Consider the following 121,896-nt stretch of genomic DNA (forward strand, 5'->3'; position numbering starts at 1 on the left):
AAAAAGATTTACTGAATAAGATAACGATATTTTATGAAATCACAACGAAATTTCAGTTAAAATTATGATTTAATTAGCACGCATTGATAAAAATTAAATCACTGATGAGTAGTATTGTCACGTCAAAGTTCCCGGCTTTATACTCACTCGCTTGCCAAAACAAATTATTCGAAGTCACTTCTAGACGTTCTAGAAAGATACGGTTTTGAATTCGACGCAGAATTGCTTAAATCTACGGGAATAATTGGAAAACTACAACTTTTTCATTGTAACCCCTCCGGAAAATCGAAAAAACATCTCCAAAAATTACGTTTATCTGTTGTATACATGCTAGACAGATGGAATTTTCATCAATCAACCCCGGAATAAAGTCAAATTAACAGAATACTTCGAAAAAATTTCATTCTTTACATCACTATCGTCCGAAAATGGCAAAAAACACCTAAAACTACCCTAAAATTATACCTGACAGCTCCGCCACCATAAAAAATTACATCCGGTAAGCAAATACTATCATTTTGTTTAACATTATATTGATAATACCAAGCGAATACACGATTTAATGGAATATCTTGAGTGTCAATTGTACGTGTTCGAATTTCTACAATTGCCATACCATGACGTCGAAATGTATGATTGAATGATACCCACATTTCTTGTACTATAAAATTATTGTAACCACGGTTGATAAAAAACTCTAGATTATTTAAAAAGCATTAGAATAAATACCAATTAACTCTTTTCCCGTAAATGTTGGAATATTTTTGAACAAAATATTTTTTGGTGATTCATGCATAAAATCTAGTGGTTGAAAATTATACGAAACTCCTTCCACAAATACTTCGATTTCATTCACACCATTCCAGTTTATCATCGTACAAAGGTATAAGGTTTCTTGTTGTAATTTTTTCGGTTCCAAATTTAAATAAACTGCCGGATGATGCATAGGAGATAATGTACCTTTTAAGGCGAAAAAAAACAATGAAAATTTAGTAAATATTTATCTGTGTCTGAGTGTAATTTTAGAAATGAGACTTAAACGATGTTTTTATAAAAAAATTCGTAAATTACAGTAGAATCTCGATAAGTTAAAGTCCAAGGGAAACACAAAATATTTTAAGTTATAGAGGTTTTAAGTTATCAAGTGTCTATGTTAGGTAAAGGTTAATATAGAGGTATGTACATGTTTCTATGTACCCTAGTTAATATAGAGGTATGTACATGTTTCTATGTAGTTACTGAGGGCCTATACAGAGATTATTTATTTAAGTTATAGAGGTTGCGTCTTTTAAGTTATAGAGGTTTTGGGCTCTGATGGGAAGGGAACATAGTATTTTTTGAAGTAACAGAGGTTTTTATGTTACCGAGGTTTAAGTTATCGAGATTCTACTGTATATTATAATTAAACTAGTAAGCCCGTGCAAAATTCCGCAGTGTGGTACCTGGGGCTAAAATCAGGCTTGAAAAATAATATATAAGTGATACAAAAATAATTACAGTAACTTGTACTTCCTTTTCATTGTGTATAGGCAATTTTATTACGGATATGATATACAAATCACGTACTGAACAAAATTATACCTTTTAAATGAATAGTAAATCATGAAATTTGTTAAAGAAATAAGAAATGAACTAATTAGGTGATTTGATGAACACCTATATACCAAAATTTTGTTCCTAGAATCAATATTTCTAAGCGTTACATACATGGGACTAAACTTAGTATACCTTGACATATATTACACATATATACAGGGTATAACAATGCCTATGAGAAAATAATTGTTATCGGAAAGAATTCACGTATCTTAAGTTTTATATTGGGTGTGTAATCTTTTTTTAAATCATCCAGTCAAAATTGTCATGGCCACTGACCATAACCGGAAGAATGCTTCATATCACTCCATTTCTTACGAACCATAAATAATTAAGAATATATATATATAAATTATTATTTTAATTTGTCCATGCTAAGATTTTTTTATAATTTAAAATTATTCAAATATATATATACCCCCCCCCCCCCAATCTTTAATAATTTTGTTAAATGTCTGATGAACAATATTCTCGTCTATTCCAAAAGCTATTACTCGACTACATAACCTTTTGTAGGTGATTCAGGAGTATATTGTATAAATATTTCACTTACGTAATCCTCTGCCCAATTGACACATTTCACCCAAATTATCTTCATATGGTAAACATTCACACCAAACACCACCGAAATGAGGATGGCATTCTTTGGTACCCGGATAAAAACATGGATTACGTGTTTCACATATATCAACTGGCTTCTCACACGTAGTACCTAAAAGCAAGCAGTATTAAACTTTTAGAAGGGTAATCAAATTTGATGAAATTTCAATTGATTTGCTGAAGTTTTGGGTGTAGCAATGTCACCTATGCAAAAAAAAACCGGTGATTTCGGAAAAATCAACGATTTTCCACGTTTATTTCAGAATGTTATAAAAACATGTTAACAGCTAGAAGTTTTGATCAAAAAAGTAAAAAAAAAATCTGGTTAATTTAAAGATTGACTAGTTTTGGAAATATCATCGAAAAATTCTGTACAAAAAACTTTTATTTTCGATCGATTTTAGAAATATTCCGAAAAATACTTAACTAATAGTTGATTAAATATCATTTTTATGTTTCTTGGATTCTGATAAAACATAAATAATCCAAGATATGAAAATTTTGTGATTTTGCAATCAACTGAAGAAATTATTGCGGCAACGAATTTAATCGTTATCCCAAAAACAAATCCTCAAAAGAATTGCTTCGATTTCTGTAATTTTGTTTAAAATTACTGTAGCAAAATGATTTTGATCCAACTTGACGATAATTTTCCAGGAGAAAGTTGGTAAACTTAATTAAAACCACAAAAGAAATTCTCCACAAGAGTTATTTACCAATGAATGGATAAGAAAATCGGTGAAAAATCAGTCTCACCTTCATAATACTGTTTATAACATTCACAATATACATGAAAATCATCTTCATCAATTTTACAAATACCACGTCCACCGCAAGTATCATCTGAACATTTTGTTACATTTAATAATGGATTGTTTATGATCTCTGTAATTAATAGATCATCATTTGGATCAGTTATTTGATTCTTTGGATCTATAATTGATGTAGCATTTGATGGATCTGTAATTGATGTACTATTATTTAATGTATGAACACCATTATTTATTAAAAAATAATTATATAATAATAATATTATTAATAATATTAGATTATTTTTAAAAAGATAAAACATTTTCTTTTATTGTTTAAAATAACACAGACTGATAAAAAATAAGTGTGTCAAATATTTTAATAATATTGAAAATGGAACCATGGAGATGTAGTAAAAAGTTTTTGTAGTTTTTTTTTTATGGCTTCAAAAATACGCTTTAAAAATGGAATATCCGAAAAAACCTTGCACAAAACTATGGTAAAACAAACAGTTCATGTGAATGCAACCCTTAAGCTAAAAAGTTAAATATGCGCTACCTATTCATAAAATCTTGGAAATAAAACAAATTTGATCCACTTTCCGGTTTCCGGTTAAGCTAAAATTTTGCATGCACATTTCGTTTGGATAATAATGCATGGTAAGATTGTGGCGTCCTGATTTTCCCATCGCTTCCAACATATTTGATATATATATACATTTTTTTTTGTCTTGAATTAAATATTTTAATAAAAAATACTTTTTAAGGGAAAAGCTTTTATTGTACTAAAAAGTAGAACATAATTTTATCTATGAGTCACACATATCCGACTATTTGTAAAAGCTTGAGGCGCTTAATATCAAGAATTAATCGAAAAATAATTAGGCATGTGGAGTAGATGAAGCGTTCCATTTCATTTTTGATATTTTAAATTGAGTACCTCAAGCTTTTACAAATAGTCGGATACAGATTTTCTATCAAAAACTTTCTTGTTTCTTAATATTTCAAGAAAAATTTCAAGATTATAATATTTCTAAATTATATTTTTAAGAATTCTTTTCCAGTATTCGTCGTGAGCAAAGAGCATTATTGTGCATTGGCGCATACTTAAGGCAGGAAAGGAGAGACGCGCGTTTATTTTTTATTTAGCTTATAATTTTCTAATATTTATTTTTATGTATGAGAGAAAAATGCCTGTTGAAAATTAACATTTACCTTTTAACCATATAAACCAAATACATAGATACTTTGTATGGCACGCCATTTTACTATTTAATGTCCGAAAAAAAATGATCGTAATAATAATACATTATTATTATGTTATCATCATAATAATAATCATTTTCATTATGTACATAATTTTAATTCAATCATTTTTATTATGTACATAATTTTAATTCAATCATTTTTATTATGTACATAATTTTAATTCAATCATTTTTATTATGTACATAATTTTAATTCAATCATTTTTTTTTAATCTAATTCAAATAAAATTAACTGATTTATTATTATGTATCATCATAATAATAATACATTATTATTATGATGATACATAATAATAATACATTTTTATTATGTTATCATCATATTTTTAATTCTCATCTCTCTTTTCTCATCTCATCTTATATCAATCTCTCTTTTACTAAGATTTATTTTACAAAATATAAAATATAAAATTTCTGATTGAAAAAAAATAATTAATTAATTTTTTTCTCGATAAAAATTAGCCTATTAAATAGTAAAATGGCGTGCCATATACTTTGTAGTGAAGTAATGAGTTATTTTTGGCTTTACAATACCACGCAACTACAAAAATATATAATATATTGTGTGCAAGCGATGCTTATAAATTTGATAATATAGATATTGCTGTTCAATCATCAATACTCTAACTATAGTCGTCTCTGTTCATCAAATGATGGATCTTCGATGAACTCATAATTAAATTAAAATCTTGTTTTTTATATCATCAACAATCTTATATTTTTATGGTATTATTTTAAACTACAAGATTGTCTAAATATTTTAGGTAGTTTTTTTTATCACATTCTCTAGATTTTTTGATATAGAAATATCCAATTGAAAAGCATAACCTATATGATTCATCATTTTTTTCAGCCAACTTTGAACGAGAAAATAATAATAAAGAAACCGATGTACTAGGAATTTTTTGTGATTTTTGGGAACTTTGTTAATCAACAAATGTATTTATAAAGTTTTATTGAAATCCCTAGTATTATTCAATCCTTACATATCTCCTTAAGACAACATCCTTAATATAAGACATTGAAGCACGATCATAGAATATTTCAGACAATTATTTATACTTATATGATTTAACACCGGACACACGAATACAAAATAATTGTGTAAAAACGCATTCATATTTCATATAGATACTAACAGAACTCTAAAATATCATTGTTTATTTTTCTAAAACTATTTACATACTTATTTGCATACTAATAATACTAAGTATGAATATTAATTTCATATCCATCTATGTAATATGATTTATGATTAAAACTAATATTTATGAATATTAAATATTATTCAATTACAATCTATAGATAGATATGTTATATGTATGAATTTGGAATTCTTAGTATGTATTACAGCAGCGAATTATTAACTATCTAATTATTTGTAAGAATTTTTTATTTAACGAGATATGCAAGGATTGGATAATACTAGGGATTTCAATAAAACTTTATAAATACATTTTTTGATTAACAAAGTTTCCAAAAATCACAAAAAATTCCTAGTTCATCGGGCTTTTTATTATTATTTTATCGTTCAAAGTTGGCTGAAAAAATGATGAATCATAAAGGTTATCCTTTTAATTCGATATTTCTATATCAGAAAATCTAGAGAGTGTGATAAAAAACTATCTAAAATATTCAGAAGGGTACTAATAAGAATGTATAAACACGATTTAAAAATGATCCTAAGAAAACGTGATTTTTCCATTCATAATTTTCAAAAAAAAAAAAACATCAGTTTTTTTACATAAAAATTTTCCTTAATATCATAGAAATACTCTTTTTAAATATTATGAAGAAATTTGATGTGGAAAAAAAGTTATAGCCATTTATATGAACGAGTTTCTATACGTAAAAAAATTAAGTACGTTCGTATTATTATTATTATTAATTAATCCCAAAAAATGTTTATCTTGATCTAGTTTTGAGTATAACGAATCGAATTGAGTTTAAAATTTCCTCGAATTGAGTTTAAAAAGTTTAAAGAAATTTCTGTTCAAATTTTTACAATTATTTTTAATGGAAATTTCTTACATCTAATTAAAACAACTATTATTTTTGTAAATTTTAATTAAAATCGTTAATAATTACAAAGATTTAACTTAAAAATTACGAAAATCGAATGCTTACCCTTTTTCAAGATAAGAAATAATTAATCATTATTTTATAATAGGCAACTTGTGTAACATCAATGTCATAGCCATTGCCAACCTATAAGTCAAAGTTCACAACTAGTAAATCAAGAAAATTTAATTATTCATAAAAATCTTTGAATGAATATTGTAAAAAGTGATATTTACTTAACGATGGCTAATAAAAAAAAACAGCTAAAGAAATGAATGAAACAAAAGGTATATATCGTAAATGATATGATGCATTGTTCCGGTTTTGTGTTAGAATCAGTCAGCATGACGGATGTACGGCGGCTCTGCATGACCGAGAAAATATTAGGAACCCTCTTTTAAAATATCGTGTGATATTTAATCATTGTTTTGTTGTAGTTAGTTATATAGAAGACGCTACTGCACCCACCTGTTTTAATTGTATATTAATCCGATAAACGTCATAAAAGTTACTGATTGGGAATAATGTCAGGTGGAGGAAATTAATGTACAACGGATTTAGGTTGGGTTATCAATTACATAATATGGTAACGTCTTTAGTTGAGTCCAATATATAAAATACGTTAGTCGGATAAAGGAATACATAAAATAGCCATTCTTAGGGAGTCTTCAATAAAAGCTCCGATTTTGATGATTTTTATTTCAAAATGATTATTTTCGTATATTATTTGAAATTAGAAACATTTCAGATGGAGGAAATAATCAGGAAAGGGAAAAACAATTTCGCAACTGATATATCGACGCCCAGCCGAAATCGCTAATGATAGAAGTTTGAAATTTCGAGAAAATATTGATTTTATATAGTAAGTGTCACATAAGAAAGAATTTTTCGAAATTCATCTCCTAAGAGGGTGAAATAGGGGATGAAAGTTTGTATGAAAATATATACTTAACCGATTTCAAAAACTCTTTCACCAATAGAATGCTACATTATCAGCAAATAAAATGGCCTATTATCTTCGACTTTCCAGAGCTTTGAGGTAGAAACTCTGTCGAAAAGATTATTACTCCACAACATTACCATTGAAATAATTTTTCTGAAAATAGAGAATAGTTCTTTTCCTGTCGAATAAAATACATCGTTAATTTTTTTTTTTTTTTTTGTAAACGATGGGAATTTTCTCATACATATAAGTTTTAACGAACATATAGAAACACTATATCGATTTCTATAGAATGCGGTTCGATTGCACACGTGTCATTTTTAATGAACATCCATTTGGTAAATATAATATGATTGAAACACCCTCTAAAGTCTATATCAATACGTAGTTTACCCTTTTTCCTACACAGCTGTGTGGATTATGTTAAAACAATCAATATGTAAACCTAATAAATACAAAAAAAATAACTACTTAAAGCTTAAAATATATTATTTTTGAAAATCTCATAATTATAGCCCTTTTATTTACAAAAGCCATCAAATTTTTAATTGTTGCTACAATTTCGAGAGTTGGTTTCAAAACGGCTGACTTTTTTATACTTCTTTCCTTATGCAACTTAAGGACGTTCGCCTCAAAAAATCACGTGTTCTTAGGATCACCTTTAAATCTTATTATGCAGGTAAATTTTAAATACCGCTTACGATGTTAAATTTATAGTTTTGAGCCGTTAAAGTTTGCTTTTTTAACACGTAAGTTCTATATTGAAGTGTTTATAAAGGTATGTTTTATTATGTACGTTGAGCTGTTAAAAGGATAATTTTCTTAAGATTAATTTGGAAAACTAATACTCATTAGTTAAAGGTATCACAAATATTTTAATATAAAGAAAATTGTAACAATTTCGGCACTCATTTTTCTATAAAGTACATTTAAGGTGATGAAATCAGACAGTATTGTAAAAAAGTTCTGGTTTATTGCACGGTACTTACATTTAAACCAAATACATGCTTTGTAGTCAAATAATGTGTTCTTTTTGACTTTACAATACCACGCAACTACAAAAATATATAATATATTGTGTGCAAGTGATATTTATAAATTTGATAATATAGATATCTCTGTTCAATCATCAATACTCTAACTATAGTTGTCTCTGTTCATCAAATGATGGATCTTCAATGAACTCATAATTAAATTAAAATTTTGTTGGTATATCATCGACAACCTTATATTTTTATGGTATTATTATAAACTACAAGATTGTTTTAATATTTTAGATAGTTTTTTATCACACTCTCTAGATTTTTTGATATAGAAATATCCAATTGAAAAGGATAACTTATATGATTCATCATTTTTTCAGTCAACTTTGAACGATTAAATAATAATAAAAAGCCCGATGACCTAGGAATTATTTGTGATTTTTGGAAACTTTGTTAATCAGAAAATGTATTTAGAAAGTATTATTCAATCCTTGTATATATATCTCCTTAACCAATCGAATGGGTATCAAAAGAAAGATAATTTAATTACGAAAATAATGTTATAGGTTTGCCTTAAAAAAAGCATTTCATTGAAAAAATTGTTTAAAATTAATTTAATCAAAATTAATAGCCTTGAACACTTTTCGATATAAAAACTATGATAGGAGTGTTTAAAAATCAATAAAACTTCATCTGGTTAATCAGATGAAAGAAAATCGATCTTATATCGTCTCTTAGACCATGAATTTTTCTCAATGAGTCAGTTATTTGTATGACTCCCATAAAAGTCATATCTACCACTGACAGCTTTTTTATAAAGTTAATTTTAGTGTCCTTATATTAACTATTTAACTGCATTAGTTGCAATAACCGTTATTATATCAAACAACAACAAATATATAGGGCAAATGATTTGACACCTGGATCAAAAAATTATTTTTGAAAAAACCAACCCTTATAAAAATGAGATTCTCATCTGTGTAGTTAAAGTAGTATGAAATGAAAATACAGATGTGTTTTGAATATATAGGTACAGATGTGTTTCCCTCGCAATTATTTATTAGTGACCTATTATATATTGTGACATAGCAGATGGAATTAAACAAATTTTTCATATGAGAACTGATTTCGAATGTCGATAAAAAGTATGTATATACTTGTATGTATGTATTTAATAAAATGATCCCGTATAATTTATCGTGTGTGGGGTTTTTTGCACGCACTCGTCATCTTAATCTCATGTATTTCACAGCAGCATCCTGGTTTGATTTTTTTTCTCATGTGAAGTAATTAAACTAGCCACACTAGGGTTTTACGGATGTAATATTCAATCAGTCATGAGAATATGTTACTGTAAATGACGTTAATTATTTAAGTGTCTTGTATTCGTTGTGTGCGTAGTCATGATAGGGACAATAAAATCGATGCCAGCGCTTCCAGTGAAAATTTTGGCGTTAAAGGGGGCTGTTATGACTAATTTGCAATTCTTTACATGTTAATGTTATAGAAATGTCAAATTAAAATTATTGTAAAACACTAATTAATTAAACTTAATGCATTAAAAATTGTGAAAATAAGAAATCAAATTGCACAAATATTATTTTTCAAATGTAAATTATCATAATTATTTATTTAAATTTGTGAGACAATAATATTAAATTTTCAATGTTAGTCTTAAATGCAATCCATACAATTATATATGCATCCACACAATTCTATAATTAAAGTAGTGTATCGTTACCATGGAAACGAAACTAACGCACGGAGCGAATATCTTGAAACCTTTGAAAATTCACTATAAAATATATGATCTAAGCTTGAAACGCTTTGCAATATTGGCAAAGAGCAATGGAGAGAAGCATGATGGGAATAAGTAAAGCGGAGCATTTGTGGAATGAGCAAATTAAATCAATAACTAAAGTCACAGATATCTTCACCAGAATCGACTAACAAAAGTGGAGATGGACCGGCTATATGTTGAGGTCTAATGTAGAAAAATAGAGCAAAAATGGCAGACTGGAACCCAAAAAATAGTAAAAGGAGCCGGGGGAAACAAGCAAGTAGATGGTAGGACGTGCTAAAGATTACAGCTGGCCCTCACTGGAGAAGAGTGGCTCGTGACAGAGCCCGATGGAAAATGCTAGAGGTTGTAAATTCAAAAAATGGAAATGCAATTTAATTGTAAATTCAATGTCAAAACAAAATTCCCCGATTTTTTAAAATTTTCTTTAAGGTTACCTTTTTGAAATTAAAGGATTTGCTAAACCACAATAATGCTTTCGTTTCGAAAAACGACACTTGATTCATAGGGTAATTTTGAACTAAGAGTTCAAAAATCGATTTCATTTAACGCTTAGGTGAGTATTTTTCGACATATTGACTTAGATCCGATTCAAAAAACCTTTTATTTAGAAGCGAATCAAAAATACTCATCTAATCAAAAAAATTATTGGATTTTTATGTATTTAAGGTCTTAATTAGCCTAAGAACCGTAGACAAGTTTCTAAGGTGTCAGTAGAAGAAATTGCTCCGACATATCACTCCTCCCATTTAGAACGTTTTACTTTTTTCGATAATATCTCAAAAATTTGTTTACTTAAAATAGTTTTTTCCTGAACTTCCTTAAAGTTGTTTGTATCAATTATGTATGAAAAGACTAGGATTTCGTGGGATTAATGATTAAAAGTAATACTTGCATGAGTGTGACAAAATCTTTATTTTATGGAAAAAAGATACTTGGATCACTATGATTCTACCAACTTGATTCTTGAGAAAACAAATTGATTCATTTATTTTGCTTTTATTATTTTACATTTTTTTAACAAAATAAAGGTTTTGAAACACCTTTTTAAAAATTAGTCAACCTCTCGCCCCCTCTTAACTACGAAAAAATGCAAAAAAAAGAGAGAAATAATACGACACTGGCTTGATTAAACTGACACTATACAAAACAAATCAGTGCAGGTTGTTGTATATTATTATTATTTTAAATGTATGTATGTGTGTGTATATGTTTTAATATGAGAATTAATAATAACCATGGGAAAAACACATCGAACGTTATAGGATCAAATTGACCTTTTAAAAGAAATAATTTTGAATGAAAGTGTATAACATTTATTATATTTTATACCTTTTGTAATACCTATCATATAGAATAGGTTAAAATGGCATGGTCAGCTGGAAAATAAACAACCATCGTCTCAACAACCCCCGACCCTTGAAGTGGTAACTTCTTCATGAATAATATGTTTCTCTCATTTAATTGATAACATTTTTTTTGGATAAAATGCAATTAACCATTTACGTAGATAACATCTTACTGAACAACCCTGTATTTAACTTCAATCTTCCTTTTCACCTCTTCTGATTTAAGCTGATAAAAGCCCTATCGAATACCATCATCTGGTGCATAAAAAAGTGCCATCCATAGGTATGAAATTGAATCAAATTAGAGGATTCTACTTTTTAGACTCTTGTCGGAGAATATCATAAAGTTTAATAATTTTTTTTTTTTTTTTTTTGCTATAAAAAGTTTTTTTTGAAGGGGACAATATTGTAACAAGTCTGGTATCATGGACGGCTGTGAAAAGGTTCTTACTAGAAAGCAATGAAATTAAGTCAAAAATTTAAGATAAATGTTCAAATAGCAAAAATAGAACATCATTTTCACGGAAACGACATATTCGTTCTGTGCGTAGTCATGGTAGGGACAATAAAATCGATGCCAGCACTTCCAGTGAAAATTTTGTCGTTAAAGGAGTCTGTTATGACTAATTTGCAATTTTTTACATGTAAATGTTATAGTGAATGTCAAATTAAAATTATTGAAAAACACTAATTAAACTTAATGCATACAAAATTGTGAAAATAAGAAATCAAATTGCATAAATATTATTCTTTAAATGTAAATTATCATAATTATTTATTTAAATTTGTGAGACAATAATATTAAATTTTCAATGTAAGTCATAAATGCAATCCATACAATTATATATGCATCCATAAAATTCTATAATTAAAGTAGTGTATCGTTACCATGGAAATGCTTCCAATAAAACTCACGCACGGTGTGATTGTCAGTTGATATGGAGAAATCATTATAAACAGTTCAACTCGAAAAGTTTTTGAATTATTATAGTACAAGATCTGATACCGATTTGTGGTAAAAATGAATCTTTCTTTGCAATAATCAGTAAAATATATCAAAGTTTTCGCATAATTCCCCCAGTAGTTGTATTGTATAAAATCTATAAACCAGAACGAGAAAATATAATATTTTTTACGATAGAAATCATTGATATTCATGCTAAAGTATATTTTACATTAATTTTCTAAAACTTTTCATATTTCTAAAAACAAATTCAAAATTAATTATGTCTCATCCCAATCGTCACCTAAGACAGATAATATTGTCCTAGCTGGCAATGTTTCACATTTATTCTCAGAATTAAAAAGATTTGAAGAAAAATGTTTTCTTTGAATAATTTTACAAACACCTCTACCATTTTGCCTCATTCTAAATCCAACATAATAGTTTATAACATAAACACATACAACGGCGCCACGCAATCAATATTATCCCCTCCATGATTGGCATGTATATTACAAAGTTAAAACTCCACCTAAAAATCCAACACCACAGTACACAAGAGAAGGGATGTTTTAAGTGCAACATTATTCTATTCTACCAGCAAGAGCAACCAAAAGCAACATCATCATCATCACTAATAATCTGTAACTTGTGTTGAGTGAACACAGTGGAAGAAAGAGCTAACGCAGCGCCATAACATTTATCAGTGACACAAGTGTGAATCTAGTTTAATAGTTCTCCATTTTTTATTTTGTGATATTCAATTGTTTTAAAATTTATTAAAACATTTTTTTGTGTGGGAAATTTAAAAAATGAAGGCAATTACAGCTGTATGTCCGACAACTGATGCAACAACAGTTGCAAATAATCGTCGTATAAATCGTCGACGACGCAATAATAATGTACATAATGATGAAATACAAATGTATATAAGTAAATTAAAGGATTTAGTACCATTTATGCCAAAAAATCGTAAATTAAGTAAATTAGAAGTGATACAGAATGTGATTGATTATATATGTGATTTACAAACAGCATTAGAATCACATCCGTTAGTTAATGGTTTCTCATCAACAAAATCACAATCACCTGCCACATTATTAAATACTACGTCACCAACCACACAACATCGTAAAGTTTTATCACAAAATTGTCAAAATCAACAACAGATACAACAAAATCAAGATAATAATACAACGTCATCAACAACAAATTTGACATTTCCAACATCACCGTGTGACGTCACATCAACGTTACTTAGAAATAAAATTACTACATTAATACCGGTGAGTTTTTCTTTATAATTTATAATTTATTTTCGAAATTATCTTTATTTTCTATTTAATTTCAAATAAGACTATTAGAATGTTAAAATTTCCTGATTAAGTTAATAAATATTAACGAAACGTCGTAAAATTTAATTAACATTTGCTAACTTAATTTGGTTCGAGTTTCCAATACTTTTACTTGCACCAACTACCTTAAGAAATTAAAATAAAAAAGAAATGGCAAAACAAGACGACATTGGGATTTTGAAGAGATGAAGACCTTTGATATGTTTATTAAATTAATAATGTATCCCCCTTTTTTTTTTGTTAAATGACCTTATAATGGCCATTGTTTAAATATTTAACTTTTTAACAAATAATAAACAGAAAAGATTTTTTTTATTGACGTCATCCGATTGTAAACAAATTAATCTGTCTACAGATCAAGGTACAGTTGTCTTCATAAATCATAAATCTTACCTTTTAAAGGCATCCTTTATAGAGCGTTATCCGTAAGAATACGGCTTTTGGAATATTTGCCTTTTAATGTAAGAACATATATTCTAAAAAGATTCTGTAAGAAGAGAGTAACGCTATCAATTTTCAAGCAGCAATCTTCGCCATGCTGAAAGGTGCTCAGATCTGTATCACGAAAGGTTACAGTGGAGCACATAGGAGCATCTTCTCAGATAGTGATGCCCCTCGTCGAGCCTCTGCAGTGTCAAGATTTCAATCGAGGATTGTCTGAATGCTTCGAGAAACTGAATCGCCTGGTATTGAATAACAAAGTCAGGCTGGTCTGGGTACCGGGACACTGGTGTTCAGCGGGCTCGTTGGCACGAGAGGGGTCGTCTCAAACGCCCCTTTTACCTGAGCTTGTCTTTCCCATAACAAGATGCTCCGTAATTTACCGAATCAAGGAATAAGTACTACAGGTTCTTCTTGATTACTGGTACTTTGCGCAGGGCATGCGACAGACGACAAACCACAGCTAGGACTTTTGACTGCGCTCGACTGAAACCCGCTAGAGCACAGTTGAAAACGGTCGTGGGACTCTTGACAGGACACTGTTGATTGAACTACCACTTTCATAACATGGGGATCTCTGATGATCTCCTGAACTTGTAGGGCCTGTATAGAATGAAAGACGATCAAACATACATATTATTTGCACCTTCAGAAGTCTGCAGACCGACAAGTTTAGAATGTTTGGGTCCGAAACCTGGGATTTACCAATCCCGCGAGAAATCCAGTCGAAAAGGGCTTTCAGCATAGCGTCTGAACTCAGCAGATAGCTTCATTTGCTTAAAATAGCATCTCTTACACGGAGATGCCCTGCCTTCGGGTGAAAAGTTGTTCTCAAGGAGAGTACTGGGCGCTCCTTGGTCTAGGAGCTAGGGAGACATTTACGGTACCCCTCTCATGTTTCATTATTATTTTTTTAATGCTTCCAATTCTTTATTTCTAAATTTAATCATTAATTCAATTAGACGTAAACAAAGGCTTCTTCTGTCCTGGAGCCCCAAAGACAAGCCGCCAACACTAGTTCACCCATCTTCATTTAGTTCACCCGATTACCTTAATTATTATGTGTTACCCCAGAATACATTCAGAAATTTGCACTTCTTGGAATCAAGCCATCTTAACTTTCACTTCTCATAAGTATCATGTATTGGTTGTCATATTAAAAATAAAATTCGTTTTGTACTATTTAATTCATATTGTTTTTGGAGAATGTATGTTTTAACTAACATTCCAACCTTGGTATACGGAATCCTTAATAGTATACAAATGAAAAATTATTTAAACAAATTATTGTTTATCAAAAAAAAAATTTACTAAAAAAAAAACAGGTGTCTTAAAGAACATTATAGTATTCGTTGTGTGCGTAGTCATGGTAGGGATAATAAAATCGATGCCAGCGCTTTAAGTGAAAAATTTTGGAGATAAAGTGGGCTGTTATGACTAATTTGCAATTCTTTACATGTTAATGATATAGAAACTGTCAAATTAAAATGATTGAAAAACACTAATTAATTAAACTTAATGCATTAAAAATTGTGAAAATAAGAAATCAAATTGTACAAATATTATTTTTCAAATGTTAATTATCGTAATTATTTATTTAAATTTGTGAAACAAGAATATTAAATTTTAAATGTAAGTTTTCAATGCAATCCACACAATTATATATGCATCCATTAATTCTATAATTAAAGTAGTGTATCGTTGTCATGGAAACGAAATTCACGCTCGGAGCGAATACTTATTATTACATTATTTCTCGAAGAAGGCCACCATTTTTTTTTTCTCAACCACATAACCTTGATTGTGTTTTGTTTTTTTCATGTATAAAACGTCAAACGGGAAGTTTGTTCCAGTTGAAAAAAAAAATGTATACTTTTATTTTATATATTCACATATAAGTACAAAAATAATAAAATATATTATTCCGGGTGTTTATCGTGAGATAATAATTATAAATATAGAGAAAATAAAAAAGCAGGGAATTATGAATGAATATAAGTATATCGTGTATGACGAATAAATTGTACACGTGGCTGTTTTAGTTCGATAATAATGCTTGCTGTTTGAGTAGAGCAGAGAGGGTGAGATACGATTTCTTTCCTTTTGTATAAATCATGAGAAAATTAATATAATGTATTTTATGTATATGTACAATGACGTTTGATCGTGTGTGCAAGCACCCTGACGGGTTTCTCTTTTTATATATATATGGGCTTTATTTATCATTAGAGATATTAAAAAATTCCCAACATTCTTTACTTAGATTAGTTTTAATCAAGTTTATCATTTAGTTCTTTTTGTATGTAAGGGTATTGATTTTCTTCGCTTGTTTTTGTTATTTGCCCCGTGAATAATTGTTGGGAGGCAATCGTTTGGAAAGATAATTATTACCAAAGCGAGGGATAAGTAGATATAAAAGAAAGAACATGATTCGGTTTGCAAAAATTATTCGATGGTTTCCGAACGTATAATTTTCCGTAAAAAACTCACCGCTTAGATTCAAAAAGAAATTAACCAAGTCAACAACGGAATTCTAGAAATCATGGCTGAATTGTCTAAGGTTTCGGAGTACCTCAATCCTGCTCCCGTAAGAGTCGTGAGGGCTTTGTTTGAAAGTTATTTAAATGCTATTCGAATTTATTTCTTGTTGCAACTGTGCTAGAGTATAGAAGAAATTGATAATGGCTTTCAGATCTTAACTTGAAACTGTAACCTGTTTATAGTTTCTGTTGGAAGCATTTTTACGATAAGAATTTCTCTGCTATTTACTTTTGAGATATAATTACAAAAAGTTAGTTTGTCTTTAATAAAGCTGTAGCAAACATTGCATATATCAAAAAGAGTGCCAACTCAATCATGCAGTCGCCAAATTGCATCACTTTAACTCTCAAAAACTGCTGGAAGAAATAGACACTTCTAATAAGAGATGACCATTCTTCATGCCTGGACATTTTTTTAAAGTGAGACAATCGGAGAAGCTGTTCTTACACAGGGGTTTTTAGAAATCAGGTTCAATTACTTCAAAGAAGCTTTCATTGCTTTATTATTTATAGCAAGACTATAAGATATGTCTCTTAGACTAGGTTATATTAGGTTAGAGCCGCTGTCCTGGGATGGGAATCATTTAGAGTATAGAGTCTGTTTTGATATTTGCCCATCATCGGCCACTACATCATGAATTCTTTGGAGCTGTTTAAGAGCAGTAGGATGGCTTTGACGTCAATGGACTTCAAATCGGAGAGGTCTTCAGAGAAAAGCTGACTCGAATGAGTCTATCTCAGAAGAGTTGAATCCGTTCCTTCCTCAAAATCTTAAGATATATCTCTTAGACACAATACGGTAGTTGCCTGATATCAATTTCAATGTATCTTTCGTAAAAAATTGAAAATTTGCGAGAATAGATGACAAGATCAAGTTATGACGTCACCACGAAGTCTTAAGTCGAAGTCGCCATTGTTATAACTTTATTGTGTATTATAAACTTTATTGTATGTCTCTTTATCCAAGTACATTGCTCATAGAGGAGGAAGCGAGGCGAGTATACGACTCTCCTACCTATCTCAGTTTCTCTAATAGTAATGAGATAAGAAGAAAAAAAATACCGTCTATCTGTCTTACTCATATTTGAGTCCGAATCGTCTCGTTTGAGGCAATAAATAAATCTCAGACTTGAAAGGATCATGATGTTTTTCTCAATTTCATTGTTTATCACGACATCTAATTTTTAATAAAAAATTTATTTGACCTGAGAAGAAATTAAACCCACGATTTATTACTCCTACATCATATCATTGGCTAATAACTCTTACCTTATAAGAATAATCCCAAGTTATTGAACTTAGAACAAACAAAAAATAAATTTTGTTTAGTACTATTTATTTTTCAGAATGTAGTGATTTAGTTACAGTTGGTATGCCGTATGTTCGAAAGAGCAGACTTTTAATAATAATTCACCCAACAACATTCTGTTCTTTTTAATTTAATTATATGACTTCATTTTACTACTTTGAGTACTCTCTCTGTCAAATCAACCCTCATGAATCTATAAAATGTGTGTATGTAATAAGACAAGCCTTAAAATGTCTAGAGAATTGATTAAACTACAAAATATATTAAATTGGAAAGTGTAAGTACTATGATGTATATATACTGGTTGTGTATTAGATATAGGGGTACAATCATTTTAACATCTCTATATATTATAAATGCGAAGGTAAGCATGTTAGTTTGTTAGCTTTCATGCTAAAACTAGCGAATGGTTTTTAATGAAACTGTACAGCAATATAGCTAATATATCAGAATAACACATGAGATATAATTTATAAAGATATATTAAAAAAAAAAAAATAAATAAAAATTAATTTAATTTGACATTACCATAAAATACAGATTTCTGTAAAAGTAGTCATTTGACATTACCATAAATTACAGATTTCTGTAAAAAAAGTCAATATCAAATATTTCACGGCCATCTTTTCTGGTATACTCATTGAATAATCACGACTACTATACATTTAAAAAAATAGAAAACCATACATATATTTTACCTGTGTAAAACAATTTTGACCATTATTTCGAGTGTTATAGCAAAGGGGATAAGCGAGAGTAATCTTTATCAATCTTTTAAACCGAAGCCGGTGGGTATCACTCTAGTGTTTAATAAAATATTCATTTGGGAAAAAGTATGTCTAATTCTGTAATCACACACGGTATTGCTGATTGGGTTTTATGTGATTAATCATTGAGAAATTAAGTCGATACGTTTTAACTTTTAGTTTTTACATATTAACTATACAATTAAAATCAAATTTACTGAATTTATATCTTGTAAATTATGGTAAAATTTATTTTCTATTACTTTGCTTTTGGTTAATATTTCCAATAATACAAATTTTAAGGACGTTGCTCGGAAAAGACAAAAAAATCGCCTTTTCTTAACAAAATCTTTAAATATTTTTTGGAAGGATTCTAACTATTTCAGAGTCCCCACTCTTTTTCGGACTAGGTACTATTCTATCACAGAAAGCAAGATATTTTAGTTAAATTTATTTTCTACAACTTTGTATATTTAATTCCTTGCACATTTTTTCCCATTCCACAAAAATTTAATTTTTAAAACCGTTAGATATACAGGTGCATAATATCTCTTTTGTAGCCCCCAAATTGAGGGCTCTAACTTTTTAATGACTTTGGCTTCATCTTAAATAAAAAGCTTAGCTAGTAAGTTAAAGGGTTCGCAAAAAAACATGTTTATTGTTCGAAACAATAACAAAATTCTCTGAAAATAAAAAAAAGTAGGATAAAGGACGTGGGAAAATGATTCCTTCTTCTGAATGAAACGCGCTCTAAACAATTTACTACTATTGCTCTAAAAATCACGCAGCTGCGTTCAATATCACACACAGCTGCATTTACAAATAAACACATCCCGTAAAATAATGTCTTTTGTTTAGTATTTTTATATTATGTTATATATACTCTCATCAATGTGTTGTAGTAAATAGCAAGCAAAAGGTGATACGGTCAAACCGTCACGATGTCATCTGGTGGTTTTTATAATATGTTGGTAACTCTATAATACGGTATGTATTTTTTAACACTGGGTATGCTATCTAGCCCGCGGGATAACATTCTTTTTGTTAAATAATCAATAAATACTTGAAACTTCGTGAGTGACTTCCTTTTGGCGAGCTTACCAAACTTTCTTTATATTTCTTGCAGATATCGAAAAATTTAATGAAAGTTGAAAATAAGGTACAAATAATTTAAATCCTAAATCTAAAATTGCGTCGGTGCTCGTTCCACCTTAAATGGAAAAGCAAATAAAGAAAAATTGAAATTAAATTTTTTTTTTTCATTGAAATTAATCATTCTAATCTTAGAAAAATTCTATGATGTTTCTCATATTCTTCAATTCCGTGTCTGGGGTTTATCAAGTTATATATTTTGTCTGAAGTTCGATTGTTTTTTTACGCTGTTCATTTCTTTATCTCATAACTTGGTCTAATACCCAACGGAAATCCATGAGATTAAACAACCTCTCTTCTTTTGAACCAAATTTGGTAAACAAAGTAGGCTTTGAAAGCTAAAGATGAGTACAAATAAGCAACTCAAATGACTTTTTACAAACTTATTGAATTTTAAAACAATTGATAAAACGGTTTCTTCAGTCGTTGGGGGCCCAGTTGGTTGTGTTTCTTGTCAATCAATTTACGGTATGTTCAATAATTAACGATAAACTCTTAATAACGAAGACAGTACAAGTATACATTTCAGATATGACTCAATAGTAAGAGAAATCCCCTATTTTTCTATATACAGTTCAAAAAAATACCATCTGTATACTATTTTATTGATTTCTATTTAAAATTTGTATTCCCAATTATTATTTTCTGGATCAATGTAGTGTATATACGGACAGTTGTTTGTGTTTTTTTTTTGTGTGTTTGTCTAAATCTTGCACCTGGAATTATTGTATAATATGACTTTCTTCCCCTGATCTTCAATGGGTATAATAGGGACTCTTTTTTTAGATTTTTGTTTTTATATAAAAGATACATCTGCATTTTGAAAAAATGGGAAATTTTCCTTTATACCTTTTTTTACAGCTGAGAAGAAATATTTTGAAATAATCATTTGATATAAACTTTATTTTTGAGGCAACGATACCTTTCAAAGTTAATTATTACGAACAGGCCCGAAAATTGCCCAAGTTAATATTTTTTTTGCTTAAACTTTTACTCTCCTGATCCCAAAGTTTTAAGGAAAGATGATTCCAAGAAATTGAGGAAAGTATGTGTCGAATTTCAAAACAATCGTGACTATTTTGAGACAGTTCGAAGTTTAAACAGCTGGCTTTGTACGTTTTATTTCACCATGTTTATGAAAATGCATGATAAACTCCAGCATACGTTAAGGTTTTCTCAAAAACGCCATTGGGGATAAATTCTCATAAAAATTCATCTGATTTCTGAGGATTCATTTTACTAATACATATTTTTAATTTCGTGAAATTCTTGACAATCTAATAATAGTTTGGAAATACCTTAAAAATTAACATTTGATTATGATCGGTTTGATAACAAATTGATATTGTAAAATTTCTTTATATAAACAGCTGAAATTTATGTTTTATATTTTTATAGACTTAAACCTGTTGAAAAATTAGCGATACTTTTATTTTATTAAGGTAGTACGAACATCAAGACAATTTTAGATTTAGGGTTTAAATTATATGTACCTTATTTTCAATTTTGATGGTGAATTTTGCTTATAACTTCATGAAACTAGACGAAAAATAAGAATACAATTTTTCGATATCTGCCTTGGTTTTCGAACTATCGAAAGGTAAATAAAAAAATTACTCCAGTAATAATTGTTCATTCAAATATTCTTCTGAATTTTACAAAAGAGATAACACAACAGAACGGAATTCTGGATAATTTTTCAGAAATACAATATTTCTCAACCTCTCACAGGTACTAAGTTCAGACTTTCATATTAAAAACAAACAATGAATAATTTTTTTGTATGGCCATTCGGGGTGTGCTGTTTTGATTCTAGTAACGTTTTCTAGACCATATAATATGGCACATGAAACATTCAATTAAATTAAACAAAAATGAATGATTATACATATGTGCAATGAATGTTGAATAATAATAAAATCGTATACATGTACACATATGTAATATTCAACAACCAGTAAATAGATTTTTACAACTATTGACTATTCATCTTTTATTTACCCTTACAGCTGTGCCAGAATAGAAAAACTTTTCATTTATTATTATGTATTATCAAATGTTTAGTGTGGTATTTTGTGTTTACCATATTGTACTATATTATGGAGTCATATAATATGTTCTTTTTTACATCGGTGTAGTTACACTAAATAGAAAAGGATCGTTACCATTAAAGTATAATAAGACTATCTCATTTTATTTTTACACTAGGGTGTAAAAATTAACATACCTTCTTACTCATTTATTCACACAGATGGTTTAATTGCTGAAATGTATGTACGTACTCGTCACATATTTTTGTTTAAATAAATAATCCACTTTGGTTCTAAAACATTTTAGGAGAGATAACAATAATAAAATGTTTAAAAAAAAAAAATTAGTCATATGTGCAATATGAACATCTGATACAAATATTGGACTGTTTTAATAATAGAGATATTTTATTCTCTATGAGTCTTTTTTAATTATGATAATTATCTATGGTATTAAATTTTATTAGGAAAAGATTTTATTTCAATAATATTCTGTTATGAATTAATTTACTCTTTAGTCCGCAGGACAGCACCTTTTTTGTTAAATACTTAAACTTTCCGAGTGGCTTCGTTTTGGTGAGTCTACCAAACTTTTTCTCTACGACTTTTTTCTCGAAAGCGCTGCCAGCTGTTACGCTGTCTTTGCTTTTTAATTGTCATCACTTTACCAAGCAAATGGGCAAACATTATCTTACATCAATTTTGGGACACCCGTTACATCTGATATAAATATGGTGCAATATTTATTGACATGTTGGGTCAATATGGTATCTTCTTTATATGGATCTTTAATTTTATTTGTATTCATGATTTTATAGATCTTTTATATTTCTTTGATCCATATGTTTTTTTTTCAACAATAACAGAAAAATAACCGTTGTTATCGGTCGTCGCAGATGATATTTTTGTCAAAATAAAATACAATTTGGGAGTTACCAAAATTAAAAATTTTTTATATAAATCCATATGTTTATACTAATAGTCCATATGTTAATTTTTTATTCTGTTTTTAACAATTCCATTTATGGTTCCAACAAAATTATTGCAGAGAACAGTTGTTTTCATTCAAGAACAGTTGTTAACATTGGAACTTCTTTTTTGGTACTTTTCATGAGGTTAAGTAAATTAAAATTGACTTTAAAAAAAAAAAAAAACCAAACGAAAACAAACCATTGACGAAGTTAATTATTGAAATACCCTGTTAAGAAAGTTTTGAATTTCAGTGCTTGCATTATATATTTTAATAAATTAAAAGTTACAAGACCACTAGTTAAAGCTACCTGCAAATTTTCAACTTCCTCTCTTTTATAGTTTTGGAGAAAATGAACACAAAACTTCACGGAAAAAATTTTCAAACAAAAGTTGTTAATTTTTTTATATTTAAAGGAATATTTTTTATATTTAAACTTTTCTTCTGTCTCTAACGGGTTACAAGTCACAATTGACCTATGTTGTTCATTTACATTATCTCTCAGCTTGCTATCTCTTGACGTTTTTGAGTCATTGTGATCACGGGCGTGGAGACAGACGGAAGGAAAAACGTAAATGAGATAATTAGGTGATTTTATAAACACCTATACCCAAATTTTTTTACACTATTAATATTTCTAAGCGTTACAAACTTGGGGAGAATAACACACACAAATTGTGCTATTGGCCGTTGGATTGCGATCCAATATTTGTTTGAATTGAACTTTTAATGAGATGCAAGCAAACTCTAAATGGCCGAATTAAGTTAAAGAACAGTTCTTCAGAACTTAGTGTTATAGAAATATTTTTGTAACCGTTTTTAATAAAATTCGACAGTCTAAGAATTCATATCTTTTATTGAAGTAACAAAAATTCCATTAAGATTAAATTCAACGGAAAGTCTTTTTAAAAAAATATATATATTCCTAGAATCCGAATGAATAGCTTAATTCTTCGATTTACTTATATATATGAATCACTACAATATCCTTTCAGAAGCAAATCTTATCCACCTGACACTTTTAGGGTGGTCATTAATGTTTTAAAAACTTGACAGGAAATGAAGATAAACAGAGAATTTTATTTTTTTGAATGTGTGGACAATATACAAGAAATATTTCAACATGTTAAAACATGATTCAAGGTTTCTTGTTTTTTTTCTCAAAAAAAAATATTTTGACTGTCTTTTCTCATATATAATAAAGTGAACTTAACCATATGCACGTTTTTACGTAAAAATTCTCGTTATAGTCGAGCCGGCACACATGAAAGGATTTCTTTAAAAAAAAAAAATTAAATAAATAATCTAAAAATGGTACAATTACTTGTGTAGGTTATAACACAAAAATAAAAAAACACCTGCATTTAAACATTTTATCAGTCCTTTATGTCAAATATTACAACACCTAAAAACCAATCACTACACATATCATATTTATTGTCTGAACTGAAAACTTACTGACTAATAGTTCACCTGCATTATTATGTGAATTCATCTATATGTAATTATATTAAATGTCCTCTGAATTGATGTTTCATGTCCTGTCTTGCATCTCAAAAATTATAAATAAAACCCGTAAAAAGATGGCAAGACAAGATCCCTGATTTTTCCGAGGTTTCGAACGTGCCGACACATTTTTTTTCCCCGGTGAACTGAAGCACAAGCACATCAGTGTCCCTTTATTAATAAATTAGACAAGTTCAAAAAAATCAACTCATTTATGCCAAAATTTGTTTTCGTTTATCGAAAATCATTTTCGAGACTCGCTAGTTAAAGCTATCTACAAATTATCAACTGTCAATCTTTTACAGCTTTGGAGAAAATTGACACCAAAGTTTTGCACCAATTTGAGCCAACATGGAAAAACAATGACATTTATAAAAAACAAAAGTTGTTTATTTTTTAATAATTAACAACTTTTATATTTAAACTATTGATCTATCTCTTACGATTTACAAGATGGATCATACGATTCTAAGATCCCGTTGAACTATGCTCATTTACGAACTCAAATTCACTTTTTACGTCCTGTGCACGCTATAAAAATTTCAGCTCGACATCTCTTTTCCTTTTTGAGTTATCGTATTCACGGACGGGCAGACGGGCAAACTAAAATTAACCAATTAGGTGATTTAATGAACATCTATATCAAAATTTTGTTCGTATTAACAATATTTCTAAGCGATACAAACTTGGGACTAAAATTAGTATACCTTGATATATATTTCATACACTTGAACAGTATTCTTATAAATTACTATGGTTTCTTCATATCCATCTATTTATTTAACTCAAATCTGTTATGATAGTTCTTTGTTAAACCATTAGTTATCACATGGTAAAGTAAATTTCATCCCAATATAATAAGTTTTTTTTTTGCAGTCAAGTTGAAATTATCGTTGATTTTTCAACAAGTTTCATTTTTAATATGAAAAGATAACAAAAAATGCGTTTTTTTTTTTGTAAGCACAGGTATAGAATTTTTATTTACTCAAAAAAATAAAGAATTTCAAAATAAAAACTTTATATAAATAGGTACAATTATTTTGGTTGGGTAATGTTGGCAAAATATATTTATATTAAGTGAGGTTAAGTAATAATGGTTTAGATTTAGGTAAGGTTATGTGGCTTTTATTAGAAGGAGGTACACAAAAATGTGCTTATAAATAAAGAACACTTTTGTGTTGAATTGAAAGAGATTATAATAATTACTCACCAAAAAAAAAAAAGATTTTTAATTCTTGCATTAAACAAATTCTTTACTACCTGAGAAATAATAAAATTACGAGGGAAATAATAAAATATATATGTTTTGACATTTATTGCTATATTCATGTTATGAATTATTTAACAGTCAATTAATTAATTAATAAAATTATCAAGATACTTGGAAAAAATATATATTATATGTGTCTGTGATAATATAATTTATTAATGAATTATTTTAAAATCTTTCATTTTAATCTCTGGGTATTTATTTTTGGGCTTGTTTTATATAGATAAGAGAGTTATTATTGATAAATTGATTATCTTTTATTTGTATTTATAATTTATTTTTGATACTAAATAAAAACCATGTGAGAAAGTTGATAATGATTTTCACACATATGGTTTTGTATATTTGTTGTTTTGTTGTTGGGCTTATCGAACATTTAAAAATAAATATTTAGTGGAATTTTAGATAAGAGTTAGGGTACGGTTGTTGTTGTCAATGCGTCAAGTATTTTAGAAAATAAATGTTTATCATAAAGTTAAACGGGAAGGATTTGAAAGTCGATGAAACATTTAAAAAAAATATCTGCAATTCTTTGATAGAAAAAGACATTTAAAATGTCAAACATATCTAGAAAATGGTAGATATATTATTTTTTTTTATGTTCTCTATGGTGCTAAATAATAATAAAAGAATAACAACTACTTTACGGAATTACATCTATTGTTAGGACTTCAGGAATTACAACTACGTAATTATACAAATAAGGAATTAGTTTAATTGAAGTGAAGTTAACAGCGTAACAGAACTGAAATGTTAGGATTAGGCTCAACATGTTGAATAATTAGTAAAGGCTTTTAGATTTACAATTGAGATTTCTTCTAAAGTAAAAAAATCCCCATTAAATCTCTAAGGAATCCCATAAAAGGTAACTAACTACTACATAAACAGAAATAATACACCTTTGTATAATTATTTGCAACGTATTCTTTAACAGAATATTAAAAAAAAAAATCTTAAATAAATAAAAATGGTTATGGTTTGTCTTCTGTTATTCACAGTAAAATACAGAATGAACAAATAACAAAATTCCACAACAATTTTTTTTCCTTTTTCTTATAAACTTTCTGTAAAAATTCTCACATCTTACACAAATATTTTTGCATATAAATAAATGAAAAAGAATGATGATTTATTTTTTGTGTATGTATGAATAAAAAAGGTTTTTTTTTTATTCACTTTATTATTATTATTATATTTTTTGGTATTATTATTACACTGTTTGGACATCTGTACAACGCGTAATATACGTGCATACATATATCGTGAATATTGTATGTATGGATTTATACATTTCGCAGCTGTTTTTCAAACTTATGTGTACACACATGTGTACACATAGAGTTCTTTTCTTACATAATTAAAACAACTTTATTATTAGGTAGACATAAAGTTTGTTTCTTTTCATCTTGGTGTAGTTCATTGAGTGTAAAGTAAAGTGTAGTATCTTGCAAAAATAACGAGTATTTTTTACACTGTTGTATACCCAGTGTAAAAAATTGTTCACCGAGGTACAAAAAGAACATATCTTGTTTTAATAATAATTCACAAATGTATGTGTACACAGATTTTTTTTTTAATGACAACAACTTCTTGTATCTGTTTCAAGAATAGAGACGACAGAATGGGTATGGCAATCTGTGCGTCTATAAACCTAACCAAACTATGTCTAGAAGTTTTAAATGATTTCGAGGAAATAACTATGAGACAAATTTAGAATGATATATGATTGCGGACTAATATATACCCCATTTGAATAACTTAACAACTCTTGATCTTACCGCAGGCTTCCACCAAGTTCTCAAAGATATCCGAGTAATGGTTGTAAAATTTTCTGAAAGTTACCGTTTCTACACGTTAGTGAAGTCTAATTCGTAGACTGTATATATCAAGTGTATTCGTTTTAAGAAGCTTTACGGTCAACGCCACTTCTGGCTGGTTGCAACTTGTCTATAAAAAAACTTAATTGATAAACTTAAAACTATTGAATATGTGGTTTTCTAGAGAAATTTTCTAAATCTCAATTTCTTTTTGTTACAGATTCCAGAAAAATTATCACCATCAGATGGGCGACCACTTAGTATTTAAATCCACAAAAAGTAAATTTTAAAAGAAAAACAAACAAATTGTATAATTAACAAAAAAAAATTCATTTTTTCTAAATTATAAAATTCACAAGTCATTTATTTAAAAAGAAATAAATAAATAAATATTTTATTAATCACCGACGTTACGCGATTTTTATTAAGAAAAATATTAATATTATTTGTAAAGTGAGATTGATACATATTTAGTATATATATTGTGTATTCAAACTAGAAAAAGAGGATATTAAAGAAAACTGTAAAGAATTTTTTTTTCATAAATAATTTCACAAAAAAATATTTTATTCTTAACTTTTTTTTTGAATATTTATTCTCTATAAGTTTAATAACAAACATTCCTTCTCTTTTTATAAAAAAAAAAAAAAGAGACCTAATAGATAGAGATCAGAAAACGGCTTTTGAATTTTTGTTTAATATTGTATTAAGCGTTTTCTTGAATACCTCGCAAATTAAAAACACCTTTGAATTTAATTCAACCGTTTTAAACATATTTACGATAACAGTAAACAGTTTTTTTTAAAAACAATACCTTGATTACAATTAAATAAAAATTATACTATGTAAAAAAAAAAATAATATATCCTGGTTCCCATAAAAAATTATCTTGTAACTGTTCTTTTAAAAAAATAATAATAATATTAACCTCACTTTTTCAATATTAGATGGTATTTCGCGACTACAAATAACTATAGGTGACATTGTAATGGCGGTTCAAGAGTGTATAAACATCTATCTCTATGGTATGAACAAACAAAAAACCATAGAACATATAATCAGTTGAAATTCCCCTTTTATTCTTTAATTGTATGTTCTAAGATAATGTTTACACCCTCTTCTGCATTTCATATTTAAATCGGTAGAGGTCAGCTCAGTATTTTGGAGTCGTGATTAGAAAAAGGCCGCTTTCCTATTAACAGTTAAATTGTGCAAGTATAATGTTTTTTTATTTTACATAGTAGAATTTTTATGATGAAATAAATTTGTTAAATATCGTAATATTGCAAAATTTGAAAAACTGCTGGAGATCTCATTTAAAAAAATATTTTTTTAAATATATTATATTGCACACAGTTTTTGTTTCAAGAATTTCATTTCCATGTGTTCAATTTTAAAAATATTAGATGTATAAAAATAGTTCAATGTATTCTCTGTAGATTACCAAATTAAAAAATAAATTATAAATTTTTTTCAGCTGTTTTTCTCTTGTTTGAATGTCAATGATGACGGTTTACTAGTTATGTTTTAATGTACCTGTGTATTTTTTTTTCTTTTTTAAGTCTGCAATTCAACTTATTTAGGATTTAGATGCGATTTCAAAACCTACAAATGAAAAAAAACTTTTTCATTAATAAAATTCACGGGTTGTTGTAACAAGCTTTCAAATTATGTTCTCCTAATACCAAATATTAAAAATTCGTTCCACTTCAATATTTTACTGTCATAATTAAATAGTTAGTTCCAGTTGATTAATCATTAACTTCCTTTTATAAATTACACCACCAGATAACCACAAATATTACGGACTCAAACCAAAAAAAAAAAAGGTTAAATCAAAACCCTAGTTTATTTAATTTTTTTCATAAAATCATGATTAAACAAAAATTTAATCAGATCTAACGTGCAATTATTTCTAATCAAGATCAACTTTTAAACCAAAAATTAAAGTAATCATGATTTTATAAAGAAAAAAATGTATAAGTTGAATTGTATTTTTTTTTTAAATCCATTTTCTTTAAATGACAGAATTAAATAATTATTTTAAATAATTTAAGTAGTACTTTCTGTTTGTTTTTTTTCTTAATTATAAAAAAAAATTATGTCTTTGTTTTTTGTTCGAATGTTTTATTATTGTGATTAAAAGTTCTATGTACATAATAATTATATAAATATATATAAAAAAAAATATTTTTAAGAAATTTACGCTATTCAATTTGTATGATCATTGAAACGTCGGCCATGAAAAATAAAGTGATAAATTCTTTTTATATGCATATAAGTATCGTGTTAAAACAAGCTTTTATTTATTTATTAACTAATCGCCATCTTGGAAATTTTAATTTTTTGCTCAGATATAATAAATGTCAATTTATTGGGTGCATTGAGATGAACCGCGTGATGAAAATTAACATATTTTAATTCTCTCATCGCTAATTTAATCTGAATGCAACCCAATATTCATTCATCATTGTTATTTTTGAGTATTTTATAAACAGGTGAAGTTTAAATAAAAGCTTGTGAAAAAAATTGATGATGTATTTTTAATTTAAATGCATTCTCTATGATAAAAAAAACAACACACTTGATTATGAAATTTCATTAAATGAAATAATATACAAAATTAACAGACACCATATGGTGAGCGCGATTGATTTGACTGACGTTGTGCCGACTACAATGATTCCTCTAGATAATTAAGTTTTCTTCTACTGAGTTAATGTTTCTACTCTTTTGTGTTTAGACACATTCCAGTGGTTGAAATTATATAATAATAATATATTTAAAAGAAAAATGAAAAATGTGTTATTTTGCGATGTGAAGTGAGTGTAATAATTGTCCTTTTATTTAGATCAAACAAAAAAAAGTATAAATATTTAATTTTTAAGACTTTCCTTTTCTTTTTGAACAGAATTTATTTTGTGTGTGGTTTTTTTTGTTTTGTACGATCTTGATAGATCAATTATAGTTTTCAAATTTTATTTCTTTTTTTTATATTTTGTAAAATTGTGTATAGCTTCTGTAGATTTCATTGAAGAAAAATTATTAATAATTTTCTATGTCACACCATTTAAGAAAAAAAAATGATTTTATTTAAAAAATAAATGTTTTAAATACTAAAAATTAATTTTTTTTTATTTATCCACCATGTTTTTTTTACAGGAAATGTTATCATTATAACAGTCCATGTTATATTTGTTATGTTCATGGATTTATTACACATGTATGCATATGGAGTATAAAAATAACTGGAAAAACCTCTGGAACGTTAAGTTTTTTTTAAAAAAAAAGAAGTGTCGTTTTAAAATAATCAACAGACTACGATAAGAATTTCTAATATTTTTTTTATATATTTTATTTAATTTAAACTTATGATCTTTTCTGTATTTATCTCTGTATGTTCTTAATAAGTGAGTATGCAGGTGTTATTTTACAATTGAATTATATAAAAATAAATTTTTTCTTGTATTAAATCAAAATCTTTGTATTCGCTCCGAGCGTGAATTTCGTTTCCATGACAACGATACACTACTTTAATTATAGAATTAATGGATGCATATATAATTGTGTGGATTGCATTGAAAACTTACATTTAAAATTTAATATTCTTGTTTCACAAATTTAAATAAATAATTACGATAATTAACATTTGAAAAATAATATTTGTACAATTTGATTTCTTATTTTCACAATTTTTAATGCATTAAGTTTAATTAATTAGTGTTTTTCAATCATTTTAATTTGACAGTTTCTATATCATTAACATGTAAATAATTGCAAATTAGTCATAACAGCCCACTTTATCTCCAAAATTTTTCACTTAAAGCGCTGGCATCGATTTTATTATCCCTACCATGACTACGCACACAACGAATAAAAGAATTTTTTTCTTTACAATTTTAAAAGAATCCATGGGAATTAACGTAAAGATAATTAGGTAGCTTTATTTTGATAGCCTATAGCAGAAATATGGATGTTTTAAAGTTAACTGAGATTTTTAATCAGATAAGTGAGATTGGATATTACTGTCTCTTTTCTTTGTTTTTAATGCATTGAAACAAAAGATAGACGGACCTCCACCAATCCGAAAATATTTTTATTTCCTCATCGATTCACTTTTCAATCCGACAGAAACAAATGTGATGGGATTAACTTTACAAAAGTGGATGTAATTGTAGGAGTACTGGACGCACTTGACATTGTTAAACCCGGATACACTTTTTGCGACATCTCTGAATAGCTGCACTCGCGTCTAACGATAGTGAGAATCACTCCATAGTATAAAACAAAGTCGCTTCCGACTGTCTGCTGTTCGTATGTTTGCTTAGAACTTTAAAACCATGCAACGGATTTTAATGCGATTTTTTTAAAATAGAGTGAGTAGAGAAACACGAATAATTTTAGAGGTTTCTTCTTTCATTCTATAGTATATTTAGTATCAGCACTCGTACGAAGCCAGGGCAGCTCGCTTGTAGTTTATAACTCACTAGAACCGAATTTATTTCATCATTAAAAACAAAAGCCCCACATAATTATATATACGTTTACATAGAGGTTAAAACCACTTGCATATAGATTTTCATAAAACTTTTCAAATAGATGCTACATTGTTTAAAGCTTTTTGTTAACCATAGAGAAGGTACAGAGTTTTTAAATGTATTTTCATGTGACTTTTCTAAAAGATGCTACATTGTTTTAAGTAATTTTAACCATAGAGAAGGTTAAAGAGTTGTTAAATACATTTTCATGTGACATTTTTATAGATGCTACATTGTTTTAACTATAGAGAATGTTAAAAAATTAAAAAGGGTAGTTAGTTAAAACGATAATAAAACTACCTCAGAGCAGTAACAATAATTATTAAAGAAAAATGCATAAAGCTATTAAAAAAAATCACAATACATAAAGGTAGGTAAAATAAAAACGATTAAAATTCTTTATGACTCTTTGGCTACAACAAGAATATTGTTTTTCTGTTCTTCACTTCACATCAATAATAAATATCACATCTATCTCCATCGTTATATGTTCGTTCCTACGTTGTTATAAGGCTAAAAGCTGAGTACAATATTATTTTATTTTATTTTATATTCATATTGTGTTGTTCCATAATAATATTAAATATAATATACAACACAGCCAGTGTTTTGTTACTAAATAAAATAATCTGTGTATGTATGTATGTATGTATGTGTGTGAGACATAGTTTTCAAAAAATGTAAGAGTGCAGGTGTTACTCAGACATGGTGGCGCCGGTTCGCATTCTTTAAGTTGTATATTATAAAGACTACATACATACCTACACACGTGCATTGATCACACACAACAACTTTGTGTTGAACAAATCAGTGGCGATGGTATTTCGTATATTACTAGTTAGTTAGTAGAGGTTTTATATAAGTTTCTTGTTGAATGTTGCTTTATAGAAATTATACAGAGTTGTAAGGGATCAGAGAAGTTAGGTACATTGTTATTTGACTAGACTTCAATTCCCCAACGGGAAAATAACTGATGACGTCAGTCAATATGGCAGACATTAATAAAGACTGAGCTACTTTTTTATTAGACAGTCCAGTCATACATTTAAACAACATTGTTGCATATTACTATGGTTTCTTAATATTGATCTATTTATTAACCGCCTGTTAAACAATAATGTAATTAATTTGACGTTTTGATGTGTGTTCGAAATTTGTCGCCATTTATTGTAAAATACTTGCTGAAGTTTTACGAAAAAAATAGGGCTTTATATAGGATTTCAGACTACCATGAGAAATACTCGACAAATCGTCAATATTGGGTCAATATTACTCTGTACGTCAGTATCCCTGAAGAGGTTCAGCAAATTGTAAAAAAAAAAAATGAGAAATTTCAGTAGATGACGTAGGTTTGACCCAAAAAATACAAAAATCGTTTTCATTTAATGGTAGGAGGAAAAGTTTCTAAGATATCGTGAGAAAATCCCTTGTGATAAGTTATTACCCGAATCGATTATAGGTGTAATATCTTTTATTACTATAGCTTATGTCTAGCCAAATAATGCATTGTCGATTTCTTTTATGCTTAGGACGTACATATAGATGTTTTGTATAGTGGTGCTATGTAGTCGGATCTCATGAGCTATTACAATATTGGTTGTAATAGTGATGGTATATTACAGAACTTCTCGGAAAGATCAATATTACTAAGACGCCATTTTGGAATGGAAAAAATATGTATAAACAAATCCTGAATTAATAAGCCTTTTGGAGTCTTTAATTTATTTGTTTGAAATCTGAAACAGGACAATTCATTTCAAAACAGCAGAAATGGGGATCAAAAAGATAAGGGACTTTGCTTTGGAAGATAGAAAATGTCAAAAGAATTAGAAAATAGGTTAAGTCTGTGAAATTAGGATAATAGGGGAGCATCGATCTTTCGAATAATGACGCGAAATATAACACTTAAGAGAACAGAAAAGAATATAATTGTTAAAGGTTTTTGCAGCAGTGGAAGAAAAAGGATTCTTTAAAACAGGCATGGGCGAGTTATTTTAAGTCGAAGTCACCATTGTTATAACTTTATTGTGTCTCTTTATCCAAGTCCGCATTGCTCATAGAGGAGGAAACGAGACGGGTATACGACTCTTCTACCTATCTTAGTTTCTATTATAGTAATGAGATAGGTAGAAAACAAATGTTGTCTCTTTGTCTTACTCGTATTTTTGGTTGTCACTGGTTAGGCTGCCACTGTCTTACTCGTATTTTAGATACAGAAGTTTGAGGGACTTCTGCAAGCCACGTTTGCCCATGCCTGCACTTAAGAGAACTGAAAAGAATGTAATTCCTAGAGGTTTTTGCAGCGGTGAAAGAAAAAAGATTCTTTAAAAAGAATCAGAATCATTTAGATGATTGTACTTCCGAGAAGTGTAAAAAGAGAAGCGTCACATAATTTTTGGTCCCATCATTATAATATAGAACACACAAAGATGCTGTAGCTTATAAAATGAATACGGACGGTTTAGCTTCATACTCACAGAGAGTTACATATAGTATACACTGAAATGATAGACTGACCAGTTGATGTAAACGTTGTTGACCTCCCTCGACTCAGCGTGATATCATAAAGTAACACACCTACTAGTTCTTTGGTTCTCTGGCTTTAAAAAAAATACAAAATGCCTATCTATCTTGTTTGTTGTCCCTTTACCACCTGACTTTATTTAATTTTTTTTTTATATATACATACTTTTTCAAAGTCTATTATGTTACAAAAAAAATGTAATATGGTTTGCATGTTACAGCAAGTCTCCAAACACCAAAATCCAATACCAAATCAAACGATAATGTAGTCGAGTCGGAATTGTTTTTAAAAAAATCGTTACAAAATTTTAATGTTAACTTTTAATCTGACAATATATTTCACTCATGGATTATTTTGTTAAAGCTTTATTAGACATATAGACAGACATTTTTACCTCTCCAGATTTGATCGGAAGACTCTAGAAATCGTGTAGTTTATCCTGGCTGCCAGGTAAATTATACAATTCTGATCAACTTTTATTTCTCTAGAATATTTTTCCCTGTTTACTCGATATCTTGTTAATTCTCGATACCTTGCTGGCTAATGACGAAAAATAGACCCACAATCAAAAAATGTACCGCTTAGAAAAAAAACAGGCTGGAGAAATAATATTAACATTTAATTTTGTTCACTAAGCAATTTTTATATCATATCTGTAATAAAATTGCCTATAAATAAAAAACAAGTAAATTAATATTGATAGCACTCATTCATATTTTGTCTAGCCTATTTTTGGCTACGAAATTCCTCAAGGTTCGAGCTAGTTTATTTTAATTTTTAATTATTAAACAACTGGGTACACAAAATATCTATCCGGTGACGTTTAGTTTTTTTTTTAACTGCCTTGTGCTAAATATATAATAATAAATCGGTTGCAAAAATCTACCAAATACGAAAATCTGTCGTGCCTATTAAATCAATCCTAAAAAATTACTAAAGATACCGAGATATAATTTTTATTTTCCTTGATTTAGTTATCATTATAAGGCAGTTAATACGGCTATACGAAAAAAGCAAAAAATAGTGAAAATACATTTCTCAATCAGTAGGCAATAGATAATACATCCTTGTAAAGTTTGTGTATAAATTTACAAATTAATGTGATATTTATCAAAGTAGTTTATAATAAATCAATGCTGTATTTAACAATAATAAAGCATAGAAATTATTTTCTGGGCAACGGGCATTAAGTAGTTTTTAAAAAAATAACAATTGCGCTTAGACTATAGTACCCAACAAAAGCGATACAATTGCCTGAGTGCGTTGTTTAGAAAATTGTTTAATTTAATTTTTTATTATGTTTTTTGATAGTTTTATATTGATTTTTATGATCTTTCACAGTGTGAAAACAAAAATTAATAATTATTATTCCGTATTTAAAAAGGTAATCCCGCCCATTATAATATGATTTTATTTATTATTTATGTGTGAGACTGAGAGTGACTGACTGACTGTAATATGGTGTTTTGTCTTTTTTTGTTGTTGTTGTAAAGAAATACGTCTCCAAAGAGGGGTGCAGAGAGATAATGTCTCTTACATATTATATAGTCGGCAATTAGATAAGAATTTGAAAAGATAAGAAATGTTGGAATTCGAAATGCGAGTAGAACAAATATTGTTGAGAAGTATTTCTTAAAGACTAAGTCATCTCATAAAAGTTGAAAAATGAAAAAGGGGTATTTATGGACTTCTGAGAATTGGGTTCTGATCGAGAATGTTTAAGAAGGCGAAGAAATAAAAAATAAATCAAAGCAGTTCTAGAAATCACTCTTTCTTGACCAAAAACGTTCAAAATGTCTTGAAGAGAAATAAATCAGAAGCTCCCAGCGATTTGTTTAAACGTTGCTCGAGGACGTTTAAACAAATAATGATTATTATCATTTGTTTTCCGATTTCCATTATTAAAGTGGCTCGGCTGTCACGTGACTAGTCAATTAGTCAACTTGTATGACGTAAATTAAAAAAAATGCTCTAAAAATATCGTAAACTAGACAATTTATATGACTTTTTACAAATTTTCTTCATGATAAAAACTTTTTTGAAACTTATTCACCGATTAATTTTTGTACAATTAACATTATTGTAAGTTTCTTAAATAAACTTAAATAACGTAAGTAACGTATAGATAAGTATTATATCATAATATGTCAAAGGTGGAGATGTGGGTAGCCCAGTTGCCTCCGGTTACAGAGTACCCCGCTTCGTACCTAGCCTTGTCCCGATTAATTTTTAATTAAATAAGGTATTATGCCGAGAGAATGTTATTTTTTTAGATAATTGTTCTGGGAACCAAAAGCGACAAATAAGTAAGAGGTATATTTTATGTTATTTTAATTCCCACCCCCTGACAGACGAGTGATTTATGACATAAATAGGAAAGTGGGTAAAAGAATATGTTCTCCTATTACAAAATCTTATAAAATTTCATTTGACAATAATAAATTTTATCATGAACAAACAAAAAAGCAAGCAAAATAAGTATTTTTTTAATATTTTGTAATAGGCGAATATGTTATAAAAAAGTGGGATAAAATATATAACATATTCTCCTGTTACAAAATTTCAAATTTTGTTCTCAACGAGCGATTTTTTTATAATTACAAATTTTATTATTTTGTAATAGGAGAATATGAGTAAGATAAGCCATTTGACATGTTCTCCTATTAAAAAGTGCCAAATTTTAGCATAACCAAGTCATTCTTGTACATATTTTGTAACAGGACAACATGATTTTAAATGATTTATTTAAATTCCCACCCCCTGACAGAATAGTGATTTATGACATATGTATAACTGATGTTATTTATAGCCAGAGGGCGGAGTATACAGATAATTTAAACTATAAAAGAGTGGAAAATTTTTAACAACAGGAAAAATTCATTTAATTTAAAAGTAAAAAATGTTAACCACACCACGATACGAACCAGCGTACATTAGTTTCGAAGGCTAGTGCTATATCCACACAACCATCCGTCTTATTACTAATCATATAATTAACTTGATACTTACCTTTACTAAATAATTAATTAATTGATAATTTTGTTCTGAAAGAAAGAACGGGATAGAAAATCTAAAAAATAAAACAAAATTTAAAGTATATAACGATTTTTATTTATTTAATGGTTTTATTTCATTTTAAATACTCCAATAATACAACAGAATCTGCATTTAAATCAATTTTTAATTGTTTACCAATTATATTATATAATTCACAACCATTAATACCTAGAGGTTCTGATACTTTAATCACTAAATCATCTTCATTTAATATATGACCCTGTGATTGAGATCTTTTCATAACAATACTTTTACCAAGTTTATGTGCGCATGATAATTCAGATATTTGAAAGGATTTCTTTGAAATACCTAACATAGTTTCTAAATTCCTAACACGTGATACCATTTTTGAAAATGTTGTTGGCGTTAGCGAACACTGATGATCCGATCCATTTTGAAAATGATTTAAAGTAAAATGTCGTTCAATAATCTACAAAACATCATTAATTATAATTAATTTAAAAAGTGGAAGTCAGTCATAGGGACTGTCAACAGAAACGAAAACTTAAAACTTTGGAATAGCTGTGTTTTTTTTTATAGTATGAATAGTTAAAATTTAATAATTTGTAAACAATTTTAAAAAACGACAGCTATGAACAGTAATTAGAAGTTACCAAAGATCAGAATCACTAGCTTTAATTATTATACATATATTACATATCCTCTAACGCGCCTATAAAGGTTTTCACTTCAAAAATGTTCTTTACAAAATCACTCACCTTAGCACCTAAAGTCACTGCTGCAATCGTACAATCACTGTTCAATTCGTGTCCTGAGTAACCGATTAATATATCAGGGAACATTTTTTGATATAATTGAATAACTTTTAGATTAATATCTTCAGCTGGTAATGGATATGCTGAGACACAATGCATTAATACGAAATTTTTATGATAGTTTGTGACAATTTCGTAAATTTTTTGTACAGTTTCTATATTTTGCATACCTAAAAGAAAATATGTAAGTATAGAAGTTTCACAGCAGAAGCACAACTGAACACAGTCCTTCACCGAATCGCCGATGGTGCACCCTGTATAGGAACCTCACCTGTAGATATAACTAATGGAACATTTTTTTTCGCTGCATGCTCAATTAATGGAAAATTATTTGCATCTCCTGATCCAATTTTCAAAAAAGGTACATTTAATTGATCACATAATATATCTACAGAATTAATGTCCATTGCAGATGCAGTTAATGGAATATTAAGTGATTTTGCATACTCGATCAATTCCAAATACTCATCAATTGTAAATTCTAAATGTTGTTTATGTTCGCCATATGTATTACCCCAAGAATTCTTATTTTTATAAGGACGCTCTAACGCTTTTTGAGTAAATTTCATATTTAAATCACTTTTTTGAAATTTCACACAATTTGCACCACTTTTCTAAATGGAAAAATGTAGTCATTAGAATAAATTAGGTATATTTATACCAGCCTTGTTCAGAATATTAATTCCCATTCGATTTGAGGACTCTCTTAAGAGCCAGCACAAAATCGAATGTGCATTTAACTTTTTTCTTTTTTTTTCGTTAGGCAATTTGTATAGCATATCTGTAAACAAATTGCCTATAAATAAAAAGGAAATCAAATATATTGATATTTTGTATCACTAATTTCAGAATTAATAATAACAGAATTCTTTACGGGTCGAGCTAGTTACATGTAAATACCCTAGTGGAGTCATTTAGATATTCTTGATTCAGAGTCTGTTCGAATTATCACAACTTGATAACACAATTATACTCTAATTATAGTGTTTCTAAATTAATTGAATTACCTTAGCAGCTAAAATTAATTTTTTTGCAAGTTCAACATTTCCTTGATGATTTTGTCCAATTTCAGCAATAAAATATGTTTGACTATTATTGTCAATATATGAATTCGGTTCAATTTGAAAACTTGACATTATTATAGCTGATATCTGCTGGAGTGTTAAATAATAAACAAAATTATATACATATATTAAAATATTAAATTCATAATTACCCTTATTAATACAAACAATGAAAACTATTAATTAATGGCACTATAATTTTCTTCTCAGTCTGTTTTTATTACTTAAAAAAAAAAAAATAAAGTTTTTTTGGGAATCGTAAATATTAAAATTTAAAAAAAAAATATCTATTTACAAACAAATTTGATAATTTGTAGATAAAAATAAGTTCAATTTTAGATGTAAAAGATCATCTGCTTATCGCATTCTTTTATTTATTCATTGTGTAAAATTGTATAAAGTGTGTAGCTTTTAAGATAAAGACACCCCCTTAACTCCTACTTCTTACCTTATCGTCTCTACTTATTAACCTTTCATCTCTCCTCATACAAAAATATATCTTTTACTCACCTTTTCTGACTTAACTTACTTTCTTAATAACTTAGACGCCATTTATTTTAATTAAATAAAAAAATACTTGCCATACCATGAAATCATAAAAAAATTGACAATGCTTTATGGGAGACACGCAGGATGACTGTTCAGAATCACATCTAATGAATTATCAAACAAGCAGGCAGTTTCCAGAATCATAACTTAGTGACAGTTTTTCAAATCTTCCCCTGGGGGGGAATATGACAAATAGAAATTCGAGGAACCTTACAGGGCGACTTGGAACATTACCTACTATCATATTTAAGGAAGTTCCTTCACCAGCGATAGAAAAAAATAAATTAGTAGAAAATGATCCAAATTTTTAGTATGTTGTAGTTAACGATACATATTATTAAATCAAAAAAAAAATTTAGGTATCTTATCGATCAATTAAGAGAGTAATTAATTAATTAAAAATACATTAAATAACATAGCATGATATGAGGATGATTATGTTAGCTATGTTATTTAGTGTATTTTTAATTAATTAATTACTCTCTTAATTGATCGATAAGATACCCAAATTTTTTTTGATTTAATAATATGTATCGTTAACTACAACATACTAAAAATTTGGATCATTTTCTACTAATTTATTTTTTCTATTACTGGTGAGGGACCCTCCTTAAGGCTCAGCAGACGGTTACCATGACCATCAGTAAATCATATATGTACATCTCTCTAACTAAAATGTCTTACTTATTTGAATGTGAAACTCCTGAAATTACGAAAATTTCCTTGAAAATAATTCAAAACAAATATATTGTTATTTAGTTACATATCTCATAGAAAATTCAAAAATATTAATTTTTGTATTATTGGCGACCGTCAAAATGTCCACTTAATAATTTAACGCAAAATTTTAAAATAATTTAATATTTATTTATTTATATCACGTTATGACATCACATACTGGTTTTTTGTACAAAAATTTAAAAAAACAAACAAAAACATATTTATACGTATTCAACTCGTTTCTTCATCCGATTTAACAATTAACGGTTCTGAATCCGATCGTTTTTTCATTTCACCACCTACAATACCCCCAATATTGTTGGTCGTATCAGCACATATAGTACTATCTAAATCATTTTCTTCATTTAATTCCTTTTGAATATTCGGCACACTTTTTGACATACTATCCGTATCGTCGATATCGGTCATCTCTTTCGTAGATGGGGCCGTTATTTCATTCTGTTGTTGCTCTAATCGTAATAATTCTTCATTTAAACATACATTTTTCAAGTCTACAGAACTATTTGAAAAAATTGCTGTTACTCCAAAACCGGATTCAGTGAAATCGTATTTTTTCTTGCTATCTGATGATTCATTGGACGTTGAATTTGTCATGTGACCTCCTGTACCTGTTGGTGATTTCACTGGGGTTGAGGTTGATGTTAAGCTATCTTTAATCGTATCCTTAGATGGAATTGTCGGTAACTTTCCATTATTTGTAGGGCTATTTAATAGTGGACTATTTGCACTACGACCCACCGGAGATGAGGTACTTAAATTTTTGTCTTGACGATGTTGTTGTATTAAATAGCATGCCGTACCCAATATAACAATATTAATTAAAATACGAAATGTTAAAATATTTAAATATCCAATAAATAAAAGTGTTATAGACGTTGGACCTTGAATATGAAGCGCATGCGCTAAAACACGTACCATAACAACACCTAACGGTAATGGTATGAAACCCATACGACGTGCAACTAAATCTGAATGATCGGAAAAAGCATTCTTTTGTCGCGTTTGTGCCATATCGTACGCTAAACTCGTTGTATAATCTCGATAAACGTCTTCTTGGAGTTCGTTGAAACGTGTGATAAAGCAATGTTTTGTCCAATCGACTAACATTTCAACAAATAGCACAAGAAAACAATCAGGTATTAATACCCAAAAACGTTCCTCTTTCCATGAATATTCTTTCATTGTTTCCAAAACAACGATAAATAATAATACAAATAAATGAAAACGTTCACGTACATCGCTACATGATACTTGAAATAAATTATTTTTATCGAATTTTTTAAATACGCTACCTTTTAACTCGACAAACTGGAAAAGAAGATTGAAAAAAATTAAAAATTATTTGGTAATTTAACAGCATTTTGAAGTGGAAACTACGTTTGGGGTCGTAAATCGTAGTCGTACTCAAATGTAGCACAGGGATCCTCAAATGTGTGGACTCCTCAAAGGTGTGTCAAATGAACGTAAACCTGGTATCGGTAACGAGATACAGGGACATTCTTAGAAATATTGAAGCCGACGAGTTTCCTAGAAATGACACAAGGCTGTTACAAGCTTCAATAGGCATCCAGGAGTTCCGTTTGTGAACTGCAAGCTGTTCGTGAATGAGAATGACATAAAAAAATGCCAATGTTAGACGTACTTGTGGTACTACAAGACAGATAAATATGGTCTGAGTACAATCATAGGCGATCCGAAAATCTTATATCGCTTCCAAGGGCCGACAGGCACACTGGATCTGACAGTTTACCACGATTATTGCAGAAGTTATCACAGATGAGAGGAGAAAGAAACGCGATGTCTCATCTTTTCTGTCACTGTCCAGCTTTTCGTTTCTTACAAGCTTGTGCAGTTATTTTTATGGAGCATTTGAACAATACTTACGTTATTTGACATCATAATGGTTAACAATGCCTTGTTATTTGAATTAATGGCAACATTTAAAGTTGTAGCTTGAAGTAAAACCAATACACTATGTAAAACTGTCAAATATTAAGGAAAATTACAATATACAGTCAACTCTAGGTGAGTGAGATCCAGAAGCGGATTAAGAAATTTGGATCCCGTAAGCAGTTTTAAAAATTAGCGCCCCCATAATAAGAATCTATCAATAAAGATCTGTTTTTAGTTGTTTAGTTTCAAGTTCTATATTTCTTAGAATCTGTAAAATCACGTTGGTTGTTCGGAGACGTACTCGGGCTCGAGCTATTGTTGTTAAGCAAGAACGTAGATAGATACATTCATCAAAAAAGAACTTTTCTATATCACCCGAATACATCGTTACTCACATAATTGCTCTATTTTGAACTTCTTCAGTGTTCAAACTGATCTAATTGCTAAGAAACGAAAATTTACTGTAAAAATTGCTTTTCAGTTCTCGTCTCTTTTGTTGTTCAATCACAAACCTGTCTATAATTTCTAGATATACTGTCATTCTAAATGTTTCTCGAGCAAATAATCAAGAAACAAAATCTTCGATAGATTCATCTGCTGAGGGCTTTCCCTTCCGTATCCTCTTTGTGTCCTGTTCATAATGTTTGAGAGTTCCAAACCTTGCTGTTCATTTTTGTTAAAATCTTATATTTGTGCCTCTTTTAATCTCGCGCCTACTTTGCTTTATAGATAATCCGCCTCTGAAACTGACCCAATATATATTTACTTACAAAGCAAGCAAATGTTTGCTACATGTAATGCTATCTAAAGTGAGAAACAGGGCATTCTATAAAAGAAGAAAGTCGCTTTTTCCTTCTTTTTGCTTGTGAACCTTGTACTTCGTACATTAAAAAAAAAAGGATACAGACATATGCAACAGTAAAAATAAAATGTAAAACAACACCAGCATGCTCTCGACGTCGATCACGTGGCTCGGTAGCTGTCCAAAACAATGCATCAATAATATCTTGTCCGAATGCAGAAAATAAACGATCACCTACTTCTAACATATTATAAAAGATATATAATTTAATCACTGATTGACTTTTAATCATGTGATATAACATATTTGTATCTAGATAAAATAAACATATGCTACAAATGATTATTATAAACGCTTTTAATAGATCACATATTTCAGCTGGTTTTAATTGTGTGCTGCGTGCTGAAGATGAAACATCTGATTTAAATCTGAAATTTATAAAAAAAAAAAACAACATAAAATTTATTCGAAATAATCATTGGGAAAATTAAAAGAGTGTCTCGGAATAGGGTATTATCGTTAGTCAAAAATAAATCATGAAATTTGAAAAAAGTTACAATTTATGTAAAAATATACTTAAATATTCTGATTTCGAGTCATAATAACACATTTTTCTTTTAAAATATTAAAATTAAAAATCGTAATTTTTAAACTGTATATCACCTAAAACGCGGGTAAGGACGGCTGTGATGTCATAGCGGTATGAGTCATAGACCATCAGTTAGTTCAGTGTAGACAGTTGGGTATAATGTATACATAGATAATAAGTATTTATATTTCTTATAATCAGATGTCTATGAATATATCTCTCAAAATTATTTGTGTTATTTTGTATAGTGATACCCATATTACGTCATCAAATTGGATGCCCGTGTTTTTGACAGTTTAAAAAAGGTTTAAAATTTAATTTAAGTTTTTGGCAAGAAAGCGTGAGTATTTTTCCGAAATAAATTTTTGGTGGCTTTTTATTAGCAAAATCAACATTTTGAAATACTTTTTCAAAAGTAGTGGAATACCCTATTATCGTATACGGAATCGGTACGATAAAAGAACAAGTTTAAATGTGAATGCGATCTTTATCGTCTACAATCTACATTTATCGTGACTGCCTTGTCACAGTATATCTCAAAGAAATTGAATGTGAACGAAATTTCGTCGCAAAAGTTTATATCTGAGTACTGCAACTGTTGCCGTGAAAATCAGTTTTTAATATTACCATACTTAGTTCCAAATTTTGACACTACACTCTTAATAACAGTGTGTGAGTTTTAACGCCAGATGGCCGATAGTGGCACTAAATTTAAATGAATGGGCTAGGCAAGCAGTTAAACGTTATCGATCTAATTCATTTGCTAGCTATTTCAACTGTTTGATTAAATGGCTGTGTACCGTTAAAGCCACTAGTTGAACAGCACCTTTTAGTAAAATTAAGCTAATTGGCGGCGATCAATGCTGTTTTTTTCAGAATAGTAGTGCTCTTTTCGGCTAGTACGGCTTTTCGGCTGTTATACAATTGAATAAAGAAATTTATTGGAATTTGAAAAAATTATTATGAGGAATTAATTGAAACGACTCTAATATCCATCACATCGTAATTAAAAAGAAAGAATATCATCTCCTACCTTACCTTAAGTACTTATTAAATGGCCGCATTAATAAACGACGAAGTGCTAATATAAAGCGTATCGGTAAAAATGTATAAACATATAAAAATGAATCAGCGCATTGTAAAAAACCATAAATCATAAATTTTTCCATTTCTCGAGGTATATTCATAAATGAATAAACTTTTTCACGACGTGCAGCATATTGTTCCTCATCATTTTCCAATAAATAACCTCTAGTAAGTTCAACATTTAGAAATGATAGAATTGATGGCAATTCATCTGTAAAATTCATATTTTTTTAAAAACAAGTGTTATTTTACGATAAAAATATTGAATTTTCCGTATTAAATACAATTTTTTATTTTTGAGGTTACCTTTCTTTCTGTTCTCATTTTCATTTAGCCGATCATCCATTTTTGGCTTAAATTCTGGATTATTATATAAATCTTCTACCTTATTCTCATAATTATTAAATTTTGTTGTATTTTGAAATCGTATAGTTTTCTCTGGCGTTGATGAGCTAAACATTGCATCTTTCACTGACATAATTGCATGACGAATAACGTCTTGTTTATAAACATAAGGAGATTGAATTTTTTAAAGCAGGTTTCACATTAAAACACCAGGTAAAAATAATTCATACAGGATTAAAGTACGGTTTTTCCTACATAACGCGATATAAATAACTTGGGTACTAAATATTTTACTTTTAAAAATTGATAAATAATTTTCTTTTTAATTATAGTTACAATGACAAGAGGTTTTTTATTTTTTTATGAGAAGTACAAAACAAATTGGTATATTAAATCAAAGTCCAAAAATCAGACATTTTATTGATAACTTGAAATAATCATTTTGTTTTAAAATCCAAAAATTATGCAGTTTGTTTTCTAGAATCTTTATACAATAATAGGGAATATTCATGTATTTTTTTTATATTTTTAATTCATTGTTTACACCGTTATAATAAAGTAAAAATATAAATACTCCTTAAAAATGTTGTATTTAGGTAAGTGTAAAAAAATATTTAAAATACATTATAATTTTGAGATATTTAAACGCAGTTTTTTGGCGCTCTCTGTTGATGACGTATAAGTACGTGATCTGTCAATTGGTGACAGTTCAATGTATAATTTACACTTTAAAAAAATGAATTTACAACACAGAATTTACACTCGTTATTATTAAGTTTTCTAATAAAAAGCCGTAGAATAATATAATTTAATGAAATACCATATAAAATGTAAGTAATTAATATCATACAGTATGTCAACAAATTTGACAAGCCCATACTTTGATGTCACATCCGTATAAAAATTTGAATTTCCGTTTTAGAAATATTTAAATGCCCTCACTGAATTAGTACTTTTATTAATAAATTTTAAGTAATTAAAAAGATATTAATTACTAAAATAATGGTTTTGTTGAAATGTCCAGTCATTAAAGTTACGGAAGAAAAATATTTGAACCAAATTTAAATTTCATGAATATTTCCTATTGTATTCTGAGCCTTGATATAAAAAAAAGGGACGGTAGGCTGATCCTAAATCAGGAAATATGTGTTGGATTGAATATCGCGGCTTAAATTTTTGGGGGAGATAGAAAAATTTGAGAGGAGAAAGGCCATAGGTTTGAATTTTTATACCATGTATATATGAAATATACATAGTATATTAAGTTTAGTCCCAAGTTTGTAACGCTTAAAAATAATGATGCTAGGAAAAAAATTTTGTCATAGGTGTTCATAAAATCACCTAATTAGTCCATTTCCGGTTGTCCGTCCGTCCGTCCGTCCGTCTGTGGACACGATAACTCAAAAACGAAAAAAGATATCGACCTGAAATTTTTACAGCGTATTCAGGACGTAAAAAGTGAGGTCAAGTTCGTAAATGAGCATCATAGGTCAATTGGGTCTTGGGTCCGTAAGACCCATCTTGTAAACCGTTAGAGATAGAACAAAAGTTTAAATGTAAAAAATGTTCCTTATCAAAAATTAAACAACTTTTGTTTGAAACATTTTTTCGTAAACATCACTGTTTACCCGTGAGGGCGCCAAGTAGGCGGAAATTTTATAATATTATGTACTATACTTGATTATCAGTTATGTATGTGTCACATGTTTGTATGTGTTATGTGATAAAGAAATCAACACTGACTATGCATGGTATTTCAACAATTAACTCAGTCAATTGTTTGTTTTCACTTGTTTATATTTGAGTTTAAATAAAATAAGTTTTATTCCAATTTTTTTTAATTACCATTTTTTACATTTTCCGGGTCCTAAAATTGATCCTTATAATTAAAAAAAAACCCATAAACTGATTTCCGCACCTCTAACAATATATTAAAAACCCAGTAACTGTTTTTTAACAATTTCTACCTCCATATATATAGTGTTCGCGAGAAAATTCGGTTTCTGCCACATACTTACCGGTCGTGGCAGCACCGAGCATTACCGAATACTCACGATGTTATTCGGAAGTAACTAATAATAACAATTTTTGTCTCTTATTTTCACAATTCCTTATGCAATAAGTTTCATTAATTGTTTTTTTTTTTCAATAATTTAAATTTGATATTTACTATACCATTTACAAGTAAACAATTGAAAATTAGTCATAACAACACTTTCTAACGGCAAAATTATCCATTGGCGGTGGCGTCGTTTGGATTGTCCACACAATGACTATAACGCACCCAACGAATAAGACAAATTAATTTTTATTAAAAATTAATTAAAATGATTAACGCCTATTCACGTGTTACGTTTTTGCCACATACAATACAATGAACATGCCTGTCGGTGACAACAGCAATCGTTTCCGAACACTTGCGATACTTACGACATCTTACTGCATCATACATTCGGTCTTACCGAAGGCAATCTTGAATAAATCGGACTTTGTTTTATAAAAACCGGCTGTTGACTGGTATTTTACATTATATTAATTGGTTGTACTTTCTTACGAATCACAGATATATATGTGGTCAAACCATTGGCTTTCCAAGCGGTACTTTTAATTGAAATTTTATCCTCGTATGACTTCATTCATATTTGATATTACCTGATGATTAATTAATCGGAATTTCCATAAGGAAAAAAACAATTTTAACAAAGATATACCTCTTACACTTTCTAGAATCAGATAACATTTGGAATTTAAGCATAACGGATCGAAAGATAGTTAAATTATTGACGTGACAATATGAGACTGTTCTATTTAAGTGCATTAGTGTTAATAGCATTATTTACGAATAAAATAAGTGCAGCCCGTTATGTGGCTTTGGGAAATTCACGTTATAGACCATACGAAAATCTATTTAATAAAAAACCAAAATTAAATTTTCGTAAACAATATTATAATCGTTACATTTCGGATGCTGTAAATGAAATTGATAATGGCCGTCCAAAAATCCGTGTCTGTTTTAATAATGTGATAACAATTGAAGATCCAATGTTAAATCGTTATGATCCAATTTACAAAGATAGTCGAATAATTGCTGAATATGATTTTTCGAAAATTAGTAAATATACATCGTTGAAATTTTATTTAACAAGACGAAATTGTCATATAAATCTTGATTTTGATCGATCATTACAAGGAGGTACTTTGGGATACACAACATTCGCTGTTTATAATGGTAAACCTCATGCTGATGTTTTTATGGATCGTGGACAAATTCAAAATTTAGCATCTAGCTTGAGAATTCCATACTTGAAAGCCTATATGCAAGTATTGATGCATGAAATATTACATGGATTGGGTTTGGGGCACAGTGAAGATGATCATAATTCGAAATCAATTATTCGGGCTGTTTATGATGGCACAAATCAACAATTATTGTATAAAAAAGATGTATACAATTTACGTTCGATTTATGGGGCTCGAAGACGACAATTAGCTTTTCCGAATGGTACTATGGTTGAATTTGATTTTTCAGAGCCAAGAGAATGGGATGATTTAGTTTTGAGAAATATGGAAGATAATTCTCCAGAAATTAAAGATGTATCATCGACAACGAATAATCCAGTTAAAACTTCAACGGAAAATTCAGTTAAAACTTCAACGAATCCTTCATCGACAACTGCTAATATTCCGGTTAAACCAACAACGGATAATCCAGTTAAAACCTCATCAACAACTGAAAATGCTCCAGTTAAATCCACAACGAATAAATCGTTTGTACCTACTGGAAAAGTCGAACCAATTGACCCACCACCTCTTGAAGCGACAACAAGTTCACAGATAAATCAATCGACAACAGAAAAGCCAACTGAATCAACAACAGAAGCAATTAAAACGACAACACGTAGACCTGCAAAAACAACAACGAAAAGACCAGCGAAGACAACAACTAAAGAACCACCTTCCAAGAGACCAACTCTCAGACCTCTAAAGACTACAAGTGCACCAGGTGGCACGACAGAGAAAACATTGTTAGATTTGCAAAAAGAATTGTCTAAAATTAAATATTCACATTTACATAGAAAAAAGATTCAAGAATAGAGAGAGACAATATATGGACTGATATTTTCTTTCGTTTTGAGTGCTTGTGATATTTTGAAATAAAAGAAATGAGTTTTTTATTTGGTGCAGTAATTTTGCTTTAATATTACAGTTCGTGATTTCTTTCAGCAAAATTTGTACTAACATGGTACTATATCGACTATGCAAAGGGCGAACAATCTTTTCAAGCAATTATTAACAATATTTGAGGAGAAGATGAAAAAAGTGTTTTTTGGATACGTTTATAATACAGTAAAGCCAAGAAATCCGCTAATCTTATACATGTATTATATATATGTAATACAAATTGCCTATTTATTAATTTTTTAAGTCAAGTTTATACGGATCGTTTCATTTAATTAACAATTTATTGTTTATTAACAAATAGAATCCGTTTTTTTCAAATTGTAACACCTTTTTATTGTAAAATAAATTATTAGCGTTTAGAAAATATAAACTTAAGATTTTTGTTTTAATTTGAATTTAACTGACATTATCAATTTGAGCGCTCCTTACTCTAGCGCAGAAACAATAGGGGCTCGGGCTAAATTTTTTTATCATTTCAGATGAAGAATGCTTACTCCACGAATAGAAAAGTGAAGTTGGTTCTGTGACACTTACAAATACAAAGTTATATACTTTCTTATTATATACTTATCACACATATGAGGTCTAAGGTCTAACCTTTAACCTTTTGAATTTTATCCTTTTTGGACTACACTTTCCTTAATGGAATTCCCTTAAGGAAAAAATAGAATGTTAATAAAAAGAAATTTTACAATTTTTGTCACTTAGATTGTGCTCGAAATTTGACCGAAAAGTATTCATATAAAAATATATCGAATTAATAATTGCATAACAATGCGACTGTTGCTTTTAAGTGTATTAGTGTTAATAGCATTCTTTACGAATGTAATAAGTGCAGATCGTTATGTTTCGATGGAAAATTCACGTTATAGACCATACGAAAATCTATTTAATAAAAAACCAAAATTAAATTTTCGTAAAACATATTACAATCGTTACATATCGAATAGTGTACATCAAATTCATAAGAACAGTCCTAAAGTTAATGTTTGTTTTAAAAATGTGATAACAATTGACGATCCACTCTTAAAAGGATATGATCCAATTTACAAAGATAGTCGAATAATCGCTGAATACTTATTTTCGAAGATTAGTAAATATACATCTTTAAAATTTTATCTAACAACACGAAATTGTGATATGGATCTTGATTTTGATCATCCATTCCAACAAAATTTTTTGGGTTGGACAACATTCTATGTTGAAAAAGGCAAACCGCAAGCAACAGTTCAGATCGATCGTATGCAAATTAAAAATTATGCTCAAAGTGCGCGCATTTCATATTTAAGAGCGTACATGCAAGTATTAATGCATGAAATATTACATGGATTGGGTTTGGGACACAGTGAAGACGATCTTAATTCGAAGTCAATGATTCGGGCTGTTTATGATGGCACAAATCAACAATTATTGTATAAAAAAGATGTTTACAATTTACGTTCAATTTATGGGGCACGTAGACGGCAAGTAGCTCCTTCGAATGGTACAACCATTGAGTTTGGTTACCCAGATCCGACTGAATGGGATGATTTAGTTTTGAGAAATATGGAAGATAATTCACCGGAAATTGCTAAAGAAGTCTCACCAACAACGAATAATTCAATTAAAAATAAGACAAATAAGCCATCTGTAGCAACTGGAGCAATTGAATTGGTTGATCCGTTACCTGTTGAAACAAGTTCAAAATCCAATAAATCAAATGAGAAACCATCCAAAACGACAACAAAAAACCCATTCGAAACAAAAAAAGGTAGGTCAGACAAAACGACAACAGAAAGGCCAGTAATATCAGAGTCAGATTTGCAAAAAGAATTTAGTAGAGGAAAATATTTATTAAGTACTAAAAGATCCGTTGAATCATCAACTTATAAACCTTACATAACAACACGAAAGCCAGTTAAAACAACAACGGAGAAATTGACTGAAATTTCAGAAGCAGATTTGCAAAAAGAATTTAGTAGAGGAAAATATTTATTAACTACTAAAAGAACCGTTGAATCATCAACTTATAAACCTTACATAACAACACGAAAGCAAATTAAAACAACAACGGAAAAATTGCCTGATATTTCAGATGCGGATTTGCAAAAAGAATTTAGTCGAGTAAAATATTTATTAACTACTAAAAGATCCGTTGAATAACCATACTCATAAACCTTCCATAACAACACGAAATCAAGTTAAAACAACAACCGATAAAAGGACAAGAACTTCAGAGACAGAATTACAAAACGAATTTAGTAAAGCTAAATATTTAGTGTTGAAAAATCGAGAATAGAAAGATTAGCGGCCTGACACACGCCAATAATTAATTATTTTCTTATAATTATTAATTCATATCTGAGGTCACGTCAAAAACATTGATTAGCCACAAGCTATTAATTAAATTTTTCTTGTTATGACAAGACAAATTTCCTTATTGGAATCAGAAATTTCATGAGGAAAAAAACAAAATATAAAAAGATAACTCTTTTATAAATTTTTATTGTTTTGATAATATATCCCAAATAGGGAATATTCATGCATTTTTTTTATATTTTTAATTTATTGTTTACACCGTTATAACAAAGTAAAAATATAAATACTGTTTAAAAATACTGTGTTTAAGTGCAAAAAATATTTAAAATACATTATAATTTTGAGATATTTAAGGTAGTACCTACACGAAAGTGATATTCCAAGAATTTCTCAAAACTCAGAATATAAAATATTTAATTCATAATACACTTGCTGTTAAAATTAGAAGATGATTTACCATGCCATACATGAGATATTAGCAATTAAAAGTGACGCAATTTGTACGTGTACATGGGAGAAGTGTATAAAAATACACAAATTTACAAATATTATATTTATTTACCAATGAATGACGTCCACCATCTCTATGAAAAACTAATATAATGTAGAATACTATATTTAGAAAATATATAAATAAAAATAAAAATTATTTACCATATAGTTTCGATAAAAAACTTAAATAAATAACTCGTTTTAGCGATAATTTTTGTGGAAAGCATATAAAAACTAATGGTAAAGGTATATATCAAAGTATGTGTGTGTATACGTATAGAATATATAATTGTGAGTAACTACAGTCTTGTGAAAATAATATATGGTATATGTATAATAGTCATAGCACAGTTAATGCACTGAATGATAGTATTAGTCCAAAACTTTTTGACTGGACGGTCGCGGAGGAACTACCTTAAACGCAGTTTTTTGGCGCTCTCTGTTGATGACGAATAAGTACGTGATCTGTCAATTGGTGACAGTTCAATGTATAATTTACACTTTAAAAAAATGAATTTACAACACAGAATTTACACTCGTTATTATTAAGTTTTCTAATAAAAAGCCGTAGAATAATATAATTTAATGAAATACCATATAAAATGTAAGTATTATTGAATTTGTACTTTTATTAATTAATTTTAAGTAATCAAAAAGATTTTAATTACTAAAATAATGGTTTAGTTGAAATGTCCAGTCATTAAAGTTACGGAAGAAAAATATTTGAACCAAATTTAAATTTCATGAATATTCCCTATTTAAGCGAAATGGATGAATATAAATAAAAATTTATTAAAAAAAAGTTACATTAGTTTGGGTTTTGGAGAATATTTTACGATCGAATAACAATGAGATTGTTGCATTTGAGTGAATTAGTGTTAATAGCATTCTTCACGAATGAAATAAGTGCAAACCGTTATATATCGATGAAAAGCTTACGTTACAAACCATACGATAAACTCTTTAAAAACAAACCAAAATTAAATTTTCCTGAAATATTGTTGCTCCAAACTATTTATAGATATTTTTAGTGGCTTGAAAGAAAGGGTTTAATAAATTAAAAAATATTTCGAATATAAAAGAATATATTTCTTTAAAAAATTACTTTCAATATGAAAAAATAAACAATATATACAAATGTATTTTGGGATTACTTTTTCTAACTTGGACTTTAGAACTTATTTGCGTTAATGAATTTCGAACTTTCGACAATATCAATTATAGTTACAAAAAAAAATTAAAAAATTGATTAAAATAAGTTTATATACATAGATTTCTATTCAATAAAGCCCTCGGTAAAATTAAAGAATAATTTAAGTCATATTTGGATACCCATTCGTATTATCAACCCGCAATTGGATTTGCATGAATTGTCACACAATTAATTCGCGTCTCTGTAAAGGGTTTATAATTTTTTGCATTTACAGGTAATTTTTCTAATTCGTCTAATGTATCAAAACCATCAATAACTCTGTAAAAAAAAAAGATAAAAAAGTTTCATTAAATTTGCACTTAAGCGGCTTTTATTAAAAATTTTCGGATCGGCTAGCTTTAATTTAGCTATTTTCCTGTCGCTAAAGGGCAAATTTAATAGGGAATATTCATGTATTTTTTTTATATTTTTAATTCATTGTTTACACCGTTATAAGAAAGTAAAAAATATAAATACTGCTTAAAAATGTTGTATTTAAGTGTAAAAAAATATTTAATATACATTATAATTTTGAGATATTTAAACGCAGTTATTTGGCGCTCTCTGTTGATGACGTATAAGTACGTGGTCTGTCAATTTTTGACAGTTAAATGTATAATTTACACTTAAAAAAAATGACTTTACAACACTCGTTATTATTAAGTTTTCTAATAAAAAGCCGTAGAATTATATAATTTAATGAAATACCATATAAAATGTAAGTAATTAATATCGTACAGTATGTCAACAAATTTGACAAGCCCATACTTTAATGTCACGCCCGTATAAAAATTAGAATTTCCGTTTTAGAAATTTTTAAATGCCCTCACTGAATTTGTACTTTTATTAATTAATTTTAAGTAATTAAAAATATATTAATTGCTATAATAATGGTTTAGTTGAAATGTCCAGTCATTAAAGTTACGGAAGAAAAATATTTGAACCAAATTTAAATTTCATGAATATTCCCAATTCCCGAAAAACTTTCGTTTATAAAATTTATAACTTACTTTCCAAAAATTGTATACTTTAAATCTAAATGTGGTTGTGGTCCATATGTAATAAAAAATTGACTACCATTTGTATTTGGCCCATTATTTGCCATTGATACTATCCCTCTTTCGTTATGCTAAAATAAAAAAATCGATAATATAAACAATTGTTTCAATAAAATAAAATTTATATATTTAATTTATACTTTTAATTCTTCCTTAAATTCATCCTCAAATTTCTTATTCCAAATTGATGTGCCACCTTTACCGGTTCCTGTAGGATCTCCTGTTTGAACAATAAAACCTTTAATATTCCTATGGAATAAACATCCATTATAAAAATCACTAGCACAGAGTGCTAAAAAGTTTTCGCATGCCATTGGACAACTTTCGCAGAATAATTCAATTTTTATATCACCAACATCGGTATGTAATGTTACAGCCTGAAATAAAAATTTATTTAACAAAGAATCCAGGTAATTTCAGAGCTAAATTTAGGGTGGATAACTCTTCGGGGGGTTTTCGAAACTTGTATCCGTGCAAACATTCTCAGAAAGGGGTTTCTGTGGAGTGTTGCCGGAGTATGAACGAAGTTTGTTATACTCTCTGAGAACCAGCAACAGTCCATAAATACTACGTTAGAACATCGGTGATACTCCAGAGGAACAGCAGCAATACTACTTTGATACTCTGTGAAAAGACCACGGAAATTCCGAAAGAATCTCGTGAAAACTCTACAAATGCTTATACTTCGAATAAACTTTCAAGTTTCGACCGGGTCAAAAAATGACACGAGTGGAAACCGTAGAGCTAATAAAATTTTACCATTTTTTATAAAAACACACAAAAATAATTATAAGTTTGATATTCTGGCAGTTGTGTGTAAATTTAAGGTTAGTTTGTATTCTTTCTTTTACTCTACGGTTTATACATAGAGATAGTACCATAGAGCTGCAAAATTGTCGTCAAACCAGTGTTGCCAGAGTGGTTTGGTCGAAAGTTACGTTGGCATGCCTGAAAAGTTACATTTTTAAACTAAAACTTACGTAGTGGTAATTTTTAGTTTACAGATCATAAATTATTATTATTTTCTATTTTCTTGTACATTATTTGTAGTATAATTTTAAAAGTTTATTTAAAAAATTATATTTATCATCATATTTATAATTTTTTTAATTTTTTGAGGTTGTTTTTGTTCGAATGCTGCCGTAAATATTGCAATGTTTGTTTGTTTTTTTAAATATTTTATTTTATTTTTACCTGTTTTGTAATTCTTGAAAAGTTACTTAAATATAACTTAAATTGTTTTTTACATACATGTTACATGAACTGATCAAAAGTTACGTAAAATGTAAAAAATGTAACCTTCTGGCAACACTGCGTCAAACGGTTGTTCCCAGTAGAGAGCGACCAGATAGATTAGGCACGTATTGCTGTCCTCACCTCTCGTATATATAAATTTCTATCATTTTCTACCTCTCAGCTCTCTCACTGCGATCAAGAATTCACTTATTATTGTTATTCTGAATTCACTTATTTTAAATATAATTCAATTGGGATCTGACAAAAGGAGGCATGACACCTGGTTGTCAAAGTAGAAACTAATTTCAAGTTACAGCTTTTAGTGTTGAGCATTGAAAAGTTTGGAGTTGGTTACTTTTTGCAAGTTATAATTACAACAATAATATAATTACAACAATTGATAAAAAATTAAATTATTTCGTCTGGAAAGTATTTACCTCAATTTAAAAGTAGAGAAAAGTAAAGAGCTGTGTGAAAAATTGCCAAAGTCGTTTCAATACGAATACAGATCTGAGTTTTCATAATTTGCCTCAAGCAGGCAAATATTACATGAAAGTTGAAAATTATTTTGGTAATTTTGAGAAAATTGATGTCTTAAATTATGGCAGAAAACACTGCAATTAAAAAATATCTTACCAAGTCAAAAAGGGTGCTTACTTCATTAAAAAAAAATTATTATGTCTTATCAAGTAAGTACAATGTTTATAATGTATTATTGAGCTAATATGTATTATTGAGCTAAAAAGATTACTGTGTTTTGGCATCTCTTTTAAATTAGTTGTTTATAAACAGTATGACGTTAAACTGAGCACATCCTCCTCACTTTCGACTTCATTTTTTCCACATTTAATCACATGACTGCTTTCAAAAGTCTTTCACCTTCAGTAAAATTGCGATTTCTCGGTTTTGTTTGTCCCCAACAACAAATTTCATTAATATTAATCATTCTCTTCTTGAAAAATTGCACAAAGGGTATGTATTGCTATGTTATTTTTAAAATTTGTCACTTTATGTCAGCCATGTTGTTTTAGCCCCGCCCATATGTCAGATCCCAATAATTATTGCGTTTTCTATGTCTCTATGTCTACACAGCTCTATGATATTATCTCAATGGGTTGGCATCATAGAATGAAAAATTTATTCTTTGATACCAATTGAGTTGTCAAATTTTGTTATCAACTGTTAAAACTACGGTAAAAACACCTAGGAGATTTACGATCCGTGTTAGGACGGCTTAAAGTATGTTAGGAATTTAAAATACCGATGAATTAAATTGCTTAAACTTTACCAAAAAATAGAAAATATTAAAAAAACCTTTAAAATGAATGTGATAAGTGCAGTAAAAATGTATGTTACAAAAATGACAGATGACAGTGGACCAGGAATGAAAATATTATTGATGGATAAAGAAACGGTTTGTTGTTTCACGACTTTCTGAAATTTATTCTCATTTAACTAGGAATTATATTTTAGACAAGTATTGTGAGTATGGTCTATTGTCAATCTGAGATACTTCAACGTGAAGTGTATTTACTGGAACGATTAGATAGCGGTTCTCGAGATGATAAGGATTCTGGATTACGACATTTAAAATGTTTAATATTTTTACGACCTACACAACAAAATATTCGTTTATTATGTAACGAATTAAAAAATCCAAAATATGGTTCATATTATATTTGTAAGTGTTTAAAATTCCAATAATATTAATAATTATTAATTTTTATTCTTATTTATTACCCAAAAAAATATCAAAATAGAATGTATTGTAATCGAGTCAGGTCCAAATACTTTTAACCCACCCTCAAATTTTGGAGTTTTGCTTTTCGCAAAGAGTAGTGGAGTTTCGAGTTGTGGAGTTTCTTATCATTTATCAGATAATTGGGAGTTGCAACCCCCAACTAGTAATAATTATTCGTAAAAATTTAAACCGAAAACCGAAACAACCCGTTTTGAAAAGTTCAAACTTAGACTACCATATGACAATATTTGTACTTACCATTTATCAAATAACTGGGAGTTACAACCTCGCCACCTGGTGATAATAATTATTACTAATTAAAACAGTAGGTTGACCCTTTTTGAATAGTTCCAATTAAGACTACCGGGTTCCTTACCAATTATCAATAACTAAATTAATTTTCTGTTACAAACAGATTTCAGCAACATTTTAGCTAAAGCTGATGTAAAAACATTAGCGGAATTCGATGAACAAGAAGTAGTTAAAGAATTACAAGAATTATACGCTGATTATTTAGCAGTAAATACACATTTTTTTTCATTAGGAATTCCATGTTGCATTGAAAGTAAGTTTTATTGTCTTCTAAATTTTATTTTTTGAATTAAAATAATTTCTATTTTTTATTTAAAGATGGACAATGGGATAAAATCTTACTGACACGAACAATACAAGGCGTGACAGCTGTACTTTTATCGTTAAAAAAATGCCCATTAATACGATATCAAGCGAATTCAACGCCATGCAAAAAATTAGGTGAAGGTATACGTGAAATATTATCCAAAGAAAATGCTCTGTTTGATTTTCGACGTAACGAAGTTCCTCTATTGTTACTGTTAGATCGACGAGATGACCCTATCACGCCCCTTTTAAATCAAGTATGTATTAAAATCAAGTGTTTTGCTCTATCAAAGCCAAAATTTTATTCAATTTCGATAAACCAAATATAGTTCTATTAAATTTTGGGTCATAAATTAATAAACTTTTTTAGTGGACATATCAAGCAATGGTACATGAATTATTAACAATATCAAATAATCGTGTAAATTTATCAAATATACCGGGTATCTCAAAAGAATTGTATGAAGTTGTTTTATCAGCTGAACAAGATGACTTCTACGCTGAAGTAAGTAATCGATAATAAAATAAAAATATTATTTATATTAAAAAGAAACTTTTTTTTTTAAATCTTTAGAATTTATATAAAAATTTTGGTGAAATTGGACAAACAATTAAAGAATTAATGGAAGAATTTCAAAAACGTGCAAGAAAACATCAAAAAGTTGAAAGTATTGCTGATATGAAACAATTTGTTGAAACATATCCACAATTTAAGGTAAATCCATAAATTCAAGTTCAAATACATTGCCTATTTAGAAAAATTGCAAGCGAAAAAGTCGAATTAATTTAAAAGAATCCATTAACACGCCTGTAAATTGAAGACGAACCCAAGGCCGGATTAACCATATCGAGACCCCTAAGCAATGCAAGTTAATGGCCCCTTTTAAGCAGTTTGAAGGTCTTCAACTCTTTCCAAGTTCGTGAAGGGATATGAGTAAAATGAGACGCGGGTTTTTTAATTTTAAGTACAGTAACGTAACGCATTCATATTATTAGTTCTGCTACTCGATACTAAATGGTTCTGTTTTGTAAGTATGAATGATTTCTGACAGCATGCGTCGACAAAAAGCCTTACCTATTGTCATTGAAGATCTAATCTTAATGAGGCCCTGGAGGAACCGTATTTGAGCGTATATTGTTGCCATCGAGACTTTAATTTTGACCAACAGTTATTTCGATCCATTTCTCTGTAAACTAAAAAAGTTTATTACATTGATAACTTCCTTAGACAATTATAATATAAATTGAAAATTTCTTCCAGAAAATGTCCGGAACAGTATCAAAACACGTAACTGTCGTTGGTGAATTATCAGCAATGATTAGTAAACACATATTATTGGAAGTTTCTGAGATTGAACAAGAATTAGCATCACAAAATGATCATTCTCAACATTTACAGGTACTTTTGACTCTTGGGATTATGATTCCAAAACTGTATACTCGACAATAAATTATCGTGGAATCCTCTTCCAAGGGGGATTGGTAAAATATTACTTCACCAAATCTTATACAATATTTTCAATTTAATCAAAAGAAATGGCCTTTAACCAGTTATCAGTTGTAACTGAAAAATGAAATTGCATGATCGAAAAAAGAAAAAGACATTCGTTTCAACTTTTTCTGAGTTATTTTGTTGTCGAGTACAGTTAAGGTGGAAATAAAAATATATTTTCTGAAGTTTGCCTATATTATAAATTAATTTTTCTATAATAATTTTCCAGAGTATAAGAAAATTAATAAATAATAGTAAAGTACGTGAAATTGACGCTGTACGATTAGTTATGTTGTACGCATTGCGTTATGAAAAACATAGTAATAACGATATCCAAGGTTTAGTGGACTTATTAAAAAAGAAAGGTGTTAGCGAAAAAATGATTAAGGTAATAATAATAATAATAATAATACGTAAGAGAGCACCGAAAATGGGTTCATAGACCAAGATGTTCTCTGTGCCCCCCTTGAGAACAACCTGTCACTCGAAGGCGAGACGCCTCCAGGTTAGAGAAGCAAATGAAGCTATATGATTCTTCCGGGACCAGACATCATGCAGAAATCCCACAGCTTTTAAGACGGGATTTCTCTCAGACTAAATAGTTCAAAGGTTTCGGACCCAAACTTTCTAAACCTGACACTGCATGTTTTCTGGAGGTGCAGATAACATGTATGGAAGTTTCATTGTCCTCCATATAAGCCCTCAAAGCGATCAAAGAGATAATTTATTACAGAGAGATAAAATTCCGCTTAAAAAGACTGTTGGACATAACGGCTATAATTGTAGATTTGTTTAATATCGTTAAAACCAATTTTGATTACACTTAAAATAATTTTTACAGGGTGTCTCAAATATCATAGAGTATGGAGGTACACAAGCTCGACAAAGTGATATATTAGGAATACAAGATGCTGTGAAAAAAACGAAACGTTTATTTAAAGTACGTTTTAATTTAATTCGAAATGGCTTTTCTTTCATTTTTTTTTTATTCGTTCGTGTGTGTAGGGTTTAAGTGGCGTGGAAAATGTTTACACACAACATCAACCATTAGTAATTGAAACATTAGAAGAATTATTGAAAGGAAAATTACGTGAAAATTTATATCCATTTTTGGGCAGTCAACAAAATTATAAACGACCACAGGATATTATTGTTTTTATTGTGGGTGGAGTTACCTATGAGGAGTCTCTAGCTGTTAATGTAAGTTCTTTTTTTTTTTAGACATTTTGGAATACTAGATCTAAAGACTTTATGTTCTAATGTTTGATTAGTACCTTAATTTCTATTACAGGGAGGTGGGGAACAGTGGAACACGGGGTACAATGGAACAATCGTAATATTTGTACCTTATTCCAAGAAAATTTCAGAACGATTTACACAGAATTATTAAGTTAACCCGACTTAATAATTTTGAATAATTTGTTCTGAAATTTTCTTGCAATAAGGTATAAATATTAAAGTTGTTCCATTGTGCCCCGTGTTCCACCGTGCACCACCTTCCCTTACAAATTTATTTGGAAAGATTTCAAATATAATTATAACCGTTTATTTTGTAGAATTTTATGTTAGATAATCCATCGGTGAGTGTTGTACTTGGTGGAACTGATATTCATAATACAACAAGTTTTTTACAAGAATTAGAATGTGCTGTTCGAGGATCAACGTACAAAAAATTCACATAATTTTGTAAAAATTCGTATATATTTTTTTTAAGTATTATTTATAAAATTAATATATATTTTTGTTTTGTAAGTTTAATGTACCCCTAAATGAAAATTAATGTGCAAAATTTTGATTTCGCATTTATTAAATAATAAAAATTATTTAAAATTATTGTATATTGGAGTTTCATTTTTTGTTTGTTTCCTATTTACCATTTTTGCTTCGAATAGTTAAGGAATTTTAAAACTGGTTGAAATTGCCTGTACTAGAACTTTGTTTAATATCTTTATGTCGTCCTAGAATACAGGATGAACTATTTTTATCCATAATGGAAAAAATCTAGTACGTTAATCTTTAATCTCAAAATTTTTTCTGTATTTAGCCACAAGATTTTTCCACTTATTGCGATTAAAATGGTCCTTCTGTTTATAATTCTTTGTCTTCAGTCTTATGTTTCTACTTTCTTTATAAATTGTCTCCTCAATTGCCCCACTTTTTGTTTACTCTGTAAATTTGTTTGATGAAAATGTACATTTTTTTTGTTATAAATAAATAAAAATCGTTATATATTTTAATTTTTCTATCCTATTTTTTCTTCCAGAACAAGATTATCAATTAATTAATTATTTAGTAAAGGTAAGTATTAAGTTAATTATATGATAATAAATATCCTGAGTGGCTGAGTGTGTATAACACTTACTTCGGATACCAAGGTACGCTGGTTCGTATCCTGGCGTGGTCAACATTTTTACTTTTTAATTAAATAAGTTTTTTCTGATATTAAAAATTTTCCACTCTTGATAATAATGTCAGTTATACATATGTCATAAATCACTATTCTGTCAGGGGGTGGGAATTTAAATAATCATAAATACATCTCACTCCTTAAAATTTCAATTCCCACCCACTGACAGAATAGTGATTTATGACATAAGTAGGAAGGTGGGACTAACATAATTTTTTTTTGTTGTGAAATAACGAAAAAAATGGCTTGGTTATGCTAAAATTTGAAACATTTTAATAGGAGAACATGTCATATAGTTTATCTCACTCATATTCTCCTATTACAAAATATTAAAAAAAATACTTATTTTGCTTGCTTTTTTGTTGTACATGCTAAAACTACTTGTTAAATGAAATTTTATAAGATTTTGTAATAGGAGAACATGTTATTTGACAAAAAAAATTAATTGTTAGTCCAACTTTTTTACTTATGTCATAAATCACTCTTCTGTCAGGGGGTGGGAATTAAAATAATATAAAATATAAATACCTCGCTCTTTTACTTATTTGTCGCTCTTGGTTAAAACAATTATCTTAATAAAAAAAAATTAATGAAATTTTTTATTTAATTAAAAATTAATGGGAATAATGCTAGATACGAACCGAGGTACTTAATACCCGTAGGCGACTATGCTAGCCACTACTCTACCTTTGACATATTATAATAAACAATAATACCTTTTACTAATCTTTTTTCAATATATTTGTTTTCTTAAACTTAGTATTTATTTTTCTTTTACTAACCTTTTTTTCATTAAACCCATTATATATTTCTTTTTACTCACCTTTTTTCCTGTTTGATATTGCTGAAATCGATGTAAAGGATAAAAGATAAAGGTAAGTATAATATTGAATGATAATAATGAAACCAGAAAAATTGATAAAAACGATATTTTATTATATATATTTGTACATATTTCACCTAAAATATAAATATGAATGAATAATAATTATTTTATACAGTATAAATTTCCTTATCGAAAATGATTCGTAAGATATCAAGTAATCATACAAAAAGTCATTTGTTTTTCCCGTTGTCAATTCAAACAACAATGTATTTATTTACAACAATTTAAATTTTTTGATGTTTCGTTGAAGTTTATACCACAAATATTTATTTTTTATTTTATTTATTTATTTTTTACAATAACAATAAGAATTTTATATTGGATGAAAAAAATGGCCGCGTTTATCCAAGGTGATAATGAAAGGGGTTACATGACAACTTGGTAAGTATACATTTCAAAAGTTTTATAAAGTCGATATGTGAATTCAATCAGTACTTACCAGGCGAGAAAAACCATTTCTGCAGCTGCCTTTTTTATTAAATTGAATAAGGACTGGTTGGTGTTTTTTTCAACAGATTTATTTCCACAAGGGGGCTTATCTTGTATATTCAAATTATCTCAAATTATCTTTGTATTTATTTTAAGCGATGACTCAGATCGTGAAAGTCCAAAGTCACCATGGGAAATTCGTTGTGGAAAATTGATAACAAGTTGTGAATGCGTGAAACGAAATGGTTTGCAAAATGAATGTAATATACCGAATTGTGTAAATAAGGTAATCACATTATAGGATCTTAATGTACAATAGTCATTTTGTGTAAGTTATGTCCGTAATTATTGATTTGGTTACGCCAGAGAACTAAATCGCTCATAGACATGGAAGCTAGAACTTGCAAATCATTAAGATAATTTTTGGAGACATAATTTTATAGTAACAGGCTCCCTCCTAATCATAAAAATTATTTTTATAGACTAAAAAACTCTATGAAAATGAAATTTCAAATAATCCAAAATCCGGTCGTAATGAAATTCAGTTAAAACCTGTACCGATACCGTCCCAGAAAGCATTACCTAGAATGAGTTATGGGGAACAAATTCCTCAACAAAATAACGTTCCTGTCTATGAAGATCATGTGAAATGTGAATTTCCATCTCAAGTATATCAGGAAACTTCTCCGCCTCATCAGCCTCAGTATCAGACATTGCCTCAAAACGTGCATCCTTCGGAAAAATTCCGCAGAGAAGAGGTCCAGGAGAGGCAAGATAGAATGATAAGTGCTATGGTTAATAGACGAAATGCACTACATGAGAAAGAAATGATTTGTCCTGAACAATGTCCAGAAAAACTACTTGATTGTAATCCATTACAAGGGCTAGATCCTAGCTCTAAACAATATACCCATGTTCAACAATCTTATTTTAACTCTCCACAAAATAATACTGTTAGCCAATCAAATCAACTGAACCATCAAAACCATCCTGTTTATTCTCCAAATCAACGGAATCAACAATACAATCCTGTAAATTCTCCGAATCCACAATACAATCCTGTTAATCCTAATAATCCACAACAACAATATATTATTAATCATTATGAGCCTGGAGGAAATGCATATCCACATCACTGTATACCATCCCCTACACAGGGAAATGATCCCAACCAGCCTTTGTCACAGAATATTAATATTCCACCGAATGAAATGAGATCACCTAGAATAAAAGTGAAGAATAGTCCAAGCCAGCATGGTATAGGACAACCTGTTCAGTATCAGTTACAACCTTGTTGTATGTACGCATCTCCAAAACCTTGTTGTCAATATAAATATGAACAAGATCCAACTTCTCAAGGCCAAGTACATCGACCTGATGCATGTTGTGAGGGCATCGTAACAGGAAATGTACCTACCACCCAATATTATTTGCCTCCGTCGAATGGGGATAATTTAACTCCGTCGGATGGTGGTAATTTTTATAATGGCAATACACCCCATCAACATCAGCATACAAATGGCAATATACCCCATCAACATTACCATTTGCCTACGAATAATGGCAATATTCCTCAACAGCCCAATTATCACACTCATAATCAACAATTACAATCGGGAAAAACGACAACTTTACTAAATCAACCTTATACCAATCCACAATATCCCAATAATGATCAAATGTATCCCTTAGAACAGATATGTAATTGCAATAAAAATAGCCCAATACCTTTATCACAAAATAATCCACGCGATTATGAACGGATAGATGGGGGAGAAGATCAAAATATACAAGTTGATTTGGTTGGTAATCAATATGGACAGCCACAAGAGCCTATACAGCCAAAGACTCGTTCTTATGTGGAACCTTTAATACCTGAACCTCAAGAATTAAGTGAATATCCTCCACAAATACGTAGATATCGTCTTGATGGTAAAGAATGTAAATGAACTGATTTTGGAAGAAAAACCTCACAAAAGTTTAAAAAAAATTTAAGTACGTTTTTATTTATGTAATAGTTTTTTTAATTTTATGTGTGAATAATTCCTTACCTTGGCACTGAACTCCGGCCATCATGGTTCTAATAATCTCGTTGAATACTCACCATTTAGAATAGTAAGGAAAAAATGGAAAAAGAAAACACAATAAAATTTTACATTTCTGTTTTTATTTAATTTTTTTTTATATAAGTTAACAGAAAATAACGTAAAATGAATTAAAATAAATAAATTTCTTTTTTATTATGCCAATAACAAAATAAAATCGAATTTGAACTTTTTTTTTCTGATGTTATCCGCGATCATCTCTTTATTTTATATACAAAATATAGCAACGTAGTATGTAGGAGTGTGATATAGAAATATTTTTGTGAAGAATATAAATACGATGTGTGAACATTTGTTTTATTCTTTGAGGATAAGTTCGACAAATGCGCTGTCGAGATCGTCTCCAATTTCCTTGTAACGTTCCTTTTCGGCGACCAATTCGTCTGTAAAAGTTTTCATTGAGTTTATAAAATATTTTAGTTTATTTATTAATTATTTTTTCGAAGATGACTCTTTTTTTTTGAATTCATAAAGTCAAGATTTTTTTTTTTGAATGAAGGATGTCATTATGATAGACAAAAATTAAAAAAAAAAGAAATATCGTAGAGCAATAAGAAAAATTTAATCAATTTTCAATGAAAAAGTTTTACCGATTTCGAAAAACAAAATTCGGTTCTTTTATGATGTGTCATAAATATCAATGAGCACGCTTTTCTGTTAAAATTCCTAATCTACATTATTGTTAGTTACATATGAATTGATTGGAAATTTCTGAATTCTGTTGATGAAAAAAAAAATCAACTTTAACCTCTCGTAGAAGTTTATTTTAACTCCTACATTTACCAACTTGTTCGTACGTCCTTAAGCTTTAAAGATTTAACAACAGGGGCCTGTAAAATCTAAATTCGGCAAATTTCTTCAATTTTGTATTGTTTTTTCTTTGATACAAACCTTTCCTTTGATTTTTTTAGACATTTCTGTCTCTTCCGATTTCAATCTAAATTCGCCTGAGTTCAGTGAAAATAAGAGATTTTTATTTGCTTCATATTCCGATAAATTCGACAAATCTGAGTAGCTTTCTTATTAAATTTCTTGAAGCATATTTATTCAAATATTTAATTACGAAAAAAATGACTAAAAAAAGCATCAAAAATATCGAATACTATATAATTCTGATTTATCTCCCGACTTCCCGGAACTTTGAGGTGTCATCCCTATTCTTAATAGAATTTCAGGGGGTATTTCTAAAACTACGTTCAATGAGTAATATGACCTAAAATTAACGAAAGTCCAGTTAATTTGTCTACTAGATGGGTTTTAACTAATAACCTGAAATCGAACCGAGAAATTAATCTTCGTTTTGATTTTGGACGATATACTAGAATTTAGGCATTCTCAATAATTAAATAAACCATATTTTTGTACTTTTTGGGTCAAAATTACTATATATACTGAGTGCTTTCATAGTTCGAAGATTTCTTAATGCTTCTTAGATTTCCTGATTAATTATATGTCCTGATTCGTGGCCATTCTGTTTTTCGATAGTTAATTCGAATAAAAGTGTATCGTCGTGTCTTTTTAATGTTTGACTAGACTCAGAAAATGATCACGATTTATAGACGTCTTAATAAAAACTTCCTAATAATTTTGAACACACTATAAATTTTATCTAACGGATGAAAACATAGAAAAAAAACAACTAATCTACTGCAATCGTAATCAAAAACACAAGGATCGAAGATTAGATACAAAAGACAAAAATGAGAAATAATTATTTGCTCTACGATTGAAAAAAAAATATCAAAAACAAAAAAAAAAAACATACCTTCATTTTATATTTATTTAGATTATTTGATAATAATTATGTGGCAATTAAAATAATTATGGTAATTATAAATTATATAATATGGTATATATGGATTATATAAGTTGGCCAAAATAAAATTTAAGCTTAAGCTATATTAAGCTCAACAAAAGCGACATCAAGATCATCACCAATTTCATGGTATCTCGTGATTTCGTTGATGAGTTCATCTGTAATAACATTATAAAAAAAAAGCCACAATAAAATATTATTTAAGCCGTCCATCAACACATGCGATTTATTCATCTTGTTTATTTCGCTAGGTGTTTGTGTATTTGGAAAAAAACACACACTAACTTGGATTCAAAACATGCGTTTTTTTGCTGTAAAAGTAGTTAATTGTTGGATAAATTCACAGATGTTTGTGGTTTTGGGATCAACTTTCATTCACACATTCGTAAATTAAGGTACATTCAAATCAAATTTTACTCTTATACACAAAACTAGCAGTTATCCGTCGCATTGCTTAGCAAAAACAAAGACTACCGCCTTCCCTTCTCTTGCCCTCACTTATCTCAACTTTTGTTCACAATTTAATGGGTTTTAATTTTTTTTTTTTGAAAATAAAATAAGGCCCATTTTCCTTACTGATAATGTAGCATTCTATATAGCCAGCGATGACGCAGAATCGTGGTGATTCTGTTTCTTTAAATTCTGTAGCTCCTAGAAAGCTTTTAGAAGTAGGAATAACATAAATGAAGATTTTATTATCTTCTTTACTGTCCTGTCAAAGAGGTTTCATCGGAGAAACTCAAATTATGGAAGAATTATCATCCTGTAGCTATACCTTAGATTAGGTAAGTGTGGTTGTCCTGAGACATTAAGAGCTATTTGGAGCTGTTACGAACAGTAAGAGTGCTTTGCGTCAACGGACTAAAGGTCATTCCCGTTCTCATGCCTTCCGTGAAATCCCAACAATCGATTTAAACTTTTGGCCTCATCATTTTCCTACGAGAAAAGCTTTGACTTTCTGATTCTATTCTTTCGGTTATCAAACAAAGCAACCACGTGTATTAATATTGTATCGAATTGATTGTTGGGGGTTAATAAGATTTTAATTAGTTCACCAGAGTATATTAAGGGTTACGTAGCTCTGCCTAGAATCTAAATTTGATTTGAATATGATTTTTCACACGTATTTGGAAAACACACATACAACAAGACAAATGAAAAACAACAACAACCAAAAAAAGAAAAAAAGAAAATCATTTCTTAAAAATATAAATACAATTTTTTAATAATACGAAAAATATGGAAATGTACAAGTCATTTTTTTTATTATATAATATAATGCGTTCGTATAACGGGGGAAAAAAACTATGTAAAATATATCAATAATAATTATTATAAACCACCAAAAAAATAAAAATAAAAATGCATAATTTGTTATTAATGACTCATTTTTTTTGATTTTTTTCTCATAATAAATATTATACAAAAAAGAAGCTGAACTTTGCTTGTTCTTGTTAAAAGAAAAACAAATAGATACACACAACATTAGGAGAAAATAAAAAATTGGAAAATTATATATATATATAGAAATTAGGGAGACGTTAATTGTTCCGTTAAAAATATATTTATGGAAGCATCACAGAAATTATAAAGATGACTCATTAGCCCTTCAAAACGGTTGCATAGAGAGAAATTCTCTCAAAATTTCATACTTTACAGGATAGTGAATAAAATTTTTTCTAAATACTCAAAATATAAAGCAAAAATATATTTATCAACAGCTGTGAGAGTTTTACCCATCACTTTAGTAAAGTCGGTTTAAAAAATGCAATTTGGATGGCTTCGTCTTCGACTATCTCCGTAGATACACTTTGTTTTCAATGACAGATAAATAACATGTGATAATTGATTATTATGAACAAGTAATGATTGTGATACGAAAGGTTTAAAATGAAGAGATACGCGTTTTCACTGTTTAAATGGAAGAGTAGGCAATTATCTGCCTAACAGCGTAACATCCATAAAATACTAATTTAATAGCTTGAAATCAATAAAAATGACGCCAAGTCGTTATTCGGACATCATGATAAAGAGTAGAGAGAGTATTATATAAACCCTCTTCTATCTTTTGTTTGTAGATCAAACAAATAACGCGTGGTATTCGCGACTTAACGATATTATCATTATATTTTTATGCTTCCGGTATCTGTATATATATATATTTTGACTAAATTTATATCCTCAATGTCAGTAAAACGTTATTTTAACGGAATGATTAACAAAAACTCTCTATTTTAGGCAGCATATGATTTTATTCATGGTATCGAACCCATAAATGGCAAACAAAAGAGGAAAATCGTTAAAAAACACTTTCCATTTTCGATTATTGTAAAAGTAACAGTATATTCGATGTGTATCGTCCAAGTGACGAATTGGTGTAACCTTGACGACCAACATCGGAATACAGCTATGAGGACTTTAAGACTAACGTTTAAATGACTAAATATATATATTTGTTTTGTCTTTTTTTCTGATAGGAATGTTCAGCGCAAAATATCGATAAAAAATGGAATGTATATACAATATGACTTGCGTTATTCAATTTTTGAGGGCGTTCAATTCGTTCTTTGTGTGAAGATTTGAGCTTTAAGATGAAAGAAGATTTATAATCTCTTGTGATAATATTTCAGAGAATAGATTTAAAAAAAGAATAGTTTTTCAGAATTAGCAAGACATAATATGCAGATACTATCTGAATCTTCAGATTTCTCTTGATTTTTTAACGCCTTTTATTCATTTTTTTTAAAGATATTTAATTTTCCACTTATTTCGTAATTCCCTGTCTAAATATGTGCAATAATTCTTCTTACAAAGAGACACATGATAATCCATCGTACATTTTTCGAATAGAACGCACCCTAAAATTGAATCCTCCACATATTGCATACAATTAATTAATTAATAATTAAATATATAATATTATATACACTATGCAATTAATTAGTTTTTTCCTACTTTCAAATATTAAGGCATAGTTGTTTTGTTCATCAATTTTTTCTGGATAAAGATTTTTTTCGAACAAAAAATATTTTAAAATGCAAATTCGTAATTAAGTAATACAAATTTTGTTCCTATATTTCTGGTTTTGTTTGTTTTTATATAAATTAATTTTTATGAATAAAATAAAATTATTTTGTTTGTATATATTTATAGCAAAAAATTACACATTAAATGACGCACACGTCTTGAATTCATTAAATGTGAACTAACCATTATAATTTTCAAAATTAATTTTATACTACATTTTATTAATGGAGGGATAATTTGAGCCTTCGATAATTTTGTTTAAAATTATTTAAAATATTGATTCCTCAAGTTCCCTATTAAAATTTTAAAAATAGTTCGAACGCAGAGAGACGTTACATACGACGACATTTCCATAATTCGTATAAGTATTTTCCCCTCTCCTAAATCTTCTGAAATTTAACAATTTAAAATGGCCAGGCTTAGTATTTGAGAGGCTGTGTTCGTTATTACAATCGTTTCTAACGTTTCAGAGGTTTGAACTTTTTTTAATGACTCGATAAACTTAAAAAAATTGAGTACGATACTCAAATAAGATAATTGAATAAAAAATTAAAAAAATAATTTTGTCGGATTCATGAAAAAGAAGTTTTTTGTTGTCCGGCATCTTAAAAATTACAAATTTCAAAGTTTTTGACAACAAGACTTGTTTTCTTGAATTTCAAATAAAACAATTCCTGTATTTTTTATTCAATTATCTTCTAATTCGTATTTTTAACCTTGCGCGATTAAAAACTTTCCAGGCCACTTGAAAGAGAAGCCCTCGGCAATGAAAATTTTCGTCGAGGGAATATTTAGACACTACATTGAAACGAATCTTTTAAAATCCCAGACTTTTTTTTAATGACGGAGAGAACCAACAGGTTATCGGTATCAATTGTTTTTTCACAACAAAAAAAATAAGGATTTTTGACACATTTTTTCATCTACAACGAATCAACTTTTTTTTTATTCAAATACTAGACCTGGTTTCAAAATTTGACGATTTTTAAAAATGGAGTATAAAATTAATTGAATTCTAGAATCAAAAATGGCGGTGGCTTTTACAAGTGTGTTATTTATAAATTTATAATATTTTGTAAATGCATTCAAGGACGGGTTAGACATAAAAAAAAACGTAATAACAAAGCAATTGACGAGTTAGTGCATTATTTTTTTTAGTATTATATATTTTTTTTTTAATATTTTTGTTTTTAATTAATAAACAATCACAATTTTGTGGATTTAGGACCCAAAAAAAAAAATGTATAATGCATAAACAATTTTTTTACGATTTGTTATTTTTTTCTTGTAAAATTATATATAATATTAATTTTTTTTTATATATAATTTTTTAGTATAAGAAGTGGCAACGCAATGAAAAATTTATTTTTTGATTGGCTGATTTTCGGTTTTTTCTTTTCTGATTGAAATTAGATGAAAATTGCTAATTATAAAATCTTTTTAGGGCAATTTTTAAAAATTTTTTTGCCGTTTATAAGAATTTAATTTAATTTTATAATCAAAAAATGTAATTTTAATTTATCACACCGAAATTGCGTTGCTTAACCAGCGTACAATCCGTGTAATATATTTTCACTAATATTTAAAAATCAGCCGACCTAAAATTCATTCTCGAAAACGTTGCCAGTTCTCGTACCATTAGTTTTTTTTATTTAAATATATATTAATACTATTTTCTATACTTAATTTTACAAATAAAATCAAATATATAAATATTGTGCACAATTAAATATTGAAATCATTTCCAATTTGAGGGAGGCTAGCGCACAAAACGAAATTACTTCAATACTCATTCATCATTGATTCAAAATGGCGTGCAAAAATACATAAATAATTATGTATTTTTTAATAGAATGAAAATTTGATCATGGTAAAGATGAAAAAAGATGTAACTGAAAGAAAGAATTTAATTCGATTTAAATTCCATCTTTCTTTCAAATAATACATAATTTAAAAATATGTACGAATATGCATCAAAATGTTTTTTCACAACAAAAGAATGATTTCTGAGTGAGAATCGAAGTAATTTTTAAAATAATTCAGCACATTTTTTTCATCTACAACGAATTAAGTTTTCTTTTATTAAAAATTAATACACATTTGATTTTTTGAATAAATTGAATCAAATGGGGAAAAATTTAAAAAAAAAAAAACTCACGGAGGCATTTTTTTAAATCGTGATTAAGCTCCTAAAAAAAGAATCAGTTCGATTCTTTTTTATTAAATATTAATTTTTTTAATAAATTGTTGAAAATGAATAAAATAGAATTTTTCTTTGATTTTTCTCTGTGTAATGCACATTATTTTCGATTTTTTTTTAGTTAATCAAACACAACAAAATTATTACATATTTTGAATATCATGCAATGTGGCTTCCATTTCATCAGAGAGCAGCTTATTCTTGTCCTTTTCTGCCAACAATTCATCTGTAAATTTGTTAGATAATTCACACAATTTAAAAAACAAAAGAAAAACCAAACAAAATTAGAAAATAAAAACAACAACAACAAAATTAAAACAAAGGCGTAGCAAAAAAAAAAAATTATAACTGAGGGGTGAAAAAGTTTTATATAAGATTTTTGGTAAAAATTATCAAGTGAATGTAAATTTAATTTTGGAGTGAGTATTTTATGAATGTATAGTGAATGGATTGTACCTTCGAGTCTGTCGACTTCCTTTTGGAGTTTTTGAACGGAACGTTCTGCGAATTCAGCACGAGCTTCAGCCTATAAAAATATAATATGAAATATTATTATCAAATTTTATTTGAAGCAAATTTTTTTTAGTTTTAAACAAAAAAGCATGTAGTTAATATTATGAATAAATGGGTTGGGGTTTTGAGAACGAGAGCTTTATAAGTGCAAAGTTTTAGGATTTAATTTTAATTCAAAATGGCCATTTCAAAGTATTATTAAAAATTGGGAGGTCCAAGACGTATGATGGCTCATTATAAATGAAAAACTAGGTAATCAAGAATAGCTTGCAGTTGTGTCAGTAGAGCGTGCTCGAATGGTAAGCACTTAACTGCATGCTCGCATCCGAAGCGAAATAGTATTAATCTTTTAACTAAAATAGATGTCAAAACTATCGACTTTTTGTAACTGAATTAAAAACAATAATTTTTGAAGTCCCTGTAGCACTCAGTATAATTGCAAGGTTTGTATTATTTCAAAAAGTTGTATGAATGTCTAGACAAAAATAAAATCGATATACAAATACCTTGCCCTCTCCTTTCAATTATACGATAAATGAGGTATACGACTGTTAAACTTAAACGAAAGGGGGTGAGAATTTTTGTTTGTTATTTCATTAAATTGACCCTCAAACTTTAACAGACAAACCAAAACTTTTAACAAGGGACTATTAATTTTATTAAGAATTAGGATAATGACTAAATTTTTTTTATCACTTCGGGTGAAGCATTTTTAATGAAATAGAAATGAGACAGAAGAGTAAAGGTGATTTTTGAATCTTTAGAAGTTCGCAAAATATGAAACGTTAAAAAATCTTAATTTAACAAAGAAGAAGATAACTTTAAAAGTGACGTCATTGTTGAGTATCGCCATAGAGATTACATATAAAACTCTTTTTTGCGAGAAAGAGACGGGCAGCAATCTTTGAATGCTTATATTTTTGTCGTTTTTTAACTTTTACATTTTGTAATGTGGCAAATTCGATACCAATTATAGTAGTTTGCTCTCATTGTACGAAAATAAACCCCCAAAAGTATTCTTATGAAAATATGAGAAATAAATCAATTCGTGTATTTTTACATTAAAACAATTCTCATTAGATTTTAAGAATAAAAAACAATTAATGCCTTTGAAGACAATAAAAGGTTGAGTCTATTTTTTCCAAGAGGAATTATTTATTTTAATGTAAAAATAAACGAAAAATTATGAAAATCAAACCAAAAACATTCTGTTTTACATTTAAGACTACATTAAAGTAACATTATCATCTCAATTATTACACCCAACATGCATTTTATTACTTACCTGGGCCCGTCACCAATTGGATCCCATCATGCTTATTTGTAACCCGAGTACCCTCATCTAAATCTAATAATATAAATGATAATGTGAAGAAAATAAATGAAAATTTCCCAAAAATGATAAATGAAAAATGATAGATATAGCAAGAATGTGGAAATAAGAAAAGAAAGCAAGATTAAGTTATTGTGCCCATAATTAACAAAGTAAGCTTTTTTATACGGACTGTTTTAAATTGTAAATTTGTGTGTGCAAAGATATTTTCTAAGTTTGGTCCCATTTTTTTCACATGAAATTATGTTTTTTATGATAAAATTATTTTGTTCTTTAATGTGTACTGCTGGAAAATAAATTTTCTGAAACCTAAAGGCCTAGAATAAAGGAATTCTCTTGGTCAATATAAGACGGGGTTGACAGGACACTGTCGATTGAACTATTGCCTTCATGACATAGGGATATCTGATGATTCCACTTGTAAGATTTGTGGGGATCACGATGAAACTTGCAGAGCGTTAGGCTTAGAATGTTTGGGTCAGAATCTTTGGATTTGCCAAACCTGAGAGAAATCCCGTCGGAGAAGCCCTCTTTTGTGAAAGACTAAAAGAATAATTGGAATCACGAAGTGACTCCTCCAGACATCCAGAGATCTTAACGCACGTAATGGTTATTCAAACGTAATCGAAATTGAGTGAAAAATTTTCATTTTCCCAGCATATTTTTAGAAGGTTTTTGAGGAATTAAAAAGTCAGGAAAATATTTCGTATTCTAACCAAAAAACTGGAAAACCGATATAAAATGTTTGCAACATTCGACTGTTCTGCCGTTTTTTCACTAGAAAAACTTTTGTTTGAATCTCGGAACAGTTTTCATTTACAGTAAAGTTTAGTTAAACTTTTTAGTCCTCTCTTTGCGAGTTGAATCCAAGTACCTTGGATTTTATTTAACCAGCTCGGAGGTCGTTTTAGACCAGTTTCGAATCATAAAAAACAAGTAATTGCGATATTAAATATTTCTGGACCAAACTGAAAAAAAATTGCTCTCCAAAAAAATGAGTATTTAAATTTTATTTGTTAAAATTTTGTGATTATAAACTAAAAAAGTAATGAGGCAAAAATTAAGGTGAGTTATGTGCTCTAAAAAATGTATATTTTTGTATTGTTTTAAAAAAGTTTGCAACAAAAAAAATGGTGAAATTCAACAAAAATTTCATTGCATTTTTTTGTCTGTGTGATGTATTTTGGAAACGAAAACTTACTTCCATTAATTTATCAGAAATAGATTGAATTTTATCTTCACAAAATTCTTTGGTGGCCGTAGCCTGTGTAGGATATAATAAAAAAAAAAATTTGTTTACTTTTGGATCAAAACAAGAAGAATTTTAGCTACTAAGAGTTCGGGAAAAATAATTAGTTATGTTTAAATAAACTACATTGGAAGTCATAGATAATTTGGTTGAATAATCAGGCAATTATTGTCTGGTGACCGTCTTTTTAATAGTAAATCATTTTTCGATGTTCTATGATTTCCAGTGTAGTTTACTTGGATAAAACTGCGCAGCTGCTCTACAAATGGGCACAATAAAATACAGAGAAAATACACAAAAACAGCATGAAAGATTTTTTCCGAACAAGACTCTCCCCTAAATTATACACAACAGCACTGGAAAAAAAACTATATGGAAGCGAGTAAAGGAAGAGAGATATCGATGATAATCTTCGTAGTCTGCGCTATAAAAATTTACCTCTTTCAATTGTGCATCTAAAATTTTCACTTGACCTTCGAATGTTTCTTCCCTTTGTGTCGCCTAAAGTTGGTCCAATCATGTTAGTAATAAAAAAAAAAACAAAAACATTTTTTTTATATTAAAACTAAAAAAAAATAGAATTTCTTTCGAGAATTCTAGGCTTTCGACATCTATATAAAAAAAATAATACAACAATCACACACTTAAGCATGTTTCAAGAGGTTTTTAGGAGGTTTGTTAATTTCAACACTGGAACACAAAAAATTTGATTTGATGGGGTACACAAATAATACCTCCTTTAGACGGGTTGTAAGGTTCTTAATTTGATTTTTGTATTCTTCTTCACGTTGGTTGGCCTAAATATATGCAATTTATTTTTATTTTATGCCATTAAGGATAAAAAAATTATATTAAAATAAATTTAGATATAAATATTTAAGTTTTATAAACCTTTATTGATAAATGGTAAAAAACCTGGTAGTTTAAATTAGAACTACTGAAAAGCGGTCCACTTCCTGTTTTAATAAGTAAGAATTTATTATCGCCAGTTGACGAAATTTATCTGATTTGAATTTGAATATTTTGATTGGCCTTTAAAAATGTTAAGTACAAGTGTTGCTATCTGGTAGTTTAAATTGGAACTACTGAAAATGGGTCCACTTCTTGATTTAGTTAGTGCGAATTATTATCGCCAGCTGGCGGGTTGCAACTTCCAGTTATCATAGAATTTTAAAGTTCTAAATTTTACACATTGAAATTTTCTTAAGTACGAATAATAGCCCACAAATTGAGCTATTATTACAATACAATCTTGTTTTCGATGTATTTACCATTCGTTTTCCTTTGAACATAATCCGTACATTTAGTTCTAAAACGAATACTAGTTTTTCTGGATAAGTATTAAGAGGCAGAAAGTTTTTCTCCTCTGGCCAATTTGATCATAATGTCTTAAAATAAACACTAAACTGTGTTAAAAGTCTTCGCTAGTGCCAAAGAATACAGAATACCTAATAGAACATCATTTGTATATACGTATCCGAACTCACCATTTTGATAGTTTGAACTACTCCTCCAGAGGGTTTAGACGTTACATATTTATAAGGACTAGATATGTATTGATTTGTTATATTCACCGATAGATGGCTCTACGAGTTAGAATCTCTTCAAATTTAATTAATTTCTTACATGGTTATTAAATGTAGCTTCAAATGATACGAAACGGGCTACGATTTTCAACAAATTTTAGAGTTTCCAAGAAATTTGACAGACGATCTAACAGAATTAATTCGATATCGCTAAAGGTTTATAAAAATTAAATATAAATTTAATTATATTGAAAATAATCTTTTTCCCTTCACAAACAAATTGTAATTTTTTTTTTGTGTGGAAATTGTTAACAGAGATACATCGTGTATTTATTTCTTGTTTTCCAAATCGAATATATCTTGCTCTGTTTACAATTACAATTTATTTGGTAGAAAAATTATATTTTGAACTCGAACTATGAAATCAATTATACTGACCTTTTCTTCAGATACTTCAAGTGATTTTAAGTTATTTCCTACTACTCGGAGTTCTTCTTCAAGTTCAACGATTTTGCTGTAGAAAAATAACTTTTATTAATAATTTTCTTTTGAGATACATGTTTAATGGTCATTTATTTAAAATCTATCGACTTATTTTTTAATTTTCAAATTAATTTGAAATTTTTGCTTAAAAAATTACATATCTGAAGCATTTTCGATGACGTAATAATAAGATTCAGGTGGAAAACTTGACTTGGATCAAGATCTATGAGGCCATTGTCTTTCGTATGAGGAAAACATTCCTTGAAATTAAAGATTTCTCCTAGTGATTACTTCAATTGAAATTATTTGAAACCAGATCTTGCTGAGGTCAGCAAGTACGTAAATATCTCCACGTTTTCCGCCAGAATTTTTTCCCACGTTCGTGTCTAAAATCTATCTGTATCTTAACATGATAATTGGTTTTTCCGCAAGTTTTTAAGGGTAAAAATTACAGTTCGTTCGATTGAATGATTGACGAAGAACATGTTAAATTTGTTAACCAAGATTGGTAACAACGTTAAGTTGATACCAATCTTGTTACCACGTTTAGTAAAAACTTTTGCTAACAACTTATAGCATCTGGTCTGAAGAGACGAGCCTATAGTTAAGAAAATATTTTAAGTCAGATATATAATTTTTTTGGCATCATTATAAATTAGAAAATTCTTATCGCTTTTAAATTTTTTAAACATATTTAAGCAATGAATCGAAGAGCTTTGTTCTATTTAAACTAAAAATAAATTTTTTAATTTAGTTCAACTATTTTTTATGTCAACTGATAAACTGTCTATTTTTAATTAAATGATATATTTAAATCTATTTTTTATTTTCAATTAAAGCTATTTTAATCTAATACAGACTGCCCCCCAATGGAAAATTATTTTTCCAGACAATTTTATACAAATCCTCGGTGTTTTATGTAATTTTAGGGTCCCCGCAGACTGCAGACTTTTTATCGGCCGATAGTTTAGTCGGGTTGGGCTGAAAGTGCGCACACCGAGCCAACTAAACAGTTTGGTTGGTGAACAGGGCGCACACTAGTCCAACAGTCGGCCGACTATTCTCGAACTAGTTTGTAACTGACTGTTGAAGTGGTCGCACAATGAAAATATTGTCCAGGAAAATTATTGGTCTCATCATACTCCGGAGGAGGAAAACCAACAAGAGATTCCGAGAGTATCGGGTGCATCCCATTCTCAGTGATAGATTAGTTAGTGGAAAATTTTACACTATGAATTCCAAATTACTTGATTACCCGAAAAAAATTTCCGCCTATTATTGAATGAGCATTACCAGCTTCAATGAACTTTTCAAGCTAATTGGACAAGCAATAGCGAAGGAGGATACAAATTTAAGACTTTCTATACCTGTGGAAGAGCCACATCACAGAGCGAACTGAGCTATCGGCCGACTAAACAATCGTCATGTATGCCCCAATACTGATTAAACAGTCGGCCGATAGTTGGCCGACACATAAGTTTGAATGTAATTGGGTACCACATCAAACTTTTTTATCGGCCGATAAAAATCGCTGTAGTGTGCGCATATGCATTCCTCTCCATACTGATTAAGAAGCCGACCAAACTATCGGCCGATAAAAAGTCTGCAGTCTGCGGGGGCCCTTAATAGTCTCTTTCTGTAACAGACATCTCGAAAACTACAAAATTATTGTTTAAGATGTCGGGGCCCATTGACAATGGCAATCTCACCGGGATGCGAAAATCAAACGGAGCTGTTTTTTTTTCTTAAATTACCTCGACGCCTTCTTGCGTGAGGATCTTTCTTGTACAAATTTGGTCGTACAAAAAATAAAAAAGTACTTATTTTCGAAATTTGGAAATGGTGACCGCGAGGTCACACTTTCAACACAGAGTTTTTAATTAAAATTTAAAAATAGATTTAAATATATACGAAATTTATTTAAAATGAATTTTAAAAAATCATGCAAAGCAAACAAACCTGTCGCTTAATTCAGCACGTTCTTCTGCTCTTTCAAGATCTTGTTCCATCATTACAAGTTTTCTTGCCACCTAAATAGGTAAAAAGCACACAAAAACATGCATTTTGTTAAAAAAAATCAACAACAAAATTTTATTTCTCTAATTTCTAAATCAAACAAACACACACAGACACACGAAAAATTGAAACACGACAACACAATTTCATGCAATTAAATTACAACAATTTTCAACATTACTCTGCAACAACTGAAAAACATTTTTCTGGAACAACAAAAATTGTAATTGCATTCTTTAAATACACATTGTTTTTTCGTGTTTAGAGGGCTCACATTTGAAGAGCCTTGGTTTACAAGTGCTTAAGGAGCTCAGAAAAAAGCGCAATTAAGTGTGACAACAGTGACATAACCAACGATGCTCTTAAAATTATAATTTCAAACTTTGCAAATCACAAAAGCAAAATCAAATTTTAGAAATCTACAAACAAATCAAAACTTTATAGAAATAAATGGAATTCATACTTTTCTCCTGCTTCGGCACGTTCTTCTGCTCTTTCAAGATCGGCTTCAACCATGGCCAATTTACGGGCCACCTATGTTATAAAAAATTTGATATAAATTTCGACACACGCTATTTTTTCGAAAATTCAATCAAACAAAAAAGCAGGAAATCATTTTAGATTGGTATTGGGTTTGCATTGATAACGACAAATCTAAAGCTTGTTCTACGCGGAGCGGTTACGAATTTAAATTTTTTCATATTTTGTACTTGGAGTTTGATGAATGGCGATATTAATTGGGGTTGTATCAATCTAAAAAAATTTTAGAGCAAGCCGAACCTGATTTGAAATTTACTAAACCAGGGGTAATTCTACGAGCTTGGTTTGAAGATTCGACAACAAATAGAAGGCTCATAGTTTGTAGGATGATAAGCTTTTACTCCTTGTTATTTTATTCAATGTAGGAATAAGACTTAACTTGTGGATCCCCCTCCCTTTTTCCATATCACCTTTTGAGTTTGAAAACAATCTTGAATTTTGGTTAAAATAAAGCTTGCTTTAATTGATATTGGGAAAGCGCTAAAAATATAAATAAACGAAGCGAAAGATTGGAAAAATATTATGGAAATGGAAATGACATTTAGATATCTAAAATGTCTTGGATATTTGATCAAAACATATAATCGCCTTACCCAAGTGTACGTTCTCTTTAATCTAAAAAGTGGATTATCCTTTTTCGTTGAGAGAAGTTTGAGGATAGGGTCGAATTTCAAATGATTACTCACAAATCTACTAATGTAGCGCGCGTGTTGCCCAGAACATCTAAAGGCATCACAGACATGTCATTGCTCAATCTCTTATGACCTTTTTGCCTTTGAACTATTAGATTTATTTTGACGCCTATAAATTTGCGGTAGAATTTTTATCGACAATTTTGCAACACTTTACTTGTGTCGCGAATTAAAAAATTGTTTTCAATGCAAAACCCCCAATTTTGAATATAAAGAAGGCATTGTTTTAATCCCAACAATGACGTAAATTTTAATTAATCGCAATTCTATGACCATTATCCAAGTAGTAAGGACTTTTAATTTCAAATTTCTGTAAATCGAATTTCCTTGGAGAAAATTAAATTTAAGAAATTGCAATTACTTAAATCAGTCTTAAAGTTAACAATTTTGTTTTGCGTATTGGGAATAAAACAATTATACCTTAATTAAATTTTTAAAGATTAAATTATAAATAAATACATGCTCACACTCAAAACAATTTAGTTATTTAAACGCATCATTATAAGAATTTTATTCGAACACTCACACCTTATTCGACCGTTAGTACACACCAAAAAAAACACAAAATTGGAATTTGTTTCTTTTTCATTGAAAGCCCTCAGTCTTCTTTACACACCCAGTCATACATTATAAATTATTCAAATAAAAATTTCTTTTTCGTAGAATTTCATTGTAAATGTTTTTTTTAATCTATTATTGAAATTCATTTAGCTTTATCTAAATCGATTTTGTAATTAAGATATCGATTGACCTTGGAATTAGTATAAATTTTGTCTTAGCATTTTTTTTTTCTTAGGTTTTTCACAAATAAGTAAACTTTCAAGATACGGGAAGGGGGTATTATACTCTTAGGTTAGGTTAGAGTGGCTGTCCTGGGGTGGGACACACTTAGATCATAGGGTCCGTTGTGATATCGTAAATGGGTTGGCCCATCCCCGGCCACTATTGCATGAACCATTTGGAGCTGTTTAAGAACAGCAGGAGGTCTTTGACGTCGACTGACTTTAGGTCGGAGAGAAATGAGACATTGTCTCCTCCTCGTCAGCACTGTGACAGCTCCTGCAGTAGTCGTGATACACTGCCAGGCCTAAGCGTTCAGCATGCTTGCCGCCCAGCCAGTGTCCTGTGATAGCCGCAACAACTTTGCGAACAGAGGCCCTTGGAAGTGATATGAGAACTTCGGAACGCCTGCTATTGTACTCAGACATATCTGTCTTGTAGTACCACAAGTACGTTCTTCCCTCCATCTAAGATTGGCCTTATCCGAAACGTTAAAATATTAAGTTTTTACTGGGAAAACTTAAAAACATTTACAATGAAAGTTACCATCCAAAGAAATTTCTATTCCAAATACACAATATAGAAACCATGGAACATATTTTGGAATGGTTTCAAAGTAAACTAATACATACTTTAATGTATCATGGCACCCTAGTTTCATTGGATGGATTTCACCAAGCACGATTTCAGCATCATATTTTTCGAAAGAAAAGTTTTTAAAAAAAATCAACGAAATTGAATGTGGAAAATTATTTTCAGAAAATTTTCACTGTTGTATGTTGTTTTTTTTTAAGTTTCAAATCGTCATCAATTGTTTTTTTATTTCCTTTTTTTATTAAAAAACTGTATTTTTAATTAATTTAAATGAATTATTTTAAATCTTACTTAAACTAAAACTATTTATTAAAATTTATTTTTCTTGGAAATTTAACCAACATTTTTTTTTTATTAAAATTTTTTTAGCCAACAAATTTTGTTCAATTTTTGGGGATTTTTCCCATGATTTTTTTTTAAATTAAATGAATATTGAAAATTGTATTTTAGATAATTTTATATTTATGTAATAATGTAGGTAAATTTTAAACCAGTGAGTCACAGTATAATTACATACAATATAATATGTACACTTTTAACTGTGACACACTGTATATGTTTTTTATTTTGAAACTAAACAAATTTTGTTTCAAGTGCTTTATAAGTCGAGACTACATATTATGTTATGTAGAAGAGAATGTAAATTTCAATGGATCCACACATATCTGGATTTTATTTAATCAAGAAGAGAATATCGTTAGACAGTAGCCGGGCATCGAATCTGAGTCCTCTAGGTATCTGGCCTAGTTTCTTATATCATCTCAGTAATTACTGTTGTTAGGATTTGGTTCATATAGTTGGTACACTGGTTTATTTTTATTGTATGCATCGATATAAATACTATACAGGCTGTTTGATTATACATTTGTGTTAATGCATCCATGAGTATGAGAGAGTACATATGTACATACAATGTGCATAAGAAAGATATAATACTATTATATGTTGGTCTAAAAAGAAGATATGTTATTATTTTTTTGCATTAATCAGGCATACAAGTGTCCCTGAGAAAGGTATCCCACTCTCCAAAGTCTTAAATATACAAACATATAATAGTATATCTTTCTTATACACATTTTATGTACAAATAAAATCTGTATACACTGTATATGAGCTTCTCAGCTTCTAACCCATGAGAGGGGGGAGTCTAAAGAGGGGCAAATAAGATTTGGCCTAAAAATTGTATCAATTCAAGAGAATTTTGACATAAACATATAAGTAGTTAACTAAATCATTGATAAATATTTTCCCTTGATACGCAAATGATACTTTAGGCAGTAGCGTACGATTTCAATGCTTATTTAAACGCCACTATCTCAAAATCTGAATAAGTCCCCTTTGCATCAGGCAACTTGACTAGAATATTATTATTTCCAATTTTAAAACACAAAATTGGAAAATTATCCTTTCAAAGATATATTGGTCAAAACACGGTAGAGATTTATTGGAGACCGCGCCCGATACTAGGCAGTCCGGAATTTGTACGATTGTAGCCTAAAACTAACCAAACGTCACCAGGTTATCCAAATCATCAATTATCAACGATCATGACTAATCATCGTTTGGTAATCAATATTTTGGATGCGGAGAACCAGGGAAACAAATACGTGATTTTTTAAAAATTTGCAATATTTGGTTTAATTTAGTCTAACATTTAACATGAACCTCCGACTACGATTACCTACATTAAATCAAATTGTGCTAGATTAAAGTTTAAGAGGCCAACTAGGCAATAATTGTGCCACTCTTTTGGTCTTATTAAATTTTTTCTTTTAAAGTCTGTGTTTTTCTCTAGGAAATATTTATGTCATGTTCGCCAGTACGAAGTCTTCTTTAAACGATTTCCTGCATACGTTTTACTAGTTTGAACCTCTTTCGCTAAAATGGTGACTGGCTCGATGAAGGAGACACATAACTTTAGAATTTTTCACATCATGGTTTGAGTTTATCGAGGTTCTACTGTAATTTCTATGAACAATATTCCATTTTTAAGCATTAATGAAATGAATAAATTTAAAATTTAATTTACAGGATAATTATGTAAGCATACACCAACATACAAATTAATTAATATTGGTGTTGATTGTTCGGGTACATGAACGAACTCATCACGAACCATGCACGATTTGTCAAATTTTATATTCAACAACCTTCATGAAATACCACACACAAAGACCACGCGAACTGCAACGTATTGTCTGTGTTTGTACGCTGTATTGGTATTCAGTTCATTGTTTACATCATGCCTTTAGGCATAACATAATTTTATTACGGCTGCGGCTTCATTTAATTAAATGCAATTTTATTTCAAGGACTAAGTTTCATAGTTTTTTTTTATGAAAAACATCACTTTAGAGTCGAATAAAGGAAGATTTCTGAAAAATTTCGTTGATTAGTACATATTGGACTCATGACAAATTCTAAAATTAATGGAAAATCGAAAGCTTCAAGGTAACCCACCACGCGACTTTTTTGAATTATGAAGAGGAAATCGTTTAAAGAAATAAGTCGATCATGATTTTAATTGTAGGCAATCGTAAAGTTTGTACGTGCGATTTAAAATACGATTGCACATTTGTAGTTTATGTGTTGTAAGCTCCACCATGGTAATTGAAAGCGAGTTTCTGGCTCATTAGAAGGAAAGTCGTATGAAAGGCTCAAGGTGATCACAAAAATCCATTTTGAAAATTTTCTGAATCCCGATTTTCTTGTATAATTATTTTGACACGATTTCTGATAAATTTCGTTTTTCGTTTGCGAAATATGTCGATCATGGCTTCAACTACATGCAGTCGTTAAGTTTCCATGGGCAATTGAAAATCACGATTGCACATTTGCAGTTTACGTGTTGATAGCTCTGAATCTTGATTTTCTTGTGTGCTTTTTGGGAGCAATTTTTTTTTGGGTCAAAATAGCTCTAAAACTCGGTATTATCGATTTCTAAATTAATTTTTTTTTTATCTTTTTGAAAATCGAAAAACTTTTTTGTCAAAGTTCGATAAGATTCAGTATATAGAGTAAATTTAATCCAAAAAATAGAAAAATCGCGTACATTTGACGATAAGATCAGTATTTTCTTTATTATCGTCGAAAATTATATCATTTTGGAAATATTTTTAACGTTATCTCGAGAATTACCCCTCCAGATATCAAATGAATTGAATCTTTGTGTTGTTTGAGTTTTCTTTATTCTATTATTCCCAGAATTATGACTTTCTTGGTGACTACTCAAAATCCAAAATAAAATCGCAAACATCAAGTATCGAAAAAATCATCAGAAATTTGTAATTTGGATAAAAATCGTAGCCAAACTTCAAAAAACACAAAAATCAACTTCATTGTTAAACAGTGTCCATGTTCCCTGTAATTTCATGGTTTGTGGTCACTTCTATCAATTAATCGATCAATTTTTGACTAGTTTCAAACAGATTCAATTTTTGTTTTTGGATCATTCATTTTTTATCAGATGTAGACAAAAATTGATCCGTTTCTAATTCTTATTTAACCTACTAATTGCTAACTAATATTCCTAATATTATAAACATAAAAATTGATTCTATGTTGAATGACCTTTCAATTTAAATACATAAATAATATTATGTAAAAAAATATCATCTTTGAATGATAACTGTTTATAAGATCATCCTACATAGACATTTAACAGAGCTGCCATCTTTTAATTTATTTATTAAATTTTTCCTAGCTGCCATCTTTTAATTTAATTATCAACTGTTTTTCTACATTTTTCAATATTCATTTTAGAACAAAATTGTTTCAAATAAAAAATACAAATTTAAATTAAAAAATCTAATAAATTATTTGTGACTTTAAGGATATCACTTACAAATTTTCACTTTCCAAAATTCTATCATCTATGCCTTAATAAATTTTTTTTCTATTTATAAAAATTATTATTTACAAAAAAATTTCTGTTAACAAATCTAAATAAATTCTCCCTGAATTCTCATTATTAACTATAAAATATTATTTAAACTATTTATAACCAACAAAAATATATAAAAAAAGTTATTTGTTAATATATTTTTTTACACTATATTACAAGTAAAACACTTTTTTATTTTTGAAGAAAATTTTAAAGGAAAACAGATTTTTTTTTACATAACATAACCACACTTATCACCCGAATTTTATTTAATTTACAAAAAGAAAAATTATCCACGCACAAATTTAAATTCGTCGAAAAACATCACATCGAAAATTTCGGTCAAAACACGTAAACATGTTCCATGGTATCGTAAAATTATTTTTTTACACAATTGTGAGATCAACAACATTTTGGTTTATTCGTCATCGATTATCTCGGCGTGTAGAAGACTTCGTTAATTGTTAAAATTAGTTGCAACAAGAAAAAATGGTTAATTTTACAACAGATTTATTGATTTTTTTGTAAGAGACATCTGTTGTCATATGTAAAAACAAAATTACACACTGTACACAAACAAATTTAAGGAGGCACCTCATCATATTTCTTGTCAGCTTCCTCTGCGAGGAAACGTGCTTCTTTCAATTGTGATTCAAGAGCATCCAAACGCTCTTCATCGGCTAATGAACGATTCTCAAGAATTTTGCGAGCACTAAGAAATACGCATATTACGTTAACACAATTATCAAAATAAACAAAAATTCTTAAAACTAAAAAGGGAGGTTTTAAATTTTTAAAGGAAAAATCTGCTCAGCATTCTCTTCTCCTAAACAGCAATAACTCCTCTTAAGCAACCCTGAAAAATCCTGAAACGCCAGAAAAAACTACGACCCACAAATTTAAACCATCTCTCTCATTCTACTAAATACTTTTTTCTAAAAAATTTATCAAATCACATAAATTTCGTAGGACGAAAAAAAGTCTTTGTTTCGAAATCATCAATTTTTACTGTCTTAGAAAATTAATCATTCAAAAGCCAGTAGAAGAATTCAATTCTTTAGAAAGGCTCGATATAAATTGACTCATTCCTTGTATCTTGAGAACAATCAAATTGCAACACAATATACAGTGTATCGCATTTAAGATGAAGACACCCTCATATTTTCGTTGTTTATAGGAATATTGATTTGATATTTAGCACAGTCATACAGGGTGATTGGTCACATTTTTTAAGATACTTAAGAATATCTTAAAAATGTGACCCCCCCCCATCACCCTGTAAGACTGTGCAAACTTTCATATCAATATTCCTATAAAAAAACGAAAGTATGAGGGTGTCTTCCTCTTAAATGCGACACTGTAGATTGTCTGTCCGCAATTAACTTTCCAAGTTAATAAGTGCCAAAAAAGTATACTTTGAGATATCACAGAATTATTTACTTTGATGTTTTAGATTTTGAATTTCCACTTCCCGAGCTTCCTTCATTAAACCGCCCGATTACTAGCTATTAGCCTATAAGCTCTAATAGCGTAATGACAATTATTGATCTCTTTCGAGGAAAAATGGCAATATTTATGTGATTTGATTAAAATTTTTTTGAATTTTGTTGAGGTAGGTTTTTGAGTAGTTAAAAGTACCTCTTCATATTTTTTATCTGCTTCTTCTGCAATTAATTTTGCCTGTGTTAATTGAGCCTCCAATATAGCAACTCGATCGTCTTCCATATTCGTTCGATTTTCCAATGCTTTTCTTATCCTAATAAAATTTTTTTATAAAAAAACAAAATGGTTAAGTTTTAAAACAAAATACAAAAAAATTAGAATATTTTCATGGAAAAATTTTTGATTTTCCAAAGTTCCAAAACAGAATTGCATCTTTTTTTCGTCTTCTGAATTCTTCTCAAATTTATTCTGATCTAAGTAGTCTTGAAGGTCGACCCTAATTCGGATATTATACTATTCCTTTGCAAACTTCGAGTACTATTTTAATTTTACTACGAATATATGATTGGGTTACGATATTTTCGATAACATGGGGTTTGCTCCCACGCTAAAAACTTCACGTTACAAGGTCTGACGTACCTAGTATTTCCCATTCCTTCATTGATTTTCCGGTATTCCGGAATAGCGTCGGGTACAAAAAATCTTTTTCTCACGTTACAAGGTCTGACGTACCTAGTATTTCCCATTCCTTCATTGATTTTCCGGTATTCCGGAATAGCGTCGGGTACAAAAAATCAAAATAACTTTTTGACTTCTGACTCACACAGAGGGTTATCATGAGTATCGTGCCTATGTACCTGAGTGACTGTCTGTGGCATTGAAGCTTCCTAAACGGATGACCCGATTTTAGTTTTTTTTTAAACGTAATTCGAGAATGTTTTAGCTATGTTTCAAGTGTGAGTTAGGTTTCAATATCTGAAAACAAAAAATAGGTGATTTTCAAAACGGCTGAGCAAATTTTCTTGAAACATAGCTAAGATAATTCTCGATTAAATTATTTAAAAAAAAAAATAAAAATCGGTTCATCCGTTTAGGACCTACGACGCCACAGACGAATAATCATTCGCACCCTATTTTGTGTCAAGGGTTTCTTTCAATTTTTAATTTATGCGTTATTAAAAATTAAAAATAAGGTGATTGATTTTATGTTAAATTTAAATTTATCAAAAACGCTGACAACGTTAAGTTAAACAGCTATCGATGAATTTAATACGAACAAAAAAAAAAAGCATTTTAGATTAAATAATAGGATTTTAGATTGTAATCTAATTAAACGTACAATTCTTTATACCACTTCCTATGTTAAATCGGAAGTGGTGTCCGTCATTCCAAATATATTATACAAACGGTTATTCAATCATAACGATTCGATGTTACATTGAAAACACATAATCAAATACTGAAACCAAATCAATTATTTTATTAATTTAATAATAAATTTTATATTCGCTGACGGGGAAAATCCATATGAAAATATTCTAATTTTTTTTCTTCAACTTATTTTAACTAAAAATACAAACAATAAATTTTTATATAAAAAAAAAATTCTCACTTTTTTTATAATTTAAGCAAATTAAATTCTTAAATTATTAAGTCAACATTTTTATATAATAAAGCAATATTTGACCTTGACTCTAATATTAGTGCTAAAATTTTTAACAAAATTTAAGAACAATAAAAAAATATCTCTTTTACAAAATGTATCTTCTTTGTTTAATACACACCGCAAAAAATTGTAAATCGACACTTTTTGATTTCGTTAAAAATACAAAATATTTGCAGCCATGTAACTTTGTTATTATTATTCCTTTGGCACTCTACCAGTGCTGGTTTTAAGGGCAAAAAAGTGAGCTTGAAGATACTTTAGTTCAATTTACTCTAAAAATAGAAGTATTGCCGCGGGAATAGTAAAGTCAAGAGCATTTGTAAACGTAAAAAAAGTTCAATATCGGACCTACGATCGTTAGAGAGCACTATTTCCCTCCCTCCAATTTGACAAGTGTTTCGTAGTTGCTAGTACTTAGATCAAGGGCTTCTCTGTGTCCTCTTTGAGAACAACCTGTCAATCGAAGGTCAGACATTTCCGGATAAGAAATGCTATTTTAAGCAAATGAAACTATAGGATTCTGTGAAGGCTATACTCCACAAAGAAAGCCCATAGTTTCACAGGGGTTTCTCCTAGGATTGATATATCCAAACATTCTAAATCTAACGCCTGGCAGGTTTCTTCATGTGCAAATAACAGGCTCAGGTTAAAGAGATGTTTGAGACGACTCGTCTCGTGCTAACGAGTCCACAGCTTCCCTTTAACACAAGAGTTACCAACATCAAGATCAGCCTGACTGTGTTATCAGTGCCAGGCGAATAAGTTCCTCGAAGCAATCTTAGACTATTCTCGATTGAAATTTTGACGCCTCAAGGACCCGAAATGTGGCCTAGCTACTTAAGAAGATGCTGATATGTACTCCACTGCAAAACTTTCATGTTACAGATGTGGGCATCTCTTAGCATGCCAAAGATTTCCTGCATATTTGTAAGCGAAAACCGTATAATTTTAATTAAATCGTACATTCAAAAACATCAACTCTTTAATTCCACTTTATTCGATTTCTATCAAAAATAGGACACATTTTGTAGAAATTATTTTTTTAGAGAATTTTACGTTCTTTAATTTAATTATAATTTGTTTTCGTATTTTGAATACTTTCAAAAATATTTCAAGATATTTGAATTATTTTGATTTAACCACGGGAGCCAGGTGACCTAATGTTTGGGACTCCATAATCTCTCTACTGAAGCTTCATATAGACTTCTACAATACCTATCCTCCAAAACACTATAAGCAGGATTACCACAGATCCCTAAACTATGAAGTATTCGATGAATTTTTATTTTTTTAAATAATTTTCGTTAATTGAAAGTCCTATTTTATTAATAGGTAACTTAGTTGAAATACTTCTGCGATTAACATAATTATAAAACATATTCTTGATAGGAAAAAATTAATCTTATTTTCTACCACAAGTGTTATCATTGAATTTGATAATAGAAACATTTTACCGACATTTATAAAAAATTGATTAATATTAAAATTGAAAAATAAAATTTTATTTTAAAGAAACAAAAAAAAAGATTATACTACAAGAAATTGAAAAATAAAATTTTCGAAGCAAAAGAAATCAAAAATGTAATTTTTTAAAAAATATAATAAGTAAATAATATTTCGTTTATTTTTCACCTATTTAAAAATTTTATAAATAATAATCTTATCAAAAACACAAGTCAGTAAGTAATCATTGTAATACATATATTATGATATTTACTTAATGATAACATTTTTAATTATTAATGTATTTGGAATAATTTTTGAAAAATATTTGCTTTGACATGTTGCGGCATCATTATTTTATTCTGATGTGTGACTCAAGGTAGAAAAATAGATATTTTTTAAACTATTCAAATTAAGGATTGCCTAAGATTAAAATCAAACGTCTAGTCTAGGCTTGGTACACTCTGTATCACATAAAAAGCACGTATTTTACCATTCTAACTGTTATAACTATAACATTATATGTAAATTAAATGAACCATTATAGTAATATCACTTAGGATGGCTTAACTTTTACGTTTATTTGGACTTAGAGCAGGCATGGGCAAACGGGACTTATAGAAGTTCAGACTTCTGTAACTAAAATACGAGTAAGACAGTGACAACCAAAAATACGAGTAAGGCAGAGAGAGGCAACATTTTATTTTCTACCAAGCTCATTACTATTAGAGAAACTGAGATAGGTAGAAGCGTCGTATAGCCGTCTGGCTTCACCCTCTATAAGCAATACGGACTTAGATAAAGATACACGCCATAAAGTTTATGACACACAATAAATTTATAACAATGGTGACTTCGACTTAAAAAAACTCACCCATGCCTGAGTTAAGAGTATACTTTAAAATCAAACGAGAAATATTACTGACAATTTTCGTAAAAAGAACAAGTTATTGGGCTAAGAATTATTAGTCTACAATTCTACATCAATGGTGCACAATTTGTAGGCTGCGATCCATTTTTTACTACCTTTCTTTTAACTCGTATTGTCTGCTTGCCTGGTGAAAAAACTTTGAATCGTTTTTTAACCCTATTCCCGTGATTTAATCGAGCGGAAACTTTGCAGACAGGCTCGTAGCGACAATAAAAATTAAATAAATTTAAACCAAGAAAGGATTAAAAACTTGGTTTAATGGGTTAGTTTTTGAGTCGTCAATTTTACAAAAAAATTTATTCGACAAGATTTTTCTTCTAAAAATGGTGGAAAATATTAAAACCACTATATTAAAAATATTCATGGGTCAAAAGAAAATTGTATACAAAATAATTGGGTCGCAATAGGGAATAGCTTGCGCATCACTGATCTCTTCACAATAATTTCTAGAGATGTATGTCTTTAAGCGGTTAAATATAAAATTTTAAGTTTTTCTTTTTTTGGAAAATCATTAACAAATTTTACACGATTTTATAATTTTGCGTTAATATTAAAAGTAATATCTTTTTTTAAAGTGTGATTATTGAATAATATGGTAATATTTAACCGGAAGTAATAAGATTACAGGATGTTTAATTCATTTGTCATGGAACAACAAATAAATAATATATTGTAGGAGTGAATATTATGCATATTATTCATTAAATATGGGTTAGAAGTTCGAAATATTCACATGGTCTTGCTTTGTGTGTCTGATTCTGATACAAAAAAATGTAATCGATTGTGTTTTTTACAAAACATAAATCGAATTGGAGTCATCGTTCTAACATGGCCCCTAAAAGTTACCATTTTGGGATAGTATTGTTACCATTTTGGGATAGTATTAAGTTACCATTTTGGGATAGTAAGTATTATCAAAAGCAATTTTTCTTGAAAATTAGCTTTTCGAAAGTCTATCTTACAATTGAAGGAATCTCTGTGCTTCTGATAGGAATACCACAAATGGATCTCTAGCACCTAGACTAAGAGGCCCTTACCTGGACGCGTTAAGTCTTTGGGTAAGAGGTACAATTCTAAGTAGATGAAGCTATAAGTCGAGGTGTCGACCTGTGTCGAGGTCAAACGCCATACAGAAAGCCTAAAGTTTCTCCACCAGGATTGATGGATCCAAGTTTTCGGACCAAAACATTCTATATCAGACACTCTTCAGATTTCTTCAGATGCAAATAACATATTTGGAGGTTTCATCGTACTTCATATAAGCCCTATAAGTGTGATCATCAGAAATTCCCATATTATGAAGGTGACAGTTCAATCGACAGAGCCCTAACCTTTCTCAACTCTAGTGAGTTTCAGGCAAGAACAGTCGAATGACCTTGCTGTGGTTATGCACATGACCTACGCGAAGTAAGAAGGATTCCGTACTCGGAAAAACTAAAAAATAGGCCATGATTCTGAAAGTCGGGTCAGTTTGGAGAACGCGAGTTAAGGGTTCCGTACTCAAAAAATTTGTCGGGGGTTTTTAACTTTTGTAAATTACACTTGTTTAACAACAGTGAGTGCTGTCCAAAAAACCAAATTTTGTAAGAAACTGGTAAGCAACATTAGTCTTCTTTTAAAGGGAAATAACTCTTTATCATGAATATTCACTGCTTACTTTTCGCTTTAACGTACCATGCTTCATATTCTGATGAAGCGTTAAAATGGAAATCTTTCATTTTTTGCCATATTAGACTCATAAAATCATATTAGTTCATTTGGATATAAATAGCTCATAAAAACTTTCGGACACGCTTTTAATTAAAATTTTTATAAAAAAAATTGATTTATTTTAATTCAAGGTCAAATTAATTAGGTCATAATATTATAATATCTTTGTTCACAGTTTATGACCAGTGACAAAATGTAACGTAATCAAGAGTGAGAATTTTTTTAAAAAATAAAAATGTTACTGATTTCAACATTTCTTCAAATATTCAAATACTAACCGTTCACTCTCGTCTGCGGCTTGTGAAGCCTCAGCGAGTTTAGCTGTGGCAGTGGCCAAACGTTCTTCTGAACGTTCTAAATCTTCTTCCAATAATTGAATACGACGGTTTAAGGCAGCTACTTCAGATTCAGCCTGAAAAACAGAAAAATAATTAAATTAGTTAAATTTTATAACAAAAAATTTTCTAATTATATGATACTTTTCAAGACCGGCAGCTAACAACAATTAAAATAGTCTTTCTGGCTAGAAAATTTGAGCAATTTGAAGTGTTGTTAGCTACTGGTTCAAATATTTAAATGTTCCAATTTAAAAAATTTCTTATAAACAATAATTATATTGTTTTATTAATTAACAAAACAATTATTTAAAAAATAAAATATTGTTTATTATTTATTATTAGAAAATATAAACAATTAACGCAAAATCATCAAAATTCTTTTAATTTTGAACAACAAATAATTTATTTATTATCATAATTCTAAAAATATATATTTTTAAATAATTAGCATAAAACAAAGGCAGCTTTTTCAAGAGAAAATTGATAAGGGATAAATTAAATGCATATATGCAGGTCATTGAGATATGTCTACGAGTAGTAACCAGGTGGAGTGGAAAAATTATTAAATTGAGATAAGTTTTAATCCAAAACTTTAACTTCCAGATCACTTAATTTGGGGATCAAATTTAAAGCGTTCTATTTTTATTTAAAATTTCGGGTTTAGGGTTTCAATGGTTTTCCAATTTCCGAGATACATTTACCTTTTGCGGTAAGAGAGACAAAAGTTTTACAAAAAGCGTAGAGATCTCCTTTTAAACTATTTTGAAATACCTACGTGGTATAATCAGTTCCATTTTGCGGGGGCTTGGATCTGGTTAGTAACAAAAATTGTTGAAGCGTACAAAATTGGATAAACAAACTATTTTAAATTTTTCTTTGTGAACAAGACCATAAATTACATTTTAGACTTTTAAATATTTTTCAAATTAATTTTCAACAATTGAACATTACTCGTAATTTTAAAACAGATTAGTCCAGAGGTCTAGGCGGAAGGTCAATGATCAGGTACATCTTATACAGATAATTTTTATACCATGTATATATAAAATATCTCAAGGTATATTAAGTTTAGTCCCAAGTATGTAACGTTTAAAAATATTGACGCTACCAACAAAATTTTGGTATAGGTTTCATAAAAAAACCTTATTGGTCATTTTTTGGTTAACTGTCCGTCAACATAATTCAAAAACGAAAAAAGATATCAAGCTGAAATTAGCGTGCTCAGGACATAAAAAGTGAAGTCGAGTTTGTAAATGAGCAACATAGGTAAATTGGGTCTTGAGTACTCGTCTTGGGTCGGTAGGACCCATCTTGTAAACCGTTAGAGATAGAACAAAAATTTAAATATAAAAAATATTCCTTGTAAAAAAAAAAAACTTGAAACATTTTTTCGTTAACTTCACTGTTTACCAGTGAGAGCGCAAATTAGGCGTTAAATTATGTATTATATGGGATTATCAGTTATGTGCATATGGCTATCTAAGAGTGGCTATCTTTCTTTACTAACATGACGTAAAAAAACAAACGATTGCGTAATCAACACTGCCGATACACGGTATTTCAACAATTAACTCAGTCAATGTTTTGTTTTCACTTGTTATATGTCTGATTGAATTAAATGTGGATATAAGAATATTATAAGACAAGCGCCAAATTTACAACTGAGAGAAATAGGAGTGCCGGGTTTCCAGGAAAGGGGACCAGATTTTCACATACCAATCTATCAAACCCCTCCCCTTAAGTTTGTTGAGGCCATACAGAAAACAATTTTAATTTACAGTAACTGATTTTCTGAAAAACTTGCATATAATTTTCGGACAATCTTAATAAGAACAATTTCTCAAAATTTTAATGGTTTTGTTTTTCTGTATTGCCTCAACAATCTTAAGCAATAATCACATTCATTGACATTTTCTGTTAGTCATGAACAAAACAACAATCGATAATAGTTAGGTATAATGTAAGTCGCCACATTGTCGACTCGATTAATATTTACTCAAATATTTATATAGACGACGTTAAGTCGCGTACATTATATCGTCACGTTATGCAAAAATCATAACAATTCAAGAAAAACAATAAACATTTTATGCGAGGGGTTGTTAACACTTTTCTCTTGGGGCGAGACTCTATTTCAAATAAAAATATCATACACGTAAAGGCTCGTTTTGGATGTGGGTTAAATGATTCAGGAAAACTCAAAGAGATATTGTAAGAATAGAGTACGCAATAATTGCCGCAAATAGATTGTTCGAGTTAAAAGAGTCTAAATAATTCGACATACCGTGTATTTTGGAGCCTAGTGAAAAGGAATGGCATTTCGACTTACTGAGAATTACAACTTAACGAGGTTCCACTGTAATTAGGGGAAAATATGACCTTAAAGATGGAGCTATGTTTCTCAATCTTCTGATTTTTTGACTTACCTACTCAGATTTTGTTTTTAGTAAAAAGGCAATACTTTCAAATTGAAATCTTAATCATGACGAAATTGAAAAGATCTCAACTATACAATTATCAAAGAATTTATAATAATTATTTTGTTCAGTTAATTGCAATTAAAAAAATCAAAGTGTAAAATAAATGAATTCGCATTTAAAAAAATGATTTAGAACACAACACGACTGCGACTGCTGAATACTAAAAGAGTAAAAGAGCTAATAGCTACTGTTATACGTAATGATATTTAATTACGTTCAACTAAAACCACAGAATTAAGTGATCCACTATGTAACAATCAGTCATGTTTATTTATAAACAATTTAAAAAAATATATATACCCTGTGTATACCATATTATTATACCATGTATATATTCAGTATCCATATATACAGGGTGTTCTGTTATTGATGGCAGAAAATTATACCAGTAAATTAAGTTTATCAAGGCAAATGGAAAAGTTCTTTATCAAATTTCGATCTGAGGCTTAATTTGGGAGATGCGAATATGGGAAAAATAGAAAGATTTGTGCATTCACAGACCTATCACACTCATTAAACGTAGTAGGTGTCACTTAAGAATATAGAAAGGACTATCATAAAACAATAATTGATTTATTAATATGTTTATTGATGTTTTGTTGTCTTTATTTATAAGGAAAACTAAATTTTTGGTGCTATTTTCATTTGAAAAAAAAAGTTATTTGAAACTTTTTATGCTTTCTGGGTGAGCAATTCAACGATACTATTTATCAAAATTAAACAACAAATGGTTACAAGAGTTTTAAAACTTTCAAAATTTGAATTTTGTAACACAAGCGGGCACGGCCAAATTGTAAGGTTTGCTTTTTACATCGTTGATGGCTGAGAGCCCTTTTTAAAAAATTTGATTTTTGTAACACATGCGGAGATGCCCAACTTACAAGGTTTGCATTTTTTATCTTTAGCGATTGAGAACAATTAAAACAAAAAAATTTTTTATTGTGAAGAGCTAAAATTTTTGGATACTTCTTGCATCCCTGTTTTTGACTACAATACTTTTGTAGTAATTGTTCCCACTACAAATTAAAAAATTATCACTCCATGCAAACTATTTGTAAGATAAATTAAAATTAATGACTAAGCTTATTTTTAAATAGATCACAATGTTGTCCCTCAAACATTTATAATAATAAGATCAATTTTTCGTAATTGACTTTACCTACATTTTAATCAATAAAATAAAAGAATCATTAATGATGTTAATTAAAATCAGCGAACCCGTTATATGAAAATAAAATATAAAGAATCTTAACATAAACACATGTAACTTAAGTCAATTTGCATCAATTAATATATAAATAATACTTAATAATTGTGATGTTTTCAATATGCATTGCATTTAAGCGTTACTTTCCATAATAAATGCATATTTGCATTAACACCTGAGGAGTCTTAGAAATTTCACCTGTTTTAATATGAATTTTTAATGAATTTTCCTTGATTTATTAATCTTTTGACATTATTTGTATGCTCTTCACTAGTACAACGGCCAAGGACGGTTCGTTCTGTATCTGACGAACCATTTTCTTTGCTTAAGCTTTTTTTAAGTATTTTAACTCGCTTATTCCAAATTTTGAGAGCGGAAACTCCAAAAGTGCTATCATTAGATGTTTGTAACATATTAATTTCCCACTATAGGAAGTTATTGTTCGATTTTCGAAATCGAAATTTTCAACATATCTTTACGTGTCATGGTTAATCCAAAATGGTATTAACACTAATTTGGAGAAGTGTGTGTGTGTGTGTGTCTAAATACGTATCGCGCGAAGAAAAAATGATATCGACTTCGTAGACGTGTCGATCGATGCGTATTAAAGGCAATATCGATCCGAATTTCATAACATTTGGTCGAATCATTTCGAGTCGGGCCAGATTTTTCTTAAATTTTTTCCTGACCAATATCGTGCGAAGGAATAATGGTATCGACTTCGCTGAGGTGCCGATCGAAGCGTATTAACGGCAATATATGATCCGGAAAAAATTTCATAACATTCGATCGAGTTTATTTAGATATGCAATTCTAATAATAGGTTCCACAAAACAAAACACTCGAAAAACAACAATGCAAAATTTATCTATTTATCAGATTTTATTTCTAAACGAATAAATTTAATTGATTACTTTAAATAAATTGCAACTTGACCGGATCTTTCGAATCAAGTGAAACCAAACAATTGACTGAGTTAATTGTTGAAATACCAAGTATAGAAACTGTTAAATGTCAGTGTTTGTATTATTTTTAATAAAATAGAAGACAGCCATTTATTTGGTTTTCGAAAGTAATTATTTTTTGTTTTTCGAGAATGTTTCACAAGACTTCTAGCTGAAACAGCCTGCAAATTTTCAACTCCGTATCTATTATAGTTTTGGAGAAAATGGATACTATAGTGATGCCCTAATTTGCGCCCTCATGGGTACACTATGATGTTTACGAAAAAATGTTTCAAACAAAAGTTGTTTATTTTTTTAGAGGGAACATTTTTTACGTATGCAAATTTCAACTTGTTAACTCTTTGTGAGTTATCGTGTTGATAGACAGGCGGGCGGACAACCGGAAATGGCCTAATTAGCTGATTTTATGAACACCTTTAGCAAAATTTTGTTTGTAACATATTTTTAAGCGTTACAAACTTGTGACTAAAATTAGTATACCGTGATATATATACAGGGTATAAAAATAATATTGTCAACAACTTTTAGGGAATGAAATCTTATTTTAAGTTTAAAAACTACTTAAAAAATTTCAATTGGGGACCAAAAATCTCTCAAATCAGGCCGATGACCAGCTTAATTCAAACATTTCCAAAAAATTTAAAAATAAGCCTAATAATTTATTAGATTGATTTTTCTAAAAACTCATAGTTGCGAAAAAACCTTCCAGTAGAATTAAAAACAAAGTAAGATAAATGAGTAACAGTTATTTTAATTTCTGACAAAGTATCGAAAACAATATTGTTTAAAAAATAACTCATGGAAAAATCGTGTTATCATAAAATAAGTGAAATTTTTTATTTCAAAAATTTCGATAAATGAAAATTCACTAAATAATTATAGAATAATCGAAGATCAATCATATCACTTAAAATATGAATACAACATAAGTTTCGCACGAAATTTATTACTTACTTTATGATAAACTATCTTAAAAGACCTACGTTTAGTGATTACATCATCACAGAAATATGTTCGAAAGTTGTTTTAAAAAAAAGCAAATAATGTATTTACTTTGATAGAGCATAATATAACAAAAGTAATAAAAAAAAATTGACATAAAAAATATTTTTGAACGAATCAAAAATTTTTTGATAACATGATAAATGCCGATGGCAACGTCATCCGTCGAGTAGAACGGATCAATATGCAAGGGCAACGCACCTACTACAATAATATAAAAATCGACATATAACCACCTGTCCGGCCATGACATCACATATGTGTTAGAGTGAGATGCAAATTCAATTATAACCAGGACATGCTTAGAAAATTAAATATTAGTCATACATCTTTTATAACTATCTCTCCCCAATAAAGCTCCACAAATTTTTCGATCTAATTTACATATCTCAAATATATTAAAAATAATATTTCAAGTACTTAAGATACTACCATATATGGATAGAATCCGTAAGAAAACTTACTTCTTCTCTCCGCATGATTTCGACCTGAAGACGTTTATGGAATTCCTCACATTCATCCTTATACTTTTCCATTTCCTCTTTCGTTTGTCGCATTTTCTTTTTTAACACATCTAGTAATGTACCTTGTTGCACGTTCGCGGTCATTGTTTTTTCGGTTTTATTGAAGTTCTTCGAGTAAAGTTAAACACAAAACAAAAAAAACACCCGTCTACACGTCTCGTTAAAACCGGTTCAACGAAAAGCACACAAAATTGTCTTGGAAATACGGAAAATACTCTTTTTAATCACGAAATTTTATTGAAAAAAAAAAATTGTATGACACTATAACCACTTCAATGAATGTGACTATACTACTGGGCGAGTCAATCGGCATGCAAGATGGCCGACTACTTAACTTATGTTATTGGTTACTTGTTTGTAATACGCCACCAATGTACAGTTTATTGTAGTTCATTCAAATAAAAGCGCGCCACACCTAATATAAAATGTTTATGTGCGTTTATTTTTTTTTAATTCTTTTTGTATCAAACCATTCAATTGTATCGAATTACTTGACATGTTTTTTTTTTTATAATTCCGAATTGATTGTTATGTAATATAAAAAAAAAAAATAAATATTGTGTATGAAATACAAGCCCATATTTGGTATTATTTGATTTAATTCATCGATTAATTGATTAATTCATATATTTTTCTATTAATTTAATACATAGGTAATAAAATTTACCTAGATTTTTAATACTAATTGGTGAAAATTTATACTGAGTGTTGTAAAAAATGAAACCAATGAAACCATAGAAATAATAAACAAAATGAAAATTTAATTGTTGTGGAAAACTTAATTCTTTACAAATAACTAATATATCATTTGTATACTGAGCACATAAGAAAATGAGACAATAAACTTTTCCCAAAAATTATCTTTCTTTGTTTTTATTAAGTTTAGATAAAACAAAACTTTCGAAGAGAAAATATTTTAAACACGATCTTAACAACTTTTAGAATTTTCAGCCATTCTGAAATGATTGTCAAATTCTAAAATGGGATCGTCAAATGGATTCTAATAGAGAAATTTTAAATTCGATCTAAGATAAAACTATCTAGGGTTTTGAAGATATGGGCATTTCGCAGAGTATTGCTTTGCTATCGAAATTTCTCACAGAAGTGAGTCCATATTCTGAAATTCAAATATTTTGTAATTTGTTTTTTTCAGGAGTCCTTAAGACTAGCAAATGGACAAATAGATAAATAAATATTTGGCTATACGGTCTAACAGAATTGTGGCTGCACTTAGAAGGGTTAGAAAATTTACAAATTGGGGACCTTATTTTTAAGAAATCATTCTACAGAGTTAATTGTTGAAATACCCAGAAAATGTTGAATGTCAGTGCTTGCATTATTTTAACTAACTTATAAGAGTTTAAATTTTCAACTCGAACCTATCTTTTATTGTTTTGGAGAAAATGGACATCATATTTTGGGTAAACCCTCACGGGTAAACCATGATGTTTACGAAAAAATGTTTCAAACAAAAGTTGTTTATTTTTCTATAAGAAACAGTTTTTACCTTCAAACTTTTGTCCTAAACATGCTATAATGATTTCAGCTTGATATCTCTTTTCGTTTTTGAGTTATCGTGTCCATAGACAAAAGAACGGACAAATATAAATGAACTAATTAGGTGATTTTATGAACACCTACACCAAAATTTTGTTAATAGGATCAATATTTCTAAGCGTTACAAACTTGGAACTAAAATTATTACACCTAGATATATATTCCATATATAACAGGGTATAAAAATCGTTTCAATTTCTAATTTTGAAAAGTATGCAATTTTCTATAGCGATCAGTGTACAGTAATAGTTCAATTTGATGTATTTTTTTGGACAAAATTGCGTACCATTATACAACATGCGCAAATCAGTAAACAATTTAATTGTTTACATCATAGTTATTTATGAGTATAAACTAAAAATTTGATAAAACATTTTTCATAAACTTATCGAACTAATAAAATTGATTGTATAACAACGCTCAATTAAATCTAATTTAACGAAGTATTTTATTACTAAAGTCCAAGAAAATATTTGTTTCATAAATGATCTTTTTGTTTCAATTACAGGGTGTTCAAAAAAGGATATTCAAAACTAAAAATTTTCAATCTTACTTCAGATTTGACCCATAGTTTTTATGCTTTTAATTTAAAAAATGTAGGTTTTTTTAGCATGATAAAGACTTTAAGCACTTCCATTTTGAGAATTTTCAAAGCTTTTCTTATGTAAATTAATAATTTTTTGAAACTAAAGCTTTTAGTAATCTTTCATAGGTAAATTAAAAGTCTCCACAGATACAAAATCCTAAAAATTATGTTTTGTGAAAATAAGTGAGGAATTAATTTCAAGCATGAAAACTAATACACGCTTTCTGAGTAGTTTACATTTGGCGATTTGGTATAACAATCGCTTTGGGAGTCAAGTTACCAGAAGACTTTGATTGTAATTATTAAAGGAATATTCAACAAAGGACCTCGATTTCTTGAGAATAAATCCAAAGGATTAATTGAACTTTCCCCGGTTCATTGTATGGAGTATTCCAAATTGGTAGGTGTTTAAAAATTGAAGAACAAAATTCCAGTGCCTTTTCTGATATAACGAAGACCGTCTATAGGCTACCTAAATGGTGAAGGCGGTACTGCCCCTTTCTCAAAAATCAAAATTTTAATTTGAACGCCCAAAGATATATTATCTACCTATTCACCGAAAACTTTGAAAATCCATAGTTTCATCAAGATCAGGCATGGGCGAGTTATTTTAAGTCGAAGTCACTATTGTTATAACTTTATTGTGTGTCATAAACTTTATTGTGGGTCTCTTTATCCAATTCCGCTTAGCTCATAGAAGAAGCGAGACGGATATAAGAACAAACTCTTCTACCTATCTCAGTTTCTCAAATAGAAATGAGATAGATAGAAAAAAAATGTTGTCTCTCTGTCCTACTTGTATTTTAGGTTGTCGCTGGTTACGTTGTCACTGTCTTACTCGTATTTTAAGTAAGGAGTCCGAGGGACTTCTGAAAGTGCCATTTGCCTATGCCTGATCAAGATTAACCAAAAGCAATTTCTCTTTTCCTAAATGTAACGCTTCTTTAATTTTTATGGCTTTGCGTAGGTTTCATGTTAAATCAATAAAAAATCTTCTTTAAAAAAAATTATAATGATAGTTTAGGTACATAAAATTTCTGAACACGATAATTTCAAATAAAATTTCAAATATTTTAGTGAAAATTTTAGAAATTTAGAAAAAATTAGCATCCTCTTCCATTTTAAACAAAAGAAAGTTTAATTACTATAGTAAATAGAAAAATAAAATGATCTTTCTTTAGATTTTAGATATCATCAACACGATAGATTAAAACAGTTGATCAATTTGCTGTAATTTAACACACTTGCATACAGACAGACATAGCACCACATTGAACATTCCAAATAGCAAAACAATAACAAAAGAATTTTAATATTTTTATCAAAAGAAAGAAAAAAAATAGCAGCAATTTTTTTTATTAAATTCATATTTAAGGATGTATGAGCATGACAACAATGTTTGATTTAAAGGCTCAAAATTTGTTTGTAGGTAGTCTTTTACTCAAAGAATATGTGGTTAAAATTTCAGCTTAGGTATCCGTGCAAATTTTTAAGAAAAAAGTCATTAAAAATCGATATAAAATACATTGGCTCTTATGGAGGAATCTCAAAAAACTACATATTTTGGAAGTTTTTGATAATTTTCATTTGGAATGAATGAAAAGAAATTTTAAAAAAACTTTTTAATAGAAAGTAAACATATTAGCAATGAATTAGAAAAGAAAAAAACTAAGTGTCACCGTCCATATAAGGGATGTAAGAGCAGGGTAGATTAAGGGTTGAAATTATTTTTATCTTATTTTCAACTTTGATGATGAATTTTGTTATAACTTCATGAATGTAGACGAAAAATAAGAATACAATTTTTCGATATGTGTTTTGGTTTTCGAAATATCGAAAGCTAAATAATTAAACAAAGATATTTTGAAAATTAAGCCAGATATCGAAAAATTTTATTCTTACTTTTCGTCTTATATCGTCAAGTAATAACATAAATGTATCATCAAAATTGAAAATATCTATTTTTAAATTTGTGCCCCCACTACCATGCTCATACATCCTTAAATAGATTAAAAAGTGTGTCGAAAATATGTGTTATCAATTATTTCCGAAATGTTGTTTTGAAAAGTTATTCTAATTTTCATCTCTACAAAGTTTTGGTTACATATCACCTTCCTGTTCAGTTTTTTGTTAAAAAACAAGTAAAATCCATCAATTGACTAATTAATTGTTGAAATAAAGTGTAGAATGTTAGTACTTGCATTATTTTTAACAAATTAGAAAAGTTCCTTTTGGCCGACATATAATTTGGTTTCAAAGTACTGCCGAAATTTTTTTGCGTTTTTCTCGATTTTTTTTAAAGGGTACAACTTAAAAAATTGCAGAAAATCGAAAAATTTTTTAAATCTCCAATTTTGATAAAACTCAGTTTATAAGGAAATTTTGATCCAAAAAGTACAAAAATCGGGCGTATTTGATGTCTGGTCTAATAGATTTTGAGATACGGACTAAAATCGATTCAAATATTGCGATATCCCAGAAACTCTGCATCCAATCATTAAATTAACGGGATTTTTATACTTTTTGGACCAAAATTACCCCATCCACCGACTTTCATCAAATTCGGAAACATAAATATTTTTTGCGTTTTTCTCGATTTTTTCAAAGGGGTACCCTTAAAAAAATTGAAAAAATCGAAAAATTTTTAACCTCCAATTTTGATAAAACTCAGTTTATAAGATAATTTTGACCCAAAAAGTACAAAAATCGGGTGCATTTGATGACTGGTCCAATAGTTTTTGAAATATGGACTAAAATCGATCTAAATATTGCTATATCTTAGAAATTTCAACCCAATTGTGTTGGAATGATTTTGGAAAGTTCCAAAACCAAAACGTTTTTTTAATGTAAGAAAAAATGAGAAACGATATAATCAAAATTAAATTTTAAAATTCAAAAAAAAAAATTTAATCTTCATTTTATAATATTTAATGCAGATATTAAAATAATTTAAAAAAAAAATCATTTATATTCAAATTCACAACCAATAATTATAATTACAGTAAGACCTATTTATAAAGATAATAATAAACAGCCAGCCGACAAACAATTTATTATTAAAAAAGGAAATTAAATTAAAGTGACCATCATACCATAAACACAATTAGCAAAAAAATAAATTAAAAAAATTATATCAAATTAAGAAGTGCCAAGCCATATGGTTTTCTTTCAAAAAAAAATACAAAAAACCTGATTCATACAAAAAAAAATTACTTTCACAAAAGCAAGAATAGAGTAGCGCACCATCCTTGTCACAATTATCTAAATATCGTGTACAAAATTTATTTCAGGGACGGATCTAGGTATGATTCATTGGAAGAAGAAGGGTACTCGATATCGTGTCATTATAGACGAATTATAACAGACAGAGTAGTTCAAAATATAAGTAGATACAGTTCAGAGACACAACTAGATTGTTTATAACTGACTCATCATCGCATAGTACCCATTTTTCATTTTCATTCTGGGTTTTTGTCTAGCATGTTCAATTGATTTAAAATTCGAATAGCTTCCTTAAATTGTATCTGGGGCCAAATTACATAAAACAAATTATTTGAAAATAATAATAAAAAAAACCTTATTATTTTAGAATCAAGTTTATTAAAAAAATAACTCGTGACTGGCACTACAGAACTAAACGTGACTGACACTACCGTCACTTAGAATTGTAAAATAGTTGTATTTTAAAAGAAACCTTACAAATTAATTTTGCAGGACACTAGATAGGAACTTCAAAACCATTTTAAAGATATATACGAGTAAATGTACTAAAATGCTATTTTTGAGTACGATTATTAAGAATCAAAAAGGTCACAAATAAAAATGAAATTGAAATTTTAACGTTCTTATAAACATAAATAAAGAAATTTTAATGAAAACTTAACATTTGCGAAAGAAAAATGTTATTTAAGTCCTTTAGATACTAAAAGCTCAGCAATCTCGGAAACGGCTCCAACGATTTTCATGAAAAGTAGTATGTAGGGGATTTTTGGGGCGATCAAGCTAGGTGTCATTATTAAAAAACGTCGTTTTATCTGTGTTTTCAGGAAAAACTGAAATAATATTGACTGCAAAACACGACTCTTACTGACATCTATTGGCGACGTATTAAAGCACATAGCCGGGACATTTAAGTTGGTACTTGTTGGTATTTTAAATGGGCCTTATATTAGTGATTAAATCTGTACCTTTTTAGCTCAAAAAATACCGAGTAAAGGCCAGTCAACCAGGTACTTTTATTAAATTGAACAACTTACGCACTAAATTGGGTTCTCGAGCTGTAATAGTAGTGTTTAATAGAGATAGCGTGTAAACGTGGCCTTTGAATTTAGCCAACTATAGTGATTTTAGATTTAGGGTTGAAATTATTTGTATCTTATTTTCAACTTTGATGACGAATTTTGTTATAACTTCATGAATGTAGACGAAAAGTAAGAATAAATTTTTCGATATCTACCTTGGAGATATCTGCTTAAGAGATAATGATACCCTTACACTCTTTTTCAAATAATCCGGTCCTGTTTTTACATTAAACAGAATAATTTTTATTATTTTATAACACCAATATGCAATTAATGATGTCATATATTATAAATAATACAAATCATACTTTCTTTATATATAAAATAAAAAAGATCACTTATAAAATATACAAATACATATATTTATCTATCTCTGTTTTGTCTTGAATGTTATACATACATTTGAGTGTGTCTATTGAAAATGGATAAATTTTGTATCCTTTTACGGTAATGTTCTTGCTGTTGCCAATACTTTACAAGTATGATAATAATATTATAAATATGTCCATGAATTCAATAAAATTTTTAAATATATTAACTGTACAGTCAAAGCCAGTTGTAACGAAATTGAAGGTACCGAACAATATGGTTCTTATATCCGATAATCGATATGTGAATATGTACCGTTAATCTCTTTAGGGCACTTCTCTTCCTAGTAACTCTATCATTAAAAATAATACTTTTTCGAGAAAAAATGAAAGCCCTGTTGTCTAAAGACAAGCTAAAATACTCAAGGATAAAAATTGGGCGTTTTTCAATAATTACCTTCCCAATTCCCAAGCTGGAATATCAAAATAATGGTACCCTATGATAGTCGATAAGTGAATATGTACCTCCAATCTCTTTAAAACACTTCTCTTCCTAGTAACTCTATCACTAAAAATCATTCTTCTTCGAGGAAAGATGAAAGCCCTGTCGTCTAAAGACAAGCTATAATACTAAAGGATAAAAATTGGGCGTTTTTCAATAATTACCTTCCCAATTCCCAAGCTGGGATATTTAAATGTAGTGTTGGGACGCCTATTAAATAAATATCTTCTGAGACAAATACTTCCAGGAGTAATGATGGTGACTATTTTACTAAAATCTTCCTTATTTGAAGGAAAATGAGAGCCCAATCGTCAAAAAACAAGCTGGAATACCAAAGGGTTGGATTAGAGCGTCCTAACTCGCTTCTTTAATATTAAAGACGACCGAGCTTTCATTTTTCCTCGGAGAAGGATGATTGTAGTGAGAGAGAAACCAAATGAGCCCCAATTAGAAATAATTAACTCCCCCGAACTAAAAAAAAAAGGGGGGGGGGTGAAGTTTGACCACTATATGTGTGTGTCTATCTATCTGTATGTCTATGGCATGATAGCGCCTAAACGGATAAACCGATTTTGATTTTTTCTGCTCTGTTTGAGAGATAAGAACATTATTATAACAACATTAAAGATAATTTAACGTTGAGTGTTCTTAGCTATGTTTCAAGTGCGAGATTAGGGTTCCGAACCGAAAAAACTAAAAAAATTGGCGATGATCTTCAAAATCGGCTCAGTTTGGAAAAGGCTTTATAGAAAATGGTAAGTTAATTAGAGTGTTCTTATAAATGTTTCAAGTGATAGTTGAATTCAATCAGCCATTATAAACGATGTCGCTATAACAAATTTTGACTATAATAGATAATGTCTATATACATACTAAGCAAGTATGACTGAGTGTGTGATCTCTTTAAACTTAATTATTAAATTGAGAATAAAAAAAATCTACACGAGGCGGTAAATATGCTTATATTAGTGTAATACATCACATATGTGACAACCGTTATCATAACGCATATATTGTTGTTACTTTATCAGGTGACTTGTGAGATCAGGTAGTATTAGGGGAAATAAAAAAGTCTATTGTGCTTCCCTACGTGGTGCTTAATGGGTGGTCTTAGCCTAGAATGCAATAATACAGGTTGATTTCCTTTCATAAAGGAAGGATTAAGACCTAATTTAATAAACTCACAAATTTCAAATCTTCTCTTGTAGTATAACATCCTGGATTTCTCCACAAATTTATCAATGAATTAGAGGCATTTAATTTGCTGTAATCTACACCTTTTTTGCACTTTGGGTCGAATCTTGTATGAGTTCCCGGTGAGCCGTATTCTGCGCCAAAATCTGGATACATCTATCCAGTTATAGCTAACTTATTTTATCGCCAAGACCTTACGAAATTAGCTAATTGAAATGAAACAGCTAGCCAAAAAATATAAATATGATTTGGTCAGTGAATTGATCTAAGATTTATATCCAGTTTATTCCAATTTTATAGAAATGATTCAAAAAACCTATTTAAGGTAGTACCAGCATGAAATCACTTTTCGACAGATTTGGCCGAATTTTTTTTCTCGGGTTTATAATAGCTTTATTTATGAATTCCTAAAATTTCATAATTTTTGACCGTTTAGATCGCGAGATATTTAAAGACAAAGTTCGCGATTTTGAGGGTCATGTCCCATTTAAAGCATGTAAAATGTCCGGTCTCTCCAACTATTTTTTATGATATTATTATATATTGAAGAAAAAGTAGAAAAAAATGTTTATACAATACAATTCTAAAAAAAAAATTTAGAAATTAATTTTCACTTTCGAGATATTAATTTTGACGTAAATTGATCGAAATTGGGACGTTGGCATAATTATTTCCCATTTTAAACGGTCAAAATTTCTGAAACTTTGGGAATTAATAGTAAGCATTATTAAATTCTTAAATTTAATTTTTCGTTAAATTCTGTCGAAAAAAAAATTGTACCATTGCTTTAACATAGAAACTGCAAATACCATGCTGGAAATACCTTAAAGGAATTCAAAATAAAGTAAAAATATAAAAACATTCAAAATATTGTACTATTTTAAATAGAAAGTTTTAAATCCCAGACAAGATTATTTACGATATTTATGATAAGCCTTGATGTACAAAAGAGTCACGATTTCAATACACAATAATGGAAGTATTAAAACTATGTTGAAGTAAATATTTCAAAGAGTAAATAAAAGTACGTCTACGTATAAGTACATATAGATAGAGTACAGACAGACTTGAACGGACAATCTGACTCCTATTTATTACATGAGTAACTCTTTCAATAAAAAATAATACATTACCGATGACTAATTCAAATTACATTAAATATGTAATATTTAAAAATCAAAACATTGATTGTATTTTTAAGTAAAAAAGAAAAAAACTGGAAACACAAATTCATTTTAGATAAAATTTGCTTATTTTAAAACAAAATTATTTTTTTATTATATTTACCCCGAATAAAAAGACTAGCGCATTGTGTCTAAGGTCAACGCGAGGGGGTAGTAATGAATTTTAAATACATTTTGTAACCCTTAGATTTTGAAAATGTTATTATACAATTTTATTTTTTTATTCATTTCCCATACTACATCAATGAATGTGAGAAAGTGCATTTATATATTGAGACATGTGTATAAGAAAGATACTATTACATGTTTGCTTGTATGCGTTTGTAGCTTTGCTGAGCGGCAGTTTGCTTTGAGTTATATGACTGACTAATGCATTTGATCTTTGAACAGTATTAGATAGTTCAGTATATTTTGACAGACAAGCATACAAGCATATAAGAGTACCTTTCTTATACACATTGCTTTATGCTGTACTCACAGCTCAAATAAACTGAAACTCGATATGTTATTTATAAGGAGAATCCATGTTATAGAAGAATGAGAGAATTGAGAGAATTCCCATGGGAAAAAAGGCCTTTATCGAAGTTTGCGTAAGTGTACAATGCCTTCAAATTGAGATAAAAGGTTGAAAATCTGTGGGTAGGTAAAGTTTAATGTCAAGGTGTTCCAAGTCCCAAGCTGGCAAAACTGAAGTATCAAGTATTCTTGCAGTTTTTTAAATTTTGCGTACTTTTACAGTCCTACCAAATTGAATTAGAGAGTTGGAAAAAGCATCTAATAAGGGAGAAATATGACTCATAGATAGAGTATCAAAACTCTACGACTGACGAATTGTTTTCTTTTCTTTTTTTTTAAATATTAATCATTTTGTACAAATATGTACTGACGCCAAAAAAAATTATATTTAGTCTAAGACAATTCATGTTTAAAGTATTTCAATGTAAAAAAAAGAGAACTTTTATGATTTATATAAGAAATTATTTATAGGTCAATAACAATAATCAATAATTGTATTAATTATTATGTAATATTTTTAATAATCGTATTGATTATAATCATGACTACACAAAATAAATCACGAATACAAGAAGTCTTTATATAAAGTAAAATAATACATAATGGAAATGGTTTTTAGGCAATAGAAGCGTTAAAGTAATGAAAGTTGCCTACATATACAATACAAATCATGTACAGTCTGTGTCACAAAAAATACACGTGTTTTACCATTCTAAGTGCTATAACATTATATGTGAATTGCATGTACTGTTATAGTAAAAGTACTTAGAATGGTTTAACATTTTCGTTTATTTTGACTAACGAGTGCATAAACTTCGTTCGTTACCCCCATCGTGACACATTCACTTAGGCTAAAGCCACGTCAGAGAAGACAATCTAGGTGATTTCTGAGTAAAAGAATTTTGAGCCTTTAAATCAAACATTGTTGTCATGCACATATATCCTTAATTTCTGATTTTCCCAATTCTCTACTAATTACGACCAAACAAGGTTAGATGACAGTATCGATAATTCAAGATGGAAGACATCTATATTTTAAAAATTAATTTGATTAACCATGACAGACACTTCATGTACTTATTAATGTCGTTACAAAAAAAAGTTTCCGTGATGAATTAATAAAGTTCTAAGTAATTTGCACACGTACTTTACAAAAGAATGTTAAACATATTCTTGATGACTTGGAAGAAAGAAAACGGTTATGGGATCAATTGTAAGTTACCTATATTGTAAGTGTCATGTAAACATACATTATTATTATTATTTTAAAATAAATACGTGCTGATGTACGCACTTAGAATTTTATTATAATTAATTAATTTATTCAAATCAAATAAAAAACAAATCATGTAAAATCAATTGAATTGTTTTTAGGGTCATCAAAAAACAAAATAAACGACCTAAAGTTTACTTAAAACAGTTTAGTAGATTAAAATTATGGATCTAGGGCCAGGCGTAATATTTGAAAATAATTTCAAAACGGTTTTTTCTCTACGCAAATATTCATAGCCGAGGAATTCTCTTTTAGTGAGCCTAGAAAAATTTTAATAGCACGGAAAGCAAAATTTCAAAATTAAAAAATGATATTTATTTGGTCTACAGCTTCGAATCAGGCTCATGTGACTTGGTTTGTGGAATTCCGACCTGAAAACGTCTGCGTGACGCGGAAACGTTTGATACTACCTTGTGCGATTCGTTGAATCACAATCCTTGGCTGGACTCTTTTTGAAGGGAGCTAACCTGCCTTGTATGTTTCGAAAAACTTCAGGCAAGGTTCATTAAACCTGAGGACTAGGCTTCAGAACTTGATGAATGACGAATTTTACTTGAAGCTGACCAAACTACGCGATGAGACAACTGTACACAATCCGACAAGACAGAATGTAAATTTATTTTTTAATGATTCAGAGTCACGATGATGACTTTTTTTCCAAAATAAAATTCCCTAACTTTTGCATGTTTTCCAGTTGAATAATTCAAAAATTCCCTGACTGAATTATTACTTTTAAATTGCTTAGAAAGAAAGTGGAACAAAAATTTTACAAATAACGAATAGAGAATGCGCCATTTTTTTAAATAAATCATATATAAATAATTTTTTACAACTTTGTTACGAAACAAATAGTTTCCTGACCTTCCAGTATAATTTTAATTCCCTGACATTACCAGATTTTCCAGTAATGTGGCCACCATGTCATTGTTTCCAAATCACAGGTTGAGAGAACAGTGTTGGCTTAACGATAAAGCTTGGAGATTTATTCAAAAGCTTCCTCATCTTTTGCTCAGAAAATTGAAAAGTACAACGAGACTGCCGGCAGAATAGCTTAATACATGAAAGGATTGCAGGAATCAAAGACAGATAAGCAACCTGGTTTTAAAATTTTTCCAAGTAATACAACGTAGTAATTAAAGGAATGTTGATTACATATTTGTTAAATTGTATTATCATAACGTTGTCTAACTTATTTTATCTAAATTATTTTTTATCAGTTTCAATGCGCCACCGTTGGATGGCATCAGTTTCTTCGGTTGAATAATAACACAAATAAAAAATAAATTTCTAAATGTTGTCATGCAAAATTAACACTGCATAAATATAATAATATATATATAAAAATCATATTTTTATAACTAAAAATTATTTCGTTACATATATACAAACCCACCTACTTGTTAATTAAAATCATAAAATTAATTCAAATAATTCACCAAAAGAAAAAAAAATACTGTTTTAATTAAAATAATAATTAAGTCTGAAAATAAACCATATCATATTGTATGTAAAGATACCGTAGTAACATTATTATGTTTTTATACCAAAAGATGAATAACGTATTAAAGGTGATTGTCCGTAATTACCATGACACGCCAAAAAAATATATAATTGGCTTGTCATTTTCTTATTTAAATTAATGGAAAATTTATGAATAAATTTGGCTACTATAGTAGAGAATTGTGCAAAAATTTATTACTCACGTTTGATGAAAATAACTTTTGTTTTCGATGTCCTTTCTTCACACGGGTTCAAATAACAATCCAAAATTTTATGAAAATATTTTGCTTCACAAAAATTTATTTGGCACTACCATAAAAAGGGGAAAAAGTGGGCAAAACAAATATGAAGTTATACATAAAAATGGTAAGTAACCTGATAATCTAAATGGGAACTACTGAAAATGGTTCACTTCATTATCGCAAGTTGGCGGGGTTTATCTGATTTGAGTTTGAATATTTTTATTGTCCTTTAAAATGCTAAGTAGAAATATTGCCATCTGTTAGTCTAAATTGGAACTACTGAAACGGGTATACTTCATATTTTAATCAATACGAATTATTATCGCCAGTTGGCGGAGTTGCAACTCCCAGTTCAGTTCCTACTGAAAGACGATGATGGTCATGAATCTATCATCAAAGCTTAGTTAACATAAACACGGCGAATGTTTTTAATAAATATTAAAACAAGAACATTTTCTTATATCATTTTATTGGTACAGAGCCCTACATAAATGTTGCAAAAAAGTGTTTACACTTTCTTGATATAAATTTAACAAGAATTACTAATCAAAAATTTAAATATTCATAAGCATGTGACCGATTCACATTCAGTAAACTGATTCATGACCATATTTGTGACATCAATTTGATAAAATAACTAAAAATGAATCCACAAGAGAAATAATTTAAAAACAAGGGCCATAAATATTATTTTTTTGGTATTGAACCCTAAATGTATTTTACAAGAATGTAATAAAAATATTTCCACTTTCTTGTTATAAATTTTTACAAGAATTACTAATCAAAATAGTTTTTGTTTAAATATTCATGACGGCACATGACCGACACTTAATGTGACATCAATTTGACAAACCACGAGGACCTAGATAGATACCATACACCACATGTCTGTGTGGGGACGACAAAGACAAATCGGAAAAAAAATGCATTCAAAACTGAATAAAGAACGTACCCTTTTAAGTTGAGTATTCATAATATTATGTAATTCATTGCGTATTATTGAAAATTTCATCATCGTATCCGAGCTAAATATGGATCGTCCAAATGCTAGGCCAGGATAATCAGCACACCGGCGACGTCGTCTTGTTTCACGTTCAGCAATCACTTCGGTACGCTCTGATGGACATCGTAGACTTGCCAACTCTTCAATTTCTGGATCTTCTTCATCGGTATCACTTTGACTCGAACCTTCACCAGCTGATCGTGTCATTAATGATATATCTTGACACATGACGTCTTCTTCAGCAGTCTTCGTTGATGGTGGTGGTGATGGTTTTCTTGGTGAATGACTTCGTATTTTTAAATTTTTATTATTCTTATGTGATTTAACATTATCTAATTTTTCGGTGATGACATCTTCTTCAACGGTTGTTAGATCAATTATACGACTTTGATCTTCTGTATTATTGTTATTATTTACACTTTGATTGGTGGTCACTTGTTTTCTATCTGTCAAAACATCATCACAAGTTGACACATTCTCTTGGAGGTTATAACCTGTCGAATTTATTGATGTTTTAAATGGTGTTGGATTTCTTCGTCTTGTTCCATCATAACGGGGATGATGTTGATGACCCCTTTTTCGAACTGAGCCATGAGCGAAACCTCGCTCGGACATTACTATTAGCAACACTGCTGCACAACAATGTTCATCACAGCAGCCATTTTGCCTCACTGGCGGTGACTAGTTGATATTTTTATTACTATTATTATTTCATATTCAACATTCTTTTGTTTTGTATGTAATCATTGTATTGTCGAGACATCTGTTGACCGTTTTGTTGCACTATGATATATTTTCTTTTAAATTTAAATTTATTTTCCTTGTAACCATTACTCAAATTTTTTTGATCTATTTTTAATCATACGATTTTGAAATACAACTTTTAAATGTTATTCGAACATTTCAAATGATTTTTCATGTTAAAAACACTATTTATAGAGAAATAATAGGCGTAATTTACATATGTAAACATAAATATACAGACTGTTTACTTTTAAAATTCCTTTTAAGATTATTAAATAAATCTATTTATAATCATGCCTTCCTGTCAATAAAGTTCATTAAATTGTTCAAAATTTAAATACTGCCATTGTTGCCAAATTTATGTTTTTGAATCCTGAAATATTTTATATTGAAATAATTGTTTTCGAGCGTTAATCAATCAATCAATTTCATAGTTGTTAAAAGTATAATACGTCATATTTGTCACTAATCCCACCACTAAGTTTTTGTTTTTTTAAATATCACATATTTTTTTATTCACACTTTTTTCAATATAAAAAAACACCCTGTATAGACGCTTTGATGTTATAAGTGTAAAAGTTTAATAGAAAAAAAACATTTTTTGGATCGTATCCAGGAACCATATTAGGTCGCTACAGATATCTCTAAGTTAGCTCTGTTTATAAATATTCTGTTTCATTTTGGGCTATTAATAACTTCGCCTCTGTTTAAATTATATTTATTAACGAACGCTTTATGTGTCGATGCGGGTGGGAGAGGGAAATGTTTATGATCGAATCGAAAATATAAAACGTATAAGCATATTAATTCGATGACGAAAATTTTTAAATAGATTTTAATTTTAATGGATTCGATTACAAACTTATATTTTTTTATGAAATATACATACACGGAATTTTCCTAAAATTTTATATTTTATTCATTTTGTTTAGAAACAATTTCGGGTTCATTTCTCGATTGAAAAAAAATTTTGTTTTCGCGAAAATATATATCTTGTATTTCGAACTTTCGCGCATGGTTGTTGATAGGTCGAACAACATTTATTCTCCCCACCTTTTTTATAAATGCTGCCAAATTATCTTGGTATAAAAACATAATAATTTTCCTTCGGAACCTTTTTTTTTTTAAATGGTTTTTCTTAATAAAAAGATGGATTTGTATATTTTATGGAGAAATTAATGAAAATTTAAAGTACTTACATTTTGGAGAGCCTTATCTTTTTCTTCCAATTTGGTGTTGACTGCCATTAAAGCTTCTTGAGTTTGATCGAGATCATTCTCAATAGCTTGGATCTTTTTTTGAAGTCCACGCGCTTCTTCTTCAGCCTACATGTTAAAAAATCATCAAGTTTGAGTATTTTATTTGGATTTTTTAGGGAAGTATTTGGAATTTTCTTTTCGATTCCATTTGCATTTATATTTTTTGTATTCAGAGAATTTCTTGGAAATTTTTTTGTTGGTTGTATTAAAACGTCAAATAAGTAGATACTGAATGGTAAAAAATGAGATTTAACGCCCGTCTATATAAATGTACAGAAATTACAAATCCAACCCTGGAAAGCAGTGTTTTCTCAGTTGTTTTGTTTTGAAGTTTCTTTGATTTTTAAAAGTTTTAGAAATTAATCGGCTTATTTTTATTTGTTGAGTAATAGATAAATAAAAGATTAAAATCTTTTAATTTCACAATATATGGCGCTTAGATAATGCATTTAGTTAGGTAATTATTCACTGACGTAGCCAAAAAGAGGGCTAATGAAAACCGACAATTATTTTTAAGAGGGTATTAATCAAAGATTATTGATAAAGACCTTAATACCGGAATAGTGAAGCAGATGTTGAATTGGAAGGACGATTAATTGTCAGTGTTGAGTATTTATACTACGTTTAATCAAGGAAATAATCTTATGTTGGATCATTATTATAAATTACTGATCACCCCGTTTCTCAAGCCTCGGTTTCCATGGCTTTTAAGCTTAAATTCTTAAGAAATTTACTTTTTGGAAAGACGAAATCTTGTTCTATCAAATGATATAATATAAAACAGTTGATCGCCCATTGGTGGGGAAGCATCTATATAACCACGTGGGTCGATCAAGAGAGGGAGGAGATTAGTTTAAAAGTTACGCTGACCTACGCTTGGATTCGGATGGCAATAAAGTCAAGCAACGTTCAACCTACAGAAGGCGAACTTTGATTAAGTTGGGTTGAGTTGCCACTGGTTGTTATTAAGTTATTTAAAAAAAAAAGTCCTACATGCTTCCCCACAACTTAATTTAAATGCAATGTTGCCAGCCCTGTTTAAAAGTTGGTAGATCTAATCTTTTTTTTTTCTATGTAATCCACCGTGGTGTTCTTTTGTCGTTTTTGGTTGTATCAAAATTTCGAATTGTTCTTTCCCTGGTGGAAATCTTTTCTGCCAATAGTCTAATTTGGTCTTGCAGTGTTATGAAAAACAATTACAACTAGAAGAATCATTAAGTCTAAAAAATTCTGAAACACTCGCTGTTTCAAGACTGCATTATTATAAGTTTTTCGACTCTTCTAGAAGACTTTTTCAGAATAAATCAAAGTTGTTAGATCTACCTAAAAGTTGGTAGACTTGGCAACGTTTTTTGAACAACAAATCCGTTAAAAAATTTTAACAGCATCTTTATTTAATTTACTCTCTCCTCATAAAATGTATTTTTGACTACGTGACTGATTGAATCCGTTTTGAATTTGACATTTTATCGACTTGATACTTCTTTATAAGGTGTTATTTGTTGTTGTTTATTGTTTATGTAATAATATCTTGTCCAAGGTCGGCCAATAAATATATTATTAGCTTTATAAGGAAATTATTACACAGTGACTGGTGGTACACTTACACATCGGAATAATTGATAATAAATGAGGGGGGGATGCTTTTTCATTTTACAAATATTTTTGTTCTTTTTAGGTCGGTGTAGTACACTAAGTTTAAGAAGTAAAAGATAGTAATACTACAGTGTAATTAGTCTATCCTTTTCTGTTTATGTGTAAAAAGTATATACACTAGAATACAAATAGAACATATTTATGACTTTTAAAAAATCTGGGTTGTATTGTTTTTTTTCGGGTGATATTACCTTGTGATAATTATCTCAATTTTTAATTATTTTTATTGCCTTTAATAGCCAAATTTTTGTGGTGGATCTAAGCAGTGGCGTAACGAGCTGCACTCGCGCCCGGGGCCCAATACCTTTTAAACTTTTAGCAATTTTTAATTATCCCGTCCGAGATATGATACCCCCTCTTGACCCCTCTCCTCACTACGCCACTGGATTTAAGAAAAAAAAGGCTTACGTCGCAAAGTTTTAAGTATATACAATGACTGTTAATAGAAAAATTGCCATTCGAATTATTTGTAAAAACTTAAATTACAGTCAAAACGGATTATATTAACATTAAGAGGACCGTACAATTAAAGTCGCTAAATCCGAAAGTCGTTATATGCAATATGTACGTTTTATCTCTGTAGGAAAATTGATCTTCCAAGAGAAAGGTCTCTAGGTGGAAACTTGATGTCCCTTTCACTAAAAGTTATTCTTCTCCGAAGAAAAATGAATTTACGGCCTTCAAAAGACCTGTTGGAACATCGCAGGGTCAGAAAGTTAGGGCACCCCTTTTAAAGACAATTTTAATGGAAGATTGTTTTTATCCAGGGATTAAAAAACGGCTTGTTTTAACCTACATAACCATTTTCAAACTGCTTTTCACTGTTTAGTAATATATGATTATTTCCTTCAGATTTTCACAGTTTAAAAATAGCCATATAGACTGAAACATGTCATTTTTGAATTTTGACATTTGGATCGATAATATTCAAAAATTCCCCGAAAAGTATTTGTATTTTTAACAAAAATATAGGGAATAATGCAAATGGAATCGAGAATTTTTTTCTATAAGAATATTATTTACCTTTTCAGCGCGGAGATTGGCATCTTTAGCTTGTTGTTCACATTGGAGAGCACGATCTAATGCGCTATCCTTTTCAAGCTTCATCGCTTGCATTTTCTTTTTGATTGCGTCCATGGTGACCGGTTTTTTATTTGACGCTTACCCGAAAACTGTAAATAAGAAAATTTATTTTAGTAAACTTATTGCATTAAAAAAATTATTTTTGGTATAAACTTTGACCAGGAAAAAATGTCAATGATAAGTTTAGAGTAAAGTCTTTATTCGAGATCTTTATCGAAAATTGTTATTCAGAATCTTTTGCAAGAATTTTTTGCACTCATTTTCAGATATAAAAGTCAAAAGAAACAGAGTTCGATGTAGCTGATTTCCCAATGTTAAAATATTTGCAATGTTTACCCGAACATTCTGTAAATTCTCATTCCTAAGAAATCAAGAAATGTGGATATTTATTCAAGAAATTATTCGATATAATTTCTATTTCAATACATTTTTCGATTATATTCCACCCAAATTTTTAAAATTGGATTTAAACTTTCCAAAATAGCTAAATGTGATAAATTTTGATGTGTTCCATTTTATGGTTCAATGACTTGGTCACCTAAAAAAGTTCATATGGTCAAGGAAATGTAAAATTGCATTATTATTGCATCTGATTGAACTATATTTTTTTAATGTGTGTAATAGGTATGGCAGGAAATTCATGTCATTCCCTAGAATAATGCATATTATAGGTAAAATTGTGGGAATCAATTAACATTGCACTTGTAATAATCGATGGCTGTGGGAAATTTTATCAAATTTCTAAGTTTAACCTTCAAAAATTTAAAATAATTTATAATTTTTGTAAATATACAGGGTGTTAGGTAAGTTGGCTACATATAGAAAACTTTTTTTATTATAAGGTTTACGAAAAAAATGTATTCTTTATAAAAAGCTCTACTTTTAAAAATATTAACATTGACCTATTCACTTTTGACATCGAATATACAGAGTGTCCAAGAATTGAGAAAGTGCGATAAGAATGTTAATGGGCGTTTAGAAATGTGAATCATTTTGAACAGATAAGAAGGGAAACGGTTAAAAAAATCACTTACGAGATATACAGGAGTGTATTAAAACAATTTTGTAAAAGAACAAATACATGTATGGAACGTGAAGGTGGATGCGTTGAGGCAAAAACAAACTGAACATGTGGACACCCTGTATAGTCGATGTCAAAAGTGAATAGCTGAATAAAGCAGAGCTTTTTATAAAGAATAAATTTATTTCGTAAACCTTATAATAAAAAAGTTTTCCATATGTAGGTCAACTTAGCTAAACACCCTGTATATAATTTATTCTGAATTATGTGGAAGCCATTTGAGGGTAAAATGTGATCCAAAATGTTAAACAAATACTCCCAAAATTTAAAAAAACGTCCTTGCTTTTTGGAGGACTGAGCAGAAATTAATTCAGAAGAAAGTTTTAAAAGTTGTTTTTTTCCATCCCTAATTTAAGAGAAGGGGGGCGCAATCAACCAAGAGCGTAATTAATCGAAGGTTAAATATCCTTCTAAAAATTATTTAAAAAATTTTTTTATTTAAATATTATTTTAGTAAAAAGAGTTTCCTGCGAGTTTATGGGGTTGCATAGAAATTATTTAAGGGTTAAATTTTCAACAGGTCATATTACATTTCATATGTATATAGGTCAAATAAAATATTTTTTATAATTATAAAAAAAAAATATTGTTAAAAAGTTATTTTTAAGTTTTAGGTAAATATTTAACGACCATGCGTCTCGAATTTTTGTTTTGCTAAAAATAAAACATTCGCGAAATATCCGGAACAATTTTTTTTTTTAAATATTTATAAAAATAAAAATATACAAAAATTATTATTTCTTGGTTGAAGTCAGCAATTTTGAAAAAAAAAGTATTTTTATTATAATTTTTTTAAATAAATATTTTTTATTAAAAATATTTTGCAAAAATTCTTTGGTGAAATAACAAAATTTTTCTTCAAGAGGCCATCAATTTTTCGAGACGTATCGAATAACAAAACCTTTGACGTATTCCCTAAATATCTGCCCACGATAATTTTATAAAAATTGCTTGTCGAATAAAAGAATCATGCCAAAATTTAAATTTTGCTTTTTAAAAATTTGGAAAATTATTTTATTAATTTCCTGGCTCATATCGTACCATCGCATCTAATTTTAACAAAATTTTATGTCAAATAAAGCAATCATGCCACAATTTAAATTTTGTATTCGAAAATTTTTAAAATTTAAAAATAGTAAATTGTTTGTCAAAGCGGCCATTATTAATTTGACGAGGCATATCGTATAACGAAGTCCTTCTACGCACTTAAAAAACATGCGTAGAAACTTTAATTTAAAACTATACACATTTTAATTTTCACGTCGAATAAATATGCTATTACATAATCGTCAAAATCTATTTTCCAGATTATTCGATGCATTCAAAAATATTAAATTTACTATTCAAAAAATTTTGGGGAGCTTTTTTACCCAAAAAAAAAAATTGATTTTGAGTAAGTGCTTAACAATTAAAGTTTGTATTATTCTTAAACGCATGCTCAATTTTGACGGAATTCAAAAAAATAACATTCTCTCTCAAAAAAAAAAAAACTTTTATTACAAATTTATCATCAATTTTTTGCACAACAATTGAAAAATTTTCAAAAAAACTTAAGAAAAAATAATGTACTTACCAAATATAAATCAAAATGAGTGCAAAGGAGACTTTGAACTGAAAAGTACGCGGTCTCTTGACAACTAATTATAGTTGGGGTGTTTAAAACTTTTCTTACGTTATTGCCGTTAATAGTTTGGAAAAGTAGGGGTAACTCACTCAAAACATCTTTCTTTCTCCGTTTGATTATAATAATATGATGATGATATATTTAACTTTGTTGAACATGCAATGTACGATGTACAATGTTTAATATGTAGAAAACATTGCAATCTTTCTTCGAAACTTTTCATACTAAAAAAAATTCGTAGCACAATGGCTGCGTCAGCTAAGCGAATTCCCTCAGAGATTGAAAAAAGGACACATTTTTCTAAAAATCGAATATTGCATTTTTAATTTTTCAAGAATTCAAAATTTTGTACTTTGCTCATCCCCCACCCCTTGTTTAATGGTCAATTTTTCT

The 121,896-nt window shown here is 29.1% G+C and overlaps 8 protein-coding genes across 16 annotated transcripts; 3 read left to right on the plus strand and 5 right to left on the minus strand.

Moving 5' to 3' along the window:
• Positions 1-12,850: 12,850 nt before the first annotated feature.
• Positions 12,851-27,716, plus strand: LOC123299346 (protein extra-macrochaetae). The gene is made up of 2 exons (XM_044881723.1): positions 12,851-13,579; positions 27,650-27,716. The coding sequence occupies exons 1-2, from the start codon at positions 13,106-13,108 to the stop codon at positions 27,695-27,697; spliced, it is 522 nt and encodes a 173-aa protein (XP_044737658.1). The 5' UTR covers positions 12,851-13,105; the 3' UTR covers positions 27,698-27,716.
• Positions 27,717-37,621: 9,905 nt separating this feature from the next.
• Positions 37,622-39,616, minus strand: LOC123298907 (sialic acid synthase). Its single transcript, XM_044881006.1, has 5 exons — positions 39,541-39,616; positions 39,332-39,475; positions 38,596-38,938; positions 38,268-38,494; positions 37,622-37,978 (listed from the first exon to the last, which is right to left on the minus strand). The coding sequence occupies exons 2-5, from the start codon at positions 39,458-39,460 to the stop codon at positions 37,622-37,624; spliced, it is 1,056 nt and encodes a 351-aa protein (XP_044736941.1). The 5' UTR covers positions 39,461-39,475; positions 39,541-39,616.
• A 1,203-nt stretch (positions 39,617-40,819) lies between these two features.
• On the minus strand, positions 40,820-45,604 carry LOC123299300 (protein TAPT1 homolog). 2 transcript variants are annotated; one of them, XM_044881658.1, is made up of 5 exons: positions 45,355-45,604; positions 45,010-45,259; positions 43,476-43,801; positions 42,563-42,660; positions 40,820-41,986 (listed from the first exon to the last, which is right to left on the minus strand). In XM_044881658.1, exons 1-5 carry the CDS (start codon positions 45,524-45,526, stop codon positions 40,889-40,891), a joined length of 1,944 nt encoding a protein of 647 aa, XP_044737593.1. In that variant the 5' UTR covers positions 45,527-45,604; the 3' UTR covers positions 40,820-40,888. The 2 variants fall into 2 exon arrangements, with proteins under 2 accessions (XP_044737593.1, XP_044737592.1); XM_044881657.1 differs by having other exon boundaries at positions 45,001-45,259; positions 45,355-45,603.
• A 7,892-nt stretch (positions 45,605-53,496) lies between these two features.
• Positions 53,497-55,508, minus strand: LOC123299347 (peptidyl-prolyl cis-trans isomerase-like 3). Its single transcript, XM_044881724.1, has 4 exons — positions 55,375-55,508; positions 54,756-54,992; positions 54,568-54,686; positions 53,497-53,836 (listed from the first exon to the last, which is right to left on the minus strand). Exons 1-4 carry the CDS (start codon positions 55,375-55,377, stop codon positions 53,710-53,712), a joined length of 486 nt encoding a protein of 161 aa, XP_044737659.1. The 5' UTR covers positions 55,378-55,508; the 3' UTR covers positions 53,497-53,709.
• A 1,514-nt stretch (positions 55,509-57,022) lies between these two features.
• On the plus strand, positions 57,023-61,462 carry LOC123299306 (vacuolar protein sorting-associated protein 45). 2 transcript variants are annotated; one of them, XM_044881665.1, is made up of 11 exons: positions 57,023-57,265; positions 57,325-57,532; positions 58,008-58,157; positions 58,223-58,467; positions 58,581-58,715; positions 58,785-58,925; positions 59,472-59,609; positions 59,932-60,090; positions 60,544-60,642; positions 60,708-60,902; positions 61,259-61,462. In XM_044881665.1, the coding sequence occupies exons 1-11, from the start codon at positions 57,173-57,175 to the stop codon at positions 61,382-61,384; spliced, it is 1,689 nt and encodes a 562-aa protein (XP_044737600.1). In that variant the 5' UTR covers positions 57,023-57,172; the 3' UTR covers positions 61,385-61,462. The 2 variants fall into 2 exon arrangements, with proteins under 2 accessions (XP_044737600.1, XP_044737601.1); XM_044881666.1 differs by having other exon boundaries at positions 59,932-60,069; positions 60,708-60,896.
• Positions 61,463-63,260: 1,798 nt separating this feature from the next.
• LOC123299309 lies at positions 63,261-65,589 on the plus strand. Its single transcript, XM_044881670.1, has 3 exons — positions 63,261-63,376; positions 63,581-63,710; positions 63,907-65,589. The coding sequence occupies exons 1-3, from the start codon at positions 63,318-63,320 to the stop codon at positions 65,371-65,373; spliced, it is 1,656 nt and encodes a 551-aa protein (XP_044737605.1). The 5' UTR covers positions 63,261-63,317; the 3' UTR covers positions 65,374-65,589.
• A 227-nt stretch (positions 65,590-65,816) lies between these two features.
• LOC123299336 (tropomyosin-2) lies at positions 65,817-121,601 on the minus strand. Of its 7 annotated transcripts, none has more exons than XM_044881705.1 (10): positions 121,453-121,600; positions 118,739-118,887; positions 116,000-116,125; positions 93,653-93,786; positions 87,820-87,937; positions 79,636-79,706; positions 77,632-77,707; positions 76,106-76,168; positions 73,029-73,098; positions 65,817-65,912 (listed from the first exon to the last, which is right to left on the minus strand). In XM_044881705.1, the coding sequence occupies exons 2-10, from the start codon at positions 118,850-118,852 to the stop codon at positions 65,827-65,829; spliced, it is 858 nt and encodes a 285-aa protein (XP_044737640.1). In that variant the 5' UTR covers positions 118,853-118,887; positions 121,453-121,600; the 3' UTR covers positions 65,817-65,826. The 7 variants fall into 7 exon arrangements, with proteins under 7 accessions (XP_044737640.1, XP_044737639.1, XP_044737638.1 ...); XM_044881704.1 differs by lacking the exon at positions 76,106-76,168 and adding an exon at positions 76,402-76,464; XM_044881703.1 differs by lacking the exons at positions 76,106-76,168; positions 79,636-79,706; positions 87,820-87,937 and adding exons at positions 76,402-76,464; positions 80,156-80,226; positions 86,776-86,893 and having other exon boundaries at positions 121,453-121,599.
• Positions 113,861-114,858, minus strand: LOC123299342. The gene has a single exon (XM_044881718.1). It carries the CDS (start codon positions 114,669-114,671, stop codon positions 113,916-113,918), a length of 756 nt encoding a protein of 251 aa, XP_044737653.1. The 5' UTR covers positions 114,672-114,858; the 3' UTR covers positions 113,861-113,915.
• Positions 121,602-121,896: the final 295 nt, after the last annotated feature.

Source organism: Chrysoperla carnea, chromosome 4, assembly GCF_905475395.1.
Source record: "Chrysoperla carnea chromosome 4, inChrCarn1.1, whole genome shotgun sequence".
Classification (NCBI taxonomy): domain Eukaryota; kingdom Metazoa; phylum Arthropoda; class Insecta; order Neuroptera; family Chrysopidae; genus Chrysoperla; species Chrysoperla carnea.

Excerpts from the sequence above, each read along its gene's own strand:
- LOC123299346 (XM_044881723.1), top strand. The coding sequence starts at position 13,106 with ATGAAGGCAATTACAGCTGTATGTCCGACAACTGATGCAACAACAGTT. Across the intron at positions 13,580-27,649 it reads AAATTACTACATTAATACCG|ATTCCAGAAAAATTATCACC; the intron begins GTGAGTTTTTCT and ends TTTTTGTTACAG.
- LOC123298907 (XM_044881006.1), bottom strand. The coding sequence starts at position 39,460 with ATGTCAAGTTTTCAAATTGAACCGAATTCATATATTGACAATAATAGT. Across the intron at positions 38,939-39,331 it reads AATTAATTTTAGCTGCTAAG|AAAAGTGGTGCAAATTGTGT; the intron begins GTAATTCAATTA and ends TTTTCCATTTAG. Across the intron at positions 38,495-38,595 it reads TCCATTAGTTATATCTACAG|GTATGCAAAATATAGAAACT; the intron begins GTGAGGTTCCTA and ends ATTTTCTTTTAG.
- LOC123299300 (XM_044881657.1), bottom strand. The coding sequence starts at position 45,526 with ATGTCAGTGAAAGATGCAATGTTTAGCTCATCAACGCCAGAGAAAACT. Across the intron at positions 42,661-43,475 it reads TTTTACTGTTGCATATGTCT|TTTTACATAGTGTATTGGTT; the intron begins GTATCCTTTTTT and ends AATATTTGACAG. Across the intron at positions 41,987-42,562 it reads CCATTATGATGTCAAATAAC|TTTGTCGAGTTAAAAGGTAG; the intron begins GTAAGTATTGTT and ends CTTCTTTTCCAG.
- LOC123299347 (XM_044881724.1), bottom strand. Across the intron at positions 54,687-54,755 it reads AATTTAAGGAAGAATTAAAA|CATAACGAAAGAGGGATAGT; the intron begins GTATAAATTAAA and ends TTTTTATTTTAG. Across the intron at positions 53,837-54,567 it reads AAGTATACAATTTTTGGAAA|AGTTATTGATGGTTTTGATA; the intron begins GTAAGTTATAAA and ends TTTTTTTTACAG.
- LOC123299306 (XM_044881665.1), top strand. The coding sequence starts at position 57,173 with ATGAATGTGATAAGTGCAGTAAAAATGTATGTTACAAAAATGACAGAT. Across the intron at positions 57,533-58,007 it reads ATATGGTTCATATTATATTT|ATTTCAGCAACATTTTAGCT; the intron begins GTAAGTGTTTAA and ends TGTTACAAACAG. Across the intron at positions 59,610-59,931 it reads ATCATTCTCAACATTTACAG|AGTATAAGAAAATTAATAAA; the intron begins GTACTTTTGACT and ends ATAATTTTCCAG.
- LOC123299309 (XM_044881670.1), top strand. The coding sequence starts at position 63,318 with ATGAAAAAAATGGCCGCGTTTATCCAAGGTGATAATGAAAGGGGTTAC. Across the intron at positions 63,377-63,580 it reads AGGGGTTACATGACAACTTG|CGATGACTCAGATCGTGAAA; the intron begins GTAAGTATACAT and ends ATTTATTTTAAG. Across the intron at positions 63,711-63,906 it reads TACCGAATTGTGTAAATAAG|ACTAAAAAACTCTATGAAAA; the intron begins GTAATCACATTA and ends TTATTTTTATAG.
- LOC123299342 (XM_044881718.1), bottom strand. The coding sequence starts at position 114,671 with ATGTCCGAGCGAGGTTTCGCTCATGGCTCAGTTCGAAAAAGGGGTCAT.
- LOC123299336 (XM_044881705.1), bottom strand. The coding sequence starts at position 118,852 with ATGGACGCAATCAAAAAGAAAATGCAAGCGATGAAGCTTGAAAAGGAT. Across the intron at positions 93,787-115,999 it reads AAGATAAGGCTCTCCAAAAT|GCTGAATCTGAAGTAGCTGC; the intron begins GTAAGTACTTTA and ends TCTGTTTTTCAG. Across the intron at positions 77,708-79,635 it reads CGTGCTGAATTAAGCGACAG|CAAAATCGTTGAACTTGAAG; the intron begins GTTTGTTTGCTT and ends ATTTTTCTACAG.